The following is a 144179-nucleotide window of genomic DNA, read 5'->3' on the forward strand; positions in this document are numbered from 1 at the left end:
TAAACTCAGCCCATCAAGAATGTACTCCCTTTAATACAGCTCTAAATAAAGTCAAGTCATTGTTTTTTCCAGTAAGTTGACAAACTGTGTTACTGGTATTGCAGGCCATGACTATTATATGGTTAAAAGTAAACTGGTCACATATTTTACACTGTTATTAGAATCGAACTAATAAAAATGTATACCAGTGAGATGCAGAAATTATTTAATATTTGATATGTCAAAAATTGGCAAACACAAATCATTCTTTTTAGGTGCCTTTTTAGTAATACTGGGTACCCTGAGTTTCACGCCCATCTTTCCACTTTAAGCATCTAATAGCATTTAAGTGCTCTGACACATGCGTTATTGGGGCAGCGGGCTGGCTCAGTCAGTAAAGCGTTCCATTCCTGGTTTTGGTTCAGGTCATCATAAGACAGTTGGTGAGTTCGAGCTCGGGATTCTCTCTCTCTTACCCCCTTTCTGCCTCTCCGCTGCTCGTTCTCTCTCTCTCACTCACTCGCCCTTTCTCTCTCTCAAAATAAATAAGTAAAGCTTAAAGATCATTATTGAAACTCGTTTTTTCAGAAGTACAGATTCTAGGAGTGCCTGGGTGATTCAGTCAGTTAAGCATCCAACTTTGGCTCAGGTCATGATCTTATGATCAGTGTGTTCAAGTCCCATGTTGGGCTCTGTGCTGACAGCTCAGAGCCTGGAGCCTGCTTCGGATTCTGTGTGTCTCTCTTTCTGCCTCTCCCCTGCTCATGTGCTCTCTCCCTCTCTTGTTTTTATTATTTTTGATACATTATCATTTCTTATTAGCATCTATACTTTTTTTATTTAAAAATTTTAATGTTTATTTATTTTTGAGAGAGAGAAAGAGAGAGAGAGAGAGAGAGAGAGAGAGAGAGAGGAAAGCCTGCATCATTATCATCATGGCCTCAATCACAAAAGAAAACTGTAAATACACAGGTGAATGTGGAAAGTACAGTACAATTTAGGAAGGAGAAGAGCCCATAGAGAACCTGGTGAAGTCAAGTTTTCTGATTATTGCCTACAGCCCTTAAACAATGAGATGACATATCAGTCTACCAAAGTTGTTGTAGTACAAGAGCACAAAATTTGTTTCTCAGCTGTCTCTGAAGAGGAAGACAAGTGCATTTTCTGAACATAACTTTCATAGCCTCTAATCACAGTACTGAAATGTACTGAAAATATTTACCCCTTAAAATTAAAACAGTGATGACCAAACAAAATGGATTATTTTTCTATATGACTTATGGATCTGTTCATTTGCCTTTTGTTTGAAAGTAAGCCATCATTTGCAACTTACATAATTATTTTCAGACTCTTCTGTATCAACCCCGGATGCAGTTTTTAACTTCTACTTTCTGGGTGCAAATATATTAAAAAGGCTTTCTCTACCTTAGTCTTCACTGCCCAAAGTTGATGGCCTCTGCATGTGAGAGCCAAGAGAGAGCCATGGGTGGTCAAAAGTGTCAGAGTAGCCTAACTAAATGGCAGTATTTATCACACACAAAATTTTAAGTTAATGTTCTTAAGCTTAATTCCTTTCATAGGGTAGACATAAGATTATAATAGGCATCTGTTAAATATATCCATAGACAATATTGGATGTTTCCCTCTTGGTTTTTTTTTTTCTTCTCAAGACAACTACAGCCACCCACTCCACTCCTTATGTCCCTGGTCCCATGTTTCTCTGATGTCCTCTTGTGTTAACATCTTCAATAACCTCTTTAACACTAGATCTGTTGGTCAGTCTACACACAGTTTCACATGTACATTATCTTAAAAATAAAAAAAATGTTATTTCACTTTTCTCTTTTTTTCAGTTCACTCTTTTTTTTTATCAAGCTTTCATCTTGTGTTTTGAAAGGGTAAATGAACCGTGTTCTCAGAGCAGATGCCACATTATATAAAGATAGTCTAGATGTGGGTTTTGCTCCTTCCAGACAGCAAGCTCCCTGAGAGCAAGGACTGGGTCTTGTATCTCACTATGTTCACTAGCTAGAACTGGTCCTCATTACATAGCAGATGCCCAACAAACAGTACATGAACTAAATCGAATCCCTTATCCACTTACATCTTATCCTCTAAAGACATGTCTTCTGCTCCCACAACTCTACTCAAGGTCAACAAATCAAACACCCTTTTCTCCCCTTCTACATGCTGCACCCCATCGCAGCACTGAACAGTGCAAAAGCATGCACTTTGGAATTGAATGGGGGCTAAGAACAGCTGGTTGCTGGCTGTGTAACCTGGGCATGTTACCCAACCTCAATTTCTTTCTTTGTAACATGAGTGCAAGAATATACAGTCTCTTATAGGATGCCTGAGAAAATTGAATAGTATTGTATACCTCCAAATCTGATATACTGGGGGGTTTGGGGTTTTGTTTTTTTGGTGTTCTTTAAAGTTTATTTATCTATTTTGGGGGAGAGGCATTCAAAGAGGGAGGGAGGGAGAGAGAGAAAGAGAGAGAAAGAGAGAGAGTATATCCCAAGTAGGTTTTGCACTGTCAGCACAGAGCCCCATAAGGGGCTCAGACTCACAAACGATGAGATCCTGACCTGAGCCAAAATCAAGAGTCATATGCTTAACTGACTGAGCCACCCAAGCACCCCAAAATCTGCTATATTGTTAATGTGAGCATTAACAATTATTAATTATGCATGTGTTCAGATTTTACCCCCTTCTTCTTACACCCTTCATGTTCCATCTCCAACAATCCTTCAGTCTCCATTATCATACACTATAATTTCTCAGACTCTTCCACTATAATCCTACTACTGTGGAGTCTAAGAATCTGCCCCTATTCCTCATTCTTTCATTATTCACCTTCTATCTCTTAATAACTTCATCCAGTCTTTGAATTATAATATTTACCTTTGAATTGCATTTCTTCTGCTTACTGACTTTAAATCCCTCTTCAGGCTCCCCATCTTTTGCTCCCCCACAGCAGGCTAGCCGTTGGCTGGGTGTTCATGAGCTCAAGCATACAGTTCCCATACAAAATATGCCACTTCCTCCACTCACCCAATATGCTAATCCTCTTCGGTTTTCCAGTTTGGTGATGAGATCACCATTATATACAGTCAAACAAGCCAGAAGTCTGGGCAGCCTTCAGGACCTTCAATGTTCTACAGTCTAACTCTGAAGCATCACCCCCGACCAAACATTTTAAATAGCTTCAATTGCCTACAATGAAGTATCTTTTGTTTTCCTTCTTTCTGTTTATGACTGATAGAGCCAGATCAGTAATTTTCCTTTAGCCAAATCTGAGCATCATCCTTGCTACTGCCTAGCTGCAATTAAGACCAATGCCTTAGTTTGGCATTCAAAACTCTCCATAGCCTAGTGATTATTTGTAATTTCAAACTCATTTTCTATAATTCTCATACACCACCTTGTACTTCACCCAAATTGAACTGGTCTCAGCACTGCATTAATAATTCCAGTTATCTCTGCTTTCCTTTTATTACCCCGTGCCTTCCCCAGTGCCCATATTCCAGTCCTTTTCAAATTTTATACATCCCAATAGGCCCAATACCAATGTCCTTTCTCCGTGAAGACTTCCTTGGACTCCACAGCTAAGTGCTATCGTTTCTTCTTCTAAACAGTCAGGATAATTTGGCAGGTCCTCCTTGGGAATACTTGTTTTCTACCAAACAGTGGTTATTCATGTACACTGCACATTCTTCCTCCTTCCCAGGCTTGTCCACCCTCTCCCTATCACCACCTTTCTTGATATCCTTGGGAAAAACATACAGTGGTTTAAAAAGAATCCAGACATAAAGGTAGAGTAAATAAGTAAGTAAATCTTAAATGTATACATGAAATTAAGTCAATAAACTTTCCGGAAGATAGCAGAACATCTCCAGCAAATAAAGTTGCAGAACATATAAAGTTACATAGTCAAAGCTTTGAGATGTATAATTCCAAGAACTCAACTGTGCTCCGGGTGGTAAAGATTGTTGGAAATCCGACCACCAGATAAGTGGAGTGTCACTGTATAACCAAAGGCTTCTTGCCAAAGATTTATAATTAACAACAGAATCAACTGGCATTACTAAACTATATTTCATTTCTTTAATCTCCTTTTCCTCTCTTTTGTTTTCCTCCTCCCTGTTTGTGACTGATAGAGCCAGATGATCAATAAGCTCTCTTTCACCAACTCTGATCACCATCTCGGCCACTGCCTTGCTGCTATTATTCACTTTAATACATTAATCCTTTGGTTGAAATTCTTAAACCACAATTCTTCATTAACAGACCATCATGGTATCCACGCGCTGATAGCCGCTTGTCTGATGCTTCCAATATATATATATATATATATATATATGTACATATATATATATATATATATATATATATATATGAATAAAGCCTCTCTCCCTACCCCCTCAAATATCCTCACTGAAGAAAGATACGAAACAGAAAGGTTTCAGCTCTTTGGCACAATCTAAGATAGAAAAAGAAAATTGAATCTTATTACATAAATTAGAGAACAGGGAAGTTTACTTTACTATTACAATTAGACGTCAATATGTCATTTAATGACGGAGTGCTGAGAAATATTATGGCATTTTAGTGAATCGTACTCTTGTTACTATCACAATGAGAAATAAAACACACACGGTACTGGTTAGCAAACCAAACCTTTGTATGATTGCTGTAACCTTTGGTGGAGCCCAGTGATTTTTGTTCCTTTTCAGAAGGACATTAAAGTGACAGTGTGGCAGGCCATTTTTTCCACCACACACACTAAAACTAGTGTGCGTGCAGCAGGGCCCTGCCAAAGCACGTTGCATTCATACAAAGATCCATACAGATCTTAATCATAAAATAATCCATTCTGTACTCTGTTTTTATGACATTTATATGAATCTGGCCACAGCCTCATCAAGCAGTTCACAGAGGAAAATTGTTCTATTTATGTGGTCGAGACAGGGTGGACTTGATTTTCAAGCAAAGAGAAAAAGAAAGAAATACCCCATTTTTTTGTAGCTGCAAATCTGGAACTCAAAGAAACTATTTTACACCATTTTGTAACTATATTTGTAACAGAGGATCAGAAGAGATGATAGTCTCTTTCTTTGTCCCCTGACAGCAGTAAAGTCATGTATTGATATTTCTGAAACTGAAAGACTGAATGAAGACACCTGGAAATAGTTTTCTCCTCTTTTATTTAATTGTAAAAGGCAAAGAAATGGTTGTGTGGGTAAAAGTGGAAAGGAAACTTTCCAATGTGCATCTGCTTTACTTTATACTTGCTCCTCTGCTGCAAAAACTAACAATTTTTCAATTAATTTCCCCAGCTTTTGCCATGTTTACTCTACTAGGTAGCTCACCTTCGCACACCCCAAAAACGGTGACCTCTGAAGCCCGTTTGCATGGGCTCATCTGACCTTGTTTTCAGGTTTGCCATGATGGCAAAAGTTAATCTATGTACTTGCCAGTGTCACCATTTTCTGCACTTGACTAAGATATACAGAGTAAAGACAACTGTTTCATTTCCTATAGTCTCTCTCAGAAAGCTAAATTTCTGAGGAGCGTGTGAATACGCATTCTGGGTAAAAATACATCATAGTGTTTCATGTACTAGCGCCGCTCTTCACTCATTTATAATGGCTCTGGCTTCACTACCAGTGCCCCCGGTATTTTTAGCTTTATAACATCACATACAGCTCTTTCAGATGCTGCGTTCATTCCCTCCAAGTCAGAAACGACGTTCTGATGATCTAAATCCTACATTTTTGAGAAAGATCTGAGTTCAAGGTTTCTGGCTTCTTTAAAGGTGCCTTTACTTGTTTGATTGTGGAATAATAAGGAAAGTCCAGGAACAAGTATATAATCAGACACCATGTGGCCCGAGGAACCACATTCGATGTAGATATTTTTGTATACATTTCATTAGAAAATAAACCTTTTCCCTTTTTCCTTTCAAATAATAAAAAACGCTCCTCCTTTCTTTTAGAACAAAGAGGGGGGGGAAAGAGGAAGTGCCAATAAGTGTAAGACTGTTGTAAGAAGCTGAATTAATGTGAATAATTATGTAACAATTGCTCCTAATTAAATAAGGATAATGTTCAGGGTTCATTTTTTTCCCCTCAGAAACCACTGGTATTTAGAAATATATACTCTGCGCGGTTTTCTTTCTCTACCCACCCCTCCCCCAAATAAATGACAGCGTAAATAGACACGTAAACTCCATGTGAATCATTAGTGTGTGAGATACTGTTACCCAGGGGCTGCTCTAACTCACATATATTCCCTTCTTCCTATTTCAGATCTTTAAAATATTTTCTTTTCAAATACTTATAAAAGCACGTATGGTTGAAATAAAAATAAAGCACATACAGATGATATTTTCAAACACAGCACTCTCATATACTGGAAGGAAAATACGCATGTTCCGCTTCTCTGGGTCCAATATATACATTCAGGGAAAGTAAGAGCTTAAAAGTAGGGAAGATCAAGAATAGATCATAGAACTACTTTAAAATCTTACAACTGTCATTTAGGGAAAAAAAAAAATTGGCATCTTTCACCCAGTCCACCTACCGAATGCTCAGGTTTATGAAGGAATGTGCATTCCATTGCTAAGAGTGTGTATATGTAAAAGCACATGTGTTTCACATGCAATCACTATGTGAAGATGAGAAGCTGTTGATCAATTTCTGCCATTTTAAAATATATTTGATTTTTAAAAATCCCTTTATTAAAAACCTACTAGAGAGTTTGAAGAATAACTCTTTATTAATGTCAATGTCATTTTATGCTTTAGCCAGCCCTAAATTTGTGGAAATAATCCTCATGGTTAAGACTGCCATAAAATCCTGCAAATCCAACACCTGTCTGTCTCATTTCTGAATATAAGGGACCTCCCAGAAAGCATGTTTGACGCCTCTCTCCCCCTGTGTTGTCGTTGTTTTTAACTTTTAGGATGCCAGCTTCTTGCAGGACCTAAGACAAACGTGAACAACAAAGTTGAAGAGTTCAGCATGAAGCAAAGAGGTGAAGCATATACCTATTCTGTTTTTGTTTGTTTTATTTTGCAGAACAATGAGAAAATTCTATAGTACATCTTGAAGACAGTGATAAAGCTCATTAATGTTTTGTTTTTTTGTAGTTTTTTCCTGATCTGGCAGAGATACTCATCCCCCTAAACTGCATTTTCTTTAACAACACTGGGATTGAGGGGGGTGGAAAACTTTCCACATGAAGAATTGCACATCATATGTAGCCTGACCATATGAAATTAGCTTTAATGAAGACAAAAGAATGCAAAGTAAGTGTGACATTAAAAAAGACCCCCAAGACTACATTTATCAGCCAGGTCCATGCACTGAGCACATCTTCAAAATCTAGCAGGGAACACTTTTCTGGGGTAAGAGAAGAATTGCACAATGGAGCCACATTATAATGAATATTGAAGTTATATGATCACAACTATATGTAATGTGGCTAAACAGATAAATAAGGAAAAACCTGTTTATGCATCAAGGTACTTCTGCCAGTTATTTCTACAGAATGAGCATGAAATAAGACACATGATGCCACTCTTCCTTTAGTCAATACCAGTTGTCATGTGCCTTTTATATCTTAAACAGCTTCTAGCACTGTAGAGTGACTCAGATAACCATTGTTTTCTACAATATGGACCCTAAATACAAGCCAACTGCTTTGTTTATGGTCAAGCAAAACATAAACCAAAACAAACAAGCAAAAGAACAAAAACAAAAAGAAAACAAAAAGCAACTATGATCTATTCCATTGGTCTCCAATATGGCAGCTTCCTAAGGAAAGGTTCTTAAGGTGATTTTGTCTATCCTCCCCTCCCCTTTTTTTTTAGTTTATTTATTTGAGAGAGACAGCATGAGTGTAGGAGGGGCAGAGAGAGAGAGAGAGAGAGAAATCCAAGCAAGCTCCATGCTGCCAGCTAGTAGCCCGACACGGGGCTCACACTCATGAAACCATGAGATCATGACTGAGCCAAAACCAAGAGTCAGTTGCTTAACAGACTGAGCCACCCAGTGGTCTGCACAATTTTATTCTTATATACTGACTTTAAAACATGTTCATAGCTATATCAGATAAGACTCTACATATCTTATTTTTCTTTTCTTCTCATTTCTTTTTTTTTTAGGCAAACATTTAACCTTCTCAATAGATCTAAAGAAATCAATTAGTAAAACCAAAATTTATTGAATATCTGCAGTATGCCAACCTAGATTCTACGGGCAATAAAAGAAAACATACTACATGCTATCAATCATCAATTTAAAATATTATGTATGAAAGTTACAGAGGTCAGATCATGACTCTTCAGTACCTAACAATCACAAATCTTTGTGTTCCATGAATTAAATTCTAGGGAGACTGAGGGATTATGTTATGAGTGTGCTATGGAATAATCCAAAAAAGATTTTGTTGGTAGTGCTTGAATATTGAAAGAGAATGTATAGATTAGATAGACTGAATGAAGTTCAAATTTTTTAATTTACTGTTACATGGTTAAATGACTGATAAGATCAAAATAGATAATCCTAGTTCAGAACGATTTCCTAGCACCAAAGAATGAATGGTGGGGAAAAAACAAAAATAAAAATAGGCAAGGTGACAGACTTGAACAGAACAAATGGGCTGTCCATTTTTATGTCCATTCAAATGGCAAAATTATGAAAATGACATTAGAATGTTCCCTGGCATTCAGAGAAATCATTGGTTTGACACACTGCATAGATTACAAATGGTCACTGATTTTCTCACCAGTGAACTGGTGACTAGTCCAAGCTATCTACAAAGAAGACTTTTTTTTTTCATAATTTAAAGACAGCAATTCACCATGGAGGTATAAAAGCCAATCAAGGTCATGCATTTGCATATACTATGAAAACCTCTTAACAAGTCAAAGATCCTAACAGAATCTCCAAATGCAACAAACACACCTTTATTCTTTATTTGTATTTGTGTTCTTTATTCATATACAAAGAAATACACTCAATTTAACATCGTCACATGTGCAGGTTAGGCCAAGCCCTGTTAACTATGGGCACTTGGAACCTGGAAGATAATGGAGTTCCCTGATGTCTATATAGTCCCCTGCAGAAGAACAGCAGGAAAATCTCTGCAAACTTCAATTGAGGAAACTCTGGCTCCGTTGTGAAATAGTATCTGGGAAGCAATAGGCCATTTGTGATGTTGCCGCAAGTAGCAATGGAGGTATCTTGTTTTGATCAAAGCTCCGTGATACCTTAAGTGGTAGAGAGATAGCCCCGCAAGTAAGACTCTATAAGCAGCCGCAAAGGACGAAAGTCTACAGAAGCAGTCACTCGAGGATTGATTGCAGGAGCCTCCATCCCTCTTTCTGGGATTAAAGCCCATAAAGATAGCAACACCATCATCAGTGTCATCTTCCAAACAAAAGACCACAATATAGAGAGAACAATATTAATTATAGTCAAAATCACTTGTGCACTCAGCGATTTCAATAGGGACAATCAGTTTAAGTGGCGGTGGCAAATTCTCAACATAAAACACACTTGCTACAATCCAAACTGGATTTCAAGAGAGGTGAGCAGCTGCTTTAGTTGTTTAATCTGGTTATATTTGAGCTAAAGTAGTTCACATTTTTAGAATGAATGAATCAAAGGAGTAATTGTTTTTGTCATCTGCACAGCAATTTTACTCCTGAATGCATTGTTTTAGGCAGGAATTAATAAAAATTGCATGCGCTTCAGGTGCTGGGTAGATCACCCTTTTCCACACAGCCCAGCCTGGAGCTGTGAATGCTCCTTTTCTTATTATCAGTTAATAATTCTCTCTCATTGAGGCAAATTAGGAACTTGACTGTGTTCGAGAGTCCAGAACACTGCTAGAGGCAAAAGGGGGCTAAATGGCAGAAATTCCTGTCTGAGCAAGATGCATGAAGCACGACATTGTGTCCACCACAAAAGCCGCTCTGTATTTTTGATCCTTTCTAATTTAATTAGCCCAAGAGGTAGCGCATTAATTTGCCAAGAATTCTTCTGATGCGAAAGCTGCCCTTATTGCAGTGAAGGGAAAAAATAACCTGCGTGCTACAGTGGCATGCTAGTAATGAAAGGGGGTTATTTTTGTGTTACAAATGGCATTGCAGGGTTACAAGAGACCTTTAAACCTTTTTATCTCTGGTTAGGTCATATGTAACACACTGCGACACAAAGCGCTAATTAACCAATTCTGGTCCAGACATCTTTTAGAACACTTAAGAGAGTTGCACAGTTAGAACCCAGGTCAAACGCATTGCTTTGTTTGCTTTTAAAACCTGAAAACATTCTCCAGCATAGATATTAAAAATAGAACAGAAAAATCATCCATTGGCAGTTCAGTTACTCTATGGACTCGGCACTCTCGATATTTATTCTTGTCTTTGTTTTCCTTCTGTTTAATGATATTCTTTATGTGGGCAAGCTGGAGCCTTGAGGTCCTTTAGAAGGTCTCTTGGCTCTTTATGCTGTATTTCGTTTGGTAAATTGTCTCCATGTTAATCTTCTTCATCAAATACTTGGAGTCGGTTTTGAAAAACTTTGATCAGATCTACCACCACCGAGCTTCTTCATCGCCATGTGCTTCTGATATGCGCTCCTGCACTCAAACGGGTTGTTCACTCATTAAAGAATGAGAAACATGCACCCTACCATAAATTCTCTCCAATACTCTGAACCGTTAATTAAGCTTATGTAATCACGTCTCCTGCTTGCAGAACTATTTCTTTTCTAGAAATTACAGGATTCTGTGTAGGGACTTCCAACACCCTGTCGCTTCCCCTCATCGCTTTGCATCCCTGCTGCCTGACCATGGTTGGGTAAAAACACTCCCTCCCAGAGACTAGGTCAAGAAAACCCGAGGATTATTACATTTTACATTCAATTCTCCTGTCCCTTTAATGAAAACCAGTGGAAGACAATAGCTGTAAAGGAAAATATTGATACTTCCTTCCCTCCCAGTTTCTGGCTAGAAATCAGTGAATTAAGGGAAGGTGGCATTTAGAGTGTTTTGATCTATGCATTATGGATACCCAAAGGCTTCACAAGTAGCCTGTTTATGGCAGAGTGTAAGATTTAGTAGCCAAACTGAGAAGAGGAAATTAGTATTGTCAAGAGGCAGGGCAGGATGGATCCAGGTTCAAGGGAGTGGGCTGGGGTGAGAGGGCAGACAGCAGAGGAGAGAGAAGAGCATCTGGAGAGAAGAGAGGGATCTTTTTGAAAAAGGGATTTTGGACAAGAGGGAGGTTCCAAAAACAACAACAAAAAAACCCCAAAAACAAGGAAAGGAAAAACAGTAATTGGGTGTTAATTGCAAGGGAAGAATGGGGGTTGGGAGGGTGAATTGAATTAGGAGAATCTCTTAATTTAGCAACATTTTCTCATGGGCGGCAGTACAAAACAACAGTTTCTTAAAACAGATCTTGTCCTTTCAAAATATTTTTATTTTTTAAAGGAAACACACTTCCAGACATTTTTGTTCCAACCTAGAAATACTTTTCAGTTTGATTTACAATGTACAGTTTAAAAAACCCTCAAATTAATTTTTCTTCTGAACTTAAAAGTCTTTCTCTTTTATATTGTTTTGTAGATAGATTACATTTAAAAATCCATATCTCCATAATAAGATGGCAATTTTCTTACACAAATTAAAAAGTTCGTATATATGTTACTAGTATCACATATGAGCAAGGTAACTTTGCTGAGAATGTGCTTTTATAGATGTATGTTAAACTGTTCTGAATTTTTCCAGGTTGTCCAAATGATTTGAAAGGGTAAAAAGATTTTTTAATACACAGTAAATACTTCTGAAATAGTGAATTAAAATGAAAAACAGATGACACATTTATTCAGCTTTTGGCTTCTGTAACATCAAACAGCACATTTTCTTCAAATGGTTTCATCAGTGGACCGGTAACCTCTTAAAATGATTGACTCAAACATGTCACTTATTTAATGATTGCAGGTTTATAAAATAGTCCCTATTTTTTTTAAATCCGTCAACATGTTATATATGTATCACAATAGATTAAAAGCTGCATTTATTCCCATGCTTTCTTTACTGATAATTTTCAGTTTTCAAATAAAATGATGATATAATGTATGAACAAAGTATTTTAAGTACATTAAAGAAATATGTTAAAATTTGTATTTGATTGAGTTTATTAATGTTTTTTAAGATTGATAAAGTCAATCTAACACAGGTCACAGAAAGAAAAAAAAAATGAACAACTTTTTACCAGGATGATAGGCAGGCATGGAATTTTTCAAAGTAAAGGATGGAAAGCAAATGAAAGGTATATACAAATTTGAAGGGAAAAAAATTAGCAAAATCATTATTTTGAGTTTATTTTTAATAAATGATAAGAAACTACTTTCAATGACTTGACAAAATGAAAAATGGTTTTTTTCTCTTGAATTCCAGATACCTCCCTAATCTCAGTGAATACACAGCAGAGCAGAAACAACTTACCTACGTCGACTTTCAAGATAAAGCCAGGACCCAGAGATCTCAACCCATCCTCCTAAAATACCATGGAGCCCACACCAGCATGGGTCTGGTGCATACATTCCCTGATATTCTCTATGTCCCTGGAAATCTGTTGATACTTAAATACCCACAGTTGGGACAAGTTAAAGAGGAACTAAAAATATAAAATCCTCCCTGGAGAAAAAGGAAGAGTGAAAGACCAATAGCAAGAAATAGATCTTTCCCCCAACCATACTAAGAATGAAAAAGGGCACCTTGACCTATTGGTGTGGGCTTGCGATAAGTGTTTTGAGATGAGGTCTCAGGCAGGGTCACAGTCCAAGCAGATGACACACTGAGTTTAATAAGAGGACACTCGGCAAAAATATGGGTAGGGAAATGGCTTCCCGGAAATGAAGTGCACCGGGCCGGTGACAGCAGAGAGCGGATTACACTGTGAGACCTTGAGAGGCAAGAGGAAAGAACGGTTCCCAGAGCCCAGAGAGAGCTCTGCAAAGGACCACTCACTGCACAGAGGCCGGGGCTTGGACAGAGGGCCACAGCCCACTCGCAACCGCTCACCAGGGAGGGAGCTGGGGACCTAAACCCTAGACCCGGCTCTCCACACCCTCTGCTCCACCACTGTCACGAGACTGTGACAGAGACCAGCAGGAAAGCAGAGAGCAGTGTTTGCAATTAGCCTCTCAGGGAGAGAATGGCCTGGAAGGGCTTTCGTAAGATAACAAGCACAGGTGACTCTGAATATTTAATTGTGGAGAAGAAACAGTTCTGAACATGAAAACAAACTGGTAATGATCTTGTGGCAGGAAAACACAGGGTCTCTTCTGGAAGCAATGTTTGCAGTACTCTAGGATAAGAAATGTATGTGTATATGCCCTCACCCACACCCCCCCCCACATATACCAAGCTATTCTTGAAAGAAAAATAGATGCCAAGTTATGAAACAAAATAATATAAAATATATAAAATTATGACAATGAAACATAAGAATGCATAAAATTATAGATAACTTTAAAATTCTGCAACCAGCCTCAGTTTCTCATTATTAAGAAATATACTCCATCCGGTTAAGGTATTATAACATGAAAAACAGCAAGAGAATGAGGAAGAAAAGAAAAAGTAAAACAAGAAAAGACAGATAACCAAGGGAAAAGTTAATTGAAACATGGTTCTTTTCATTTCCCTTTTCTTCCCCACAACGCAGGCCCAGATTGCTTGTTAATTCCTAGAAGCCAGAAGCTAAGGGTCCCCTGAAATCTCACTGCTCTTGAGGCTTTTTTTTTTCCCGACAAGCCAGCAGATCCCACACTGTTTTCTAAGCAATCTTAGAAGGAAGACATCTAGAAATACAGAAGTATAATTCTCCAGTCAGCGGGAGATGGGGGCCACTGAAAAGCTATTTCCACAACCAATGAAGCTATTTTGGGTCCAGATTTCTATTCTCAACCCATTCCGCACCCCTTGTGCAGCTCCTGTGTGGAACCATGAGGCTCCTTTGATGATCTGAAGGACCCTAGGTCCTGGCCTTCTGGAGACCTTCTTCATGCATGCATCCTCACAGGCCAGTGTCTGCTAAATAGTCTCCATGCTCACCTCCCTGACCTACCTACGTGCAACTGAAAACATCAAAACCATATATTCTCTGTAGTGTCATATTGATTACCGTCCTAGGCGCATCTTTATTCCTCTCTTCTTCCCTTTCTTCCTTCTCTCTTTTTAACATGCATTCATTTCATAGACCTCTACTGAGCTCCAATGTGCAAGCTGCTGGGCAAAGCTAAGGACACAGAAGATCTCAAGATCCCCCAGCAAGAGCTTGAGCAACACGTAAAACAGCAGAAAGAGAGAGACATACTGTCTCACTGGTTTTTTCCATATCCTTGTAACACAACAGCAGATACTAAACAGATAAGTGCATATCCAGAGCATATCTATGTATTATTGCATAAATGCATACATATGTATATACATAGTCTGATCCTAAAATACCCCCAGTCCCTTGGGGAAAGAGCCTCCTCCACTCACCACACTGTCTCCTGGCATCATTCCTATGTTTCCTGGTCGTTCATTGAATTCCAACAGGCTTTAAAGAATTAAACATATGCAAGGATGGTGAAGCACACGCAGAATGGCATATAGAAGCTCATTGCTGAATGAGGGTTCACAGTGGTAGGAGCTGGGAATCAGCCCTGGAAGAGATGGAAGGACGTAAATAAAGGGATGGTATAAGCAGAGGATGTTATAAGGCTGTGGGGGAAAATAGTACCAAGGTTCCCTTCAAAAATACCTTCTTTCCAATCTTTTCCCCTAGAAACCAACTCCTTAGGAACAAACTGATTTTAAATTGAATCTTTGGAACTAAATTGTATGAGGACAGATACTATGTAAGAAAACCCTTTATTTGGATAGTCACTTCTTTTCAGAAGCATCTGCCTTAGGACAGAATATATGTTTCTCCAAAGCTATGAGAATCAGCTAGGTAGCCTTAAAAATTTCTGGGCCAAGGGCGCCTGAGTGGCTTGGTCAGTTAAGCATCCAACTCTTGATTTCAGCTCAGGTTACTATCTTACAGTTCACAATTTTGAGCCCCACGTCGGGCTTTGTGCTGACAGCACAGAGCCTGCTTCAGATTTTCTCTTTCTCTCTCAAATATAAACATTTCTAAAAAAATTCAAATATCAGGTGCAGCCCCAAACCAGGTGGGGCCAAACATCAGTATGATTGAAAACTCCCCTATTGAGAGGCAACTGAGTAGTTCAGTCAGTTGAGCAGCAGGCTCTTGGTTTCATTCAGATCATGATCTCCTGATTGCATGAGTTCGAGCCCTGCATCAGGCTCTGGGTTGACCGTGCAGGCTCTGATTGGGATTCACTGCCTCCTTCTGTCTCTGCCCCTCCCTCACTCACACTGTCTCTCTTTCCCTCTCTCTCTCAAAATAAGTAACCTTTAAAAAAATAAAAAATAAAACTCATCAGTTGGTACTCGATGCAGCCATAGTTGGGTGTTATAAGTATATATGTAGACATGTGATTACTACATTCCTCTCATCCTTAGTAAAAGAAAATTATTCTAAATAATTTTGTTTTGCTTTTGACAACATCATTATCAAGAATTTATTGTAATAATATGCCATTAAACTCCATCAAAGACAAATATTGATATCAAATTTTAAAATAGAACCTATCATTGTTTATGACAATCAAAGCATGGATGTTTTCTTAATGCTTAATAATAAAATGAGCCTCCAAGAAAATAGCAAAATCTTGGTAAGCAGATGGAGTTTGGGTCAGAATAATGATGCAAAATTTTTATTCAAGTTTACTCCCTCCCACCCACGTCTTCTATTTTCTCATCTATGCCATATCTGGAGTCTATTGTACAGAATTTAGGGAGGTTAGTAAGATGCAACACAAGTTAGTTTGGACAGTGCTGATTTACAGAGACTCAAAGTCTCTTTCATTTGAATATTCAGTAATTTTATAAATACGTTGACTTCAGCATCCAGTTTAGGAAGTGGTACAGGTCACAGTTTTCCAGCACATTCAGACAAGTTAAGAGGCCATCTCAATGCTGGGCTTGTGCTGTGTACAGCAGCAGCCAAAATTAAGGACGGGCTTGGTCTTTAGAGGTATACTCACAAGGTACGGAAACCCAGATTAGCTCTGGCATATAAACTACCAAAAACATTCTTGTTAACTGGGCAACATGTTTTCTAAAGGTGCAGAATCCACTTTGTTTCTATCACTTGTCAGAGTTAAGCATAAATAATGTACAAACAAACAAACTGTGCCAGTATAAAATGTACTATTTGTTTATGAGACACTTCCAGAAGCTGACAGTGGCCCTCTGTTAACAATATTTAGGCCATAACTATATTGGCCAAATTTTACAAAAAATCCTTCAGCTTTGGGTAATGTTAAACAGCTTTAAAACCACCCCTGTATCTGGTTTCTAATCTCAGATAAAATCAGGATAGACTCACCAACTCTAATACTCATGATGTCACAGTAAAAGCTAAGCAAGAAGAACAAACTAAGCTATTGTTATACAGTAGGCTAGCGTGCTCCTCATCTTGGGCTCCCTGGTCTTTGGCATTTTTGTGAACAAGTAAAATTCCCTCAAAATGTTAGAGAGTTTATGGAATTATCATTACTTTTCAAAAGTTTTTCAAGAAAGAATATTAAATGAAAGGAATAAAACTACATCCATTATCACTATATCACGATACCGTACAAACACCAAAGAAGTAGAAAGTGCAAAATCTCTCAATAAAGGATAATACTACAAAAAGAATGCGCTTAATGAAAAAAAAATTTCCTTGACTATCTTGTTTCCCTGTAATACCATTAAATGTCATCACAGATCAGCCTGAGTCCACCAGCCAGTATTTGAGAATTACTGTTCAGGGGATGTTCATTTAGTCTGCAATCTGGTTTCTAGGAATTTCTGCTTACGATTTCCTTGTTACCTGAGCAGACCTTTCCATCCAGCCCATGTAAAGGGTGTCCGGCGCACTCATGACAAATTGGGAAAGAGTTTTTCTCCACCCAGTGTAGGGCTCCCAGCCCCACCAGAACTTGCAAGAGCACAGGCAGCAGTAGAAGAGTCACTTCCCTCAAAGATCACCATCTATGCAATGCCAGAGTTCTCTTTAAGAGCAGTAGTAGTGGTGGTAGTGGTGGTGGTGATAGTAGTAGTGGTGGTAGCAGGGTCAGTAGTAGTAGTAGTAATGGTAGTAGTGGTGGTAGTGGTTGTAGTAGTCATAGTGGTAGTAGGAGGAGGAGGAAGGAGGATTATCGGTAGTGGTGGTAGTAGTGGTGGTGGTAGTGGTAGTGGTAATAGTGGTAGTAGTAGTAGCAGTAGTGGTAGTTTGTTTTAAACAAAAATTCAGGCAGCAACCAACCTTAAACCCAGCACCTAATCTCTCGGATTCAGGATAAGGATCTATGGTCAGTCTTGTAAACCAAGGTTTTTCCATTTTGTACGGAAATTAAATGGAAGGGAATAAAGTCTGTCTGATTTATATATGTGTATATAATTCTTATATATTTAGCCAAAACATGGAAGTCTCTCCTATCTTACAAGATCTTTTTATTATGATATTCAGAATAATGGGAATAAAAATTGCCTTGTTCATGTTCTACAGTCTGTAATAGTACAGGCCTCTGATCTGCCATGCCTAAGATAAATTTCCTAAAAACTGATAAGTGTATGCTGCTAAAACGGCAAAGCGTGTCTATACAATGACCTGATGGTCTTGTTTTTCCGCCTTCATAAGGACATTTAGATTGTCAATTCTAAGGCAAGTCTTTTATTGTGAAAACCTGAACAAAAGTCATCTGATTCAATATAAAATGTGAAAATGTCCTGCAGATGAGCATACTCCAGATTTAAATGATAGATTTTAAGTTAATTGTAAATGGTCTAATTTTTCATTTATTTCAGATTTTTCTTAACAGTCTTCTGATCTCCAGTAAAGAATAAAAATCGCTTTATTGGTTCTATTAATAAATGTTTCTTTCCTTATTGATCTGTTTCCATTCTTTCCCCAAAATTATCTCACCCCCTGGGAATTTCCCCCAATTTTCCCATGTCCTATATGCATAGTGATCTCAGACTTTCGATTCTGTGAAATCATGGAAAAGAAATAGAAGGTCCTCAGAATGGTTCATGCAGAAAGGTAATCTTGCAGCCTTTTTCCCCCTCCCCCAGTGTTAAAGACACCACCCAGCAGAAGACAGGTGCATAGAAAGGAAGTTCCAACAAGTCTTCTGCACAGGGAGCAGAACACCAAAGTAGAACGTCGGCCAAGTCATGTTTGTGTTTAACTGAAACACAAAAATGATAAACAAACAAGTAAAAATTGATTAGACAATTTAAAATTTCCCATACAAACTGAAATCAAGAGCTTTGCTGTAAGGTACTTTATCTGAAAAAAAGAGCAGCACAGCTTTACAAATTTGTAGCAAACCAGGACCCTCTCTTCTGTGCAGGCTAAGCAAGAAGCAAGCAAATGAGCATCAATTACCCCTACAAACAAAAGCTAAGAAGGTACACTTGATCAACAACAATCCTTATTTTTATCCCCCTCTTCCTCTTTTCCTAATGTCTCATTTGTTATTGCCAACGTTGGTTTTTGTCCTTCTGCAATTGGCTGAAATATAAGATTAACCAGCAAGCCTACAAAAGATTATTTAATGCTTGATCATGCAATATTCTTAATAGTGTTTTTAGTATTTGAAGTCCAGATTTAATTCTAAGAATTTGGGATTATATACGACCTACCAAATAAGACATATATAGCCACTGTAGGGAAGAAATGACTCCAAGTTCTGCAGGAACTGATTATAACTGAATTGACCATTTTAACAGAGATAAAAATGAAACAGACAAATAAAAGGTGTGGGGAGTGCACATTCAAAACTGAATTGGTCGCCATCAAGGCATTAGAAAAGTTACAGAGGCTCGTATTGATCATGCTATCCGGCTCTGCCTAGGAGAAGCAAATACTTAGTCAAAAACTTAGAAACTCCCATTACTAGTATGAGATAGACATGTCAACCTAAATTCATCTTTTTCGCATTGTAGGTTCACCAAGTACATTTTTGTCAATAAATCAGATGGCCAGGTAGAGCTGCCCAAAGTGAGAGAGCATGCTTATCAGGCTGGTCTGTGGGTTACATTTTTCCCTTTAAATAAGTAAGATGACATTCTGATTCCACATTAGTCATCCTGAACAATGGATTCACTCTTGATGTCGAATTGAAATCAGGCTTCTGAGATGGGGAGACAAAGGACCAGGTTGGACCGCATTCAATTCCTCCCAGTTCTTGCCCATTATGAAGACATGTTGGAAAAAGACATCGTGAACCATTACCATGTGTTTTTTTTTCTTTTCATTTTGAAACTTTTACAGACATTAGGTTTTAACACAACTTTATAAAGACAGGGAAGTTTCACTAAAATATAAAACTAACTCTACTCCTGCCAATGCACCTGGACAGATATGTTTCTTCCCTCCCTGAGATCAGCATTACATTTTAATATTTATGCTTAGCACAGTTCCAGGAAGAGAGTTAATCCTCAAAAAAATGTGTTAGTTTTCTACCAAAACAAAACAAAACAAAAAAAAGAGTGCTAGCTCTTAACAACAAAATAACATCTCACCTTACAAACTACAACCTTTTGCCTAAAAATAACAAGCCTTTTGGATGATATCAAACATAATGCATCAAGGCAGTTTTTAATCTTAATTTAGGACACCGGTTCCTAAATGTTTAAAAAAAAAATAAGTCAATGATAGAGGCCAGAAATTGTTAAGCAGAAACTCCTATCCTAAGTGTGTGGTCTCAGGTAAGAAAAATGATATGTGCAGAGGGACACTGGTTCGCAGGAGATAAGAACCACTCACGGAGGAAAAATATTTAAACTAACAAAGAGAGCTTTCCAGAAATGTATCCCTCTTTATACCCCAAATCAGGAAGGGCTGTAAAACTTCTCTCCCCCAAGTATTCATGGCTGTTGACAGGCAAAGGGAATTTTGCAGAAGACTCTGGCAGAGAGCGTCACCACTAACGCTTTCAGTAACGTACAATTTTTATGCTTAGGAAGAAAAACGTAGGGTCCAGCACAACAGGCATATAACAGAAGTCCCTATCTCCGAACAGCTCATCTTGGTACAACTGAAGCCTGAGAGCTTTCTAGCAGTGTCTATTGCTCTGATTCAGGCTGTGACTGGGTCAAAGCTGACAGATGGGGATGACGTTAGCTCTGATCTGTGATGGGCCAAGACTCAGAAGCAGAGGAGGCATAACACCAAGATGACAAAGAACAGGACCTGGTCTAGACCTGGATCCTGCTCTGCTCATTCGGAAGAATTTCAGCAGTACTGTAGATAGGAAGAGTTAACTGTTACCATAAGATATTTGCTACAGCCATAACTATGCCTAAGTTAATTAGGCATAATACCTGCCTACATACCTAACCATTCTTACCTGTTAGCTAATCGGACATAATTGTTTAACAGCTTGAGATGAGCTTTCTTCAACTTAAAAGCAAACAAGTAAATAAACAAATAAATTGAAGATGTTGACAAGTGTTCTGTGATAAAAGAACAGAGCATTACAAAAGAGAACAGTGGGGAAAAGGGGGAACATTAGTTTGAGTGGTGGGGCAAGGGCGAACTCTCTGCAGTAAATCGCAGTAAATCTGAAGAGCAGATTGAGGTCGCATTGGTATTGTCTAGTTCGTGGAGGAGTCTTTCCTACCCTTGTTGTTATGTTTGTATGATATGGATCTAGGGTTTTTAGACAGTTAAATAAGTAACTGCTTTCTTTCCCCTGGGATTTGCAACCAGTTGGAAAATAAGACACACACACACACACACACACACACACACACACACACAACAAAGCAACAAAACAACAAACAAACAAACAAAACCCAGCCTGCCAGAGATTAAGGCTGATTAGAGAGGTCGGCTCCAGGTCTGTGGTCTAAAGCCTGGCTAACACTCCCTACAATCCACATGCCACCCCCCATTCCAGCCTTAGGGAGAGAAAGCTCAGTGGAGGAAAAGTGCAGGATTTAAAGGCACACGCCTAGCAGGACCACTCCCTCACCCTAGTGCAAGGCAGGCAGCGAAGGAAGACAAGGGACAGGTTCCCCCGCTGCTTATCTTCTTTTAATTTTGCTCTATTCAGATAAGAGTCAAGTTCCACAGAGACCAGGACCCTGTCACCCTCAGATAAGGTCATTTGCTCCTACTCCAAGAGGACTGGTGACTATGGCACACACTGACTCACCAGGAACAGCACTGAACAAGAGCTAAGGTTCAAAATGATCACATGTCCCTTCCTGTACTCTTCATTTACTGTGTGTTCTAGTGAGTGATCTGATCTCTGCTAGGGATCAAGCCTGATAATGGAAAACATATGGCATGTAAATCATAAAAGCCCTGAGTTTTATTCTTCCTGAAAAGTTTGCCAATGTCCCTTCCCGCTTTGTGTACCTTGAAGAGTGTGAGGCCCCTTAGCATCTCAGTAGCTTTCTCTAGTCATTTATGCTAGCTCTTCACCTACAAAATGACAAGATGTTTTTGAAAGTCTGCAATCTTTTCCAAGCTGTGGAATCATTTTTTGAACAGGATCTGAACTGGAAGACCAGTATATAAAAGCAATGAGAGCTAAGTTACCTTTTGGGAGGCCTGGAATTTTGAGGTGCTAAAGGAGCAGTCTTTTCCTTTCCAAAGTCCTATGACCTTATAGCTGTGACACCATCCCTTCCTAGTGACAAAGTATCCATGTGTCCAAGCATCAACCAGTGGCTCTTCCCTTTGACAGCAGACTGAAGGAAGCAGACCCTTTGTTTGTCCATGTCAGATGGAAAAAAAAAAAAAGCAAACTGATGAGGGGATAAGGATCATGGCCCTTCCCCCTACGTAAAAAACAAAAAGCCGAGAATTACCGAGGATGTATTTGATTGGTAATAAAACCTGCAACAGAGCCATCTTTTACTTCATTTCAGTAAACTACAGGTAGTTTTTGTACAGGCTTCTGCTATTTTCTATACCATCGCTTCTTTGGACTTTTCTGATTTGTGAACTCCATTTTAGTCTAAAGTCTTTGGTTATTCCACAGGAACAATTTAAAAAAGAAAACAGAAGTTTTTAGAGAGACATGCAAACAGCACACACTTCAGAGTCCTGAGGCTCCTACTTTCAGGAATTTTCATTTTCTTCAACTGTTGGTTTAGTCCTGCTCTGAATTAGCCAGTAATATTGCATTATATGATAAAGCATCATTTAACAGGGAGTTATACTCTTTTATGTTATGTTTGCATTTCATTTCCATGCTACTTTTCATAAAATAAGTGATAAGTAGAAGCAGAACAGGTATTTCTAATTACTCATGAGTCATTTGCTCTCACGTAATTTAGTAGCCACAGATCTTTAATATTTATAGCACATGTTGAAAGGATTTAACATATGTAGTGATCTTCACCAAGTAACTCCATACTCTTCTTGAATACAAAGATGTAAATTTTGTCACCATTTATGCAACCTGCTAAAAATCTTGCTATTAATTCATTTGAATGAGATTTTCGACTAAAATTTTAATTAAAACACAAATGTTTTACATACTTCAATCTGCAATATCCCACACATGCAATTTTTTAATGCCCACTGATTAGTCGGATAAGAGGGGGGTTCTCTGTGAGTGAGACACGTTCTCATACCTGAAAATCCCCACAAAGCAGTTGCTTTTATGTAAAAGCCCATTCAAAAGCCAAATAACCATCACACTGCAAGTTTCTCAATGGCAATAGTGTTCCCCTCACATCCTGATATATTTCAAAATGTTCTGTAATAAGGGGAGTAGAAATCTATTAAGATGAACAGGTAATCATAATAGTCCAAACTACTAGAATTTGAGAGAAAACTATGTCATAAGTAATGTTAACATTAATAAAGAACCAGTAGCCTCAGAAAATGTATGACCATAATCAAAACCATGCATAACGTAAGATTTCTGCAGGATTTCTTTCTCAAGGCAGAATACTTTGACCATCAATTATAATAATAGCTAGTAGTTCTCTGTCAACCCTCAGGTCTAAATTACTCCAAAGCTTCCGAAAGCAACACAACGGATTTAGATTGTTGTCACATATTTTGCAATTTTGCATTCAAAGTAAGTTTTAAAATTTTACTAAAAGTGCTTCTTTGCAATGCCTGGGTGGCTCAGTCGGTTAAGTGTTGGACTCTTGCTTTCAGCTCAGGTCATGATCTCTCAGTTTCGTGGGTTCAAGCCCCACATCGGCCTCTACACTGGCAGCATGGAGCCAGCTTGGGGTTCTCTCTCTCTCTCTACCTCTCTCTGCCCCTCCCCTACTCACACTGTCTTTGTCTCTCTCAAAATAAATAAATAAATTTTAAATTAAAAAAAAGTGTTTCTATAATTGGCTTTTTTCTCTAGAATAGTAGCAAAAATAGTAGGAGTAATATAATAATGTTACAGTGTTTTCTGGAATCCGTAACACACACACACACACAAACACACACACACCCTTTGTTCCTTGAAACATTCTTCACAGACAACTTTTCACCTGTGTCATTTTATTATTACAAATCATCATAATGCTAAATATTCTCTCATCATCCTGTTTTCTTAATACTACTAAGAATTCATCAATAATTGTGGGTTATTAGAAAGCAAAAATAAATATTTTTCTAGATCCATTTTTTAAAACAGAAGTGTGCGTTTTCCTGAAGGGATGAAATAGAAATGTTTGATTAAGTGACACTTAGAAATTATTCCTGAGCAATCTGTTAGAATTTCTTTCCCTTTACAATGTTTTCTGTTCTGTGCTATCAAGAACTATGAATCATAATTTCTGGCAGCTAAAACCAAAGGGGGTGATAGGCTCTATTAGCATCCTAAAAATATGCATGTCCTAATCCTCTCTTAAAATATGTCTTCTCAGAGATGTTTCAGATTGTCTCAGCCAAGCAAAATGACGTTAACTAAGACCCTGGCATGATGATTTGCTTATTTTAGTTTGCTTAACAATGTAACCATAGCACAAAAATATTGCTACTCAATCGTGGTAAGTTACTCTGTCACATTCTGACCCACTGTTTTTGTTAGCTTCACAAGGTAAATGATGAAATTGCTAATGATCACTAATCACTTTGATCATTCACATATGAAGACAAGAAACTAAGGCTACATTAGAATTAGTTCTTTTTAGGAGAAGGGAGAACATTCCCTCTTTCTGTTTTAAAGAAGTCTGGTTAAAATGAGTTCAGCCTATCCTCACTGGGAATAATTGAGAACAATCAACAATTTAAAGAAAGACAGTATACTGGGTCTACATCAATAACTGATAAATTTCTGGGAAAAAAGTAAAAAGTGCTACTAATAGATTTCTTGTGTTCAGCATTCCACAAGGAAAATTGACTTTACTTGCCTTTTCCCTCTGGAAGTTTTCTACAGGATTCCAGGAAGAATTTCCCAATAGAGAACAGTAGGTAGCCGTCTATTTAGCGGACTCTCATAAAGGATGAGGAGAATGCAGAAGAGGTCACTCTGAAGTCAAAAGAGGGTGTCCTGTCCTTCTGATGTTACACCTTTGAGGCAAAGGTCTTAATACCTTTTCAGAAAATAAAAAGCAGCAAAATGAATACTTTTCTCTGCTACAGACAGAAAGAGGACAGGGGTCATGTAATTCATGTAATTGCATCTCTTGTTTGCATTGTTTCACCCATTTTCTCTTTTTTAATAGAAAACAAATTGAGCAAAGAAACACTGCCTGCTGATTTATTTTAGGTGACTAGCATATTTATCTACCTCCAAAAACATAGTATTTTTTAAGTAAACAAAAATGGAAATGTTTGATGAAATCTGTGGGAAAAAATATCTAAAGAGTTGTGTTTTTTTTTTTTTTACATAGCAAAGAACACAGAGAATTCTGGAAATTATTCTAATGTGATAGGAGGAAAATTGCAAAATAAGAAGGAAAAAGAGACCTCCAAGAGAGTCCAGATTTCGAGTCCAGAGAATAAACTCCAGTTAGCAGAATAAGAAACGGGGACAAAATATAAAATAACAACAAAAGCCTGACTGTTATTTTATGTCAGGATCATGCCTGGAATCAAGGTTTATTTATTCCATTGTATCAGCATTATCCAAAGATGTTTCCTGAAACATGAGTTTTACTGTGGGATTATAATTTAATGTCAGAACAACTAATTTCTATAATCAAAAAGTTGGGATACACTGGATTAAGCAATGCTAATGGGTTTCTTAATTACAAGACTTTTCAGTCTTTAACATGCTAATGAATTTTATGACTTTCCAAGACAAACACGTGCCGTGTTTCTCCAACTTATTTCACAAAGGAAATTAGAGAGAAAGACAGAGACACAGAAATACAGCAGCTTTACGGAATAAGAGCCCACAGAACACAGATTGGGACCTCCCAAGAATTTGTCTTTTCCAACACATAAAATACACACATCATACTAACAAGGAGAAATAATTGATTTTCCTTCAATTCATTCATTTAAATTTTGGTCATTTTCTGCATGAGTACTTTCTACATATTATCATTATTCAATTAATTACATTAGTAATTACAATTCCTACATAATATTCCACTACTATTTTTATAGTTCCTTCTATTCAACTCCTTCATAACTAAAAATATAAGAAATGCTAAACATTCTAGGCTATGTTAAATGTTATTTATGACAAAGGTACCAAACAGAGCATCTTGGGAATACCATGGCTACCCATTTTGCCAGAAACTTCAAAACACAGATACCAACAGAATTTGTTTGATTCAAAATAATACACAAAGCATGTGAGTTACTTGCCTATTTACCTAAGATCTCACAGTTTTAAAGGTAATATGCAGATTTAAACTATTTTAAAACATCATCAGTTGTGAGAACATTGTGACTTAAGAGATGTCAAAAAGTAGGGAGAATGCATATCTAGATATCAATACAATATGTAGACATCTGCAATAACAGACCAGGAGAAGGGCCATATGAAGAGAAACCACATCCTGTAACATGTATGCAAGGACTTGCCGTCAAGAAGAAAAACAATCTGCAAAGCAGAATTCTACTAACTCTGAGCTCAGAAACGGCAGGTAGGGTGGATGGGAGGGGAAGAAAGAGAGGAGACAGCATGCCAGAAGAGGGGAGGCAGGATGCATGGCTCTCCCCAAAACCGTACACAGAACTTCTAGAAGCGGGCATTTTCATCCCCTAGGAGAAACAGACAAATGGAAAAAAAAAAAACAGTTCCTTGCAAATTAGAATGAATGGTCTCTTTGGGAAGGATGAGGGCAATTATTCTGGATATGTTAGAATGCTAACTAATTACCTAAGAGAACATTATTTTTTTGAAAAAAAAACCAGAAAGATATAAAAAAAAGAATACGTAAATAGAGCTCTTCAATATAATTTTAAAATTTTGTTAAAATAGTCTATAGTAGGTTTTAGTAGAAAAATTAGGAGAATGTAAAACAAAGTTCTCTCATGTTTAACCTAAAGAAAATAATATCTAGATATAAAAGATCAATCCAGGAAAACCAACATCTGATTAACGTGGATCAAAGGAAGAAAAGAAGGAAGCAAGGAAATTCTCAAAGAAATAATAGGAAATAAAATCTTAAGAGGTAGTAAGACTAACACTAAAAGTGGCCACCGGGTGCCTCGCACAATTAATACAAAAAAAGAAATTCTACTCTAGACTCACTAGTATGAGAAGCTATAACACTAGGAATAAAGATTTGATTCTAACTATGTTCAGAGAATCATTTAAAATGAAGCAAGGATCAAGTTAGTTTCAGACTCCCCACAGGCATCCTGACATGCTGAAAGACAATGGAAGCATATTCCTAATCTGATATGTATAACCATCCAAAATAGCTCAATTTATCACAGGACAAAATAAAAACATTTCCCCCACATTCAAACATTTAAAAAAATGGATAGACTCTTTTTAGGGTATACATTTAGTAATGTGAGATTAAAAAACAACTCAAAGGATTCAGGAAATAGTGCATTTAATTCAGAAGAGCCTTGATGTGTACTCCCAGGCCAAATTGGAGCAGCAAAATTAATGGCTCAAAAATAATTTTCAAAGGGAAATGAGTGTGAGAAAACATGCACAGGTAACCAGTACTAACACTAGTGGGGGAAAATCCTAAAGATTGAATAGAGTCAGTTGGTGAAAGGTATAAAAGAGAAAACTAGGAAAAAATATCCAATGGGAAAAAGACAGTCTCTTCAACAAACAGTGTTGGGAAAACTGGACAGCAACATGCAAAAGAATGAAACTGGACCATTTTTTTTCACCATACACAAAAATAAATTTAAAATGGATTAAAGACCTAAATGTGAGACAGGAAACCATAAAAATACTAGAAGAGAGGACAGGCAATAATTTCTCTGATATCCACTGTAGCAACATCCTTCTAGATATGTCTCCTGAGGCAAGGGAAATAAAAGCAAAAGGAGACTACTGGGCTTACATCAAAATAAAAGCTTCTGCCCAGCAAAGAAGACAACCAATAAAACAAAAAGGCAGGTTACTGACTGGGAGAAGATATTTGCAAATGACATGTCTGATAAAGGGCTAGTATGCAAAATATAAAGAAAGAATATATATATAAAATGTAAAGAACTTTTACAACTTAACATGCAAAAACCAAATAAACCAGTTTAAGAATGGACAGAAGAAATGAACAGACGTTTCTTCAAAGAAGACACCCAGATGGCCAACAAATAACACGACAAGATGTTCAATGTCACTCATCAACAGGGAAATGCAAATCAAAACCACAGTGAGATATCATCTCACACTGTCAGAATGGCTACACTAAAAAACACAAGAAACAACAAGTGTTGGTGAGGATGTGGAGAAAAAGGAACCCTCTTGCCTTGGCGGTGCGTATGCAAACTGGAACAGCCACAGTGGAAAACAGTATGGAAGTTCCTCAAACAATTAAAAACAGAATTATCCTCTGATTCTTACCCTGCTACTGTGTATTTACCCCCAAACTACAAACACACTAATTCAAAGGGATACGTGCACCCTTATGTTTACTGCAAAATTATTTACAATAGCCATATTATGGAATCAGCCCAGGTCCATTGATAGATAAATGGATAAAGAAGATGTGATATATATACACAATGGAATGTTATTCAGTCATTGAGAAAACAATGAAATCTTGCCATTTTCAATGACATAGATGGAGCTAGAGTGCATAATGCTAAGTGAAATAAGTCAGAGAAAGATAAATATCATATGAGTCACTCATATATAGCAGTTAAGAAACACATCAAATGAGCAAAGAAAGACAAGGAAAAAAAGAGAGAAAAGAAAGAGAGACAAGCCAAGAAACAGACTCTTATCTATACAGAGAACAAACCAATGGTTACCAGAGTGGATTTGGGGGTGGGTGAAATAGACAATGGGGGTTAAGGAGTACATTTGTCATAATGAGCACAGGGTGATGTATGGACGTGTTGAATCATTATATTGTATGCTTGACTAATACTGGAATTAAAATTTTTTTAATATTTTAAAAAGAGTAAATCCATTTAGTTTATCCCTGGAAACATTCTCCTTTGAATATTAGAGAGATAGCTGTATTGTATCCATAAATGTGCAGGAGTAAAGAAAATCCTAATAAGCAGTCTGTGTCTTTACAATGAATAATTGAACTACCATCCCAACCTAAAATGTGCTCATTGTTTTTCAATCTTTAGAATCAACACATGCAATCACAGAAGATTGAACTTCTTCTGTCAGGAAGGTTACAGAAGAGAAAGTGTATGTTATAAAGTAAAAAAAAAAAAAAAAAAAACAGAAGTAAAGGTAATACCTGTGATGCTGAATTGGAATTGTAGGTATCAGTATTGGGTCATGCTTTTAAATATATATCTGTAAATATCCAAATCTATATGTATTTATAATTATATATTACATACAAATGTTATATTTGTACTGTATATACATATCTTTATATCCCTATATAAACATACACATATACAAACATATATAGATATGTATTTTAAAATAAATACATATGCACATGTGCATATGTGTGCAGATATATCTATACAGAAATATATACGGACATAAATTTCCTTGTTATGACCACTGAAAGGACCTAGAAATAATAGCACACCAGGAACCAAGAGCAGACTTAGCACCCAAAACTTGATTTCCAAATATTATCCTCCAAGAACACATGGTCTAACTTCAGACTACATGAGGAAAAGCATAAGGTGAGAATGAAACATTTTTCCATGGCAAAAAACAGGAAGTCCTCAAAGAATTATGAGAATGCATCAAAAGGGCAGCTCAAGAGGTTTCCATGAGCTGAAGGAGAGCATTAAAATAATAAAAGGTGGGGCGCCTGGGTGGCTCAGTCGGTTGAACCTCCAGCTTCGGCTCAGGTCAGATCTCACGTTCGTGGGTTCGAGCCCCATGTCAGGCTCTGTGCTGACAGCTAGTTCAGAGCCTGTAGCCTGCTCCTGGTTCTGTGCTCCTTCTCTCTCTGCCCCTCTCTCATGCTCTGTCTCTCTCTGTATCAAAAATAAATAAAACATTAAAAATAATAATAATAATAATAGGTGATCATAACTCATGAAACAAAATAAGAATCCATAAATCTAAATGAATATAAACTGATTAATTAACCTCTTTTACGTAGGGATATGACACAATCAGAGATCGCAGAGGCTGAGGAGCAGTAAAGGAAAAGGAAAGAGTTCCAGAGTCTTAAAAAATAAAGGCAAGTGATACTATTAATGATGCAATATGATATTAAGGTTAATATATTTGAAATTACAGAAATGAGCAAAGGCAGCACTGTGAATACAGTTACAGTAGGAATATTATAATCTGAATATTTGTGTCCCCTTCCCCAAATTTATACGTTGAAATCCTAACCACCACCACCCCCCAAATGATAGTACTGACAGACCAGGGCTTTGGGAGGGGCTAGGTCATGAAAGTAGCACCTTCATTAAAGAAATAGTGTTCTTATAAACGAGGCCCCGCTGAGCTCCGTGACCCCATCCACCATGTGAAGACACAGCAAGAAGGTGCCATCTGTGAACAGAAGTGGGCTCTCACGATACTAAATCTGCCAGCACCTTGATCTTGGATTTCCCAGGCTCCTGAACTATGAGGAATAAATTTCTGTTGTTTATAAGCCACTCAGTCTGATGTATTTTATGTAACAGTCTGAAGGGACTAAGACAAGTAGGGAGAGGAGAAGGACAAGATGTAAACCATGTAAATCCTTAGGTGTTAGGTCAGAAAGTTAATAGGGAAAATAGCAACATAACCATATTATTTAAAAATATGTACATAATATTTTTAAGCTTAAGAAAATGGAATAATGCAAAGGTGCTGCCTTTACAAATGATTGCTAAGATTGAAAAGTGAAAAGTTTGGGGACTACTGCATTTTAGTATAAGCCTGAGTATACAGTTTCATTTTTGAGCTCCTGCGTTGCCTCCTTTCATGAAAGTTCTAAGAAATGTGGGTATTCATGCATATACCCAAACTCCTACTTCCTTCCCAAGCTCACTATTGGTCAGCATCTTTGAAAGGTCTTACCCTTTTTTATAGTTATTTTTCAGCCTTACTAAAGATTGAAATATGAGTGTCATAGGTTTATGGGTTCTTCAAACAGAATTATGCTGCCTTATGTTTGCTCTCAATTCGCCCCAACCAAGCATCAAGTATTACTTCAGAGGTCACAAGGATTGGGATTTGATTGGAATACTACCCTACAAAGGACTTAATTGTAGATACCAAACAACTTGGATGAATTCCAAAGTCATTCGGCCAAGTAAAAAAATTCGGCCTCCAAGGTTACATACTGTTGATTCCATGTATGTGGCATTCTCAAAAGCAAAAGTATAGTGATGGAAAGTCAGAGGTTAGGAGTATTCCAGTATATGGATGTACCACAGTTTGTTTTTCATTCACTTGCTGAAGAAGATTTGTGTTGTTTCCAGTTTGACACCAATATGAGTAGAGTTGTTACAGACGCCCGTGTACAGGTGAACTTCTGTGGGAACGTAAGTTTTCATTTTTCTAGGGAAAATACCTAGCAGTCAGATTGCTCCATCACACAATGCAGGCACCCTTAGCTTTTTTCCAAAGTCATTGTATCATTTCACATTTCCACCAGCAACGTACAAGAGTTCCAGTTGCTCTACTTCCTTGTCAGTGCTTAGACTTGTCAGTGTCTTTATTTTACCCATTCTAATAGATATATACTGATATTTCAGTCTTTCACTGTTACATATGATGATAGCTTGTAGGTGTCCCATACCACGTTGGAGAAATTTCTTTCTACTCCTAATTTGACTGGTGTGAGATGAAGGCAACTTCTTTGGGATATGACAAATTGTTACTCTTGTCTCAGAAAGAGATCATTGTTAGAAAGCCAGATTTCCTAAGTTATACTTTTCAACACACAGTTTTTGCCAAGTGGAGTAAAAGTGCCACTTTATTTTTGAAAAAATAAATAAGACAAAAACTTAATTTAGTGCTTATCCTGAAAACTTTAGAGGTTAAGGTGGAGAATGCCTTCCTTAAAAAAAGCTTTCAAGAGGGGCAGCTGGGTGGGTCAGTTAGTTAAGCGTCTGACTTCAGCTCAGGTCATGATCTCAACATCTGAGGGTTCAAGCCCCCCATCAGGCTCTGTGCTGACAGCCGGGAGGCTGGAGCCTACTTTATATTCTGTGTCCCTCTCCCTCCCTCTATCTCTCTCTGCCCTTCCCCCACTTGCTCTCTGTCTCTCAAAAAACCTGTTGAGGTTTTTTTTTTTAAAGCTTTCAAGAATAAATTCCCAAAGTTTATTAAGTCAAGGGATGAAACATAATATAACCTTGGAGAAGGGGCTTGTATGAACCATTTAAAATATATTCCCAGGTTTTCTTGATAAACCGCAATGGGCTGTGTGTAGAAATTTTGACTTTAAAGTTTCAATTCATGTATGTCAGATGTTTCTAAGTGTTTAGACATTTATACCTCATCATATAATTTTATATAAAAATTAGAAATCTCTATTCAGGGGCACCTGGGTGGCTCAGTCGGTTAAGCATCCGACTTTAGGTCAGGTCATGATCTCACGGTTCGTGGATTCAAGCCCCACATCAGGATCTGTGCTGGCAGCTCAGAGCCTGGAGCCTGCTTTGAATTCTTTGTCTCCCTCTCTCTGCCCTCCGCTACCCATGCTGTGTTTCTCTCTATCTCAGTAATAAATAAACATTAAGAAAAATTTAAAAAAGAAATCTCTATTCATTACAAATTCCTTTAATCTTAGAAACATATTTAAATGGTAAACCTACTAAAGCACTATTCATACCTAGAAGACTATTCTGAATAAATGACTTAATTTGAAAATTCAAAACTTATTCTATGTATATTTTCCCATTCTATTGTGTTCTTCCTAAAATGGGAAAACCAGAATAAAATTCAGAGTACTTCAGAACTAGACACTGAATAAAGATAAGTAAAATTTTCATTTTGCTCATCATCTGTAGATGTTGTGAAGAGGGGATTTAAGAGGCTGTGTTCATACAGAAACCCAGAAATATGTAAATCTTGTCTTGCCCCAGCCACATCTCATCCCCACAAAATCCCCATCGAAGTGGATGTATAAATAAAAATGGCGGAGCTAGGCAAATTAACCTTCATTATTAACTTGGACTTTGGGCCCAATGCCTAAGCAAAGAGCTCTCGTCTTTTGGACTGATCAATAGAAAACTCCTTTCTCCCAATTATCAGCAAAATAGAAGCATAAACTAAAGCACACTGAATGACCCAAAATTTCTTCTAAGACCACATTAAGATTTCAGAATTTACTACTGACTGCAACATGGGCTGGTATGGAGACTAGCCATCTTTTCCGAAAGGAAAGTTAAGTATCCTTGTCCCAAAAGTTAAGCCACCACTCCAGCACTCCTGGGCCAACACAAAGCCAGAGCCCATCTGCTTTGTGGAAAGAGAAGAAATTTTCTCTATGTAAGAAAGTAAAAACAACTGCAAAGGCAGGAGTGAGAAGTGAAATGAAAGAGACATGACCAGGGATAGGCTTTCTCTCTGATTCCCCAGCTCTCTCCTCAGAGTCAGTTTTGGATTCTTGAAACTGACTAATCCTTAGGGAGAAGTAAGAATTGATATAAAACTCAACAAACAGAATGTTCTTCTCCCAAAAGGTATTCTCCATGAATTGGCCCAGAATTTTCTTACCTTTTAAAAGGTAAGAGAAATGTCCATTTTTCAGAGGTGTCCATATAGCAATTCTCAGATTCCTATCCTTAATTATAATTGAATGACCAAGCTTCATCTTTAAAAGTAGAGATTTTGTTCTTTCAAATTATATATATGCCCTTGAACTGGTCCATAATGAAATTGATTGGTTACCAGCTTTTCTGCCAACTTTGAGAACCAAGCAAACTCTTTTACCTATTTTTTTCTTTATAACTGCATTTTGCCACTGTATGAGTTTCCTACTGCTGCTGTAAGAAATCACCACACACTTAGTGGCTCCAAGTCTATGAGCTAGATTAGGTCTAGGAATTGAACATTAGGTCATGAATGTTCACGTTGGTGATTTGTGTCAAATTTCAGTGCACCAGACTCTTCCCACATATGAGAAGTGACACCTTAGTTAGTTGCACATCCCTTTCATCCCATGATAGAAATTACTCGATGATAGATGAATCATTCCCATAAGTCCCTGTGGGTCAAACACTCTTCTCATGCCTCCATCCTTGCAGCTCATTAAGATGATTAACCTCATTGTCTTTGCTACATTAGCACTGGCAGGAGGCCCCTACCGCTCTGTGAGTCCATGATTCCATTGAAACCTGGGTGGTCCAGGGCCAGTGCCGCCCCTCCTAGTGTCTCTCCAGGCTGCAAAAGACAGCCACTAGTGAGGCTGGGGCTTTGTCTTACCACCACATTTCTGAATGTGCAGGTGAGGGGGCCTCTTAATGGGGGCATGGGGAATGGGTGGCTGCACAAATTGCATATAATAGACTCTTTCCAGCATTCACACCTCCCTGGGCCTTTGGACTGCTTCTACTATAACATTCCAGGAAAATTCCAGTATTTCTCTCTCATTGATTCTATACCACCATTGGGTATAGTCTTCAGTTCACCATATTTACATCATTCTCAGGTGGTTGAGCCAGCACATTAAATCCCACAACTCAGTTGAAGGTAACTATATAGATGAATTTGACCCAGTCTAATCTTACAGTTTTTCTCTCTGGCTTAATACCCTCAGAAACTATTCTTATAGATCCTACACAGACTCAGACTGGTAGAACTTGGCAAGATGCTGAAACTCTTTGATATATATAGACTATTTCCTCTGCAACCAGGCACTGTACTTTTTCTTTGCAGTGTTCCCGCATAGTTACTACTAATGTATGGATTGTATAGCCATCGGCAATTGATTCCATGTATACGAGCCTCATAGTTACATGTAAGTAACACTACCTACTCCATAGGGTTGGTGCATGACAAATAAATATATAAAGCTACTAACACAGAGCTCAGGACACAAGAAGTGCAGAGAATATTGCAGCTTTCTCCCTTCTTTAAAGATAACAGTGAACCAAAACATCCAAATACAAGCAAAAAGAAAAAAAAATCAATGGAGAATTCAACCACTTTATTAGATGACTTCTTTTCTTACTTAGGGTTAAAGAAGTCTTAACAATGAGAAAAATCATTTCAGTTCATGTTAGCCTATCTCACACCTAGCAAGTACTTCCAAATACTATTTGTGAAATTAAATCCTAATCTAAAACTTGAATATGTGTAACTGTCCTTAGAATTTATTCTCCTTCAAGCATCTATGTCTGAAGAAAAAAAATCCATAGGATTTCCAGATTTACCAGTAAAAGACAAATGTATCATAAATTGGTATTTTAATTACTCATGAGTGGGATTGATGCTGAGCCTTGAGTGTACTTAACAGGTTTTGTTTTTCATGAAAGCCTTCATTTCCGTTGACATTGGCAATCAGATTATGAATCTTAGCTCCAGTGCGGTAATTATGTCAAACACAGCTTGGGAGGGTAAAAGTGTTCAGTAGAGAGCAGTTGCCCTTGCTCAGAAGGAAAAAGCACAGAAAGGATAAATGGCTACTTATCAAATTCATCCTACTTAGGGAATGACAAAGTTTCTGTAGAGTCATAGGAATAAAACTGCTGTGAGAAACCTAATTTCCATCTTGTACAGAAGCAGCAAAGAGAAGGATAGGGACAGTGGACAATAGAAAATTCATTAACATTTTATTCTCCTGTTGCCTAGAAGTAAGTGTAAACACACTGTCTTCCCACATGGTTTAATTTATACTAATACTTTCACCAATTAAATTGTTGGGGAACGCCCTTTTAAAAAGCAGATGCATTTAGGACTAGCTTGCCATCAACTTGTGATGTCAATGTTAATTGCTTTAAGAACCTACAGTTTGGAGAAATACCCATATGCAAGTATTGCCAGGGCTATGATCATTCTTTTGGGAAGCAACTTTCTTAATAGCAAAAAGGTGCTATGTATAAACACATATTCTAGAGCCATCTATTAGAAATTCATCCATTCCAAGTACTTCCCCAAAGTGTAAAACTGAGATACAAAATAACCATTCCATGATGTGCTTCAAAAATGTACCAGATGTATTTCTCCATTCTTGCGGGAACCTGTGGATTAGCCTTCCCACATGAGCTATCCCCATGCAGGAGAATCATTTCCTCCTACTTTTCCCACAGACTCTGTTGCAATTTGCAGGACATTATGGGAAATTTGCCACAATATGTGGGACACTTTGGTCTCTCCCTGGAATTTTACAGGCATGCACACCCATGGTTTGCAGCAGGGATCGAGGTATTTGCTTCATATGGTAAGATGGAACGTATAACGCTTCATGAGGGGGCCAGGAGCCTGCCTCTCCTTTCCAAAGTCATTAGAACTGACAGTACAGGCCATTTGTTTAGTCAAATTGCAGAAAAGAACAGCATCACCATTAGCTACAGATATCCCTACTGATTTAACAGTGCTAGAGACTCCAACATCCTATTTCTGTGCTGCCAGGGAGGGAAGGAATTGAAGGATCCATCCAAAAATGGGTTCTCCTCTTAAAAGAAACTCAAACTCCACCATTCTGCTTGTTCTGGGCATCACAGAAGTTTTGAGCTGCTACAAATCCTCATAGTGGTTGCATTTTATTCCCCTGGTAGGCCTGGGAGACCCGGAAGCAGAGAGAGAATTGCTTTTAAACAAAAGCCTGAATTGTTTATGTAAGCTAGGTTTCTGTTTACTCAAGGAAGAAATCTATTTTTAAGTCAATTTTCTTTTGAGAAGTAATGATTCCACTTAAAGGGGAATACGTTTATGAACCTGAATATATAAAAAGCTCAATTTTATAAAATCCAAAATTTGCAAAAAAATAAAAAAGATAACTTACAGAAGTTTTAAGCAACATTCATTATTTACTTCAGGTGTTTCTATACTTGTTTTTCCCCTCATAAAATGCTATTAAAAATACATCAAAGTATAAGAAAAGTCCACGGGGTGTATCTCAAAGTAAGTGCACAATAGGGGCCCTGGGTGGCTCAGTCAGTTAAGAGTCCAACTTCAGCTCAGGTCATGATCTTGCAGTTTGTGAGTTCAAGGCTTGTGTCAGCTCTGCACTGACATCTAAGAACCTGAAGTCTGCTTCGGATTCTGTGTCTCCCTCTTTCTCTGCCACTCCCCTACTCATGCTCTGTTTCTCTGTCTCAATAATAAATAAACTTAAAAAAATTACAAAAAAAAAGTAACTGTCCAATAAAAATAGTTGATTTGGCCAATTTCAAGTGATCAGTCTGAGCTTCTCCTTGTGACTTCTGGGCTAGGACTATGAGTCACCAGGACATAGAAGTTATGTCTATATTATAAAAACAACCAGACATATAATAAATGAGATCATTAATCACGCTAAAATATAACTGATCTAATCATCAACTGAGATTGGCTATTAATAGGAAATAATAAGAAAAATTAGCCTGCACACGATGATTCAGTGGCAATCCTAGAAACATATGTATCATCAGAGATGATTCAAATTTAAAAAAACATCTAAAGCCCTAGCAAGTTATCACAGTGGTCTTCAATCCAGGAATTGCCTAAGACAAGAAGAAAAAAACAATTGAATTAATCAATTCCATCTCTGAGATATTTTAAAAATCTTAATAGTAAAGAAATGATAAACACTTTGAAAGAAGCCCCAAACTTCTCTAAACAATCGTATAAAATAGTTTTTTTCTCATCCTTCCCTCATCCATCAACCCAGTCCTCTCGTCTTTTGGAGTTTCCTCCCCTGAACACAAACACAAATACACACACACACACACACAGTTCCACTCAAGTTACCAATAATAAAGATCTACTTAACATAAAGAAATAAAATCAATAAATCTAATTGACATAGTTTTAGTCCTTGTCTTACTTAACCTCTGACAAAACATAGCCCACTCTTTACAAGTCTCTTCTTGAAACACCCACTTCTCTTGTCTTCTGTAAATGGCATACTGGTTTCCCTTCTACTCTGGCCATTCTTCTCTGCGGACCATTCCCTTCTTCCTAGATGACATCATTAGTGTTAAGTCACCCTCTCTTTGCACTACACACTCTTCTTAATCTTTTGAAACCCATGGAGAAAATTTACAAATTTAACTCTTCAGTCTAGACCTCCTTTTTCAGGTAACAACTGCCTCGACATGTTAATTCAGCTCTCTTAAGGAACAACATCTTTAAGTTGTCCAGACCTAATCTCATAGTAGTTCTTTATACTAAGAATGATTTTCTTCTGATGTTTCTTAATGGTACCAACAATGGTCCAGCTATGCAAGCCAAAAACCTGGGACCACCTTTAACAGCTCTCCACCAATTCTTCCTCATATAACCAATCCAACTGAAACTACTTTAAAATTTCCCCCTAATGTTTTATTGAGTTTATCCATTTCTCTTCATCTCTGGTGACCCTACCCTCATTCATGCTTTCAATATATCTTATCTGGACCATTAAAATTGTCTCATAATAGCTTTCCACTTCTACTCTTGCCCTACTCAAACTAAAGCCCCACTAAAACCAGAGTAACTGAATGAAATAAATAAATTCGATTATATCATTCAGTGCGCAAAACACCTCAGGAGTTTCCAACTGCTCTTGTATAAAGTTCAAGACTGTTAATGGTTTCCCTGTCTACCCATCTCACTAGCGTATTTTCTATACTCCTCCTCCCATACTGTCTGCTGCCTGCACACTTAGCTTTATTCAGTTCCCATACACTACATTCTATCTTGCCTCAGATGATGTCCCCTCTGCCAAGTACTTTTCCTCTTGCCTCAGTCAATTCTTCCTGCAGATCTCAGTTTTAATGTCACTTCCTTGGAAAAGCATTCTATGACCTCTCTGTCCTAGGCCAAATTGCCCTTCATATGCTTTTGTAACAATATCCCTATACTTCTACATTATAGCCTTTATCACAGTTATAATATGAATGTTATCTGTGTGATCATGAGATGTATATACAAGCAATAAACTCCATGAGGTAGGTAAAGGGTCTGGTATTACCTGCTCCAACATACTGTAGGTCATTATTTGTAGAATGAATGAATGAATGATGTATTCTGGGAACTCTTGTTAAACAAGGGCAAATACTGAAAAAACTAACCAGCCAAAGAAAAACTAGCTGAAGTGACCACAGAGTCTGACATACATGTAGAGGCTGATATTGTTAGTGGTGATTAAAATGAAAATGGTGACAATGGTAATACGGATGCCCATGGTGATGTTAGTACTCAATGAGCTTTATTTGGCACATGAGCAAAATACCAGTGCAAACCTCAGCCTAGAAGTAAATATTCCTGTCCACTTTTTATAAGGGCACTGAAATTCAGAGAGATAAAGGTGTTTTATTGAACTACTGTTAAAATTTGATGTCCCTCTCAAGTATGTTTTTACTATTTTTATCTGTAGGTAGAAGAGTATTTCTCTTTTATCAATCCAGTAATACCGTAGGTCATATATTTAGTGCCCGAGGGGGAAATTCCTGACCTTTAAAAATAAGCTTATTCACAAACATTTCCATTAATTTAAGTGCATTGTTGTTCACCATTAGTAAATGGAACTCTGTTTCTCAGTACAGCAAAAGCACTTATTTAGAATCTAATTGTCCAGAAAGTTAAGCAGTGAATTGACTTGAATTTTTTCTTACTCTAATGTTCTCTCTAAAAACCTAGCCAAATTATTGCTTAAGATAAAAAAAAAGGTTTAACTTTTTATAACACTAAAATACTCTATTCCTGGTACACAAAGTACGACTATACAAATGTTGATAATAGGTCTATCTAGACTTAAAGAGTGGATTAATTATTCACTTGACTCTGCTGTACATATCTTTGACAAATGTTTTCATAATTTTTATTCCAAAAGGAACTGTAAAACTGTAACTTCAAAACACACTGTGGTAATACAAAATGTACCGAAGAAATTAAAAATCAATAACAATAATTATTCCTTTCTGGTACATTCACCTTCATAAGCCTCTGATCACTTTCAATGGCATGGCTACCCTATGGTCAAGCAGAGTAAGTACTGATAAACCGAAGCTACGTCTTCTCCATACAAAGTAAACGCTAATGTTTGCGGAACTCCTTAAGTGCCAGGAACCTTCTCTCCAACTTGGACCAACAATCCAGGATGATGTTGTGCAATTTTCCCCAATCTTCCCACCCTTTGTTGATTATAAATTATTTTATATAAATCTCTGGCATCTAAGTTTTTAGAATATTTCATTTACAAAATAAACTATTTGGATAAACCTGTGAAAATGACAGCTGATTCTGTTTTAAGAAACATGTCGCTCTGTCTCACAAGAAGTCATGCAATCCTGAGACCTAACGATGGTTTCACAACTGTCTTCCAGCATATTTTTACGTTGCATGCATTTTCACTTCCAGCCATGAAGCCAGTACTTAACAAGGAAGAAAAGTAATAATTCAGCTGAACATGTTTAACCAGGTGATGCACTCACATGCTTACTCCCCAGATGATTGAGCCTTCTTTCATCTTCGAGAGATTTTAAGTCACGTGATACTACGACCAAGGTGACAGGGATTATAATGCACCAAAAAAAAAAAAAAGAGTACAATAAGTGTGAACCTCAAAAGTGCTTTTCTTCTGCATTTACACTAACTAGGAGAGGAAGAGGAGTTAGGGAGGAGGATGCCAAGCTGACACCCCGTTGGTAACTTGTTCAGTGTAGCTGGGTTTTGCAGCACATATGGCTCATACCATACTCATCTGAGATCCCTCCGACACATAGAAATAAGCAGAACAAGTGAGGAATTAAGTGTTAGCCTTCACTTTGAGTTTCCTGGCTTTGGAGATATTCTCTAAGAGTACTATTTAAAAGTTGTTAATTTCCTTTTATAACAGTTTTTTTTTAAGGGAAGAAATTCCTCATACAAGTGCAAAGGAGAAGGCAGAATAGACTATAAAGGTTCTAAAGATGTGTAAATATTTAGCTGTGGATTTTTTGAAATGCAGATTATGCAAATGCTCATCAAGGTACTTTGAAACATACCATTGATCCAATGGACTATACTTATTTTATTTGGTACTATTAGAACCTGCTTTTAAAATGCAAATTGGGGATTCTAAGTACCTGTTTACCTAGTAGATTATAAGGATTCTGCCAGGGCTATTACCGTCTATATATAAATAGTTAGAACATATGTTGAAAATTAGCAGTCCAGGGGAGTCTGGGTGGCTCAGTCAGTTGAGCATCTGACTTCAGCTCAGGTCATGGTCTTGAGGTTAGTGAGTTGGAGCCCCGAGCTGGGCTCTGCTAACAGCTCAGCTCAGAGCCTGGACCCTGCTGCAACTTCTGTTGTCTCCCTCTCTCTCTGCCCCTCCCCCATTCATGCTCTGTCTCTCAAAAATAAATAAACATTAAAAACATTTTTGTAAATAAAACAAAAAATTTAAAAAAGAAGAGAAAATTAGCAGTCCAAGGCCCAAGAAAAATCTTTATGCACAACTCTTCCTCAGAGCAGAAGAAATCAAACTGCAGTTTAAAAACATACTTAAAAATATACTTCAGTGACCCACCATCATATTTAGCATTAATAGACACTTTCTAATTTCCCTTAATATTAAGTCACTAGGCAACTGTTGAATCTATGGCAAAATGGTTTGGGACTCTTTCTTCCCTGAAAATGTTTCAAATAGTAGGTTCCCCTACAGACCATTAGTCAATTCTAAGTTGTCTTGTAGATAGTTTAGAGCTTAAAAGAACAGGTTCTGACCAAGTGCAACAAGTTTTACCACCTTGAAATGCAAAAACCACTAGGCTTATAATTTCAGCCCTTATTCATGTTAGGTTAGCATGCATGTCAAAAGAGAAATGGAGTTTAATCACTTATTTAGAAGATAAGAGAGATAAGATGATTTTATGCATCTAGAATAATTTAAGTAAATAAGTAAACCTTATGGAGCATGTACAAAAACCATGTAACTTTTTCCTCTTTTAATATATTAAAATAAATTATAATTTTCAAGTAAATGTATTTCATAGTAAGAATCTCTCCTTTTTGCATTTCATGCAATAACTACTAATTAGATATAATAGTTTAAATATAAAAATATTTTTAAGTCCTTGGTCCAGAGTGACAACTTTAAATTGTTTGTCATTCATTCATGGGATGCTGGTATATCCACACAGTATATTTGCCTAACAGAGCAGAGGGATTTCCAGGACAATTAAATGCAGAGAAAAAGAAGTACTCAACAACAAGGGGGTATATTAGGATCAGTGCCTACTTCCCTTACAAATAACTTTGTAACTTTTGAACGGAAGGTAAAATAGTCAGGAGTAGGTTACCCAAAGCTATTCCTAAGTTGAAAACGTTTCTGGTTGTATACTTCACGCATCTCCATGTGGAAGGGACAAAAATGAATGAGGAAGAGATTCAAAGCTGATTCAGAAGTCCTAATTTTGACTATAACCCAAACCATTGGTTACAAGCAAGATTGTGCGAATAAAATTAACTACCAAACAGGGGAACTGCATTTAAAAGCATATCTGGAGCTCTGCTTTTGAAGGAGGACAATATTACATCAATCTTTACAAACAATAGTTAACTCAACAAATATATTGAGAGTAAGTACATATGGATGAAATTTCCCTGACATCATTTAAAAATAATTAAGGGCGGGAAATACTTGGGAGAGAAAGCATTTGGAATTTTATTGAAAACAAACCATTTGTAAAATAACTGGAGATGTTTAATGAGCTTAAAATGTAGGCGTGTTGGCACATCTTCCTTTTGGATTAATAAACTTTTTATTACTAGAGACTGGTGGGTACACATTCCTCAGATCTAGTGTCAGCATTGCCCACTTTCAAGAAAGAACCCTGGAGCCAGCCATGGACCACATCCATAGTGTCCTTAAGGACGGGAAATTCTGGGAAAACAAGGGATGGCTGGAGGACGGTCATAGCAAAAACATGGTCATATAATGATACAATTTTTCTCATGCATCGAATTGGTCTTAGAAATAATCAGCATGAGAGAAAGGACTTGAACTTTGGATTTATAAGCAAAATAACATTCTTTCTCTTAAAGGTCTAAATGATTTTAAATGTACCTATCCTGCTACAATAATGTATAATCATTGGGTTTGAGCAATTTAAAAGCAATGATGCAAAAACAAAAGGTCACAGCGCCCTGCCTACTTCTGTGTCAATCATATTCTCCAAAATGGTAGTTACTGCAGGCACTGTTTTCTTAAGTGTAGGGCCCAAGGAGTTTACCAAACCAAAACTAATTAAAAAAAGAAACACCTAAGAGGGGCACCTGGGAGGTCAATCTGTTAAGTGTCCTACTCTTGATTTTGGCTCAGGTCATGATGTCACAGTTTTGTAGGTCTGAGCCCTGCATTGGGCTCCATGCTGACAGTGCAGAGCTTGATTAGAATTCTCTGTCTCCCTCTCTCTCTGCCCCACTGGTGCTGTCTCTGTCTCTCTGGAAATAAATAAGTAAACTTAAAAAAAAAATAACCTAAGAAAATATAACAGCTTCCTGGTACCCATGACCTAGAATATAATCCATAGCTTACCATCCATTTGTATATCAAATTTTCCATTTTGAATCTTTTGAAGCAACTAACTGTCCATTTTCCAAACAAATGCCAAATGTATTCAGTTTATGAAATAAAAGAACATAAGTGGGAGAAGGCAAAGGTTCTAGAAGAAATGAGACTTCAAATAGGCCTTGAGAGATGGACAGGGTTGGGGGAGGCAGAAAAATGAGTAAGATATGTAAGTAAGTAAGATGTGGGACCAAAAAAAAAAAAAAAGTAAGAATCAAGGCACAAAAGTGAGTGTGCTGAGGACAGAGAGAGAAACTTAACCAGGGAGAGGAGTGCTTTTGAGGAAACTGAAATACAGGAGTGAATAAAATGTAGGAAGACTATGTAGGGTCTTTTAAGCTAAGCAAAAAAAAGCCAGGACATAATGCAATAGGAGAGAGATCATGAGTTTTGTGTTCAGAAATCTAATGATGGAATGGATGTCTTAGATTTATTAGCATAGAGGTACCAGGATGTAGATCCGATTGAAGAGACACTTGAGGAAGGAAAATGAACTTGGATATTATTGCAGATTTACAAGCATATCGTGATTAGAAAGTCGGATGGTATGCCGGCAGTTACCAAAGTCAACAGAGCAAAAAAAAAAAAAATCACCAAAGGGGCAAAAACCAACATAGTCAACTAATAAAGAGAGATCTTCACCTAGTAAAATGGGAAAAGCATGAACTGTAGGCTGAATTTAAATCTTCACTTCATTGCTCCTTAATTTTGTGACCACAGTCAGGTCACATAATCCCTTCAATACTTTAGTTTCCTGATCTGTAAAATAGACATAAAAATAGTTACCAGGCAAAGTTATAAAAAGTAGGAGAGGAACATAAAGTACCTGGAAATAAGTGAATGAATGAATAGTAGTTGTTATTAGTAAGAAACCATAGAATTTTAAAATGTGGAATATTTGTAATTTCCACCATGGCCAAAAATGTCTTTAATGATCCTCTCACTGGCCATAACTGATATCCTCCAGTGGAAAGAAATAAATCATGTGGTCCTATTTGATGAATACTTTGTTTTTTAAGAGAGAGAGAACACAGGAGAATGAGGGAAGGAAGGGCAGAAAGAGAGGGAGAGAGAATCTTAAGCAGGCTCCATGCCAGCAAGGAGCCAGATATAGGGGTCAATTCCACAACTTTGAGATCATGACCTGAGCAGATATCAAGATTCAGATGCATAATTAACTGAGCCACCCAGGTGCCCCTTGATGAATACTTTTAATCATCACTTGCAAAAATATAAGTCATTTTATATTCTGCTTCTTGCTGTTACTCTTTCAAACCAATGGCTGCTGAGTAAGCAAGAATTTGGCAGGATAAACCAAACAGATGCAATTTCAGGGACATGTGGACACTGACAAATGAAGAAAATAAAATTTCTAATATTGATTAGTTTTTCCTTCAGGTACTCCAGGTATTCTTGGTGAGTACTTTAAGCATTTCTTACAAATAAAAATAATAGATACCACTGCTTTCTGCTGTAGCTCACTCTTTGTTTTCATGTAAATCGGCTATGGGTATTATAAAGATCCTAACATACTAGAGAAGTCAAGTTTGATTTCATCTTGCCTGTTGCAGAGACCATGTCTCCCCTTTTGTGGATGTGACAATCCTTCAACAGCCCAGAATGCAGACATTAATTTTTACCTGAAATGCACATAGCCACACCTCTTGGTCTATTAATATTCCAGAAATCAAGGCTATTATCCTTCAAAAACTTACATGAAAAATATGATTTCCCTAGGTACCACAGCACCCAGGCCCGGATTTTAGAATTACCAAATTGGTTCATTCACTATAAAATGTTGTCTTTATGCACCCTTCCCAGTAAAGGTAAATTTCTCATCTTAGATAATTTGCAGTCTAGACGCCAACTTCAAAATCATTCTCTTAGAAAGCATCTTGGCTGAGCTTTATTCCACACCTCTATCACAAAGAGATATTACAGTTGCCTGGGGCAAAACTGACGGTGCATCACCATCTGGGTTTTAAGAAACAGAGGGAAAAAAGTTGATACTGTATTAGGATAATGCCTTCAACTGCTGTTTCACTTCATGGAATTTTTAATTATATTTTTAACCTCAGGTTTCAAGGTGCAGACTTTTATGAGTTACAGTTATTGAACCCCCCACAGAATCAAAATATAGAATGGCCTCATCAACCCACAAGGCCCTTTTGCTCTCTATGTCATCCTCCATTGAATTACCTTGGCATCTTTGTCTATAAACAATTGTCTATAGATAGTCATATGGGTATATTTCCAGAGTCTCCCTCCTTTTCCAATGATCTATATGTCTTTTCTTTCACCAAAACCATGCTTGTTAATTTCTGTAGAATTGTAGTTAGATTTTAAATCATGAAGTGTGAGCTATCTACTTGTCTTATTCAAAATTACTTTTACTATTGTAGGCCCCTTGCTTTCCCATATATATATTAGAATCGCTTGTTAATCTCCACACAAAATCCTGCTAGGGTTTTTCTTGTGGTTTGAGTCACTAGATCAAGCTAAGGAGAAATGACATTTTCATATTCAGTAGTCCATTTATGAACATGGTAAAGCTCTCCATTTATTTTAGTCTCCTTTGATTTTTCTAACCTGTGTTGCAATTTTCAGTGTACAAATAATGCAAAAGTCTTTTTAGTTTTTCCATAAATGTTTCATGTTTGTTCGTGTTATTGTAAACGCTCGTTTCTTATTTCAGTCTCAATTTTTAACTTTTCCTTGCTAGCATATATAAATGAAACATGTTTTTGTATCCTAAGACCTTCCTAAACTCACATAGTAGTTCTTGTAGTCTTTCGGTAGATTATTTGGGACTTTCTATGTAGACAATATATCTTCAAACAGAAATAGTTTTATTTCTTCTTCCTTAATCTATTATGCCTTTTATTTCTTATTGCATTATCGCACTAGCTAGGAACTCCAGTATCATTTTGTAAAGGAATGGTGAGAAAGGATATCCTTAACTTGTTCCAGAAGGTAGGGGTAAGTAATTCAATCTTTCACCATTAAGTATTATATTAACTATAGATTTAGAGGCCATATATAAGAGATTGGGGATATTATCTTATATTCCTAAATCCCTGAAAGTTTTATTAGGAGTGAATGTTTGAATTTAGTCAAACACTTTTTAGGTATTTATTGAGGTGATCATACAATTTCTATTTTTCAGTCTTTTGATAGAATAAATTACATTGATTGAAATAAACTTGCTTCCCACCAGGTTATAATGTATCTTTTTCATATATGGATAAATTTAATTCCAAGTTTTGTGAAGAAATTCAGTGTCTTTGTTTATAAAGGATATATTCTATAGTTTTGGCTTCTTCTTAAGGCTTTTCCAATTATTAGTATTAGGATAAAGCTGACTTCATAGCATAAGTTGGGATGTTTTCCTCCTCTATTTTCTGGAAAATTTGGGACATAATTAGTATTATTTCCTCCTAAAATGTGTAGTAGATTTCACCAATGAAAACATCAAGAAATGGAACTTTTGTTTTTGGACCTTTGGGGAGGGGGGGTCATTATTTGTTTGTTTAAGTAGCCTCCACACCCAACATGGGGCTTGAACTCACAACTCTGAGATCAAGGGTCACATGCTCTACCGAGTCAACCAGGCTTCCCTTTTTGGACAATTTTTAACAACAAATTTAATTCAATAGGTACAGACTTATCAGGGTTATCTATTTTTTAATAAACTTTGACAACTTAGGTTTTTGAAGACATTTGCCCATTTCATTTACCTAATTTATGAGTCTAAAGTTGTTCATTATATTCTTTTACTGTCTTCCTAAAATCTGAATTTTCTGCAAGGATGTCCTTTCATTCCTAATATTGGTAAATTGTGCTTTCTCTATTTCTTGATCAGTTTATCTAGAGGTTTATAACATTATTTGACCTTTTTAGAAAATCAGCTTTTAGGAATTTGGCTTTCTATTTTGTTTCCCTGTTCTTATCTTCATTATTCCTTTCCTACTGTTTAATTTGGGTCTGCTTTGCTCTTCCCTTACTCCTTTCTTTAGGTGAAGCTTACATTATGGTTTTTAAATTGTTCTTGGTTTCAAGGTGCCTGGGTGGCTCAGTTGGTTAAGTGTCTGACTTCAACTCAGGTCATGATCTTGTGGTCAGTGTTTGAGCCCTGCACTGGGCTCTGTGCTGACAGCTCAGAGCCTGGAGCCTGCTTCAGATTCTGTGTCTCCCTGTCTCTCTGCTCCTCTTCTGATCACTCTCTGTCTCTCCAAAATTAAGAAATGTTAAAAAAAATTTAATTGTTCTTGGTGTTTTAAGCACTTAATGCTATAAATTTCCCTCTAATCACTGCTTTGGATCTGTTCCATAAATCTTGATATATTCTGTTTCTACTTAATTTCAATTTAAAGTATTCTCTAATATCCTTTATTACTTCTTCTTTGATACCTGAGTTATTTAGAAGGATACTATTTATTTCCAAATCTTGGGATATTTTCTATAGATTATTCTCTTACTGATTTATAGTTTAATTCCACTGTGGTCAGAGAAGCCACTTTATGTAATTTCAATTCTTTTATGAGTTTAGGTTTGTTTTATGACCCAGAATATGTTCTATATGTGCACTTAGAAAAACTACATATTCTGCTTTTATTGGGTAAAGTGTTCAGAAATGTCTATTATGCCAAGTTGACTGTTAGCATTTATGTCTTCTATCTCCTTACTGATTTCCTACTTGCTTTTTCTATTAATTGCTGAGCAAAGAGTGTTGACATCTTCGATGAATAGAGGTTCGGTCCATTTCTCCTTCTAAGCCTATCCTTGGAAGCTGAATTATTAAATAAAGTTATACTTAGAATTGTGGTGTTTTTCCATGAATCGAGGCTTTTTATCATTATGTAATGTCTGTTTTTATCCCTGGGGGTATTCCTTGCTTTGAAACATATTTTATATGATTTCAATATAACTTTCATTTGATTAGGATTTAAATGGTATAGCTTTTTCAATCCTTTAATTTTCTAGGTTTTTAAATTTTACTGAAAGAGAGAGACAGAGAGAGAGAGAAAGAGAGAATCCCAAGCAGACTCCACACTCAGTACAGATCCTGACACAGGGCTCAGTCTCACAACTGTGAGATTATGACCTGAGCTGAAATCAAGACTCAGATGTTTAACCCACTGAGCCACCCAGACACCCCTCAATCCTATAACTTTTAAAGTATTTGTCTTTGTATTTAAATTGGGTTACTTTAAAAAAACCTATAAAAATTTTTAAATTGATTTCTCATAAATAACATACAACTGAGTCTTGCTGTTTTATCAATATGTCTTTTAAATTATAGAATTTAGATTATTTATTTGATACAATTATTGATCTAATTCATTTAAAATCTACTATCTTGTTGGGTGTATTTTGCTTGCTTAAGTATTAATTTTCTTTCCCTCTTTCCTTGCTTTCTTTAAATTAGCCTATTACTTTTTACAAATTTATTTCATCTCCACTATTAGATTATTAGTTATACCTCCCTTTATTATGCGTGGCCATAGGATTTACAACATACAGTTTTAGCTTGTCACAATCTTTTTAATTTTTTTTAATGTTTATTCATTTCTGAGAGAGGAGAAAGAGAAAGAGAGTGTGCCTCTCGTGTGCGGAAGACAGGGGAGAGGCAGAGAGAGGGGGAGATGCAGAATCTGAAGCAGGTTCCAGGCTGCCAGCTGTCAGCACAGAGTCCCACATGGGGCTTGAACCCACTGACCACAAGATCATGACCTGAGCCAAAGGCCAATGCTTAACTGACTGAGCCACTCAGATGCCCTCAGTCACCATCCATCTTTGAGCAATGCTATCCCATTCACATTTAGAATAAAAATCTTACAGCAACATACTTCCAATTCCTCCCCCCCAGTTGTGGTGTTTTTAACAAACATCTATTTTGTACATTTTATACATCTCTTAATACATTTTTAAGTTTTTGATGTTTTTTAAATGTTTATTAATTTTTGGGAGAGAGAGTGGGGGGAGGGCAGAGATAAAGGGGGACAGAGGATCCAAAGTAGACTCACTGAGAGCACAGAGCCCAATACAGGCCTCAAACTCACCAACCTCCAGATCATGATCTGAGCTGAAATCAGATGCTTAATCAACTGAGATACTAAGGTGCCAATAATTTTTGTGTTTTTTATTCCAATATAATTAATATACCATAATACATTTTATTATTTTTGCTTTAGACAGTCTATTATCCTCTTAAATGACTTAATATTTTTAAACCTTTTAAATTTTAGGGGTTTTTTTCCATTACTTCTGCTTGTGTGTGCACACGCATGTGCGTGTGTGTGTGTATGTACAAAAAAATTTCCATTTGATATTATAATCCTAGAGAACTTCCTCTTTATTTCTTAAAGAAGTGGCATATTGGCAATAAATTCTCTAGGCTTTTTCTTAGCTAAGACTGTCGTTATTTCACTTGCATTTTTAAAATATATAGGGTGCTAGGTTGATAGAGTTTTTGAGTACTTCAAATATGTTAATCCATTGGCTTTTGAGTTGTATAGTTCCTAAAAAATATTTTTGTATAATTCCTATCTTTCTTCTTTTGTATGTAATGCTTCTTTTTTTCTCTAGCTTCTTTGAAGATTTTCTCTGTGCCTTTGCTTTTCAGTACTTTTACTATGACGTGTCTATGTGTGGTTTAGCTTTGTTGTATTCTGGGATTTATCCTTCTTAGCAATCCTGGAGCATTTGGCTTTATGGTTTAAGCTCCTACTTCTCTGTGGGGTGGGGTAATTTTCAGTCATTATCTCTTCATGTATACCTTCTGCTCCATTATCTCTCTGTTCTCCTTTTGGAAATATAGTAACTTGATAACTTGACACCACTTGATATTGTTGTTCAGACTTTAGATGTTCAGGTGTTTATTATTCATTTTTTCTCTCTTTCTTTCACTTTGGATCATTTCTTCATTCTCCCCTCAGCTGCATCCTGTCCACTGGTGAGTCCATCAAATCAACTCTTCATCTCTGATATCATGTTTTTCTCTCGGCATTCCCATGTGAGCTTTTTTAATTGTTTCGATAGTTGCTAAATTTCCCAGCTCTTCATGCCTCTTGCCCACATTTCTACCAGTTCCTAACACATGAATTATTATTTTAAAATGCCTTCCTGATCCATCGTAGCTAATAGATACAGTCTAATAGGTATAATATACTCCCTTTCTCATCTCTGTCATCTAATTCTAGTTCTGGTGATTATTTTATCCCTTGACAATGGCTTGTTTATTCTTGCTATATTTGTGATGTCTTGTAACTTTTACTAATATAAGACATTAGGTAGAAGAATAGTAGAGACTGGGGTAAATAGTATTTATGCCTGGAAATGGACATCAGTCTTCTGCTATGAAGTGATTATTTGGGGTTCTGAGCCAATCTAGTCAGGAATTGAGCTGTTTGTTTTTTGTTGCTGCTAACTGCAACTTCACTAATCCTCAATTTTCACATTCCTCTAGCAGCTAACTGAGGTCATTTTAGTTTGCAAGTGATGGTTAGAATGCTTAGAGTGCTAAGTGGTTCTTCTCTGGGCCTATACTACACCAGGGCCTGACCCTTCTTTGTTATTTATCACCATGTTCATAGGAAGCTAGGAAGTTCTTGCTTGTCCTGGTCCAGACTCAGTCTTAGGCAGGGTCTCTATGTGTGTGCCTTCTCAGCATTCCTGGCCCTCTGACACATGGCAGCAAAATGCTACCTTATATTTGCACTGTCCTTGTAGTTTCCTCCTCTTCTCCAGAAGTAGCACATCTCTGCTTGTTTTAAATATAGGATTTTGAGCCCAAGATGGATTTCTGCTGCTCCCCTAAGGGGAGATTTTGCTTCTATATTTTCTCCAACAACAATGTGTTTTTGCTTTCTAAGATATTATTTCCTAATCCTCCTCCAGAAACAGAAAGGTTTTGTTTTAACTTCTTCCCCAGAAGAAATACCTGGACCTAGAAGAGAGGATCTGCTGCCCCTTTCTGGCCGGGTGTTTCCTCCATGGGAGAAAAGGTGCAGGAAAGCAGATCTGTGCCTGCAGTTAATCATTGCCTTCACACCTAACCCATCCATCGAGGAGGACTCTCTCCAGACATACTACCTTCCTCCAACTTTGCTCAAGAGAGACTAGCAGATGTTAATGCAGAAATGCTTCTGAATGAGTACAAACTCCCTTTGTGCCTAGGGCCCCATTTATTCGCAGAGGAGATCTTTCTAATGTGATAGCTTTTCTGATGTGCCAATGTGGTGAGAATACAGTCCTCAGTTATTTAAACAAACACTAATTTAATTGTTGACAAAAAGGATGTTTTAGATATAAGTAAAATCCATAACCAGTTAACTTAAATAAGGGAAAGCATTTTGGACAATCTGGGTGGGCTGACTAGAAAGCTTTAAAGACAAGGCAGAGGCTTCTCTGAAAAAGAAAAATTTCGGCAACGAAGTCGCAGAAAAAGGAATTAAAAAATCCCATTTACAGTTGCACAAAGAAGAATAAATGCCTAAGAATAAATTTAACCAAGGAGGTAAAAGACCTACTCTGAAAATTACAAGACAGTGATGAGAGAAATTGAAGATGACAAAAACAAATGGAAAGATATACCATGCTCATGGATTGTAAACATTAATATTGTTAAAATGCTCATACCACCAAAAGCGATCTACATATTCAATGTAAACACTAGCAAAATTCCAACAGCACTTTTCCCTGAACTAGAATAATTCTAAAGTTTGTATGAAACCACAGAAGACCTCAAATAGCCTAAGCAGTCTTGACAAAAAAGAATAAAACTACAGGTGTCATAATCCCAGGTTTCAAGGTACAGTACAAATCTATAGTAAACAAAACAGTATGGAACTCATACAAAAATAGACAGATCAATAGAACAGAATACAGTGCCCAGAAGTAAATCTATACTGAAATGGTCAATTAATCTATGACAAAGGAGGCAAGAATACACAATGGGGAAAAGATAGTCTTTTCAATAAATGACCAGGAAAACTGGATCTACATGCAAAAGAATGAAACTGGACCACTTTCATACACCATACACAAAAATAAACTCAAAATAGATTAAAGACCTAAATATGAGATCTGCAACCATAAAAATCCTGAAAGAAAACATAGGCAACAGTCTCTTGGACATCAGCCTTAGCAAATATTGATGGATATGTCTCCTCAGGCAAGGGAAACAAAAGCAAAGTATTTTCGACTACACCAAAATAAAAATTTTTGAACAGAAAAGGAAACCATCACCAAACCAAAAAGACCATCTTCTAAATGGGAGAAGATTTTTGTAAAGGATATAAATAATAAATAGTTAATATCCAAACTATATAAAGAACTTATACATACAACTCAATACCAAAAACACAAATAATCAACTAAAATTTGGGCAAAGGACATGACTCGATGTTTCTCTAAAGAAGATATACAGATGAACAGATACATGAAAAGATGTTCAATACTACTAATTATCAGGGAAATGTAAATCAAAACCACAATGAGTTATCATCTCATACCAGTCATAATAGCTAGTATCAAAAAGACAAAAATATCAATTATTGGCAAAGGATGTGGAGACAAAGGAATCCTCATGCACTGTTAGTGGGAATGTAATTTAGTGCTAACACTGTGAAAAAGTTATGGAGGCTTCTCAAAAAATTAAAAATAGACCATTATATGATACAGTAATTCCATTACTGGGTATTCACCCAAAGAAAACAAAAGCACTCATTCAAAAAGATATATGCAGTCTATGTTAATTGCAGTATTATCTATAATAGCCAAGATATGGAAGCAACTTAAGTATCCACTGATAAGTGAGTGCATAAAGATGCAGTGTGCATAACACACACACACATACACACACACACACACACACACACACACACACACACAGAGGAATATTACTCAGTTATAAAAAAGAGAATGAGATCTTGCTATTTGTGATGATGTGAATGGATCAAGAGAGTATTTTGTTAAGTGAAGCCAGACAGAGAAAGATAAAGACTATACAATTGCACTTATATGTGGAATCTAAAATACAAAACAAACAAACAAAACACAGTCTTAAATACAAAGAATAAACAGGTGATTGTCAGATGGGAGGTGAAAAGGTAGGAATGAATGAAATAGATAAAGGGGATTAAGAGGTACACATTTCCAGTTATAAATAAGTAGTAGAGATGAAAAAGTATGGTATAGATAATATGTAGTCAATAATATTATAATAATGTATGGTGACAAGTGGTGAGTACACTTATTAGGGTGAACATTGAGTAGTGTGTAGAATCTTCGAATCAATATGTTGTACACCTGAAACTAATATTGTATGTCAATTATACTTCAATAATAATTTAAAACACACATACACACATACACACACACACACAGACACACACTAGAAAGTGAAAATTCTATCCCCCCCCCCCATGGCAGGATTTTCTTCTTTTTGTAGTCATTATATATTTATACATTTTCTTTGTCATCACTTAGTTTGACAGTTTATTTTTATATCTTAGCTATTGTGAATAATACACTAATGAGAATGGAAGTTCAGATAACGCTTTGAGATGTGATTTTATTTGTATATACCCAGAAACTGGATTGCTGGATCGTATTATAGTTCTATTTTTAGTTTTCTGAGAAATCTCCATACTATTTTCTACACTGGTTGTACCAATTTCCATTCCCACCAACAGTGAACTAGGGCTCCCTTTTCTTCATATCCCACAATATTTATTCCCTGTGGTCTGATAATAGACATCTTATTAGGTGTGAAGAAATATCCCATTGTGGTTTTCATTAGCACATTTTTGATGACTAGTGCTCTAGAGCCGCTTTTCACATACCTTTTGGTCATTCATGTCTTCTTTGAAAAGTATCTGTTTGGGTCCTTTGCCCTGCCATTTATGAAAATGTAGATGAACCTGGAGGATATTATGCTAAATGAAATAAGCCAGACACACAAAGATAAATATTATATGACCTCACTTATATGTGCAACCTCAAAAGGTCAAGCTCATAGAAGTAGAGAGTAGAATAGTGATTGACAGGGTTTGGTGGTGGGGGAAATGAGAAAATGTTAGTCAAAGGATATAAACTTTCAGTTATAATATGAGTAATTCTAGGGACCTAATGTACAGAGTGGTGACTATAGTTAACACTATAGTTAATACTGTACTGTATACTTAAAATTTGCTAAAAGGGTAAATCTTAAGTGTTGCTTCAAGAAAAGAAACAAACTACCTAAGGTGATGGATATGTTAATTAGATTGATCACAGTCTTTACTTCACAATATAGGTGTATCAAATCATCACGTTGTACACATTATATACGATTTTTGTCAAATTATATATTTATGTGAACATAGCAGAGGGTTGGAGGAGAATAAAATGTGCCTGTGGACAGCAATTTAGGTCTGTTGCCTGTTGCCTGACCACAATCTTCCCTTCCTGGAGGTCTGCACTATAGACTTTGAACTTTCTTAGCCGGCTACCACAATCACCCAATTCATTTCTTGTGACAGACTGGTAGGTAGGTAGGTAGGGAGGTAGAGATAGATAATAGATAGATAGTTATATAGACAGATAGATAGATAGATAGATAGATAGATAGATAGATAGATAGATAGACAGATAGATAGATAGATAGATAGATAGATAGATAGATAGATAGATAGATAATCTCCTACTTATTCTGCTTCTTTGGTTGAGCCTTGACTGATATAGTTCCTGACTTCATTAACCTTACATTCCATTGGGAGGAGACAGAAAATAAACACATAAATACATTAGGAATTAATAAGTAATATGAAGAGAAGGTAAAGAATAGACAAAAGAAAGACTGCCACGTTAAAAAAAATGTCAAGGAAAACAGCTGAGGATATGATCTTTGAGTTTGAGATTTAGAGTTTAAGGACCAACAGTGCTTCAGCTTTTCCCAATAATATTTCCAGCTCCCTAGGGACCCCAAACTGATAGAGCTAAAAGCAAGAATTTTATGTTGGTACAACCATGCTTTGGACCTAGGCAATTTCTAGGCATTCTTATGTGCTCAACAATGACTATCATGATATAATTGTGCTTATTCTACTAGTGACCTAAACAAGGCTTAATTCAATTTTTTAATAGCATAGCACTAGTCCACGGACACATTCTTAATTTAAGAGAGCCACAAATAATGGCTTTCTTAGCTTTTTTCTTAGCAAACCAAGAACAAACCTTCCTAGCTTTTCTCTGCCTGTCAAAATTAAGCATAAAAGAGCAACGCAAGAGTGGGAAACAAAAAGGATATAAACACAGAGAATTTTTCAAACTTTAAAAACTAATAATAAATTTGAGGGCAAAAGTTGACTGCTCTACCAAATGTAGGACTTCACATAGTTCAAGGCCCTGAATCCCTAGGGTTACAGAAATCCCAAATACAACATATTTTCTATTATTAGATTTTTCTAATTTTAATCCTGTTAAATTTCTGCTGTAATAAAAACATGGAGCTTCATAAAGCCAGTTTATAAGATCAGAAAGTTTTCCTGTGCCAGACTATTTCAAATTCCAACTCCAGGTTTTAGTTTAAAAAAAAATCAAATCCATAATCAACTTATCCTAATTTTTATCAAAATGAAAACATTTACTGAGGACGGGAAGTGACTGAAAAATATGCTGGAATTTCACCTTTGTCACTTCCATTTAAATCAAATAAGAGAGCGTCCATGTGGCTTTCCAAGGTACAAATAAAACATGTTAAGAATTTTAGCTGACTGCTTAATGACTGGATTTCTTCTTATATATTATTAACTTTTGAACCATAAATCTACCTTACATCTTAGAATCTTGGCATGAGGGCACTCAGCAAAAGTTTAAATGTTCCCGCATAGAAAATATCCTCTGGTAAAAGATCTAAAGAATGTTTAATGACCATCAAGTGACCAAGTAAATCATCTGAATATCCCATGTGGTACATTTCATAATGATGTACCTTTGCATTGGGTTCAATATCCAAATATTCAAAGCAAACAAATGGCTTAAAAATAAATGCATATATTTCATCTCAGAGATGTCATAACATGAATATTTAAGTTAAACGATCTTTCATAAAAGTGGCTTATTCAACATATCTGAATAAAAAACAAATTTGACCACGTATTAGAAATAATAACTTCTGCATTAGTTGAAAAAGCCCTTTGTTTAAAGCAAAAGTAGACAAGGACAGACTACAAACTCTACATGTTGTCACCATAGCGCATCAGGTGTTTTTACTTGAATACATTTCTTTGTCATGCACGGGTTAGAAAAGAACACTCCTTTTCTTGCCAAATTTGAGCATTTGGCTTTACAATCAGGATCACATTCAGGTCATCAATGGGGACTATGACAGTGAAAGTAAAATTGTGTTATGGTGCATTTTAAGTGGTTTATTTAAATGCTTCTTCTGGTGGGCTAACAATATCTTTTGAATCTAAAAAGCAAGTCATTTCAACAATAAGATTAAAAATGTACACAAGTATCCAGACTTCTGATTACCTAACATCTGAATGTAATGATCATTTTAAAACACTTTTAACGGCCAAAGTCCTGGCACCCCTATCACTCCCAAGCTGAAACACGATAAATTTCAGGGAGTCTAATAATTTTCAATCATTGTGTACTGCACATGCTCAGAACCGATGACTTCCAAATTCGAGGGCATATAAAAATTTGAAGAGCTTCAATTATTTTAAATCACCATGTGCCGCACAGAGAGAGATTTGAAATTGTTGTAGTGCCTCACATTTTTTTAAGTGCTTCAGTTTGGAAGGAAGTCAAGCGGCATTCCGGCATTGAGACACAAGACACATTGGCCTCTTTTGACACCATTACACTCTTCACAACTAGAAAATGTATACCCAAAAGCCAAGGAACTAGGTTTCTTCTCAATTACACATTTTGAAAAGAGAGGGTCTTTGAAAACCCAAATAAACACTCCATTCAATTAGGAAACAGCAATGTGAGAAACGTCCTGATTATCAGGTCCGGCCAGGGCAGAAAGATCCAAATGGTATTTGCAAAGAATGGTTTTTCCCTAAACTGAAGGCAATACAATGGCTAAAAGAGACTCACAGCTAAAGAAATGCAAGAAGGTTCCGAAAGCACAGCAGGCAAATTCATACACTCCTACAGCTGAATTTTAATCATCGTGGCATTTCCCTTTCCCTCACCAAGGTTTTCCTTGCCCCAATTTTCCCAGCAGAGCTCACTTTCTAGTTCCCCCCTGGATGGATGATTGTACGGCATTATGTTTTATCAACACTCTAGAGCCTCTTTTTCTATATTCTCTTTGTTTGGTTGTGGGAGAGGGTGAGCGCTTTGACATTTTGCACAGCTTAGAGTTCACTTTCGACATCCAAATCCTTAAAGAACCCCCAAATTATATCAGCACAATCAGGCTATTTAAAGATGGCCTTTCTTCAGCATTTCCCATCTTTTCATCCCAGTAAAAAGTTATAGTCTCCTTTGTTGCCTTTGGGTTTTCACGTATTTTTGGCCTGGCAGGGCCCAGAGAGCAGAATACTCTTCATAATTCTGCGTCAGGGAAAACATAATGCCCTATAGTTAGTAGGGGGAAAAATGGGTAAGGGAAAAAAAATGAAAGAAAAAGAGCCTGAAGGCACTGGAATAATTAAGCAAATGCAGTGACAGCTGTGGCAGGTCCCGGGCAGAACTGGCTCCACTGAGCTGAATTAATGACATCAACAGCCCAGTGTCTCCATTAACATTTGATCATTAATTATTACCCTCTGACAGTAAGAGCCTAAACCTTCTTAGGAGTGGCCTGTTATTAATCTGCCTTACCTGCCCTGAGCATGGGCTGCCCGCCTACCTCAGTGCTGTTGGTGGGCTGGTTTTCGTTTCTTGTTTTCTTAAACCTCAACTATTGCTTCATTTACTTGGGTAAGCGGTGATGACCATCAAATTATAAATCTACTTGAATTGCTGGAGTATGGGGGTTTTTTTCCATCTAAGATGGGGAGAGATGCTACCTGGACCTGTTGCACTCATTTTCTTTGTTGAGTTTACAAGGGTCAGGACATGGTCTACCTGAAGAACTATGCAGGACAGCAAAGAAGTAAATCATCTACCACTGTACCCTTACCTACTGCGACAAGAGCTTTTCAGATTTTCTCAGATTCCCATTCTTGTGGCTGTGATCATCAGAAATAACTGTCTTCTCAGCTCTAGAAATCTATGCTTAAAATGCTTCAACCAAAAACACAGAGAAGCTCAATTTTATGTCTATATCACCAAATGATTATCTCAACAAATTCTGATAATCCTTCAGACAAGTCACATTCTGTTTTCCAATGACAATTACTTGAATTTTATCTTTTACAAATTAGAGATTAATGGTAGGTCTATATCTAAATGCTTCTGGTGAACCTTTAAAACTTGTCAGAGCTTTCGTAATTTAATATGTGCATGCATGCACACACAAAGACCCACATCTACACATACACACACACACACACACACACACACACACACACACACACACACCCCACAGATAATCTATAAAATTGCAGGAGAAAAATTAGGGGGCAAAAAAAATCAAATGAACTATTAATGTTTGACAATGCCCCAATTTCTCTCCAGCAAAGATGTGTCCTTACCATGTGACAGTATGTCTCCATCACTGGTGAGAAAAAAAAATTGGGAAATGCCAGCGAAGCTCATGTGTTAAGTACTCTCCTCCTGGCAGCAGACCTTATAGTATTAGTGCGATAATTAACCTTTACCAAAGAAGACTTCATAGAAGTCTAATACATTAATTTGCTGATTGTTCTTTTCCTGCTGAGACATAATCCAGAGTTCACTACCTAGTCATAAACATAGACACAATATAACTTAATAGAGTGTCTGCTACAGCTAATGACCCCGAACAGACTGAGAAAATCCCAGTGCCCATGGGATTGGAGAGCATGCTCCTCAGCCCACAGGAGGAACCTCTGTATATCCCTCCTCTTCCGCAAGGAAACAACAGTAGAACCAGATCTGACCAACAGTCTCCATTAGATCCTTTTTTTGTAGGTCACTGGTGTTGGCTCCCATGTGGTGGGTGGCATAGGTTTTTCTGAGAGGAATGTGAGAAAGAAATCTCATGCTTACCAGCCAAACCCTCAAAAGAGCCTTCCTCTCATTTAGGGACAGACCTCTGTTCTCCTATTCACAGTAGCTCATTGATCAGTCCTTCATGAGGCTCCTCCTGAGTCCTTTGGTCAACTCATGTGATTCACTGAGCTTCTTTATTGGAAACCATTACTCAGGAATCACCTTGGATGCAGAGCATGTCGAATGAAGTCTTTGATTAATACACGTTCTTGGTTATTCAGTACAATGACATTATAAGTGAAAGAAAAAGGAATTTAGTTCTCTCATCCATAAAAGTACTAAAAAAAATAAACAGCACAGTTTCTTGTAGGCCAAAAGTTGAGATTTTCTTTGAGACATGTTGTTTGCATAATTAAAGCCAGAGTGGTGAAGGAAGAGCATAAAAGGAAGGACAAAATAACCAGGACTAAATCTACTTAGTAAAACAAACAAACAAACAAACAAAAAACTGAATGTCTTAGATATATAAGGCCGGTTTTGTGATGGAGAAAAAATGACCAACATTTCCTATCCATGTACCATTTTCTTCAAGCCTCATGGCATTTATCATCATATGTATCATCTTTCTCATCAATTTATCCAGTGAGTTTCCTTCCCTAAGACTCTCTCTTACTCTACATACATTGAAGCAATCCCTAGGACTTAGCTCAGTTTCTTTCCATTTCAGTAACATGCTAAGTGCTTCTACAATTACCCTCAACTAATGGGCCAAACACACACCATAGATTTTTCTAGTCTCATAGACTCAGATGTGCTCAACTTTTTACAACTTTCTTATAAATTCACTCAAGTCTTCTCTTTTCACATCACCCTAAATAGATTTGAACCTGATTATGTGTATATATATATATATATATACACACACATCCTCTACTGTGTCCCTGACTCTTAAGTCACAGTGAGTCAGTCACCCAAGTTCAGTTCAGGCTCTTGAGCCACAAACACTGGCTTCCAACAATTCTCCCACCGAATATAATCAATCCTTACCAGAACACACTTAGAAAAAATGGAAATGAATGGACACAACGTATTAAGGCCCATCTTCAGGTTATTTATAACAAAAGGAGCCACATTTTCCATGGGTGAACCTTAAAGAAAGAGTCACTGTGTTAAACATTCTCCTACTATAGTTCCTTATTAAATATTTTCCTGAGTTTTCTTCATCTTATGTCACATCCACAATGCCTCTTTAAAGAATTAAAATCTTGCATTTTGATTACCTCTTTTTTTTTTTACATTTAGCAAGAGATTACAGAGCAGATATTGTCTGACATTGAATTTCTGTTAACATGTCCTGCGCTGGGGCATAGTTGTACACATTGTTTCAGAGCTAACATAATGGGGAATATTTTCAAAGAGGGCTGTGTTTCAAGCCAGATGGTTTATCTGCCGAAACAATTCTCCCAGTAGAGAAATAGTGGCTGCACAGTTGCAGTAGTGTTCATAAGCCTAGTGCGATAGATTCATTTGGCACCCACATTTTGGAGTCAAACAAAAGTGCGGTTTGTGTGAATCTCAGACTCAGACGTTCATAAGTGAAAAGGAGTTTTCTGCAATTGCACATTGTGCCTTATTGTAAAGGCGGTAGTGTGTTATATCGAAAACAATATGCAAATATGATTTTTAAACCTATATTAAGAGTTTCACCCACACGATGCAGGGGGACAATTCTACAATAATTGCTTCAGAGACTATACAGTAGGGTCCAAAAAGGGCCAAGTTGGCATACTTGTTTTGAAAGTAAATGTTTTACCAAAATTCAGGTCCACTCTAATGATTACAATTTGGAAAAGACTAGACATGTATCCTATCCTGGCCTTGTGGCAAAGATTGACTGTGACCTAATGAGCCCCCGAGACTTCACAACGTGTTCTACCCATGTTGCCACATGTGGCTCTTCGAGGTACCTTCTCACAAAGCGCTTGTGTTAACATCTCGTGATTTTAAAAGAAACCTTGGTGGATCGTGGCGTTGGGTTCTCAACCCAACAACCATCTTCAGAGGTATTGCCACATGCTCCTGGAACCTTGTCCTCCTTTGTCTCAGGAGGGTCACTTCCCGGCATACTAACACTGCCCACGTTTTAAAAATAAAACAGAAGCGTTAGAGGACTCCAGGAGGGGGTTACCATGCCCTGAAACGTCTCAAGCATGCAGAGGGATGGGAAAATCCCTGAGATTCCAGAGATGAAAAAAAAAATAGCACATGGGAGTTTCTAAATAAAGAAATTCTTGGGTATGTTGGGGAAGTTGGTAGCAGCTTTGCAGCTCTCTCCCTCAGAGACTATTTTTGCTTGAGTTAGTGAGCGAGCGAAAGCTAGGGCGCCTGTGCATGCCTCTGCCCTTACACGCTCAGAGAATTCAGTGAACATCAATGGCATCTTATTTTCACAAAGAATAAGCTGCCTTTTAGAATACACATTTCCCCTGGAATCATTGTTTTTCCTGATATATCTCATATCTTAATAACTTTATGTAAACAAACTATGCTATCCACTTCTACGCTTAGGATGAAAGAAGGCATTTTTTTTTTTTTTTACAAAATAGGGAAAATAAGGTTAGAACTGTGATCTCCACAAACGAAGTTACACTTTCTTCACACACACACACACACACACACACACACACACACACCCCAATTTGTGTCCCATTAGAAGTCTCAAGCAGGAGGAGAAAAAGTAAAGGTAAATACTGGAAGCTTAACTGCTCTGAAATTAACAGGATAGCTACAAAACCCAAGATGCTGTAAATATTCACATTTTAGCCTTTGGGGCCCTCGAGTATGGTAAGTTCAGATGAAGAAATTTCACTCCAAATCAATGTCTATATTAAATCCAAATAAATGTTAGATACGCATGCCAGACAAAGACCTTCACACGTCTGTCTCCAAGACATACCATTAAATGAATACCTGGGCGCAAATCAAAATACAAACTATAAACAGCCGCCAGTGAGCTACGTCATGGGAGAGGCCATCCCAAGAAGCTCCCTTCCTTAGTACTGTATCTGCTGCATCTTGATCTTTCTGAGTGAAGATTTGCTAGCATGACATTTAATGCAGGCATCGAATACTGGCAGAATTGTGGGATTTTTTTTAAGTGACTGCTTTGGGGGGTTCTCATTTTTCTTCTTTTTTCTTTCCCTTTTTCATTTTATGAATGTTGTCATTTACTAGCAGACAGCTTGTAAGACACTGTGGTCTAAGGAATATAGATCCCATTGCATTTATAACAGAACTTCTATAAATATTTAGTAAAGGATATAATATTTTAAAACCCCTATCAGGTTAAGTATTTAATTCTCTAAGTGTTTATGTGTAATTAATGCCAAAAATCTTTAAATGTCTCCATGTCCCAAATACCAGGAAAACCACCAGTTGCTTCAGCACATCATTGGAGTAGAGTGTGCTCTTGACTTAGGCATCACTTTGAATGACTTTACCAAGCAGAAACCAAAGTGCATATTTTCCTAACTTTTTGGTAAACAGTTTTATCAAAATTATATACGTAAAATCCAGGAGGGAGAGAAAAATCTTGGACAGACAGGTTGAATCCAAATCAAATATTTGTAGCATCCACAGCAAACTGCATATTTCCAGAAAGTGAACAAATTAAATTATTCATGAGGCCAAAGTTAAGTCAATACATCTTTATCTTAACCAGATCCTTTCTAATAGTTTGCATGGAACAAAATATGCAGTAGTATAATTAATATTTACAAATATAATATGTAAACAGAGAAGAAAGACTAGTAATTTGGTAAACCAGTTTATTTGTAATATAATAGTCCTAATACACTATCATATTTTCAAAATTGATATACTCACATCCAAAAAAACTGTGCAAGGACATGTGAAGCTTTGAAGACCATCTAGCACATCAGGAACCAGATGAAAGGAAGTGAGTTCATCCCCAACGTTTCCAATAGAGAAGCTATAATGACCCAATGTTGCCTTTCCCCCTTCTCCAATGCATCCTTTAAATACCTTTATTTTCAAAGAACATCTATCATTGCCCACATAAGGACAGCGGTTGTATGATCAGGTTAGTATCTTTTTTTTTTCCCCTCTCAATATTTATCACAAATTTAAAAAGTGAATTCCCAAGCAAGATAAGGCAGGGGGGAAATAAAGAAATTTACCTAGTTCTTTAATAATGGAGTGATTTTTGAAATGTACTCAGGGGTGTGCCCTGCACAGGCTCCGCGGATTCCCTCCCCCATCACCATCACCTACAAAAGAGTAAATTCACATTTTCTGTCCTACATGAGATCTGTGCTATCGTTCCTACCTCATAATTCTAGAACCAAACTAGTTTCCAAAAGGGATGTCTCCAGGCTGTGCCAGTTTGCCAGGATCTTTTTGGTTAGGATCCTGAGATTGTGATTTAGCCCTGCGCTCTCCAAGCATGCAAAAATAGAGCCATTAGAGACCTGAGCCATGCTTCTCCATGTGGTCTGAAGTTTCCAGGTGGCTTGTGTGTGTTATGATTGTGCCTGGCCTCATCATAAAAGTAAATTGACAACCCCTACCTCCCCCAAGTCAGTGCCAATTTTTAAATAAAATGTCTAGTGGGGATTTATTGCCAGTGCAAACTGCCAGACTGGCAGCCCTATTTACCTACTAAGCAGACAGACCAGTAAAAGCTATGTCATCCTTGCCCAGTTTCCCCAAGTATGTGCTAGAAGGCATTCCAAATTCCATGTTTATTCTGTTACAAGATTTCTTGTTTGTGTGTATTAGAAAACAAAATATCCAGTTGACCTTGGTGACTTCAAAAAGTTGTTATTCATCCCTTGAGAACTTCCTGAGATCATCCAAGCTCATTTTCCATAGATCACAGACTCTTCCATTCAGATAAGAATTGTTAACCATTAATCACCTGGCTTGAATATCAAACAGGCTGCAGAACTGAAAGAATTTCTTTCCTGCAGCCAATATCATCTCCGGGGCATGTTTCCTACCACTTCCCCAGGGACCAAACACCTGCTGTGGCGATTCTCAAGAGACTTCTCTCCCTTGTTCTTCTCCAGTTCATAAATAACAGCACCTATTGGCCAAACCATAATTTTTAATGTAATTTTAGATCTTTTTTTTTTTTTTTTTTTTTTTTTTTTTGTGGCTCTCTTCACCCCTATGATTCCCTATCGAGCTGATCCATTCTTGCCAGGATAAAGTGCACAAGATTTTTGCATGGCTCTGGTCAAAAGCACTTCTTTTTATTCAGGAGTAGAGTTCAAAGATTGCTAAATATAATGTATTTAAAAAGAAAAGGAAAAAAATCCAGGGCCATCAATTCCTATTTCTTTAAGATCACAGACAGACTGCTCTGACGAATGAAACCTCTTCCAGTCTTACTTAAGCTGCTCAGAGGGACTAGTTATCAAGTCAATGAGAAGGAATCTTTTATTTCTTATCTTGATGCCTCTGTGTCATTGAACACAAAATGCAGAGCCGTCTATATTTCATCAACCATTTTCTTCATGTATTATTTAATAAACTGTTTAGAGCATGTCTAATTACAAACATTTATTATAGAATTCAACCCTAGAAATGTGTGAGAATATGCTAAATTGTTTCCTACCTAAAGTTTTAATGAGAGTATAATACCTCCGGCCCATATGCTTCAAGAACGTTATCCTTAATTATGTAACATGGGTATTTTACTGATATCTGTTAACTGCTCAGGCAGCTGTGGTTTTCTGCTTTTTTGCACAGCTCGGGAGGAGCAGTGAGTTCAGTTTCCCCTTTTTGGGGGGTTGCAAAATCCATACCCCAAACAGGTGTGTGCAATCACGAACCGCAGTGATGGACCCAAACTGCTGCCTTTCTAAAAATTCCACCAGCCGGTGACACACACTAGTCAAGGTTGCACAACCTTGTTTTCCACCGGTTATTTTGATGATTCATTCCCCCATGGGGAGGTGACTTTTCAGCCATTGTTACTTTGCTCCTGTTTCTGATAACCAGAGGAATCACTTCCTCATTTTGATGATTTCTCTCTCCTTCTCTTGCTCGTCGCTGGCTCCCTGTTTCCTTTCTTAAGTTGGATTCTGATCCTTTGCCAGGTGCAGTCTGAACTGGCTGCTGTCTCCTTCATGGACAAAGGCTGGGAAAGGGGAAGTTTAAAGAATCACTTACACATGAAGCAGGACACTTCATGTTGTTACTTCATTGTAGTAAAGGTACCTGGATGGTCTGTAACTATAAAGCAATCATTCATTACGAATATAAGAACTCAAAGCAATAAGTGAGTATTGTCCACTTCCAACTAGTAGCCCTGGAAAATTACATCGATTCCATCGATTGATTCAGAAATGTTTGTGGAATTGTCACCCAAACTGAACTAGATCATGTTCCCTCATATTGTTTTGAATGTTAAATGTGGCAAATTGTTCTCTTTAAAAAGGTAGGTTTGAATTTTGCAAACATTCAGAGTTTATCCAGAACCAAGTCTGACAATACATGGATCGTCTTTGTTTTAAATAAAAATAAGTTTGGTTACTAAAAAAATAAAATGAGCTCTTTATGAGAAATAAAAAAATGAATCTAAAGAAATATTCAAAAAAAAGAGGCAGAAAACATTTTGAACAGTGGCAAGTGCCACAGGATTAAATGTAGTCTATCCAACCTGATTTCCCTGGATAAGATAGAATCCCTTTGTAAATTTCATATGCTTGCTAAAATGATATCATATTATTTTGCCCTCACATCTTGACTTTTCTAGAAAATAGTGCAACTTAATTTCTTTTCCCCCTAATCAACAACAACAACAGAAATATAATAAGAAACTTTATTCCTAATGAAGGATATCTACATAGACACAAGAATACATCTACCCAATTCATATTCCTCTAAAGGTATGGACTGTCTTTTACTAAGAAGTGCTTATCCTAATGGTAAGAGCACAAGTCACAGAATATGATAATCCACGTATATTAAACTCAAATTTACCACTTTCTGTCTATCACCTTGAGCAAGTAACTGTACTTCCATGAACCTGTTTTCTCATCTGTTAAATGTGGAAAATAAATGTATGCTTTGCATTAATATTGTGAGGATTAAATGTATGAAAAATCTCAAGCGGAGTGCCCGGCACATAATAGATGCCCAAAACATGGTGACTTTTGTGACAGGGACATTATTACACCTCAGTGTTCTCCGCTGGAGCATGAATTCCTGAAGAGAAAGTACCAGGTTTCAGGAAAGTTTGTTACTCACATCCAGCATAGTGTCCAACATGCAGTAGGGTTTAAAAATTATGTGGTAAACTAAGTTGAAAACATTCTTTTTGCATTTTTTGTTATTTTTTGTTTTAATGTTTATTTGTTTATTTGAGAAAGAGAATAAGAGAGAGAAAGAGAAAGAGACAATGAATGCCAAGCATTCAGCCCAGCCAAGCACAGAGCCTGAAGCAGGGCTTGAACCAACAAACTGTGAGATCATGACCTGAACTGAAGTCAAAACTCAGACGCTTAACCAACTGAGCCACCAAGGTATCCCTGAATACATTCTTTCAATACACTGAAGATTAGAAAATTGGAAATAAAAAGTAGATGATTCTATCTCAATTTTTTGTAAAAATAATCCAGAGACACCATGATCTGGTTCAGTTTATAATATATCCCAAGATCACTGGCAATCAGACTCTTAAAAATTTTTAAATATCTGATTTCTTGGGGCACCTGAGTGACTCAGATGGTTAAGTGTCAGACTCTTGATTTCAGCTCAGGTCATGATCTCACGGTTTCTGAGATCGAGCCCCATCTTGGGCTCTGTGCTGATAGCACAAACAAAGCCTGTTTCGGATTGTCTCCCTCTCTCTCTCTCTCTGCCCCTCATCTGCTCATGCACATGTGTGTCCTCATGCGCACTCTCTCTCATTCTCTCAAAATAAATCAATAAACATTAAAAAAATAAAAATCTCTGATTTCTTGGTCTGACCTTTTCCTGCCCAATTTAGTATTTTAAAAGGCTTTATTTATTATTGCAGACTGATTTCATTAGAAGTAATCACAAACAGGCTTTAATCAGGTCACCCTAGCCAAGCTAGGTAGATTGAGCGGAAAGTATAGCGGAAGTCATCGATGAGCTGCCAGATGGGGAGACGGTGGGAGGAGAACCTTGGATAGGAAGAACATGAAGCCACTACTTCTATAATTCTTGGTAGCTGCAGGGGTGTGGGCTCCAGAAGGGCGGTGGAGCACTGAAACAAAGTCACACTTCCCTAAACACAAACACAGAGGGGCAAAGTCTCCTCTTAACCTGTCCCAGACACAAACCTACAGCTTGGCCCTCACAAACCCAACCATGCAAAATGACTCCCGAAGGGACTGGCCACTTAAGAATTAATTGTTTTACACATAAGTGAACAAGTATCATTTGGTCATCATTTTATTTTTTCCCCATTCTTTTCCTTCTTTCCCTTATCCTCTAACTATAACAATAAGATGACTCTGGAAAAAAAAATAACTCAAAGATGAGACCATGTTAAACTCCGTAGAAAATTGTACAAGCTGTCCTTTGTGAAGTCAAAGCAATTGCTACACCTGAATCGATGTAAAGGTAGAAAGCCAGATTGTGTCTTTTAAGTAATACCTTGCTACAGTAAGGGAGAGCATTATAACTATCCTAAAACAACCAACAGTTGAGTCAACCTAACCTCATTGGATCACACTGATCTACACTGAAAACAGAAAAGCAAATTTCTATGAGAAAGAAGTACATACTCCATGGAATGAATGCTGGGGCTCAAGGACTCCTTTCAAAAGGAAGAACAATAGGGAGCGCTTGGGTGGCTCAGCCAGTTAAGAGTCCAACTTCGGCTCAGGTCATGAGCTCACGGTTCTTGGGTTCAAGCTCCGTGTCAGACTCTATGCTGACAGGTAACTCAGAGCCTGGAGCCTGTCTTCAGGTTCTGTGTCTCCCCTCTCTCTGACCCTCCCCTCCTCATGCTCTCTCTCTCTCTCTCTCAAAAATAAATAATAAAAACGTTTAAAAATTTTAAAAAAAGGAAGAACAATAAAAATACAACATATATAGGTATCTTCAACTCTTCCATCAATTAAAATTCTCCTTAGAGCTGTTCACTTCTGCAAATCAGTCTTGCTTCTTGTCAAGCACCTGGTTACGGAGCCCATGAACAACACATTCAATTTGCACATAGGTACCCCTAATGAAAAAAACTTTGCTTTGTCACGGCACTTGGAGAACAAGTTAAATAATCATGTTTAGGAGAATTGCAAACAAGGAACAGAAACTTCGGACTTTTTTTTTTTTTATCTTGAGTTGGAATCCCATGACCCAAGATTTTGCAAGTCCTGAAGGAAATTCAACTCAGGCAACAAAGAGTCTTATGATATAGGGCCCTGCAACCTCTTAGTAATTAAACCCCTGATTCATACAGTAAAATAAGAATACTAATAAGATGTGATCCCAGAATTGAGTCACAAAAGAGAAATACACAGACTAGTTTACCTGACAATAGATCAAACCCTGTTCTCTTGTCTCAAAGCGTGGGATCTGCCCTCCAGCCTGTGAGCTGCTTCAGAGAAATGACCAAATATTATACTGCCCTGCATCCCCAACTCCTGGCACCAAAATTGGCATAATGAGATGTTTGGTAAGTATTTGTTAAATAAATAAAGTGGCAAGCAAGTCCAGGTTTTTATAAAAGGTATATCTTTATATAATAATGCATTCTGTAACTCGGTAACAAACACCACATGGTAAGCAAATATAATTAAATCTCTTAACAGGGGAGTGGGTGGCCAGGTCCCCTTTACTCCACTCTGCCCACTTTGGGACTGGCCCCATTTTTCTCTCCCCACTTTTCGTCAGCCTGGTATTGCCTGCATACCACATATTCAGTGGAGTGCCATGGCTGGACCTTAAGGATCAGAACTGAGATAAAAATGAGATGGCACACCTCTCTGAAACCCCTCTGCCTATCCTTAAAATTCTACCTCTCAAATAGAACCACAGAGTTCCCAATAACCAAGCTCCAGATAAAAAAAAAACTGTTTCTTCCCATTGTCTATCCACCTCAATCCAGGGCAATTCCATCCTAAATTACTCAAACCAAAATCTTGTGCATTATTAACTTCTCCCTGTCTCTAATACCCTGTAGCTAGCCAATTAGGAAATCCTGTTCATCCTACCTTCAAAATATGCCCATAATCCAACCACTTCCCATCACCTCCACTGCTACAAACTTAGCCCAAGCTACCATTATTTTTTGTGGGGATTGCTAAAATAGGTCTTAACAGGTCTTTTTGCCCACCCACAGTCCTGTCTTACTAGCAGAGACAGTGACCCTCTTCAGGCATAAGCCACATCCTGTCATTCCTTCAATCTGAACTCACCTATAGCTTTTGATATTACTCAGAAGGAAAGCCCTTGCTATGGCCTACAAGGCCCTGGGTTATCTGCCTCTACCCCACCACCCATACCTATTACCTCTCTGAACCCCCTGATTTCTCCCTGATGTCTCTGCTCAAGGCACACCAGCCACAGCACTGTTCCAGTAACTGATCGTTGCACTAAATGTGTCCCTTTGCCTGGAATGACATCCAGATGACCAGATTAATCGCTCCTTATTTTCTTATTAAACTGCATCTTTTCAATGAGGCTTTCCCTCTACATCCCATCTAACTTTATCATCCATCCCTAACACCTGATTTTTCTCCTTCAACTCCATTTTTATCCTTAGCAACTTTCACCACATATAACAAAACATATATATTTTTTATTTATTCCAGTTATCATCTGTTATCCCCACTAAAATGTACATTCTATCATGGTAGAGATTTTTCCCTTTATTTTCTTAACCATTCTATTCCAAGAACATAGAATTTTTTCTGATATGTACCAAGAATTTAGTAAATATTTATGAATAAATGAATGAATGAATGAATGAATGAGCCTTTATGTATTGACTTCATTTATAGGATTCATAAACTCCGCATTTATGTTTGATTTTTCTTAATGAGGTGTCAGCATTGTACATTTTGAAAGAAACAGTATTCTGAAACTTGTTTAAGACAAATCCATTAATAAAATGAAATGTAACTGTTCTACTATGAAGTTGTATACTAACTTACCCAGAAGAAAGGATTCATAAGAATTTTTCAACTTAGGTCATGAGAAGGATTAAATGAAATAATATAGGTTTAAAGTATTTTTTAAAGGAAATAATATAGAAATAAAATTATCTTTACTTTCTAATAATGAAATTTATAACTAAAAGAACCTAGAGAATTGATTGAAAATCTATTAGAAAAATCTAAGAATTAAATACAGTATCTGGTTGCATTAATTTAAAAAGTAAATATCATTCCTTTAAGAAAAAAATAACCCATTAGAGAATATCATGGGCGGGGCAGTGGGGATCCTGTTACAGTAACAAAACATATAAACATTATTAAAAAGCTAAGAATTTTACATGAATAAAATGTTAGAATGCTATTAAGAAAGGTAAAGTAACAAACAAAAAGATATGTCTTTATGAAATTAAAAGCTTAATAAATAAATAAAACCACCCTTATTTAGTACCTATCAAAATGCAGGATACCACTTGAGGCATTGGGGATACCACAGTGAATAAGAAAGATAAGACTTTGATCCTCATGATATCTCAAAGGCACTTAGAATTCAGTCTTTCCAAAACCAAACTCATAATGCACTCTCTCCAACTCAGTGACTCTCATCGCTAAGAAAGACACCACCAGGTATGCAAGCCAGGAACCTGGCATCATCTCTGACACTTTTCTCTCCCTTACCATCAAAATCAAAGCCATTAACAAGTCCTATGTGTCTCCTTGTGGTGTCTCCTCCCCTTCTATACCGCAACACCTGAGCCTCTATCGTCACTGCCCCTTGCTGGCTCCTAGCACTATCTGATCTGTCTTCAATCAAATCTCCTAAAGGTAGCAACTGGAATCCTTTCTGAAGGAAGAATGTTTAATGGTTCCACCTCATTCAGATCTTAAGTCAAACATCAGTTCCTCACGGAAGACATTCATGACTAGGCACAGTTTCTTAAGTATCACATACTACTTTAGTTTGTCCCTACACCCAGGTGATAGCCTCTATGAGGACAGAAACAGTATGTCTTTGGTTCTTACTGTATTTCTAGTGCTTAGCATAGTATCTGGCACATAGTAGGTGCTCACTAAATAACTGTATATGGTACTGGTCTTCGATCTGGCTAAGATGGGCCTCTGTTATATTCCTATTCTCTAGAGTCTCCTTCCATTACCCACCCCCCACCAACACACACACACAACAGGGAACTGAAGAACATGCAGACATCTCTGTTGTGAGGACTTTTCAGCATATAGCACAGCAGAATCCATAATATTGAATATCCACTCTCATAATTTACACACTTTAGAAACCAAGCAAATGCTTCTTCTCATTCCTTTCCCTAAATTCCTCACACAAAAATGTAACTGTAAATGGTTGAGGATTGGACTGATGCTAACATTAGAAGGAAACTGCTTCAAATGAGTAGCAACTACATAATTAGGTAAGAGAAAAGACAAATTAATCATCTTGTCAAATCCTTCCTCTCAGACAGTATGAATGCAACAGGTTCTTGCGAAAACAAGTATCATTTCCCAGAAGTGTCTAGCATCTTTCCTGCTTTTTTTCACGTTCCAATGCATTGCTCTGGAAGCCCTCACAAAGACAATATTAAACATGAGAATTCTTCACGTGTCAGGATGGCAAAGTTGAAACCACCTCAGGGTTGATGAAAGTGTGGGGAAATGGGCACTCTTTATTATTGCTGGGACTTTAATATGACATTACATGTTTAGAAAGTAGTTTTGAGATATACTTCAAAATTTATAAATGTTTTAATGTTTATTAATTAATTAATTAATTAATTAATAGTTTTTATTTATTTTTGAGAGAGAGAGGGAGACAGCATGAGCAGGGGAGGGTCAGAGAGAGAGGGAGACACAGAATCCGAAAACAGGCTCCAGGCTCTGAGCTGTCAGCACAGAATCTGATGTGGGGCTCGAACCCACGAACTGCAAGATGATGACCTGAGCCAAAGTCTGACACTTAACTGACTGAGCCACTCATGTGCCCTAATGTTTATTTATTTTTAAGAAAGAGAGAGAGAGAGAGAGACAGAGTCTAAGTGGGTGAGGGGCAGAAAGAGGGAGACACAGAATACGAAGCAGGATCCAGGCTCTGAGCTGTCACCACAGAGCCCAATACAAGACTCAAACTCACAAACTGTGAGATCATAACCTGAGCCAAAGTCAGACACTCAATTGACTGAGCCATCCAGGCGGCCCTGAAATATACTTCAAAATTTAAAGTCCTATACCCTGGAGAGGCAATATATTTCAGTGGATCTGAGAAGAAGCTCTGGAGCCAGAAAGAAGTGAGTCATATGATTCTGTCACTTGCTGTGTGATTTTTGTGCAACTTTCTTAACCTTACTATGCCTCAGTTTCTCCCTCTGGGAGAGGGTAATAGTACCTACATACTTCCTACAGCTGTATCCTAAAGGGATACTGCCTATATCCTCCTCCTCATCATCATCATTATAACCATTACAGCCACACTCTCTATGTATAATTCCATCCTCCCAAATGGAAAACCCTGCAGACAGAGGTCATAAAAAATAATGAGATAGATCCATATACCCTTCCATAGGGAAAGATGTTCATGGTAGACTATTTAAATAAAGAATGTTCCACAAAAACATCTATGATCCTATTTTAGTATCATCTACAGTGTGATTTATAAAGTATGCATGTACATGTAAATAAAAAAAGAAATTCCTAACATGATGCACAAAAACTGTATTAAACATGGCTATGTTTGGGGAAGGATTTTGTTAATGATTTTACATTATTTTACACTGCTTGAATTTTTACATAAGCAATTACCACTTCTATTGTTAAACGTCTAATCTGTTTAAAAAATTTTTGTTGTTTTTGTCTTTAAAGTCATTAATGTTCACCAGTTCCAGGACTTTCTCCTTCTTCAGCACAGGGAAAGATGTTTCACTTTCCATTGCAGCTTAACTGAAGCCATGTGATTACTTCTGGCCACTGAGCTGCAAGGGAACGTGACATGCATCACTTCCGAAACAAGGTACTTAAGAGTTAGACATTAAAGTCTCTATCTTTTTGTGCCTCGGCAAACCTGGATGACATATGATAGGGCTGTTGTGGCTATGAGATAAAACAGCAGAATCTTGGGGTGACTGGGTGGCTCAGTCAGTTGAGCATCCGACTTTAGCTCAGGTCATGATCTCATGGTTCATGGGTTCGAGCCCCGCGTTGGGTTCTGTGCTGACAGCTCAGAGCCTAGTACTTGTTTCAGATTCTGTGTCTCCCAGTCTCTCTGGCCTTCCCCTGCCGGCACTGTGTTTGTCTCTTTCAAAATAAATAAACATTAAAAAAATTAAAGCAGCAGAATCTCTTATCACAAATTGAAAAATTGTATATATATATATTTTTTCAACTCTCCATGTCTTAAGGGAGACCTACTTTTTGTGTCTTAAGGAGCTAGTGAGGTGTACTGTGTCACAGAAAGGTCATAATAAGTGTCTATGAATGATAGTATTCATCTATCCCTTCCTTATTCCAAGACATGGACTTGCAAATATGTAGTCACATTATTAAAATTTAGAAGAGTATTGTGCTTGCCGTATTTGAAAACAGATAAGAAATTAGAGGAGAATAAATAATCACAGAATATTTTTGGAAATCAAGTCCATTTAGATTATAGCAACCTCTCTATACAGCATGTATTCAATGGGCAAGTTTCAAATGTCTATTTGTACCAGGAGCTGGGAAAACAGGTAACTAAGACTCACAACCAGATCTCACCAGATCCACAGCCTAACTGGAAGGGAACTGCCGGCACTGAGCAACCGGAAGATAAGCACAACAGTGCCCTGCATAGGGCGTCATGGCTGGATGAAGAAGCAAGTGGCAATTCATTCCTGGTGATCCAGGAAACCTTCAAGAGGAGAGGTGCTGTTTGGGGGAGGCTGGAGTCAAAGAGGCTATAAATTTAGTTTTGAAGTTCAAACATGTCCCTAATAAAGGTGTTTAAAATAAACTCATATTAGCCTAATTTGTTTATGGAATAGAACAGAGGGAATGTTTTTGAGCTATGTTTGCACAAATTTTTCCAGGAAGATGAGCTTCTATTTAATTTGGCTCTACCTAGAGTTAAATAGAAGTATTTGTACTCCTGTTTGAATCATTTGATGACTTCTCATTAGGGATTGGTAAACAGTGGTTTAATACTTTAAACACATGAGATTCAGTCCAAAATCAGATTTATGGCCATCTGGTAATTTGATTGAAAGCCACGCCTACAGCTCACAAAGCCTGAGGTGTGATACTCAGCATGTTCCACTCTTCCCGTGTTTCACCAGGTAAGGTGTAGATAGAAAAACTGCAGGTTAAAATCACAAACACAAAATAAGGCATAAATTACATGAAACCTGATGTTTGACATGCATTTTTTCTCCATTTATTACCTCTTTAATATAACTTTTGTCAACTGAACCCAGAATTAACAACTGCCCCTCACCAAATCTGTAGATTATATATTGTGCGAAACACAAAAACTCAACAGGTTGAATGTGAAATGTCTTCAGTATATATAAGTTTAATGTATATAATCAATAACTAAACAATCCTGTGTTCGCTTTGTTAGACTCTTTATTATGGGGTAGTTTTCACCTGGGTGAGTCAGTCACCTACGCATCCCACTTTGACTCAGGTTATGATCTCATAGCTCTTGAGTTCAAGACCCAGGTTGGGCTCTGTGCTGACACCTCAGAACCTGACCCTGGTTTGGATTATGTCTCCCTCTCTCTCTGTCCCTGCTCATGCTCTGTATCTCTCTGTCTCAAAAATAATAAACATTAAAAATATATATATATGGGGTAGTTCTTAATCATGTAAACATAGATATTATCACCAAATGTGATCATTTATATGAACATTTTCCAATCTTCTTGGGAACTAGCAAGTCAACAATTTTCTGCTCCCTCACATTCCTATCTGGTCACAGTGATATTACAGCTCGGTCCTTTACTCTTTCCCTATAGTATCAGGATCTTTAGCAGAAAATATGAATGTTTGCTGGCCAGACATTTAATCTGGATCGTGATTTATAGGCTCAAAAACAGTATTTGACTTTTATTGTCCCGTCTCAGAAAATGTCCAAGTCTTTCTTCAGACTTCCTTAAAGATATAATCCAGTAGTTTTACTTTTTAGGAGCCATCCAGTGTGTGTGTGTGTGTGTGTGTGTGTGTGTGTGTGTGTGTATAAAGATGTGGGATCCTCATCAAAACTAAATATGCAACAAGGTGGGATTATAAAATAGAATATTACGCAGCTGTTAAAAACCATGTTGACGACTGATAAATGATCAAAGAAATATTTAACATATATTATAAAATATCAAAAACAGATCAGACGACAGAATGTTACACATAGGATGATCCCAAGTTAATGAATACATGCATAGAGAAGACCAAAGGATGTGTTACAAAATGTTAACAGTTGCTATTTCTGGTGAGTAAAGTGATTTCATTTTCTTATTCACTTGTTTCCAAACTCCCTAACATTTCCTCAATAAACACATAATTAAAATATAAATTATATACACACAGGCAGAAGTTTGCATTTTTCTCCAGGGTTTAGTAAGTGAAGCCACTAAATGCAATCACTTCTTAAGTAGAAGGAAGCAACATTGGATATGACGCAATCACTATTTAATATTGAAAGGAAATTATTTTGAAAAAGTTAAGGTGTCATCCTGGTCAGAAAAATAAATGTTACTCAGAATCCTGACACTAACACTAAAATGTGTCTATCTCACAACAAGGCTGTCAAATGCTGACACGTCAGCTATAAAGGCCATGTCAGTTCCTGTTGGCTCAGATCCTCTTTGGGCTTGCTGTTCTAGTCAAATGTAACTCAGCTTTATAAAAACATTAAATATGAGCTCTAGCATTTCCAATACCATTTGGCCCAGCTGGACCAGGATAGGTGATCACTCGGAGCCTCACCTAGACAGTCAACCCCTGAAATTAGAAGACAGGAGTCTGACTGCCCTAAGAACGGGCAGGCCCCTTCTAGATGTAAAGTTGTTCATTCCACTGGTTTCCAGACATTCACAGTTTATGGCCCATTTGAAGCAACAATTAAGATAACTGCATACTTAAAAACTTTATTTTGCTACCTTTTATTCTCCTCACAAGTTTACTAAAGAAAGCACATTTTCATGTGAAAAAAATTAGAAGGGTACAATCCCCAAATAAAATATTGGGCTTCTCAAGAAAAATCATTTTAATTACATTGCAACAGATGTGTGACACTATACACTGAAAATATTATCCCCAAATGGGGGTGGTCCTCGGACTGGTATCTGGGAGTTCTTGAACCAGATCATGTCTAGCAATTTCTCTTAGAGGTGAAATTTCCCTCAGAGGCTAAGGTGGTTTCATTCTTGAACTGAGGAATTTACCATTAAACAAGCTGAAGCACAAAGATTCCTTTGTTCACCCAGGATTGCTATACTCCAGAGAACAATACAGGAATTGCTTTTTTGATAATCCATTTTAAATCTTTTCTGGAGGGTAAAAGGAGCATCAGAGATCTACCTCTTCTAAGAACAGTCCATTCATCATTATGAATTTTGGGTTTTTAGAAGGTTCACAATAGAACCTGTCTTATTGTAAACTCAAATTCTTGGGCACCAGGGTCCTTTCAGTCCTGCTAGAATCCTCTAGACTAGATGAGAGCCAAAACCAAGATACATGTACTGTCCCAGGACACATGAAAAACCAAGGGGCATGCGGCAAGTTTACCCTGAGGATTGACTGGTACAGATACATTTTATCTGCTTGTGGCACAGAGCAACAAATGACCAGAAAAGATAAAAGTTGCAGTTCTAACTCTCACTTCTACATCAGCAAACTCTGCTCATCTGGGACAGAAGAGATCTTTTGTCCTGATTGTCCTCATTATTTCCAAAACCACCAGATCATCCGAGAATCTTTTCTAGCCAAATCCTGATGCACTTATCCTAGTGTGTACATGATGGAGATACAAACTGATCACTCACTTTTGTTTGTCTCAAAATCATTATGTAGTAGTTTAAAGGCAATGGAAGTTTTAATAAGAACCCTGGCGTGAAATAAAGGTAAAGTAAAAGGAGATTCCCTGCAGATGGTTGTCTTCAGCTAATAAGCTTTAGGTAGTACTTAGACAAAGGTCAACATTTATAATCGTATTTTCTTCATAGTTTCTTAATCCAAATTCAAAGATAGTGGTTTCTTTTATGAATATTTTATCAGATCAGAATAAATGCAACATTTTATTTGGATTACACCACTCAGAGAAAGGGGGAAATAGAGAAAGGCCAATAAATCTTGAAGAGTTAATTATTTATACAGAGAAAATTTACTTTGTATGTTGTGACTTGTTTTATTGGTATACTGCAGTTCAATTTAGATTAAGAAGCAGAAAGATTATTGTTTCCCAACAGAGACGTATCATAAATAAATACAGCAGAGGATTTTTTTGTATTTGTACCAAACCATCCACAGATAATCAAAATAAAAGGAAAAATACATTCCTAAAATTCCTCAAGTTTAAACTCTTGAAATGGCATTTAGCTACACTTAGCACCAGAAGTTTAGTAGTGGAGCTAATCATATCAGGTCCTTTATCTAGAGGTGACGTCAGTTGAAGGGGTAGCATTGCAATCATTCCATTTTTGCTAAAATGTTTATTGGCTCTCTGGTTGATGTTAGTTTACCAAAAAAAACTGTTCCAAATACATCATCATTCTGTGGACAAGACTGTGCACTCATCTAATATGACACTTTGGTTACCAGAAAGGTCTTGTCATAATTTGAACTGTAGATCTTTAACAATCATTACTTGCAATACTGAAGTTAAAATCTCTGCTAACAGAAAATAAGAAGAAAAAAGCAAAGTTTCATTCCCTTGCATAAAGTACTCAAAAAAAATATTTATTGAATTAGATGGATGGGTGGATGTACAGATGGGTGGATGGATGGATGATTGCAAGAACAATTACGAAGCCTATCTCTGCATATGTCAATCCCACTGCCTTTGGAGATGTCCCAATTAATGCAGCTCTGTGACAATTTGTCTTGACCCCAAGAAAAGCTACAAAATTGTGACAGTTATAAAACAATGCCAGTTATGAGAATGCCCCATATGTGGGTGTTCTTTAGGGTAGAAATAAATTTATTTAGTTTAAAATGAAACTTGACCTCTAAACCTGCAAGAATTTATTCTGTCTATGGGTCTTACCTGAAATACATCCTGCTATGAATACACCTAGGAAAGATGTCCCCCGTTACTTGCAGACCTCAATTGATCTCTTAATTTCTTTCCAGATTTATAAGTCCCTGAAAATGTACCAACACTACATAATGGACTTCAGCTACATGAACTCATTTGATGCTAATAAACATCCTATACATACATGTATTAAGTCAACATGGATTTGTTTGTTAAGTACCTTCTATGTATGAATCAATGTTCCAAGAACTTAGAAGTTATTCAGTGACCAAAACAAAAATCTCTGCTCTCATACCGCTTACATTTCAGTCAGGTGAGAAAAGGGGTAAACAATAAGCCTCTTTATTTTGTTCTAAGCGTCCTTACTTTGAAGATGTAGTAACTAGTGTTCAGAGAATTAAATAACTCCAAAGAAGACATTGACAGCAAGTGACAGGTTTGAAGATTCAAACCTGGGACCCTAGCCCCAAAGCCTGTGTTTATAATAGATGATAGGTTTAGGTCATATTGCCTCCGCTCCCAGAACTGAACTAGCATGGCACCAAGTACTTGGAATTCAAAGTACACTGTCCAAGGTATGGTGTAGTTTAAGTGGCTACATGGCAGACATTGTCAGATGCCAGTCATCTTCACAGCTGCTGAATAAAGCCTAACCTGTCTGCCTCTCCATCTGTGATCCATAACATTCAACTAAGATCAAAGGCAGCCTGGCAAACTTCCTGTCGTGGTCTTTAATGCAGTTCCAGTCCAACTCCTTCCAGGCATAAGATCGGATTGGATTGTACTTCCTCCTCCCCTTCTGTTATACAGGGGCATTTGACTAGCTCTGGCCAATGTGTTGTGAATATAAGTGAACATGTCACAGGATGGAATATTTAATTTCTAATTCACTACCTCTCAGAACTATCTCTTTCTTCTCACATTAAGCCCAGAAATGTTCAAGATGGTGGTGGTCCATCAGCAAGGAGCCCTGAGTAATCACAGTGAGTAGAAACCCTCTGCTGATGTGTAACGCACAAGGAGCACAAGAGAGAATAACCCTTTGCTATTTAAGCCAATGGAACTTTGAAGATTTCTGTTACACAGAACAACCTTGCTGATCCTTCTTTCAGCTGGACACAGGCAATTCCTAAACCTTTTCCTTTTAACCACAATGATGTAGCAGTAAAGGTAAAATGAGTAAAAGTGAGTAACTGACAGTCTAGAAATTAGCCATATGATACCTGGTAGAGAAGCTACTAGAAAGTAAAGAGAAAATACATACAGAAAATTTTGAAGGAAAATAATGTTATGAGGAAAATATCTTTAAAACACTAATAAACAAGGAAAAGTGAATGCAATTAAAAAAAATAGAGAGATTCTTGTTTCTGCTATAGTCCAGGAGTTGTCACCATGTATAGTCTCACTATTAAAAGAAAAAATAATAAAGTTGAATATTTAATTCCTTGATGCATTTATTTCTTTATATTTTTCTCATCAGCTGAGCCCTTCCAAAATGCTCTGGGAGGACAAGATCTAAGTGCCTGCTGTGTTCCTGAGTGTCAAAATCTTGAATAAAATTGAAAAAAAAATGATATGACCTCTTCAACACACAGAGCCAGAGAGGAAAGCCCCCAAGAACCAAGACACCACCTGCATTTACATCTTCCAAATGAAAAGTGAAAAAGGAACAAATGTGGTCTCATTACTTTCCATCAAGGGCAAGATTCTTACCACAACAATGACTATTGCACCAGATTATCAAACACAGAATCACATTGCAACTTCTGGAAAATACAGAATATATATGTAGAATGGAACCAAAAGATCTCCACACAGGTAAACCTCACCTTGAATGACTCTGTTGTAACAGAAAAAAAGCCTATATCATGAAAGGAGGGGAATTGAATAATAGAGACAAAAGAAACTTTCTGTATTAAAGTTTTCTAAACAAAAAATTATTCTTGTCATTTGTTTTCATTTACCTTTCTGGAACTTCTTAAGCCTCATCTTTTTACATGTAAGTTGCATTTACATCTGTGTTAAAGTTTAGTCTTTGGATAGAAGAAGTCACTTTCTGGCAGGATTGTATTACTACCTGTTTTATGATACTAGGTTGAAACACTTCCATCACTCTAAATAGAAAAGAGGAAGATTATATAATAAGCCCCGTTTTATGAAAACCTAGGTCCACAGCCATAGATGAGAATAACTAAAAGTACCTAAAAGCTGGTATTTCCAAACCCTTGGGAAAACCATCCCATGTACACCAACAAGCTGCAGGTGCCATCCACATCCTGACACTGTCATCAGTTGTGATGTAGACAGTGAGTGCTTGCAGCGAGTGTCCCCACAGAACAGGCAGCATCGACAATCAAATACTGACTGATGTTAACTGGCCAAAAGGGAGAGATTGGGCTAATTTGTGGAATTATAGGAACCTTTAAATTCGACCAGATTGGTTCCCATGACCAGAGTCCACTTGAATCGATGCTTTTTTGTACATGTTTCTCAGGTAAAAGTTCCAGAGTAGATAGGACCACCTATACAAGTCATACGTCCTTATGCATACTTTTCCAATGAGGAGAAAAGCAAGACTTAGGCGAACTGCACCAGCCAAAGAATATTCAAAGATATACCTCATAGACTTTAAGTGCCCATAAAGCTGACTAGTCTATAAAAACAATCCATGTACTTGGAATTGTTAAATATCACCTTCTGGATGCGTAATGTAATACTTATGTTTTGCAGATAGTTCTTGGCTAAGTACTTGTGTCATGCTCTGCAGATAATTCTTGGCTACAATAAAAGATCAATCAGACATTTCTCTCCACAAATTAATATCAACACTTAGTTTGGTTCAATTGGACAGAATATTAATCTGATGAAATTTGTGTATCCTCAAGCTATATGGCCTGGTTATATCCACTTAGCACTGCCACAGAACATACTCCTGATCTTATACGGTTCTCTACATCCTTTCTGTAATATTCCCAGTGCCAATGTAGTAACTGACTCACCATATACAATTAATATACATCTGTTAACTGATTCAGTGTTTTTAGAACTCTATGCTACACGTTATATAGGGACCAATAGGAGAAAGCAGATAAAGGGACATGCTCACTGCACACCTATGATGCGGGAGGCTCTTTGAAGACTTTATATGTTATCTCACTTGACATGACCCTGTGGACATTATGTCCATGACACAGATGAGGAGACCAAGGCTCAGAGAGTTTAGTAACCTGAGCAGAGTTGCCAAGTTATTAAATGACATATGCTTCCTTAAACTCAGGTCTACCTGACTTCAAAGTCTATGCGCTTCCCAACGTACTACAGAGCTTAATCCCACCTATCCCCACACAACAAAACCCCTTCTCCCTTTTCCAAACCCTTGGCTATAATCTGTCAACTGTGGATCCTTGCAACAGGCACATTTGTACTACACACACTTTCACATCAGGTTTTTTCCCCCTAACTGGATGTCCTTCTTCCTCCCTAACCAGGCAAACATTACTCTCCCCTTCGAAAGCCATTTTCTACACAAAGTCTCACTTCCCCACCAGCCCCATCCTCTCTCAATGTGAATTACACAATTTAGCTTCTGCGAGCAAAAGTTAGTTTGGGGTATGTCCTTTCTTGAACTGTTTTCTAAGTAGGCGATTATTTTAATCCCGGTCACATTACAAGTTCTTGTATTTTAGGTTTGTTTACTTTTTCTTATTTCTCCAATCTTTCTCCTTAGTGCTGATATGTCATAGTATAGTACAAATGCTTCACAGTTATTGAAAATGCTAAGTCTATGCCATGCTAATTATGTCTCCATCTTCAGGAATGATATTATTTGATTGCTTTATAATAAATGAAGAGGCAATGTCATGTACAAAAATTATACTGAATTGGGAGTTAGGAGACTTTAATTGACATTCTATGTAATAAACTAGTTGTGCCATTTGGGACAAGCAATATAACTTCAATACATCTAAGTTTCTTCATCTGTAAAAGAAAGCATTAAGAGTAGATGTTACCTAAACAGAATGCTTATTCTTGTAGATTTTAAATTGTGTTTCTAGAAAGAAAAAGTCATTCTCAAAAGAAAAGTGTGGCTGTACACCTTTGCAGCTGGGGTAATCCAGATTTTTCTCCACCCAGAGACATTTCTCCCTTCAGCATCTTCCACGACATCAGTAAGGGTCAGTGGATGCAATATGGAAAATACAGACATTAACAGGAGCTCTTTTCAAATTATAGCCAGTTTCCTGAAGCAAATTTCCATCAATATACTCAGATATATTTAAAACATTTCAGTAAATGTGATTTGCTACCAAAAATCACAACGGTGTCAATTTTTCATACTCAGACTTCCACCTGTGTGCAATGTTTCAGGAGTAAAGACCTGAGTCAAAGTTAATCCCGCCTCGCCAACCATCATGCTTTTCCTTATAATGCAGCTTTTACTTAAGTCAGTCCACATATATTATGGGTAGAAGATCCCTCAAATTTTTCTAATGGAGACTTTGTCCATTTACTGTTAATCTAGGAAATACCTATGTTTGATGTAAAGTCACATGTCACAAATGAACCTTAAAACAGCATAAGCCATAACTGTGAGAAGTATAGTAACAAGTACAGTGGCGAAGAGCATTCATGACAAATCAGTTGCTTCCTTCATCTTGCTTTCTTTAATGCATTGCTACATATAGCCATCCATTCATGCATCCAATACCAAGTTCCTGAGCATCTACTGTGAATGAGCATCCAACCCAGCTGCTTAGTTTCAATTTTGTCATATTAGATGATGTGCAAGAAACTATTTTGTTTTGAGAATATACTATATAAATGTAAACAGATATGCAACTCAAAGAAAATTTAACTATAGAGGGAAAGCATAAAATTCTTTTTATCTACTTAATGAAAAGAATCCCCCCAAAAGTCAGGAAAAAAGAAGGAATACTACTCGGAATAGGAAAGACATTAATTTCATCTGCATGGGAAAAGAAAATCATGATTGATAATTTGGGTAAAATCATGTCCTCCTAAAAGACTGAAAAACATCCCATATCAACATGTATTCTATATGAAAGAAATAACCATAGTTGTTAATTTAGTTACAGCTTATCTTTATGGGTAAAAAGTAAATTTTCCAACACTCTAAAGCCATTTCCCCATCCAATATTTACTTTATGTTAAATAGCAGCCAAATGTGACTCATTAGAATTTTATTTTTTGCTGTATTATTTCCAATGCTCTATCCAATATGGACATATCTTGGTACAAATGCACTTTACAACTGATAAATTATTCAATCATTAATAGGTACAATACTGAGAAATCATGACGTTTCTTGATAGCCTCAATTAACCTGATATTTTGTCTTCAGTGAGTCAGTGTTGGAGGTCTTGATAACACCAAGTTAAAAATGTATATATTACATTATGAAAACTAATGTCTTAGGTAAGCAAAAGTTTTATTTCTTGCCTTTACTATGGCATTTAGTCTTCTGGCCTTTCATATTTTCAAATACTTTAGATAAACAGTCTTCTTAATTAAAGAGGAAAAGAAGCTCTAAAGCTCAGGACACAATGTCCCAGAGAATTAATGCCCAGAAAAATTGACTTGCATGGTACACTGGGCCCCAAACATGTCTAGAAAACAAAGAGGGACAGGAGATCTTGGAGTATCGTCTAAATGTGTTGACTTATTTTTACTCAGTTTACATATGGAGAGTTCATGGTTTTATCTTCCTCTAAACTTCACAAAGCTAATGGCAGCTCACCTGCTTCAAACATCTCCTGTATAGCAAACATTTTACAGGATACTTCACCCAAGTTAGCTAACCTCCTTTATAAAGCACCCAACAGTGCGGGTACTATCATCGTCCCATTTTATAAAAGCGAAAAACTCGGAGAGGTTGAGTGACTTGCAATCGGAGAGGTTGAGTGACTTGCAAACGGATCACCGGCTAGAATGTGGACTTAGAATTTTGAACAGTATGCAGCTGAAATTCCCAGACAGGTGTTCTGAGGGTCTCTTTTCTTCATCATGCACCTGGCTGATTGCCTTACTTGGTTAGACCACAATGCTGGAGAAACCAGGACTATATACTAGATACCCATTTGGTCAGTTTGCTTAACAAAAAAGAAGGGTTCTGCTCTAGATATGCTAGCAATGCGTTTCCTTGGTCATTCAGGGAATCAGGTGAAAACGTCCAAATGGCCCAAAATAAAGCTTTATCACTGAGAGCCAAACACTTCAAATCGAAATTATTGTTCTGACAGAAGAGAAGTAAGTATCTTGGTAAAAAAAAAAAAAAAATAGTGTGCATTCCTATGAAGACGTGTTTGCTGGGACATCGTAATTTTCAAATAAGTTTCTTTTAAGTTTAGTTGGATAAGAAATATAAATATCAACTTACTGGAATCCAAGCAGTGGCAAGTTAATAATTACATGATTAGGTCGCCTCTCTCGGACTCTGAATATGTGAAGTAAATCTAGGACTTCCACCAAGTGGATTTTTTTAGAGGAGGCACCATCCTATCAAATTATGTAAATAATTCGAAACTTCCCCTTGTGCATCCCTCCCTGCTCTTTGTAAGTCACCCAACAATTTGCAAAAATAACCACGGGAAGTGTTTTGGGTGGGCTTTTGAAGATATTTTTAGTTAAAGTGGTGGAGGTTTTAAATACAAGCATGGGAGTGTCTGCCATTTAGAGAAATCACCTGCTCACACAGTTCCATGGAGAAGGGGACTGTTTTAATGTGTGTCATTCAGCACAACATGTGGACTGCATTAACTCAGGTTAAAGCAGGTCACGCCACGTGACACAGCTGAGCCACATATAATCGCAAGCAATACAACTCGCTCGATGCAACATAAATTTAAACAGGAGTAGGTTTTTCTCCTCAAAAAGAGGCAACAGCTGCTGTAGATAACAAAGTGCCCACACTACCCCACACTGAGAGGGCTTTGTGCTTCGACACGGTCTGCGTTATATGTAGGTAGTTCAGCACAACTATATTTAGGGACATCTCTAAATATGAACAAGGAGTGTTTGGGTGCACGGAATCCATGCTCTAAGTGGGGCCGACCTCACATTTTTTTAATAACGCATTTTGTAATTTCCTCACTAGTGAATAGGTTTGTTTTTATTTTTTTAACGTTTATTCATTTTTGAGAGAGAGACAGAAACAGACAGTGAGCAGGAGAGGGGCAGAGAGAGCGGGAGAGACAGAATCTGAAGCAGGCTCAAGGCTCTGAGCTGTCAGCACAGAGCCTGATGCGGGGCCCAAACCCAGGAACTGAGAGATCATGACCTGAGCCGAGGTTGGACGCTTAACAGACTGAGCCACCCAGGCATCCCACAGTAGTGAATAATTTTAAAACCTAGTCTTCAAAATTAGAGAGTAGAGACCATTTGGGCTTAGGCAAGCTGGCTTCTGAGCCAATAGGCCAAATATTTAGTATTCTAATTTAGACTACAAATACTCTTGGCAAGGGCGGACGTTAAGAAGGGTCAGAAATAAAGGGAAGAGCATTGAATTATGATAAAACTAAAAGTGGAGAGATGGCATTGCTGAGTGCCACAACAGTTAAGTTCCAACAAAGGTCAGTATATCTGGTATCACTGGCAAGCCTTATAGGACTGAGAACAGAGGGAGATTGGGGTTTTTTGTCTACTCCTTCCTCCTTGGAATAGAGTGTAATCTTGTGATTTGAATTACCTTGACTTTGGATGCCACTTTTGATGTGCAAATTTATCTTCTCCCTTAAGCCTCCTAGGAACCCTCTGAGTAGGAAGAAAACAAATCTCTTCCAGAAAAGCCCACCCGGCACTAGTCCCTCCCGGCACGACAGCACACTCCTGGCCAGGCAACACTTCCACGTGTGTCCGTCCAGCTATAATGAACCATGTGCCGCTTATAAATCTATTTGAAGCACGCAAGTCGCAAAAGAACATAAAGACATTTTTGCAACATCTCTTGTATTCATCAATAAATAAGATTCTGTTTCACTGAACGAACCTTTGGACAGTATAAAAACAAGGTACATAGCTCATGAAAGAGGTGAAATTTCAGCTTCAGAAACAATCTTTGGGCTAAAACAAGTGTAATATCACTCAATTCTATAGGGCAGAGAGTGGGTCTTAAAAATAACATCGGCTGCTTAGTTTGTGCTAAGCAGATTACCTTACTACAATCAATTTCATCCGCATGAGAAATTAGAATAGCAACAAGAAAAGCACGTACAGGCTAAGAAATTCACCCCAATCTAGTCAGGATGTGGCAGAACAAGAATTCAAACCCAAATCTTGTTGGTAACAAAACCAAATCTGCCAACCAAACACCCTCCCTTTCACTGACCTCTCTAACCTCACCCACAATGAGAACTCTCTCTCTCCATGCTCAGGCTAAATATATTTTCCTTGGAACTCGCATTTAGTCTTCAAGTTCCTTAAAGTGAACATATCATATTTCAACATTTTCAAAACTGAAACTTCTTATGGCCAAAGACTTTATAAATTATTGCTTTTTACCCTTTGCATACCTACCCGTATGTTTGGCACAAAATAGGTGCATGATGTTTGCCGCATTTAAATGTGCCCTCATCTGTGTGTACTTAACTGTCCCCACTCAGGTCTGACAGTATCAGGGAGGCAGTTGGAGTTTGGGAAATAGGACTAGATGTACAGATGCTTCAGCTGTGCCTCACATTGGTTGTGTGACATTGAGTAATTCATTATCTCGTTCCTCTGAACTTTGCTTTCCTCATCTGTAAAATTAGGATATACAAAATCTATTTCACAAAGGTGAAACACTGACACATTTTTCTTTCGATCTTTTTGTACCCTACACGAAAGGAAGGAAAACTTCATTTACAAACTCCTATGCCTCTGCTGCTCTGAAATTAGCAAGATTTTCTGGGTTTAGGTATCGTTCATGGATTCCTACCATGCCTCGTTTGTGCAGGCATTCTTCTGGAGGGCCGTTACACAACAGTGAGCCAAAACATTCAGTGTCTGCTGTCACAGTAGTCATTATCTAATGGAAGGTCACATGTTGCATCCGAATATCATTCTCTTTTAACACTTTCATTATTAAAATATATCTACGGTTTCAACTTTTATTAAGGGAACTTTCAAGAGTCAATTTACTACTCATCAGATCTGTGATCCTAATAATTGAAATTTCTTATAAAGTAACAAGAGTAAAACTTATACATGACACCAGAAGTACAGTTGCCCACACATTTCTGAAATATTACTAGTCATGGGTAGAGCACTTGGGAATTCCAGAGGCTGCCATAGAATCGTAGAAATTTTTTCCGTGTGAATATTTGTGCTCAAAACATCCCCAGAATAGGTACAGTACAGCAACACTGATCCTACTTTACAAGATAAAAAAACCCGACTGCTGTGGACAAGCTGGCTTTGGTCATCTCTGTGATATTGTTTGAGGTAATATGAAAATAAAGAGAAACAATCTAACACATGAGACGGTACAATATAGTAAATATTACAGAATATTGCATGCTCAACAGAAAAGATTCTGCATCATTATCTGCAGACTCTGTCGTGCTAAATATGACATCTATACCAATAAGTCTCCTAAACCTGGCATTATCTTGGAAATGTGCACATGCTAACACACATCTCCATTTTGTAGAACTATACTTCTGTTTACTTTTATTTCTCATAAAAGAGAGGCGATGTGTTTAACCATAATAATTCCATAACAGTTGATTAAAAGGAAATGCAAAGAATGGATTTTTCGTACGAAAGGAAGGGGTTATTGGCAATGGATTTCAACAGATTCCCTGGCTGGCTAAAGATATCTGGTCCTGGGCAGCGGAGTAGGTAAACCTTCCGTGGCAAACTTTCAAGGACCCGTCATTCATGGCTGTGCTCCCTCTTGTCCTCCCTTCTTTTAAAACGCCAGTCGTGTATGGGTGACTCACGTGTTTTTCTCTGCCAGTGCTTGCTCAAGCAGACAGTTTACTAATTTGTAGCTCGGTAAACCTTTCACTGCACTGCGCACCTTGAGGTTAGCACATCTCTAATCATTATTTGATAACAGAAATCTGCAAGCATCACATCCCTAGTAACAAGAACATTGTATCTTAGCAACCAGCCTTGATATTCAAACAATTTCATTAAAGCGTAGCACCTCTTAGCAGGTGGGTGAGTGCGGGTGTTGATAAACATTTATAACATGATCAGCCATTGTGTTTGCCAACACTGTAATCAGCATGACAAATTTATGAATTTGTTTACAAGCTCCTAGATAGCCAATCCATGTAGGTAAGTTACATTTCAGACTCGTTAGGGTATCCAGATGTCAGATCTTTATTTGAAATGGAGAGTTTCTTTAGAAACCTATCAAATGAAGAGATTGCCAAGTTCCTTTCAGTACAGAGACATCATTAGTATTTCCATTGTGGTTTAATCTTCAAATAGTAGAGTTGAATTTAAATGCTCCAGGAGCAAGATCTAAATGGGAACCTCAGCTACAGCGAGATTCATTAGAATCATGTGATGAAGAAAGTGCAGTTTGAAGTTTTTTCTTCTCCAGATGGACAGAGCTAGCTGATACATCTTTTGTGCCCAAGGATGTATTACATGAATGGCTTAAAGAAAACAACTGTGGTGAAACTCCCCTTTTGAAAAAGAAGTGAACTTTTCAGGGAATAATTTACTTTTTTTTCACATATTATGAACGTACTTAGATAGACATTCATTTAAGGGACTACTGCATGGGTTCGAACATGAACAGCCTTTTCTCAGTTTTTAATTTAATCTACTACCTCCCTACAGGATCTAGATTTGCACAACATTTAATATTCCATTTTAGAAAGATTTTAAATCCTTTTCCCTAATGAATGATCAGGAAACTATATACATATTTCTTTAAGTCTCCGCCAGCCCCATGATCTTCAAAACTGAAAAGTTTTGTAATTTGGAAAGTACTACCAGAGCACATCTCTTCCTGAATTATATAACAAAGCTCCTAATTTGACTATAAGATCTCAAACCTGCGACCATTCAAGTGTTACCAAGTATAAAGGTTCACTAAGGCATGCACTGGCAAACAGGTAGAAGAAAAACAAGGACTTCTCTGCTTTCTGAAGTTTGAACCTTGAACCTGCAGCACTCAGTTACAACAGGGCCCCTCGGCTCCTCATCCCTGAACAAGCTATTAATCTACCTGAAATAGGTGAACCTCGGTGAAGCATTATCAAATAGGTAACAAGCTCCCTTTCAAATTAAAACCAGCCATGATGAAAAACAAGTTTGTTGACCTAGCTTGTTCACCATGAACCATGACACGTCTGTTAATAACTACCACCTGGGTAACTCCAAGCTTCAACAACCAGCATTACAATGTTCAAAAGATTTGGAGACAAAAGTATATATTACAGCCTGCAAGACCAACAACTCTACATTCAAATGTTGGTAAAAAAAAAAAAAACCCATTAGGAAGAAAGAAAGAACTAAAAACGTCAAAAGTTGTAGTTAGAAAGGATCATGATCTGGGGATTACTGTAAAGCAAAGATGACAAAAATCCTCTGAATCTGTGTGGATGATACCAGGGGGGGTGGGGAACAGTGTGAGGGAAGTCGGAAGGTGGGGGGAATACGGCAGTGTTGGCCACACACAGCAGGTACACTGTTATACTTAATAATTTAACAATTATTTCTAATTTCCTGACACTTTCCAATGTCCATTTCTTGAATTTTGACCATGTGTACAGAACTAACTTTGGTCGGAGAGAAGAAAATAAGTCAGTCTCCCAGGAGGGATGCAGCGAGGGCCACGGTGGTGACTGAAATAGAAACCCGTTTACATTTTGGTCTAGTCTTTAAACCTTTTTACACAACTACTTGCAACTTGCCAATTATGTATCAGCTCTGTGTATTTCTAATCTAGCTTGCCTTAAAACCTTGTCATTTCTCATGAGGATTTTCTATGTGAAGTTTGGGGCAAGAATCACTGTGTGTGTGATTTTGTGTATGTGTAACTGAGTGTGGGTATGAGTGAGTAAGGGTGCGTGTGAGAGTATGTTGCTTGTTTTTTTTCACTTACTGAAGTCACCAGATAATTCTGCATATTTTTATGAGAGTGCTATCAAAATCCACAGCCTCAGTTTGATGGACTACTTCCTACATGGTAGATCTGTGGCCACTAAAATGCTGGATTTCTAAAAATATATCATTGAACAGGAACAGAAGTAAGTTCCTGAAGTAAGAAAGGCCTTCTTTTATAGCATTTTGCATTCAGGACAGTGTTGTATGTTACGGACTATCTTTCAGTTAAACAAAAAATATAGATACATCAACATCTCATCTCCAATTACACCAGCTAGTAAAAGACCCTTTCAAGCTGCCTCTCCTTGTCTGTGCCTGACAGCTTAGAAACACTGCACACCTGAGAGGCAGTTGCCTCTAGCCTTGGGCACAAACGTCAAGGAAAAACCTCAAGTTTTATGTAACCACCATAAGGTGGTATATACTCTCTAGATAGTATTCATCTAATATGATGTCAAGCACATTTTGTTACTCTGGCTATTCAGACAGAAGGTTGCTGCTAAAATAATTTAGACTAAAATGTCATTGACCATATTAAAGCTCAGGAAGTCTGTGAAAGGAAACATGTAAGAAGTGTGATTTTCTAATGAATTCAGACACCAGCGTAAACCAGGACTGCTGAGGCCCTGCAAAGGGAGCACCTTCCGCAAGAAACCCCTGGGGACCTTAGTGTTTGCAAAGTCTACGGACTGAGAATTCCACGGAGTTCACAGTGCTTGGTATTTGTGTAGTTTTTTTTCATCTGAAGGTATCAAGGTGTGGGATAAATATTAACTCACAGATTTGGTCAGTTTGGTAGCACTTGGAGTTTGTAAACTCAGACTTGAAGTCAGAATTACTCCCTCATACCGTTTTACTTCATTCTAGGAAAAGAGTAAGTCTTACTTTTCCATACAAAGTTTGAGTATGGATACAAAGACAAAACACTCATGAAGCTCACATTTCTAGCCCCCTGCTTCTCACGCAGAAACCGTGACCACTGTTTTAGATAGAAAACAAAATCCAAGTGGGGGGAGGGGTGAAATAAGCGAAGGAGATCAAGAGGTACAAACTTCAGGTAGAAAAGAAATACGTCACAGGAATGAAAAGTACAATAGAGCGAATACAGACCACACCGTTCACAGCCACATACCTGAGGTAACAGCCCAGGCAACGTTGGTTGGTAGGTAAGCCTTGTAAACAGGATGAACGGCCGTGCAACGAATGTTTCCACCACAATCTGTCGTTGGTCATAGCAAGCACCTGGATCTTGCTAAATATCGTCCCTGAAATGAAATCCTTAAGAGATTTCCCAGGGACGCAGCAGGAAGGCCTCATCATGGAGATTATCTGCAGTGTAATCCAAAAATGGTTTTTGAATTTACAAAATAAAATTCTGCTCCCCTAGAACACTCATTTCTTCCGCATGCCGTAATGGTTTTCAAAGTGTAAATAGGTTGGTGGGATTATAGGTTATTAGACTCTAGGTTATGAATTACTTGTTATAATTACTTCTCATATGCATTATAGAATCCTTCAGATTTTCAGAGAGCTTATGGGCAAGAAATACGTATAAAATAATATTGTGCGACTTCTCTTTAGAGGCTTCTGGATCATCAGTAAGATTATCCTCCATCAGGACTCAGACCTCATTGCTCTAGAGTCACAGCTGTAACTAAACAAGGAGCCACGTCACTGCCTAATCTTTGCTACTCGCGGTGCAATCCGTGTATCAGCTGCACTGACTGACATCACCTAGGTGCTTGTTAGAACCCCAGGCTCTCAGACCCCAGTCCAGGCTTCCCGCGCTAGTGCTCGCCCTTTAACGAGGTCCTAGATGATTCTTATGAACACTAAAATTTGAGAAACACTGAGCTAACAGCTAACAAATAAATGTATATAAAGCACAGAATGTCCTTCTGAATTCTAAGCACTATTATAGGAGATGAAATACATTTACCCACACATTAACCCACACAATAAACTCACAAGGTAAGTATAAAGACCAAGTTTTATAGACATAGGTAGAAGCCTAGCTTCACTTATATAGGAGAGATGCTCAAAATGGTATTATGAGCGGACTCGTTTTCCTTTCTGACACTCCACTAATGGGCACACAAAGGTTCTTTAGGAAAACTCTGTGGACAGCCATGGTGACCTTGGTCTGTGTCATTTCTCACTTAAAACCTTCCATTCCCGGGGGGAATACAACTGACTGACAAACCAGGCCAGGTACTCATCCCAGAATTCTGGAGAAGGATACTTTTGGGGAAACTGCGAGCTCCACACAGAGCAGATGAATTTCCCATCTCAGCTTTCTTTTCCTGACAAGGTGTGCCCTACCTTGAAATTTGAGACCACCAACCTATTCTTTTTTTAAAAATTTCTTTGCATTACTAAGGATATTGAATAACTAGGAAGTGGGATGTTTTGGTCTGTTATTCCTGGTAATGGTCCAAGATTAAAATAATTTCAGAAATAAAACTAAAATAAACCTTATGACTCCAGCACAACAGAGATAGAGACAGAGAGACAGAGAGAGGGAGGATGGACAGACAGAAGGAAGGAAGAAAGGAAGGAAGGAAAGAAAAGGAAAATTCCGAATCAGATTGTCTTTAAAAAAATTAAAGCCATCACCTTTAACAGTGAATGAAGAAAAGAAAAGTGCTCCATATGTGGGGCATCTGGGTGGCTCAGTCTGTTAAGTGTCCAACTTGGGCTCAGGTCATCATCTCACAGGTCATGAGTTCAAGTCCCATATTGGGCTCTGCACTGACTGTGCAGAGCTTGCTTGGGATTCTTTCTCTCTCTCCCTCTCTTTCTCTCAAAATAAATAAATAAAGAAACTTTTTTAAAAAGAGTCTTTTATTCTTTTGCTCACTTGGTTTCTTAAATTCCATATACGAGTGAAATCATACGGTATGTGTCTTTTTCTGACTGACATTTCAATTAGCATAACACCCTCTAGCTTCATTCATGTTGTTGCAAATAGCAAGGTTTAATTTTTTTTGTGGCTGAAAAATATTCCATTGCAGATATGTACAACTTCTTATTTATCTATTCATCTATCAGTGGACACTTGGACTGCTTCCATAGTTCAGCTATTGTAAATAATGTGACTATTAAACATCAGGGTGCATGTATCCCTTTGAATTAGTGATTTTATATTTTGGTAATAAATTCCCAGTAGTGCAATTCCTGGACTGTTGGATTCTATTTTTAACTTTCTGAGGAAACTCCATACTGTTTTCCACAGTGGCTGCACCAATTTGCATTCCACCAACAGTACACAAAAGTTCCGTTTTCTTCACATCCTCACCAACACTTGCTGTTTCTTGTGGGTTTTTTTTTTTTTTTATTTTAGCCATTCTAACAGGTGGGAGGCAATATCTCACAGTAGTTTTGATTTGTATTTCCCTGATAATGAGTAACACTGAGCATCTTTTTGTGTCTGTTGGCCATCTGTGTATCTTCTTTGGAGAAATGCCTGTTCATGTCTTCTGCACATTTTTTAACTGATCTATTTGTTTTTGCGGTACTGAGTTGTATCAGTTCTTTACATATTTTGGGTTCTAACCATTTACTGGATATGTCATTTGCAAATATCTTTTCCCTTTCAGTAGGTTGTCTTTTCTGGTGAATTTCTTAATAGTATATTCTTTCTCTAGCTTGCTTTATTATAAGTATATAGTATGTAATACATATATCATAAAGGGCATGTGTTAATTAACTTTTTATGTTATTGATAAGGCTTCCACTCAACATTAGGCTATTAGTAATTAAGTTTTTGGAGAGTCAAAAGTTTTACACAGATTTCCCACTGCCCAGGGCATGGATACCCCTAACCCCCTGAGTTGTTAAATGGTCAACTTCTTTTTTTCCCTCTTATTTGATATAAGCCATTTGCTATGGGATTTATCCAATTAAAACAATGACTGGAATCTGTTCTTTGAGGATTTCCACTCTTGCATTTATTCTACTAACATAATAATCACAAATGGAAAATTTATTACCTAGGATACAAATACTGAAAGTCTCTCACTTTTTAGAATGGGCATTATCAATACAATGGCAAATCTAATCTTTGTGTTTCTCTCTATAACACTGGACATCATTCTAGACCCCCCTGTAAAGATCATTATATTGTTTTGATCGATAAATAACAAAAGGTATAAACACTCAGCAATTTCCTCACTTATCTTTAGGCTACTATTTATCAACATTTTGTCTGTTGCCCTAAAGCAACCATGAAGTATATGGAGAAAGATTCACTGCCACATATTTTATGCTTCAGTGTTTTATTCTTGTATTTAAACTGTGAAAATTTTCTTCATATCATAATAATTTCAAGATTTGAAGCAAAAATTTTCCATCTTGATTTTCATTTTGTGCCCATTCTAACTTTCAGATTAAACTCTAAGCATCAACCATGATTACTGCTGACATCTTTGTATCAATGAGCCTCTGATATTTTTATGCAAAGCCTGAAAACTTCTCCCAGGGTGTCATTAAATTAGGCAAGGTTGGTTTTCCTCTGTGCTTACTAACTGAAGCACATAGTCTCTGATCTTAGAAGTTTATGCCTGGCTAGGCAGTCATGCCCAGTTTTTACAATTCATCATTCATTGTAATGTCTTTTTTTTTCATCTCAATAAAAATAGTCTGTCACTTTCACATGAATATTCTTTACCTGGATAAACAGAAGAAAAATAACACTTGTTTCAAATTAATTTCTTGCTTTTCCCTCAGTGCAGTGCATCTAAAGAAGCAAAACTTATTGAATTAAATTTAATGACATAATAAATTCTTCCTTTCCGACAATACTGTGGTTTAATTCACAAGTGCACTTTAAGCTTTTGCCTTTAGCATCTGATGGGTCATTAGTCTGTATGTAATCCAGCAGCTGGACTCCTCAGAGTCTAAACTCCATCAGTAAGCACCAAATCAGTAGTTTCTGAAATATGACTTGTAGGTCAAGTGTCCTGAAAAAGAGTGCCTTGGGCATCCCAGATGGAGAATAGGGCATGACAAGCAACAAACTAGGACAGAATTTGATGCCGACACTCACTAAAAACTCCATTCATCCTAACTCACTAAACAACTCTTCTCCAAATGACTTGACTTTTACTTTTGATGTTTCTATCCAGTAGGTCATACAATGAAAGTGGCTGCTACGTGCCAATAGGCTTAACATACATGTCATCAAGTTGAACATATTCTAATCACATTTTGCCCCAAGAATCTTTGTCTAATATCACAAAACCATCCATGGAATAGCTATCAGTCATCTCAGACCAAAACAAGCTAATTACCACACATTAACCTTACATTGGGAAAATGCTCTCTGCTGGGTCAAATAGTCCTTCTTTTCATCAGAGCATCTTCTCTTACTGAAAAATAGAAATACAGATCCCATTAACATTTTTCCAGAATTTCACATAAGATTTGGGGGAACCATTTTTCCACCCTAACTTTAATAGCTGAAATAGCCAATCTATCCAATCTACTGTAGTTCTGCCAAAGTGTTGCATTCGTTTATTCATTCAGATGGTGCTAGATACTGGGAAAATGTCCCTGCCATCAAGAGTTAAGCAGGTTGTTTTGGATAAGTAATGGATAGTGTATTTTAGACTGCTGCTACAGCAGCATCACCGTCATCCTCTTCATCCCATCATATCCTCATCATTATGACCATCTTATGTTTAACTTCTTTAAGCAAAGAATTTAACATAAAACAAGACTGGACACTAGATACACATGAGACCTGACATTATACATGGAGCAATGGGGAAAAAAAATCCACCCTCCTCCCAAATGGAATTTTCAATATTCTAAAAAAGCATGTTGTCTCATTTTGTCATGATAATGAAGTTTTTAGAGGAACCTGGGAGAAAGACTAGACCCAATAGTTGAATTAAATCACTTTATTTAGAAATTTTAAAGCCAGCATCTAAAATTGCGTATTGTCCAAATCCCTATAAGCAGACAAACAGTTAGGCCACAATAGCAGGAAAAATAGAGAGGACTTGGATCCTGAAAGGAAGGCAACTGCTGAGAGAATGAGAAGGGAGAAAGAAAAACAGGGAGTCTGTTATAGAAGTGGGCAAAGACAGAAGCAGGAGGGCAGAGGAAGCAAGAACGGAAGAGCAAAAGGAGAAGAGAAATTGAAGAGTGGGTAGGAGGAAGAGCAAATGAGAAGAGGATTGAACTAGGGCTCATACACCTAAACCCATGAAATTAACATTGAAAATAATCCAGTGTCTGCTTACAGAGAGAAGAAGGGGTTGGATCAAGTGACAGGGGTTCATACATGAGAAAGCCAACTGACCTGTTATGGTAGGCAGCTTGTAAAATGGCTTCTGCCCCCTGATTTTCACTTTCTGTATAATCCCCTCCCACTGGTAGTGGGCTAGACCTCCTGACTCACTTCTAATGGACAGAACACAGTGTAAGTGACTAGATAGCACTTACAAGATTACGTTAGGAAAAAAAGCTCTGGCTTCCACCTTATCTGTCCTTTCTTACTCTCTGTCATCTGCCCACTCTGAGGGACATCAGCTGCCATGTTGTGAGCTGCCCTATGGAAAGGACCATATGATATGGGACTGAGGATGGCTTCTGGCCAACAACTAGTAAGGAAATGGGGTCCTCAGTCCAACAGCCCCCCAGGAACCAAACCCTGCCAACAACTACCTAAGTGAGTTTAGAAGTTAATCCTCCCTCAACTGAGCTTTTAGATGAGACTCCAACTCTGGCTAACGCCTGGATTGTAGCTTTAAGAAGTCTTTGAGGCAGAAGCACTACTCAAACTTCCCTCAGATTCTGCATCCACAGAAACTGTGAGATAATAAATATTTATTATTTTAAGCTGCTATGTTTTAAGATAATTTATTACACATCAATGGATAACCAATAGACACATTTAATATGAATTTGACCACATTGTCCCAGATTAACTCGAGATTAGTGGGTGGATCGCTCAGGCAGCCCAAATAGATTTAATAACAGAATTATGAAGTTCCAGCCTATGATAAACTTAAGAACATGGTTTAACCACCTCACGCCAGTCAGAGTGGCTAAAATGAACAAATCAAGAGACTATAGATGCTGGTGAGGGTGTGGAGTGACCGGCACCCTCCTGCACTGTTGGTGGCAATGTAAACTGGTGCAGCCACTCTGGAAAACAGTGTGGAGGTTCCTCAAAAAACTATCCATAGAACTCCCTTATGACCCAGCAATAGCACTGCTAGGGATTTACCCAAGGGATACAGAAGTGCTGATGCATAGGGGCACATGTACCCCAGTGTTCATAGCAGCACTGTCAACAATAGCCAAATCATGGAAAGAGCCTAAATGTCCATCACCTGATGAATGGATCAAGATGATATGGTATATATACACAATGGAGTAGTACACGGCAATGAGAAAGAATGAAATCTGGCCATTTGTAGCAAAGCGGATGGACCTTGAGGGTGTCATGCTAAGCGAAATAAGTCAGGCAGAGAAGGACAGATACCATATATTTGCATTCATAGGTCTAACAGGAAAATAGGAGAAACCTAATGGAGGACCAGGGAGAGGGGAAGAGGGAAAGACAGTTGGGGAGAGAGAGGGAGGAGACTATTAAATACTGAAAACAAACTGAGGGTTGAAGGGGAAGGGGGAGGGGGGGGAAAGAGGTGGTGGTGATGGAGGAGGGCACCTGTGGGGAAGAGCACTGGGTGTCGTACGGAAACCAATTTGACAATAAACTATTTAAAAATAAATAAATAAATAAATAAATAAGAACATGATTTAAATTAATTAGCTAATCTCACTCACGTTTCAGATACCTGGATTTGAGCACCAGCTATAAGCCAGGCACTTACTACCTCAGAGATAATGGCCACCTCATTTAACCTCTCTAAGACACAGTCTTCACAAATGGAAAATGGGGCTAATAATTATCCCTGCTTGTCATGCCTGTCGTGAGATTGACTTTAGTTCATGTAACTGAAACTACTTTGGAAATTATAAAGTTAGCCATAATATAAGTACTTAGAAGACTACTGCAGTCCCATTCAAGGAATTTTTCTGGGTTAATAACATTTTAAATATTTTCAAATCCTTAAGAAGTATTTCCTCTTTTTTTTATGAGGCAAAAGATAGTATCTCTATAGTTCTTAAGCTTTGCCACAACTGAAAATATCTTAAGTTTTCATTCTGTGTTTTTCCAAATACATATCCAGATCCCTCTTAAAACTGATCATTTCCTATATATTGAATATTTGATCAAATAATTCTAAAATTTTTCTTTATTTTTTAAATGTTTTTCAATTTTTATTTTATTTTGGGGTGGGGGGAGAGAGACAGAGTACTAGCGGAGAAGGGGCAGTGGGAGAAGGAAACACAGTAGCGGAAGCAGACTCCAGGCTCTGAGCTGTCAGCACAGAGCCCGACCCGGGGCCTGAACTCACAAACGAACAAATCATGACCTGAGCCAAAATCGGATGCTTAACTGACTGAGCCACCCAGGCACCCCTCCCCTCTTTATTTTGAAAGGTGTATGTCTTAGGCTACTTCTCTAGAAACAGACTGAGATACAAATTCTTGTTCAAAAGATTTTTTTTTTTTGAGGAGCATTTGAAGGAGAAGAAGAGGGAAGAAAGAGGGTAAGAACTTAGACAAGCTCGGCCAGACGCCACGGAGAAGCTCTGGAGCATAAAGCTCAATCCAGCATTGGGTCCACCTTGAGGCTGAGGAGCTGGCCTTTACAAGCTTCCTCCTTTCTGGGCAGTCATCGGCCAGAGGGCTCTTCTCCAGAGAAGGGGACAGCCCTGAGTTTACCGGCCACACTCAAACAGCCAGGAGAGCACACGGCAGTCACTGAAGAGGACCTAGGTAGGGTTCCAACAGCATCCCTCACAGACTACATATAGCATGCTTTCTTATGGTGTTTTATCCTCATTTCTGCAAATAAGTCTTGATAGGCTACACTTTTCAGCAACAACCACTTTTATACCAGCTGTGTTAAATGAGACAAAAGAGGAATGGCAGTGTCAAAAAATAAAGATTTGTCTCTAATCAGAGTTGTAAAACTTAATTTAGCTCAGATTAAAAAAGAAAGGGAGTCACCGGGAGATCTTTTTTCTCCTAAAATACAGACCATTAAGAAATATATATAAGAGATACTTAAGCAAGGTTGAGGCGAGGAGGGGACCTGGGGACTGATGATTGCTGAACAAGCCCAAGTGGGAGAAGAGTCCCGGGAGATGGATGAGAGGAGAAGGGAGAGAAGGTGAAAGGTTTGAACTCATCTCCCTGAGAAAAGCAAAGGCAAAAAAAAGTCTATGCCAGTGCCCATGAAGGGAGGGCAGGGGAGGGGAGAAAAGGAGAGGAAGGAATGATGACTCCAAAGAGAAGCTATTTCCACCAGTTTGGAATCACGGATGTGTTCTAATTACCTCTCCTGCCTAAGCACACCGCCATCCAGCTTTCCCCTGTTTCTCCAATCTGACATGGCCCCCTCTTTTCCTTATAAACTGTTTACATTTGAAACGCTCAATCATGAAACAGAAGATGGTAAAACTTCTGTTTACCCAATGGTTATTACTCACACTTGAGCTGAAGCTTCCTGAAATATTATTGCTCTTGGTTGCATTTTGGGGGGTATTTGTCGGAAAATGTATTTTGACAACAGTTGCCTAGAAGAAAGTCTCGAGCTTCAGAATGCATGAGAGGATTTAAGGAGGGACGCAAACGAGAAAGTGAAGTCTGGGGTTTATACGCCGTACAGGGCTCCCAGCCTTCCCTCCGCCCAGCATGGATGCATGATCATTGCCAACCCTCATTTGTGTTTCTGACATTAATGACTTTTGGCTTTTTTAGTATATCTGAGAAAAAGATTGGAGATTCCCATGAATAAAACACTACAGTGGCAATAATATTTCAACCAGGATTCAGTCTCTTTCCATCATTCTCAAACACAGGTTACCGGTTTTCAAAACTATTTCAGCTAGGGAATGTTTATGTACGATAAAACTAAATGTAAACGGGGGTTTAAGGTGATTGCCCAGTTGCTTTAGATAACAAAATCTCTGCTGGCTTTCAAACTTATATTGAAACAGTATGCTAGTTCTGCTCTGACAGTATATAAAGATGCTGGCTTTCCTAGACACATAAGCGAAGTCTTTTATGAGCTCATAAAGGCCAGACTTCGGAATATTTAAATATTGGGTAATTCATAGAACAATATCTTTAGTCATTCAGCTAACGTAGAAGGCAACCACAATTTATTCTTCTAAGATCTCTTCCTCTCATTTTTTTATATTCTTAGGAGGTGGAAGTTATTTAGAAAAGACCTAAATACATTTTTTATTATTATTGAACTATCAAAGATGTGCTCTCTTGTGGGACTCCTTCTCTTCCTCACTGTGTGTATGTTAACCCACTTCAGAGACAATGGTGAGATGAACCCAAAATGCCAACTGACTATTTGCATTATAAATGGAGGCACAAAAGGATATTTTAAAACTGTTGGTTGATCTGGCATATCAAAGATTTCTTTCTAAGCTATTTCAGTGACTGCATTGAAGTAAACTGAAAGCAATGGCTTAAAAGGGGCAAAAAAAAAAAAAGCTTATAAAAAAAATCTTATTTCCATGGAAAAATTCAGTTTACTCTCCTAACTTCCCCGCCTTTTGAATTACTTCTCTTTCTTACCCTCTTCTCTATTTGCAAGACTCAACGAGGAAGGAATCCGGAGTTCTCTGAATTCAAGTGTTATGCGGGTTCTCTGGAGTACAATCTGTTTTCCTTGCCTTGTCAAACTTGCGCTCAAACTTCTAGCAAATAGCCTAAGTCCCATTATTTTTTTGTTCTATTGAGCTAATTACCAATATTGTGGCTTTGATTCTATGCATGTGTCTACCATTTTCCTCTGTTTTATAAAGGACCTAACAGAATTACAGGTCATTAGAGTGTCTACCTGCGAGTCAATACAAATGAAATGGATGAAATTTAAACAAAAAGTTTCCACGTCTTCACAATTGCTACAGCTTTCTGAACTTCCCCTTTAACCTTCATAGATCTTGGTTTTATTTTCTGTTTTCAAAATGGAGGTCAGGGCCTTCCTAAGAATCATGGGAAAGTTGAACTGGGCTGTAGACAGGTGGTGTTTCAATTTGACTAAATAACCACTGAACATGGTACAGACCTCCAAGGAAGAGGCAAAGTTTGCCATATGGTACTGGCAGTGCCTGTGGAAGGAACTGGACTTCTCCTTTTCTAGCATTATCTGGGAGGAGTAGAGATATAAAGGCTGACGACTCTTTACAGGCTCATAGGATGGAGAAAAATATGCAGTGCTCACAGAATATGAAACCTTATTATCGGAACACTAAGGGGAAGACAAAGTACTTTGGTCAGCAAATTCTTAGAAGGAAAATGCACGCTATTACTAAATTTGTCTATACAATAAGGTATCTCAGAAAAGTTATGCCCATATTTGACCATTTGTCATTTTCAAGTATTATTTTAACTATGTGCTCTCTGGAGAAGATATCCTAGCTGCCTCTCTTTTTACAGTGCTAGAGTATTTATACTAAATTAGTTTAATATCTGACATATGTGCACCTACAATATCAAACTCCTACAAAACTATGCCAAAGTTTGCTTCTTATCACATTTTCTTATACTTTATATTGATAGGAAAATAGTTCATGTGGGAACAGCTATCAGTCTCTTTGTTCTGATTTTGTTTAAAGTAGAAAATTTTTTTGGACGTGCGATGTTGAGGACACAGAACTCTACTGAAAATTCCACCAACTATTTCAGTGTTACTCTTTGGAAATGCATACAACCTGACTCCCAACCATCTGAACATCTACGCCACCACACACCCTGACTACCACACAAGCAAAAACAAAAGTAGAAAGGAAATAACAAGATATCACCGTAGATTCAGTAAAATAATATTAAGATTACATTTTGGATAATGCTGACAAAGGGAGATGCTGGTGTTGCCATTTAACAATATGGAGCTTATTAGACCAGAGATACATCTGTCTCTAATTAAGTTAGGGGCTATAGTATGTAATCATTTCAGCTCTACAATGAAATTCATTTCTTTAGGGTGGTTAGATACTTGATTTGAAAAACTACTGTCTAGTCTTGAACAATAATGCAAAAGTTGCTTCCCAATTAAGCCTACAATACCTAGTTATCTGTCAAATTATGTCAGCATTGCTTTTAAAAAAATCAGACCATCAGAAAGGCAGCCATGAGTCACTAACTTTGGTATCATACCTAGCTAAATTTGAGCCACAATATGAGCTTCAACTGTGGATTCTGAATGCATTTATTCATTGTCTATCAATTTGCCAACCTTTCTAAAGTGCAAGATCATAAAAATCATAGAAATTGATATTTTCTTGAGGCTGCATAAAGCTTCAAATTATATTTGGCAATGACTCATTCTAGAGGAAAACTTTAGTAATGTTCTATCATTGCCACATATTCCTGTGCCCGTGTTAGAAACACCTCAGTATCTGTCCCTTTCTGACACTACCTCTTACCTACTTCCTCCAGAGTTATGAGACTCAAGGCCACATTATAATGACCTTTGCCATATTTCACTAAGACTTCTTTCCAATCTTGCCACTAAGTCTTCCTGAAAACACATCTCCTTTAAATTGTCCATCTAAATGTCTCAGGGGAAGTCTAATCTACCTGTCTGTAATAAAAATAAAAATTCATAACAATCCAAAGGAGGCCAGAACCATGATATCTGAACATGCTGTTGTCTCAATCCAGTTGGCATTTCTGTAAATTGTCCTTCTCACAGACTTCCTACGCAGTATAATTTAAAAGTTTATTTAGCATAATTTCATAAGATTCCACACATATCAGAAGTCAAAATGTGACTGGTAAATCTTTATATTTAAACAACTATTTTTACCAAATACATAGCTATTGGAAATATATTTAAACATGATAGAAGGAAAATTTTTTCAGAGAAAAAGATTCACTCCTGCCCATCCCCTCACCTAGGAAAGAAACATATGTTATGGATGTAAATATTTAACTGGACAAACAGACACTTGCTAAATCCCATCAAATACAATAAGATCAGTTTGATTATTAATGATAAACATCTTATTGTTCATTTCTAACTGTGTCTGAAAAAAATCCAGGATTTCATTTAATCTCTGCTGGTACTAAAAACAGTCAGAAAGCAATGAATTCTAGGACAGCCCATGTTGCAAGAAAGGCTGCTTGCAGTGTGCCAGATAAAAACGACCCCCCCTCCCCCACAGCAGGTTCAGATACACCGGAGTAGGTTTTCCTGTTATTCTGACACACGCCTTTCTTCCCATATTAACAATAAAAGTTTGGTGTGCTATCTTACTGCAGAAGTTCCTTCCTGAGTACAAGCATGTCTTATCTGTTGAGAAATTCTGACACCAGGTAGATAGTTGTTTATGTCAAAAAGCATCTCTTGGGCAGATAACTGAGTGTTTTGAGAACCTAGATAAATGAGCAAATTCTCTGGGCAAATATACAAAACACTGCAAATATAAGGCAGCTTTTTTCTGAAAAGACTATTATGCATTTTGATGATGGATATGTCTACATACTACCCTGTCATGACCATGTTGTGAGGCTCTCCAACACATGCCCACCCCCACAAACCTCAATACAGTTTGCCTTTGCTCAGTTTCTACAATCTTGCCAACAGTAAAAAAGGGATTGCTCTTCCCTAAATACTCTTGCTTTCTCCTACTCTCTGTCACACAGGGATCATGCTAAGGAAAATCAAACAAACAAACAAACAAAAACAAAAAGACCACACAAATCACCTTTGCTCTTTCCCTGCATCTCAGCCAGGGCTAAAAGTTAGCAGGTGTTGCTGACCTTCCCCCCAAATCGGCTTGCTGATTTTCCACCACTCTGTTCCTGCTGCTGAAAAGGGGTCAATCAGATAAACTAACTTCGGTTCATGTGTTCACACATTACTGATTTATCCTTCCAGGTAACTAAATATCTTATCTAAATATAAATGTACAATGGTTAGCTAAGACCTCAATCACCCGTTTGTTATTTCTTAAACACTGAGTATGGGTTGAGCACTCTGCCGAGGTTACGAAGATGAATAAGAGAGTCCTCACCTTCCGGGTGCTCACAGTTCAGCGAAGTCAGCAGATATAAACACCGTGGTAAATGTAAATGCCGTGATAGGGACATGTCCAGGATATCCTGAGAAAACAGGGGGAAAGTCAGAGTCACGCAGCTTTATGAAAAGGATAGGAGCAGAGGTAACTCTAAATACCACATAATACAAGAATCCTAAGGTCTGGACTGTGCTAAGGGGCTAACATTTTTATTTACTTGTGTGCTGAACGTTAGGAGCCACCTCAGACAAAACATCGTAGGCAACTACAATGAGTTCTACCTCCTGAACCTGCTTCCTCATCTCCCCTCTCCTTTCCAAACTCACTGCCTGCGTCCAGGGCCTCTTCATCTACCTGGACTATGCCATCCCTATTGCCTGGGTTCTTCTAGTCAGTCTCTGGCCTCCACACTGTTAGCTTACTGAATTTGCTAAAAAGTCCTTAGCACACCTTGTGGGTTGAAGCAAGAGTCTGAAAAAGACACAGGAGAAGTGCCTCCTGACACAATATGAAAATAGCAAATAAAGAAAAGTGAGAAGGGCATCCCAGAAGGACCAGCCTGGGCAAAATTATGGCGGTGGGGACAAAGTGAGTAGGATAATATGTAAAGTTCTAATGTTTGCATACGGATAGACTCTGGTTTGAATGATCTCAAGCCAATGGAAGAGATATTTTTAGTCAAGTGAGTCTCAGGAGGACATTTAGTCAGCCCTCCTAAAGCAGCTACTTCCTTTTCTGACACCAAGACCAGTCCTAACTTCAGAATTTCTCTTCCACTCACAAAACCTCCTCCAGAGACAGTGCTTCCTCTCCTTTCCCTAACTTAGGCTGCTCCATCCATCCCCTCAGTTTTCACTGGTTCATATAATTCTTTATAACTATTTTGATATCGTTCTCAATTATTACTTCACCACCACCCCCAACAACACTTTGGAGAAAAGAGACTTGAATGCTATTTCTTTCTCTTCTCCCTTTCTGAACATTTTAGAAGTCTGTTAATTTGCCATCTGACTTAGCATTCTATAACAGAAGCAGACATTATTTTTTCATTATTGTTTCCCAAGCAATACAATCAGAGGTATCAACCAAGTCATTCATGACGGGAGCATAGTGTCCAAGGTCATTAGATATGAAATAGGAGTAAAACTAGCTTGAGAATGCTTACAATAGACCAGGTATCTTGTACCCACTGTCGCAATTAATTTTCACATACCATCAGTATTGCAATATTAGTATTATTAACCCTATTTGATAGATGAGAAAACTGAAGCTCAGAGAGATTAATTTTGCCAAGTTTTTCAACATTCAATGAATAAATATTTACAGACACACTCATAGTGAGGAACTGATGCTTAGTTAACACAACATGGCCCATGCCCGTATGGAACTTATAGTCTAGTAAAGAAATCAGGCCACAGAACCAACATCCACACAAATGAATGTGAAATGGTGCATTTGAGAGGTTTTAACCTGGTCAGGAGAGTTAAGAGAAAGTCTTACTGTGGAAGAGAGCTAAAGGTCACCAGGATATAATTATGGGAGGATAGGAGGAAAGATTCTTTCTGGTGTAACAGGACAAAGTTAGGATGCAAACCTACATCCATCTGACTTACAAGCTCGCAGTCCAAATATTTTTGAAATCCATGAGATCAAAATAAACAATTTAAACACACACACAGCTCTCAATGGTCACTTTCGAAGAATGCTAGAAAATAAGCTGAAACTGGTAAATAAAGGGTTAAACCCAGAATTTATCCTGAGTTGCATATACAAGTTATAATGAATATATAATTTTCAAGTCATCAAGTTTCTCTTAATAAAAACATTTCAGCTCCTAGGATAAAAAAGGAATTAATTATATTAATAAAATTAATACACTATAGCCTATAATGATAAAATCTAAACAATACTGAATAACGGTTATTAATATCATAAAAAAGGAGGCAATGAGACATTATTTGCTTCCTGATGAAAATACACTACACCTCTATGAAGGGCTGTCAAAAAAAATGGAATCTAATCATGCCTTTAAGTATCAATTTATAGGAAACAGAAGGGACTGAAGAACATGTCAAGAGATAACATAGAAATTTAATCATCAAAATCAGAAAATTCATGGGACAAATAGATATTAAGGGAGGGAAGACAATAAGATAGAAGGACACCTATAGATTAAAAGAGCCTGAAGAGAAATATTCACCAATAGCTAGTTATGGACTTATTAGGAACCAGATTAAAACAAATTGTTAAATATCCATATACATGAGAAGATTGGAGAAATCTAACCTCTGACTTCTTACTGAATAATAAATACTAAGGAATTTTTGGTAAATTTTTAGGTGTGTTGATGATATTGTAATTGCCTTTTAAATAAATAGAGTTCTTAACTTTTAGAGATATATTTGAAAATATTTACAGATAAAATTTCGTGAGAGATTTGCCCCAAAATAATCTTAGTAAAAATAAGATTAAGTGAACATGTAGATGAAACAAGATTGTCCATGAATTGATTGTTGAATCTTCATGGGAACATGGAAATTCATTATACTCTTTACTACATTTTTGTGTGCATTTGAAATATATGTTTCAATAATGAATTTGATGTAATTGCTTAATACAAGTGTTTTGTTTTCCCTGTGCTCCTCTTTACCGCCTCCCTCCATCAGAAAAAGGGATCCTGTGAGTCAGGGGGCTATCATTGCTTTAATTACCATCCCGTCTCTTGCTGGATAAGGTAGTTCTTAACCAAAATGTAGTTTGGCCAACTCTGAAATATGCTAGAAGAGACATACTTTCCAGCCCTGACCCTAGGCAGCCTAAAAAGTGCACACCCTTCAAAACTATTTAGATTACACCCTGTCACACCTCTTCCTCATTTTTCAACTTCACTTTTTACCATCCTGCATTTTGACATTATGGACATTTACAATTATCAGCAAGGACATAGTCCTTCTCCATAGTTACTGTAAGTTTACTTAGTGTTTACCTAGAAAAGTCCAGAGTCAGTGGCATGCAAACTTAAGCCTTTAGAGACCTTTGGGTCCAGCTCCCTCAATTCTCAGAGGCAGTAAGTTAGTCCTCAACAGGTAAGGGGACTTGCCCAGAGGACGTGCTGGATAGAAGTGCCAGACCTGGGCTCTTTAAAATGGCTCACATGGTGTTTCTTTCCAATTCTCAAAAAACAGAGGATCACTCAAGACTATAAATTTATGATTTATTTTAGCCAATGTTGTCCCAAAATGTAAAACCCTAAACAACATAGTTGACTTCCTTGACCACCACCCCGCCTGCTGTGATAGCATGATAATGAACAGAGGTGGGCTCTGGCTTCGGCAGGACTCAGACGCTTGAAGGTGCTGCCCAGCCGGAAACGGGTGACTCCATGAGCAGTGCACAGTGGGCCATGCTTTCTCACCTGGAAGAAGCCACCTGTACCTTCAGCCTACTCTGTGGAACGCTTCTTGTTTTTTTGTTTTTGTTTTTTTGACTTTTGCTTAATCCTTGCCTAGGTCCCTTGACTTTATTTACAGTTTCAAAAAGCCTTCTATATATGTATAAAAAAAAACTACTAGGGAGCATTTAAAACACTCTCTTTCTCTCACTTGACACTAAACAGATACTAAATGGAACAAAATTAACATCCTTAATTAGTGCTCTGGCATCAGTCATTCCTGCACTGAAGCAATTGGATAAGTGACCATTGCAAATAATGTTACAATTTCTTCTCTGTTAATTTCCCATAAATGCATAAAATTCTGCCATCCCATTCTGTAAGTTTTATAGTTTTCCAAGAAAGCCATACCCAAGAATAACAAGCGAATCGCCCAAGGTCTCAGAGGTAGTGAGAACATTGCCGAGAGCTAGGCCTCTAGCTGATCCCAAACCCACTCCTCCCACACAGCACAAGAGGGAGAAAAAGTACCATGTGAGTGTCTTTCGGGGCTCAGAGGAAGAACAGTCTCCCCAGGAAAGGACCGTCAAGACATTGAGGTCCTCTGTTAAATCCTCTTCATGATCCTTCTGGCAAAGTTCAAAACACATTCTGTGCTTTTTAGAGAGAGCTGTAAAATGGCTGCCGGAGAACAGCCTCGAAGTGAACCTGATATTGGGTGTGTGTAAACGGTTCATGACTCTGCTGTTTAGTGCACATGAGTCACCCAGAACACCGTGAGGCTCCAACATAAACCATGTCCTCAGGCCTCACCCTCAGCCCCTGCCACAAGCTTATTCACACATGATGTGCTAGCCTGGCACTTGAAACCCGCAGATCATCTGTGAGTCAGACCTCATTATGTGGAACATTCAGACTTGCTATCCTCATGTTGGCCATTATTTTCTTTCTGTATCTCTGTCTCTGTCTCTGTCCCTCTCTCTCTCTCTCTTCCCACTTTCTTTCTCTCTCTCTCTCTCTCTCTCTCTCTCTCTCTCAGCTATGATGGAATTCATTGATCACATAATTCATTCCTTTTGCTAGACCCTCACTTTTTAAGGGAAATATATGCATGCATATTTTCACATGTATTTTTAACAGAAAATGAGGAAATAAACAATATGGGTTTCTTGTTCATTTTCAGTTCTTCAGAACATTCCATTAACTAGAGTAAACCTATCTCTTCGACATTCTATTATTAAAGGACTCACTTTAATCAATAATCATGCAGTATTTCTGGATAAAAATTGAGCAGATTAAACCAATGGGTATGTGCTAGAGATTTCTCTTTTGTTCTAGCTGCAGCATTTAAATAGACTCTTTCAAGCTTCAAGTTGCTCTTTTATCTTTCTTTTAAAGTACAGTTGACATATTATATTTAGTTTCAGGTATTCAATATCATGATGCAACATTTATATGAAATGACCACCCATGATAAGTACAGTTCCCATCTGTCGCCATACAAATTTATCACATTATTGATTATATTCCTTAAGCTGGACTTTACATCCCCATAGCCAGTTTATTTTCTTAATGTCTTATTTTTATTTTTGAGAGAGACAGAGAGCAGGGGGAGGGCAAAGAGAGGCAGGCACAGAATTCCAAGCAGGCTCCAGGCTCTGAACTGTCAGCACAGAGCCCAACATTGGGCTCAAACACAAACTGTGAGATCATGACCTGAGCCGAAGTGAGACACTTCATATACTGGGCCACCCAAGTGTCCCTGACTTATAACTGGAAGTCGGTACCTCTTAATCTCCTGCACCTGTTTTATCCCTCTCCCCACCCACCTCCCTCATGGCCTCCACCAATTTGTCCTCTGTATCCACTAGTCTGTTTCTGTTTTGTTAGTTTTGTCTTTTAGATTCCACATATAAATGGCTCCTGGCTGGGGGTGGGGAGTGGCTACCCCAGCAGGTCCACAGGGGAATATGGAGGGAGCAGTGAAGGCAATGGAGATGGAGAGAGTCATAAATGGTACCCACCAGCACTAGACCATCTAGGAGGAGAGTAAAACCAGTGGTGCCCACCAGTTCTGTTCCCAAAGAAAGTTCCTTCAGACCCCTGTGCCTCTGGTACTCCTCCTAAAATTACTCAGTGAGTCTCTTTCACATATGGCCCAACTGCTTTTCAAACTGCTGTCTCTGCAGGGAGTAGATTAAGGGAATTTGTGTTCAAGCCCTTTAAGGATGGAGTTTGGTTTCCTATAGCCCTCCAGGTCTCCTGGACATTGCCTCTGGTTTTCAAAGCCAGGTATTACAGGGACTCATCTTCCTAGCGAGACCCCCATGGCATAGGGTACCCAATGTGGTGTTTGAACCCCTCATTTGTCAGGGAGGACCTCCACATTGGTCACCATGCAGGGAGTATGTATCCTGATCAAGCCACATCTTTGCCCCTGCTACCTGTCTCCATGTGACTCTTTCTCTATGTCTTTAGTTGTGGAAGACCTGTTCTGCTAGTCTTCAGGTCCTTCTCAGAGACAGGTTCTATAGGTAGTTGTAGTTTGGGTGTGTCCATGGGGAAGTCAGCTTAGGGTTTCCTCTCTGCCATCTTGATCCCTGGATGGTATGCTCTGGTGATTGCCTTCTTCACTGAACCAAGGAAAGACACATGGAGAGTGAGAGGGACAAGCTGTTACTCATGCAGCGAAGGATATGAAGCAGGACCAAAGGCACCGAGAAGAAACTTTCCACATTTAGCTTCTGATTTCCAAGCCCAGTTCCGCTTTGCTCCTTAGCGTATGTGTGATCTTGGGCATGTTACCTCCACCCAAGGTAACATGCTTCCCTATCAGTAAAATAGCATCTACCTTACAGGGCTTACTCTTGTTAAAACAGGCACATGTAGAAAATATGAATAAATATAAATAAATGTATATACTATTACTTTGCCTTCAGAATACCTTGTCTTAAAACCATCTATGTCATTAATACATAAACCATGACATTTAACCCATTAACCCATTCCAGCAAAGATGACCACAAAAGTGAATTGGGATAACTTTGTTAATTACAAGTATGCTCAATACTTGATATCAGGTATTTTCTTAATGTCTTATTTTTATTTTTGACATTAAGATATCATTGACATTAAGATATCATTGAGGTTTATATTGGTTACTAGTTCCCAACTAATTTTGTTTCCCAATATAAACCTCAATGATATCTTCAGAGAGTTTAAAATTATAATCTTTAATAATTGATCCTTTCATGTAATTCTATCTTAGATCTATGTCTAGGTATTTTTAACTTTTAGGTTCATAAGCTTATTTATCTTCCTGCTAAAGTTCAAAATCTAATTTCTAACACAGGTTACTTACTGTAATAAACTCTACGAGCTTTAAAATGACAAGTTGAAAGATACAATTTTTTAGAGTTATGAATTAATAGCCATATATGTCAAAGACTTTGAAAGTGCCAACTTTTTCATATTTATAGATATATTATTGAAATGATAAAAAATGAACTGCGGAAAGAGGAAAGAACTGAGAACCACATACAATGAATCAAACATACTTAACAAGACACGTACAGACACTTTGGTGTGCATCTCTTTTATTACGTTACATTAATCAAATACTGCTAAAGACATCCATCTGAGCAAAGTGTCACAATAATATTCTATAAACACATTCTTTTGAAAAGAGTCCATCCTGACAGCCATATCAACTATATTGTCTTAAGTGATTGTCAGTCCCACATTTCTCAGAAATTAAGACAATTTATGCGTGTGCCTCTTGAGCTCCCTTTTCTCCCTCCGCCCGCTTACTTCCACCGCCACCCCCCAAAGCTGGCTCTTTCAAAGAAAATAATTTAATTAGAGAAAATGCACAAACTCTGGTAATGACTCATAAAAATCTGGCTTGAAATGATTTAAGTTTTTGTTGAAAGCATGATATCAATTCTTCTCATTTTTAAGGTTTCACAAATTACAATAGAAAATTCTGATTAGTAAGCAACATAATTAATCTGACCTTAAGAGGATTTTTTTCCTAATGTAACATAGAGATGATGGTTGTACATAGTTATAATGAGCTATCTTTTCATTTTCATACTGATAAACTACCTAAGTATTGCAATCTTTATATGTAACTCTTCATAATGTAGGTTTGGATTTTTTCTGTTTAAAGTCTATTGTTTTCTATTAGAGTTCCTACACTATAGAAAATGAAATCTATCATTTAATATTCTATTTAATATTAAGATGAATACATATAAAAGCAAATAGATGAGGAAGATGAGTAACATCTCAGGATCTATAACCATCAGGCTATGCTAAAATCATAGTATGTTACTAAGTTCCTTTTGTTATAGTCAGATATTTCAAGAAAAGTACCAATAATGTATTAAAAACACAACTTCTCCTGTCTTTAAATAGCTCATGTAGCTCAACTTATACATCCAGATAAGATTTATAGTTCTCTATACTTACATTCTGGTTTTGCCTTTTTAAATTAAACTGGGTCTTCAATTTAGGGACCATTTTTTTTTTTTTTACCCTGAGGAGGGGAAAAAAACGTCCAAAGAACTTTAGGGCTAGACAGTCTTCTTAATTACTATACAACTGAACAATCGAACTCTAAACACTGGAAGCTAGTGGCTGAATATGAAACTGATTTTAATGTCTTTATTTTTAGAGAATCTATGTATAAAACTGATGGCAGGTAGAAACAGGATAAAAGTATCACAAACGGCTTAGGCAACTATAAAAAAAGCATTTGGAAAAGGGGCAACTAAAGCCAATTGCATCTTTGTCTCTATATAAATTCAAATTTTCTCTTACAGTTTGAGAATAAAGTTTTTAGTACTTATACCCTGCCCCCAGGGCAGAGGGAAGAAAACCACCTAACAAATAAGAAAGTAATTTTTCAGTTTGATGTAAAGTAGCTAGAAATCTCTCTTCTAAAGTGACAGAAGCTGCATAGAAAGAAAATCCAAGGTAGACCTGACAATTTTTAAGACTGTGTTGAGGCTACTTCCAAAATCTGGCTCTTTACTGTAGGACACCTATGCAAGTTCTTTCTCTTCTAGTCCTCAGCTCATTCGGGGGCCAGCTCCACTGTTTGCTACCACTCCACTACTACTAACCTAGTAAATCCTATGCATGACTAATCTCTATTAATCTCGACCTGCTAGGTCGTTTCTTACTTGTCTATATAAAAATGACAACTGGATTACAAAAAAAAAAAAAGCTTAATTTATTAGCTTTTGAACTCTTTTAAAACTCATCCTATAATTGCATTAGTGTTGTAGTGGTCAGAACCCAATTTCATTTGAAACTGTTTAAACTGATAATAAACTTGACCAGGAAGTTTGTTAATTTTCTTTAAGTATTCTGGAAAAGCATAGGAGGTTTCAAATCAATATAAAGCATATTTATGATTTGGATTTTAACCATTCTAAAGTATGAATCTGGTTATGAAGTTGCATGACCACAATCTATTCATCTGTGCTATATGAAAGATTAATAAAAAGGATAATTGAAGCATTTTTCTCTAATCCTGACCACAGTTCTACAAGGTAAGTACATTACTCTTAATTTACCAATGAGGAAATGGAGGCTGAGCTGAATGGAGCTTGCCCAAGGTTGTAGTAGTAAGTCGGCAGAGCCCAAATTGAATGGAATCCAGGCTGTTTCAGCTCCTCGACTATGTTCTTTGGAGCCTACTGGACTGCTGGCATGAGGGGCAGTCAGTCAATTCTTTTTAACAATGACTTATTAGAACCAGTGAGTCAGAGCTCAGAGAAGTTCTCCACCAAAATAAGTTTGAAAGAGCCCCAGAGAGTTGGCCCGAGGGGGCCTTCAGCATTTAGGGAAAGCTCAATGATTTCCCAAGATGTCATTCTTGAACTGTTTGGACATAAGAAACACAAGAATACTTTAAAAGCCAAATAACACTTGTTGAATATGTAAGCCTGCCTTCGCTTTCTTCCTCTTTACTAATCTAACAAGATATTAAAAGAAAAGTTACCAAGTAAAAAAATATAATTTAAAACAGAGATCAGCAACTAGCAGCCTATGACCTAAAATCAAGCCAATGGTTGTGTTACCCCTACACAAAGATTTTATTTTTTCTAGTTAGTTTCAAAGCTTTAAGACAGTATATTTTTCCATAAAACTCCAGATTTCTGGCTCCTCTTAAGAATTTAGGAAATCTGGAGGCAAAAATACACAATGGGAAAAAGACAGTCTCTTTAATAAATGGTGCTGGGAAAACTGGACAGCTACATGCAAAAGAACGAAACTGAACTACTTTCTAACACCATACACAAAAATAAATTCAAAATAAATTAAAGAACTAAATGTGAGACCTGAAACCATAAAACCCCTAGAAGAGAAAAGAGGCAGTAATTTCTCTGATCCTGGCTCTAGCATCATATTTCTATATACCTCTCCTGAGACAGGGCCAACAGAGGCAAAAACAAACTATCAGAACTACACCAAAATAAAAAGTTTTGCACAATGAAAGAAATAGTCAACAAAACAAAAAGGCAGCCTACTGAATGGGAGGAGATATTTGCAAAGGTTATATCCAACAGGCGTTAATATCCAAAATATATAAAGAACTTATACAACTCAGTACCAAAAAACAAACAACCCAATTAAAAAATGAGCACATGACATGAATAGACACTTTCCCAAAGAAGACATCCAGATGGCCAACAAACACATGAAAAGATGCTCACCATCATTAATCAACAAGGAAATGCAAATAAAAACCACCATGAGATATCACCTCATACCGGTCAGAATGGCTAAAATCAAGAAGACAAGAAATGCAAGTTGACAAGGATGTGGAAAAAAATGAACACGTGTACACTGTTGGTGGGAATACAAATTGGCACAACCACTGTGGAAAACAGTATGGAGGTTCCTCAGAAAATTAAAAATAGAAATACTATGTGATCCAATCATTTTGCCACTGGGTATTTACCCAAAGAAAATTAAAACAGTAATTCGGAAAGCCATATACAGCCCTATGTTCACTGCAGCATTATTTACAATAGCCAAGATATGGAAGCAACCTAAGTGTCCATCGATAGATGAATGGATGAAGAAGATGTGATATTCACACACACACACACACACACACACACACACACACACACACACACATGTTTATGCAGTGAAATATTATGCAGCCATAAAAAGGATGAGATCTGTCATTTGCAACAATCTAGATGAACCTAGAGGTATTGCACTAGGTGAGATAAGTCAGACTAAGAAGTATAAATACCATATGATTTCACTCATATGTGGAATCTAAAAACAAGACAAAACAAAACAAATAAATAGCCTAACAAAAATCAAAATCAGACCTATAAATACAGAGAATAAACTGATGGTTGCCAGAGGGAAGGAGAGAATGGGCAAAATGGGTGAAGGGGAGTGGGAGACACAGGCTTCCAGTTATGGGCTGAGTCAGTCATAAGGATAAAAGGCACAGCATAGGGCATATAGTCAATAATATTGTAATAGTGTATGGTGACCGAGCGTAGCTCCACTTATGGTAAGCATAACATAACTTATAGAGAAGTTGAATCACTATGTGTACAATCAAAATTAATGTAATATTATACATTAACTGTACTCAAAAACTTTTTAAAAAGTATTTCAGGGGCGCCTGGGTGGCTCAGTCGGTTAAGCATCCGGCTTCAGCTCAGGTCATGATCTCACGGTTCGTGGGTTTGAGCCCCATGTCGGGCTCTGTGCTGACAGCTAGCTCAGAGCCTAGAGCCTGCTTCAGATTTTGTACCTCCCTCTCTCTCTGACCCTCCCCTGCTCATGCTGTCTCTCTCTGTCTCTCAAAAATAAATAAAACAAACAAAAAAATTTAAAAAAAAATTTTTTAAGTATTTCAGAGGCCTCTCTTCCCCATATCCATATCCCAGCGACTAGCTGGAACAGAATGCATTTCATTCAAATTTATTTTTTTATTTTTTAAAGTCTATTTATTTATTTTGAGAAAGAGAGAGAGAGAGACAGAGAGAGACAGAGAGAGACAGAGAGACAGAGAGAGAGCTCATGCACATGCATGAGCAGAGAAGGAGCAGAGAGAGAAAGAGAGAGAGATTCCCAAGCAAGCTCCACATTGTCAGCACAGAGCTCAACGTGGGCTCAATCCTAAGAACCATGAGATCATGGTTCTTCTCTTTTTTCAGTTCCATTTTATAACACCAAAATCAAGAGTCAAATATCTAACCAACTGAGCCACCCAAGCACCCCTCATTCAAGTTTAGAGAAGCCACAGTCTATCCGGATCACCATTACCCACTCCCTCCCATCCCCTCTCAAAATGTTCAGTTATGTTACTCACTTGTACCCTATATGGGCTTTTGCGTGTGAGTGCTCATCTGAAGCATTCATAGGATCCTTAGAGACGTGATCCGGTCTCACCTTCTCACCGGCTCTTTGCCCCGCTTCTCTTGCAGCAACACCAATGGCCCTCCATGAGTTGGGGAAAACTCACGAAAGAGAAAGAAGTAGATTATACCAGGAAAATATAATCTGGTTTTGGGTAATTCATGCTTTTTTATAAACAAGCTGCCATTACTCTCTCCCTCCCAATTTTCTAGTGCAGAGGCTGAAACCGAGAAGGTTGGTTTAATTCCAGAACAGCAAAGGATTTCTCCACAGGCACCATCTTTCCCAGTAGGAGCAGCAGGCTGGTAAAGTTACCTGCCAACTCTCAGTGCCTCTCCTGAGTCCCTCAGGGGGGACCTGGGGGTAAAATAAGTAACAAATGGGGAGACACTTTGTTCAGAAAGAGATTTCCTGGGTATGTGCCTCCCCTCTTCTCCATTTCCATCCCTACGGTCCCCCATGACTCACGCTCATGAAGACTTTTGAAAGAGAGCAAATATTCAGAAACAATTAGCAGGTGATTTCAAGTCATTACCTGCCTGCCATGCTAATTACTATACATTACCTGCCAGCAGCGCACGGTTTTGTACCGTTTGTGAGACACAGGAAGGGTCTACTTAACCAGAAGGATCATTTATCTCGGACTAAAAAGCCCAGCATTGGCAGCTCCAGCCCCATGCTGACCAGTGTTACGTGATGATCAGCTAGCACTCATTCTGTAAGGATTATCCTTGGAGATGTGCACGCATGCATCTGGCATGGAAAAGGCCCAGAGGGACATCTATAGTCCCTATTTGCTTCAAATTTCACATCTTTATATACTAAGGGGGAAACCCCCCCACAAATCCCATTTTGCAGTTTCCCTACTAAACCAACTCTGGAAACATAGAAAAGACAAAACACAACTCTATCACTTTAAAAGTGCATTTTATAATAAATCTGGTTTTAGTTTGCCATCTATTATTACCCATCAATAAGATAAACTTCCACTGTAATCCTAATTTCCACTTGCAGAGTGGGTATTGCTAATGTCTGTAAATTATGCACGTCTCAAATGAAGGTCCATCAAAAATTGTCATTTCTAATCCATACTGTGTATAAATTGTGACACAATGGATAATTAAAATTTTTAATGCTTCTTGGTTACTTTTTAAATTATAAAGAGCCCCGTTCTATTGCCTTCATTTTAAGTTTAATTTTATATTATTGTGAGCCAGTCTCAGCATCACAAACATGGGAATTTATAGCTGTTAACTCACATAATTAAAACCCCATTCTTTGACTCATCTGTGGCGTGGCAATGAACATACCAGGTATGTCACTCACGCTATTTTGCCTGAACTTTGAGAATAATTTGCAGGATTTTCCAAAATGACACTTGCTTTTTATTCACCAGCATGGACATAAAGACAGAACACTCTTCTGACTGCAAATGTTGCAATTATACCAAGTTCTGCTTTGACACTGTTAGCACAGGCAAGTGGCCAAAGAGCATCCACAGTCAAAATATCTAAGCAAGTTAACAAGCTCCCTTTACTCTCCTCAGAGCGGGAGAAGAAAGGGAATCCAACCCCTGAGAGATGTTAAAATGAAGGAGAAAAAAGCTGTTGGTGTTTGTTAAAGAAAATGGTGTCAGTGTCTTGGGCTGATCAAGGTGTCGAATCTGAGGCCCTGACAGATGCCCAGGCCTACATTTGATGGGAAGCCTTTTTCCAGGTCAGATCTGCTTTCATGATCTCAACTAATGAATGACTCGGGTCTGCATGCTCACGCGTTAGAGCTACACCTTGCTTTCATGGTTTGGTCATACCGCTCTGCCGTCCCTCTCACCTCCCTCTCCCTCATCCCTTGTAAGAGTGCATTTTGCCTTCTCTTTTTTCAGTTCCATTTTATAAAATATCACCACATTTACCACGCAGAAGACATCGAAACTAATTAAGTAAACTCCGAAGAACTATTACAAATCATTTTGCTTCAGCCAGAGATATCGGATTTAATTAGGTGATCCGTGTTGATGGGATACAAAAACAAAAGCTATCTCCTGTTTGAAAAGGTTCAGGCCCGATGGAGGCCCAGTCTGCCCACTATGACACAAATAATAATTGAGCACTTCTTTAAAAAAAAAAAAAAAGGCAGGCATGAAAAGAGTTTCTGTTGGAGACAAAAGCTTTCAACTAAGGTTTGTTTTCTCTTTTTACCAGGTGGTTTAAAAACAAAACAAAACAACAAAAAAAAAAAAAACACCACACCATCTACGGAGAAATAGCTAAAACCTACATTGATATCATCCCCATGACCCTGAATATAAAGTGGTTCTAACAAGCATAATTTTTGCAAGTGATTAATCAAAATCTATTTAGTCCTTCATCTTCAATAATTATCAACAGACTTCCTTAAAAGTACAATAAAACCAGTTCATTTTCCCCAGGTTACCCATCAGATAACATCCTTTCTTCAACATACCAAAGGCTCAAGTTTAAAGTTAATTTAACTTAAAACATGCGAATGTTAGGGTGATGACTTGTTCATAAGAAGAGGGGAAGAGAAACTGTAGATTCCAAACGGCTCCACTTCTAGCACCGTATCCTGGACTCCCATGAACCATATTTCTATCATTCACTTGGGAACATGTTATTTTGATATATTGTCAACAAATCATATAAAATGGGGTAATTATTTTTGAATCAGTCTTTATCATGAATAGTTGACAATCTCCGATATACAGATAGGTTGGATTTTAAAGGAAGGTGGTATTCTTTTCAAACACAGTTTACCTTTATTAAAATATTTATTAGATTACAAGTTGAAAAGGTGGTGGCATTTTTAAAATTCTCACACCACACACCTATGACCGCCAAGCTACTTAGGATGATTAAAAGTTGTCATTATAGTCCTGACTCTCTCTCTTACACACACACACACACACAAACACACAAGTAGAGATTACGAAGGAAAATAAATGTATATTGGTTTCCATATGATAAACAGTGGATCTCTTTTGATTCTAACTGGTATTTACAGTTTGAAGCAGCTCTGAATAATGCCTTTTTTTTATATACTGTTGTTAAACAATTTTCCTGGAATCGCTACCCAACAAACACACATAACTTTATACCGCAGAAGAGCCTTAAAGCAAGCCTGGAACAATCATGCAAGTTACCAAAAAGGCCAACGCAATATTTCCCGGGTTTAAGTACACCTCCAAATTCCTTTCTTTAGCTCCTAAAATGTTGAAAGGAAAATAATTTCCTACGTTGGCATTTAAATGGTATCGTTCCATGTGAAAAGAGTTACTAAGACATTTGTTGGAAGTCAACAAAAATAATTTGGACATATTTTGAACTTATTTTATCTGACTCCTCGACATTTAATTTGGTGTGAAAAACAGCAACGGTCGAAAACAGATGTTAAGGGGCCAAGTATACAGCTGAGGTCAAAACAAACATAAAACACCGCTTCCATTTCTAAAAGAGGGGGGGGAAATGATTCCTCCAGCAACAGGTCCTATGTTCAACCTGCTTTTTTATTGTTCTGCTTGGGATATCTGTAGACTGCACAATGCAGTGCTGTCTGCCGTTCGGCAGTACCTCTCAGCGCTGGTAATTTAAGACTTTCTTCTCTGTAATACACTGAACCATCATAACCTGTCTCTTCCCATTTAGTTTAACCTACAACCACCACATACTGATTTGGCTGTGTGTGGCTTTTTCTATTGCCATTTATTACTCTGCTCGACTCCTGAAATTCTGTTTGCAATTTAAGGCCACAAATTAGAAGCGTAAGTCATCTGTTTCCTATAATCCCCCTGTCAGGACTGGAATCACATTTGGAGCTCAGCACTGAGTCTGGGCCTGGGCCCTTACAGACTTTCTGATTGGCTGGCCTTGCTCAAAGCTGCAGTGGACTAAATCAAATGCTCTGGAAAATAGAGCTTTTTACCCTCCCCTCCCCAAGAAACAGGATGACAGAAAAGAAATCGAGTTTCAGATATTTTTCTTCTCCCTTACGTAATTCTCAAGTCAATTGTTACAACGGGAGGTTGTTGGTTTGTGGGGGGTTTTGCCCCAATAAATAGCACAGCTGAATATTATTCTTAAAGGACAAAATGCTAATTATTAAAGATTCCATGTGAAAGCGAAGTGGAATCCTGCTTCAATCGGCTATGTATTTTTGCTGCACATGGAAGATCTTTTTTATAAGTCCTGCCATGTTTCCTACAAAACACAGTTTTTATATTGCAGATGTACTAATTAGCTGGGTATTTTTTAACAGTGTCATAGATCTTTTGCTAAACTAAAAATCTATGAAATTCTAATCCACTCATTCTACCACACTTTCCCTTTTCAAGTACTTTAGCAAATTTCACATACTATCCCTGGATTTTACAGAAAGTTTTCAAGAAGTCAAATACGAATTTAGTTCTTCCTTTCAAAACACATTTTTCCTTTAAATAACATAAGTATTTCAAAAATTTGGGAATATGACTTTCTTCTTTCCTTTCATTCCTCAGTTTATTTTAACAGATTTCCAACTCTCCCTGCTGTGGCTTTAGACTCCTTCAGCATTTCATACTTTAAAATATTTCCATTTTCTTTCCGTTATACTTTCAGTGCACAACATACCAGATTACATGTTAAAGATGGCAAGATGCAAAATATAAATGGAAAGAAATCCCGAATAGCAGCATCTTAAACCATACTCTGAGTTTCAGGGCAATTGCGGACTGCCACTGGGCTTTAAAAAATCATTAGTTAACAGGAATAAAATCCAACAGCCCAACTCATGTATATTAATATACTTGCAGTAGCTATACCTGGGCCAAAAGGTTGGAAATCAATGGATCAATAATAGATGAATGCCCCAAAAGCAGGGTTTGTATTTCAGCGAAGAGCAGAATTCAATTCGGAAAATTATATATGCGGTGCAAGCTAAATTTTAGCCAAAAATAAAAATTAAGGCAAATAATAATAAGAAGAAATGATTTTAAGAAAAACAAAAGAGTTTAAAGAGAAACAAAAGAATTAGAATATTAAACCATTTTAAAGGTATGTGATTATTTACAGAACCTCTTCTGGAAATGTTCTGTGTTCCTATAACAAATTTGGTTTCTTTTTTTTTTTTTTTTTAACATCAATTTTTGTAGGCTGGTAGTCTATAGTGTGGCCTGTGATGTCTGGTAATTTAAAAGAAACAAAGGAGGAAAACTCGCCAAGACGTTGAGGTTTCAAAACAAAACAAAACAAATAGCTACTGTACATGCGCACTCTATTTTCTAGGTTTTTTTCAACTATACTTTCTGTGTTGCAGATTTATTTAATAAACAAATGCATCTTCTGGGCCCATAATACACAAATGCATGCTACTGTTAATTCATTTACAGAATGCGCCGTGATGGCCCCTGAGCAAAAGAGCAATCTTGTTATAATGAATGTGTACTATTCTTAATAAGCACACTGTAGCAACGACCAGCACTGCACACAAAAGCACACCCAAACCATTTGGTTTGTTCCCAGAGCTCGGACACCAGCTCCACTATTAAATAGCTGTGCGCTGGGAGAGCAATCCAGTATTGGCATGCAAATGAGCGCACGAAGAGGCCAGATGCTGCTCTTTAGAAAGGAAAAGTGCCTCTGCTCAAATTTGGTGGCGGTAGGGGAGAGAACCTGTGCATGTGGCAGGGGCAGGGCAGCTAGGAAAGTGTGCTCCATTCTGCTTCTGACAAGGTGGACAGAAGACACCACACCGGTGGGATGAACCCAGGACAGATGAATTCAACAGAACTTTCTGCAAACATGGGAGCGTTGAAGCACTCTTTTCTCCATGGGGCCCCTAGAGATTGCCCACCGCGTTTTTAGTTTTGTTTTGTTTTGTTGTTTTTGTTTCTTCGGGTTTTTTAAGTCTTCATTTCAGGTCCAGAATGATGACTCTTGTATTGAAAACTTCATCTCTGCTTTTTTAAGTTGACACAATCGTTATTCATGAGAGTTCAATGATTCTCGAAAGCTTTATCATTTCAAATAAAATATGAGGTTATTGAAAAGAATGTGAAACAATTTTTTTCCACATTAGCTCAACATGCCTGATATTTATCTGTGTTTCATGAGCTTTCATAATTTGTAGTGGGGATATGACCCATTAGTGGCTGCCTTTATCTTATCATAACATTTGACTGCCTTGAGGATAGAGTAGGAGGGAAACCTGGACTCCAGAGAGTTTCCAGAGGGAAACTGGCCTTCCAACAACTTTGGTAGACTGTGTTCCAACCAGAGTCAGGACATAGTTTTGCCTGTTGGCTCATTTTTCATTTTCTCTTCTTCTCAGTGTTTAGGGAGTCATTGATTCATCTGATTTCTTGACGATAGAAGGAGATGATAAGGATTGAAGTCATGGGCATGTATTTTGCAAAACACATGGACTAAGGACTAAGAAACACAAGGACTAAGGAAAAAAGCTGCAGAAACACCCATACATAGTAAAATTCACAAGGGTAGATAACAGGATTCCTATGACACTGCTAACTAAAATATACAAGTGTAATATGCCTCCTTTATCATAATGGCCCTTGGAGACAGGAGCTTCCTCTACCCTCATTATTAATCATGTAAGAATAGCATTCACCATGCAATTCCAGTAAATATCTATTGAATACCTACTAGAGGCTGGATGCCGCACAAAGCTCTAAGAAGAATTGTATGTCATGGGAAATAAAATGGTGCCAGGTAGTGGACAAATCTACACATTAAACCTCACACTATATTATAATATGTATAATATAATATACACATTATAAGCCCACAATAAACAAATCTTATATGCAGAAATACTAACATTAGTAAAAATAGAAATGGATGTAAAAATATCCAGTGAGATTATATCAATTTTTCTTCTTAGTTGATTATAACAGTCACTAAATTTCTGAGCAGCCCTTTCCTGTTAGTCAAGTGGTCCATTAAATTCATCTAAACATTAATAAATATGTACTGAGCACTATCAGTTTCCTAGGGCTGCCTAGGTAACAAAGTATCACAAATCCAGTGGCTTGAAACAACAGAAATGTATTCTCTCATAGTTCTGGAGTCTAGAGGTCCAAAATCAATGCGTTGGCAGGGTCACACTCTCTTAGAAACCTCTAAAGGAGGATGCTTTTTGGTCTCTTCCAGCTCCTGATAGCCAGGTGTTCCATGGCATTTGGCCACACAACTTCAATGTTTCTGTCTTCACCTGGCCGTCTTCTCTCTATGTCTCTGTGTCTCTTCTCTTTTTATAGACACCAGTCACATGGCATTAGGGCCCATCCTAATTCATGTGATCTCATGTTATCTTGATTACATCTGCAAAGACCCTATTTCCAAATAAAGTGACCCTCATAGGTACAGGGGGTTAGGACTTCTACATCTTTTGGGGAAGGGGACACAGTTTAACCCATTATAAGCACTTACTAAGTACTAGGCACTTGCACATGAGAATTTTATCACTTTATTATGGAAAAGTTCTATGGAATCTGTTGTGGAATTCACTACAAAAAATGTTTTTGAAGATATTCTTACTTCATCATAGAGAGCCATCTCTCTGCACACCCCGGAGAGTATGTTCTCAGGACTCAGCGTGAGGAATCATTGAGCTCCGTCCAATTATCTCCAAAACATTTTAGATGCTATTAGGCTCGTAACTGAGCTTATTTCTCTCTTTCAATTGGCTGCTAGCAAGTTCAGAATCAAATTTGGACCCACCATAAATAAGTATATAATAACCTCATACTTGTATTTTAGATGGTGATTTTACCCAGTTCTGTCTTATTTTTCTACTTTTTATTTCCTTTTGCCATTTACGTGTTTTTCATCTTGTCAATGAGTTATTGGAAAAGATACTAAGCAACTGATTTTGAAGCAAATGTATTACAAATAATTATTACAAATAAATGTTTTAATTAGGATAAACCCAAATGAATTTGATTTTCCCTAAAACAAAAGTAATTTAAAACTGAAATATACTGAGAAAGAATATATTCTGAATACCAACTTAACTGCTCTTAATGAGTGGGTATAGGCAAATATTAACAATATGCCATAGGACATTTATAAGCTAGGTTGAATCCTCATGTAATACGAAAGTTTGAGGGAAACCTTTGAAACATAGTTTCTGAAAACTTCTACATGCATATAATGAATGAAAACATCTAATACATATAATGAATGAAAACCAAAGGATTAACATGATCACTTGCTTTAGGTATCTGAAAGATGGAAGACACATTGTATTCCCAGAGTCCAGATGAGTATCAATAGCTGTAGAATATCATAAAACAGACAGAGAAGAACTAATCATTCAAGATGTTCAACATAGGGAATGATTGCCCCATTCTCAACCCCCCTCCCCATTATTAGAAGTGTGCAAGCTAAAGCCTGTCATAAGTCAGGGATCTGAAATAATGAACCTCAGCATTTTGGTAAGAATTTGGCTTAAAGAACCATATTTCTTTTCATCTAATTCCAAAAGCCTAAAATCAATGGTGGTACAGCTTATTTTTAATAAAAACAGACTGCAATCATTTTATTATAATTAGATCCATTTAAACAATTCCAAACTTTATAGTAATTTCACATTCAGGAAAAGGCTGGCTGTAGTCACCAGTTGTACACCAAAACTTCCTTTCTACAATCTTGCTCACACAGCCACAAAACATAGAAGTCGGATAAGCAGGCTATATATCATCTCACTAATTTTAAAAAGAAACAACTGCATTTTAGCAAAGAAAAATGGTTCAATGACATGCACCAAGTCTATAGCACAATCAGAATTATAAATTGCCTGGCCTGAGATTACAGTAGAGAGGTAGCTACATTATCTTCCAAGGAATCAGAAAATCGTGTCAACCATGACGCACCACTCAAAACAAAGGTGACTTCTCCTTACGCGATACCGAGACATCTAGTTTCCAAATCCAGTCACTGAAAGGCACATGGTAACCTTATGGCTCTTCAGCTCATGATTGTGAATGTGAATGCCAATTGTCTCCAGGATCTCATGACTTTCAGATCACATCCATGCACCTTGGCCATTGTCATAACAAATCCTTTCTCCTACTCACATGCCAGTGAGCCAAATTGCCATGCAGCGGGATGATAGGACTTACATGGGCATCTCCCCATCAACATGTCTACTGTGGTAGTCTGCCCTTTGACTCCTGGGCTTTCTTTCAAATGCATGTGCACTCAGTTTAGTAGATGAGACCAATATTCCTTATGCCCTTTTCCTGATGGATAACAAACTACTGCCACAAAAACAGAGTAGCGCCTCCATGTTATTTCTGGCTTTACCAGTGACATGCTCTGTAACTATATCCAAGTCACTCATTCTTTCTACGGACAGGGCCCTTCAGTGGTAAACTGGAGGTGGTCAGTTTTGCCAGGTCATATTCAGCAAACACTAACATCTGCACAGAGAAGTTCCTCTAGACAAGGGAAGGTATGATCATTATTGTTGTTTTTGACTACTCTAGCTGTGGAACTTGGAGATTTAAGGTCTCCTTGTGGATTTCACTGTGGCCTCCAGTATCTGAGATAAAAGAATTAAATTTCCAGTCTGCTTTACAGGGGTAACTGTGAGAGCATAGGCTGACAGGCTGTTGTCTTCGGAGGCAAAACCCAGACACACTAAGACAATGCCACAGCTTGAATAGCAGTGACCCTTTCCCATTCATCTTAATGGAGTGTTAAACTTGAAGCCTAATTGGGTCCACTTAAATGCCAACGTTATTATACTTTTCTCTGCTTATCTTCATACCAGAAACAATCAACTAATGCACTCATTTAATCTGAGTGCGTGCAACGATCACATCCAGACACCCTGTCATTTTGATAGCCTCCTTTGCAGTCATAAAAGTACAAGTTTTAAACTTGCACTTGGTTGTTTTTAATTATCCACATAATTAGATTACTTGCTATTACCTTGAAATTTTAGAGGTGAGATTGCCTACACGTATGTATCATGTTTGTAAGGCACTGGGGCCTGATCGCTGTTCCCATAATGAGAAGCTGGTATCAAACTTGCTCCCAGGATAACAAACTGAGATGTGTTAAATGAAAGATCCCATCCCCGCCCTTGAGAGAAGGTTCACAGCTTCATGGTTTACCCTTTGTGTATGTGCCTGAGCTTTCTACATTCCCTTTCTGATTCATCATTGCTGTGTAGACTCTATCTTAATGTGTAATTTCTATAACAAACCTTGGAAGAAACAGAAACAGAATTTAAAATACATACATGAATCCACACTCGCCTGTTTTGTCCCTAGAAGGACATAGATCTAGGCCCTTAATTCAAAGCCCTTGACTACCTTATAAACTACCTCGTAAAAGTGTATTTATTTACTCATGGCTCTGAGGAGATTAGTCTGTTTCTCTTTGATGGTCTCTGCGCCAAGATGGCGTACAAGAAAATTTTTGGAAGTTCATTATCCAGACTTAGAGATAGAGACATCAGTGTGTGTCTTCAAAATAGGACAAATTTCTCACTGCTCTGCCCACACACTCTCCCACCTAGGGCCATACTTCATGTACTGTAAGCATCTGAATGTCAAAGAATATGAGGCTTGGAGGAACATTTCCCTCAGGTGTCTGTAACAGACATTGCTAGTGTCCACCATTATTTCCCAACCATTCCTAGACATATAGAAAACTAGGTTTCTTAGCCCCTTTTGCAATTGAGCAGGACTATGACTAATTCTGGACAGTGGATTGGGTTGTGGAGGTCACTTTGAGGAGGAAATACTTAGGAGTCAAAGCATACTCCCTAATGTTCCCTTGCCCTGCTTAGACAAACACTAAAGCCCCATGTCGAGAGAAAAGTGTCATGAGATGAAAACAGCCCAGAACGCTGAGTTTCCACATGGAGGACTCCTGGAGAGATGCCTGGGCCAGCAGAAGGTCTGCATGACTGAAAATAATACTATTTTGGTTAACCGTTGGGATTTCAATGTTGTTTGTTGCTACAATATTACCTAGCCTATCTGGTCCAAAACAATTTGTCAGAATTAATTTACAAGCCAAATCTCACTAGATGCACTCCCATATGTAACTGTCATCACTACCTTTTTCTAGCTCCAAATACAAGAAAGAGAACAAATGAAGTTTCAAAAGTCACTCCAGTCTACTGATCTCCAACTTCCCTCCTCATTAATTCTCTTGTATTTTGTACTTTGATCTTGAAATAAGTGAATTAAATCACATCATAGACTATTCTTTTCCATCAAGAAAGAAACGGGAGAAAATGGTCCCTCACAATGCCCAGAGCAGTTTCAAAAACAGAAAATTGGCATCCAAAACTGAGCTAGAGTCAAAGAGGGTTGGGGAAAAAAACCCTTAGGTAAAACGCTAAAATTCAGGTTTGCATTATCCAAGTAGGCACCAGGGTAAATGCCCATTAGCTAGCTACAGAAATAAGGCACTATCCAGAGAGAGCCATTGGAGAGGACTGGAAAAACGGAAGTTGTACAGAATCTTGGGGCTTATGTTAATAAAAATATCAAATTATATATGAAGTGAGCTAAGTAGTATTTTTATTGAAACTTTTACATGGTACTTGCAAACTCTAAACTTTTAGAACATGGGGGCGCCTGGCTGGCTCAGTCAGTTAAGTGTCCACCATCAGTTCAGGTCATGATCTTGAAGTTCATGAGTTCGAGTTCTGCTTCAGGCTCTGTGCTGACAGCTCAGAGCCTAGAGCCTACTTCGGATTCTGTGTCTCCCTCTCTCTCTGACCCTCTTCCATTCTCACTCAGTCTCTCTGTCTCTCAAAAATAAATAAACATTTAAAAAAATTAAACTTTTAAAACTATTGCTCTGAAAATTTTGGAGGCAAATGACTAATTTTTACTTTGACAGGTATGTTTATTATATTTACGTTAAATCAGATCATGTGGTCCTTAATACTTTCTGACTTCAGAAGAAGTTTGTTTCCTACACACAGGCTCAGTCATGCGAACTCCCTACCTGATCCATAGATAGTAATGAGCTCCAATGGGGATGTAAGAAGGACAGGGAGTCTTAGGAAGCCTTAGTAAAGTAGGGAGTGAATGTATGAGATGCAGATGAATGGAAAAGCTACTGCCAGCAAGGACCGGGCAAGCCACATGGCTAGGAAGCCCTGACCTATGACTTAACTAACAATAAGGATCCGTTTGGCCCGCACAGAAGATTGCAAGCCAGGAAGACCATGTGCAAAGTGGAAGGCGTACTTGCCTGGGAGTTATTTGGGGCTGGGAAAGCAACCTTAGGAGAGTCTGTCTTTCCTTCAGGTAGAATAAAAATACCTACCTCACAGGGTTGGTATGTCAATTAAAATTTGAATGAGATTGTGCAGGAAAGAGTGCCTGAGTGGCTCACTTAGCTAAGCATAACTCTTGATTTTGGCTCAGGTTATGATCTCAGGGTTTGTGAGTTCAAGCCCCGCATGGGACTCTGCTCTGATGATACAGACCCTGCTTGGGATTCTCTCTCTCCCCCTCTTTCTTTGCCCTTCCCCCACTCAAAATAAATAAATAAACATTTTTTTAGAAAACACTGTGCATGTAATATTCCTAGTGCACTGACTTTATACTGAGTTTTCAATTAATATTAACTCTTATTAGGTTTTCAGGCTATGTACATTTTTTATTTTTAAAAAACTTTTTTTAAAGGGTGGAGGGGCAGAGGGAGAGAAAGAATCTCAAGCAGGCTCCACCCCGAGGGTGTAGCCCAACGAGGTACTCCATCCCATAACTGTGAGTTTGTGATCCAAGCCAAAATCGAGAGTTGGACACTTGACCAACTGAGCCACCCAGGCATACTATGAATTTTTAATTTTTTATTGAGGTATAATTGACATATAAATTTAACTTGCAGTAATAAAATCATACATACATAGCCAATAATAATAATAGTATTATAATTGAGTCTCCTCAATAACTGGGTTCCTCTATGTGAAAAGGGAGACACAATTCTGACATTCCTTCATTTGATCTCCATACTCAAGTGGCTCTCATAGTGTGAACATTCCCCAGGGAAATATGAGTGATATAATGGGATTTTGGGAAAATTTTTGCCATTTGGAACTTCATCCCTAAACACTGAATAAGGTGCAACTCTACTGTAGTAAGAAACCCTTGTATTGCAATTTGGACTCACAGTTTGCGAAGCATAATGTTTATTTGTTCCCTCTTCCACCATGCAAAACAACACAGTGTTGCAAAGAATACAGCACTGGGATCAGCAGAACTGAGTTCAAATTTTAGTTTCACCATGAACTAGTTTTGACGCAAAAACAATTCCTGAACCTCTTTGAACTACCATTTTCCCATTGATAAAATTAGGAAAACCTCCAAGGAATGTAGTGAGGACTAAATCCAATAATACACGCAATGTCCCTAGCATAATACAAGCGAACATACGAACTCTCTTCCCGGCCAATAAATCCCAATACTTCTTATACAGAGTTATCAGAACACTATTATTTGTGTGCATCTCTTTCTCACTAGATTAGGAGTTTCCTGAAGGCAGTAGCTAGGATGTTTTGTACTTTGTACTCCATATACCTCTCTATCTACAAGGATAGTTAGGAGTTCAGCTATGATAGAAAGAGAAACAAAGAGTGATTATTGAGTTCTGAGCACAAGTGAAATAAACACAACTATATTATCTCCCAGAAGCTTGAAAAACCATCTATAAGCATTGTCTCTCCTCACTCACTTCAACTTCTCTCCTCTGTGTACCCCCAAAGGCATCCATTCCTACCATGTTGATCCTGCTTTGGCCAAAGTCCCCACTGACCTCCATGTTCTCTGCATTCTCTCCCTCAGCTTCTCACCATTATTTGTCACAGTTGACTGCTTTTTCTTGAAACACTTTTTTCTCTTGGCTTCCATGACACCGTACTCTCATGGCTTTACTCTGTTCAGCCTCCTTTGCTGTCTTTTCCTCTTAAAAACAAGGTGTAGGGTTCTAAACTTTGTAGTGCTCAGCTCCTTCCTGACCCTCTTCTCTATCTACAAGCTCTCACTGGTGACATCATCCATTCATCCATTGGATCTGAGCCCTACAATAAATCCCACACTATTATTTCTAGCCCTGATTATTTCCCAGAAATCCAAACTTATATAATCAACTGTTACTTGAGGTCTCCACTTGTATACCAAATAAATCTTCAAAACTCGCAAATATAAAAGAGAAAGCATGGCTCCCTCTTCCCATTTCTAATTGATTCCTGCCCCAGGAATCTCCATCTTGGTAAGTAGCACTATTCTCCCTGGACATTGAAACAATTCTCAGGGCGCCTGGGTGGCTCAGTTGGTTAAGTGTCTGACTTCAGCTCAGGTCATGATCTCACTGTTGGTGGATTCGAGCCCCATGTTGGGCTCTGTGCTGACAGTTAGCTCAGAGCCTGGAGCCTGTCTTCGGATCCTGTATCTCCCTCTCTCTCTTTGACCCTCCCCTGCTCATGCTGTCTCTCTCTGTCTCTCAAAAATAAATAAAAAACATTAAAAAATTTTTTAAAAAGAAATAATTCTCAAACTTCCATACATATATGAATCACCTGGGGGTCTTCTAATTCTGTAGGTGTAAGTTATAACATATGACTCAGCCTTTCTAAAAAGTTACAAATGATGTGATGCTGCCAGTTCTCAAATCACATTACTGAATAGCAAGGACCTTGGAGGTAACTCTTGGTGCCTCTGTTTCCCTAATGCACATTCCCCACACATGTTCAATCAGTAATGCTTAATCAACCACATTTCCTCAGAATCTATTTCCCAACTCATAGCACCCAATCAGTACCACCATCATGTGTCTCCTGACTACAAACATAGATTCCCAACCAGTCCCCTGTTTCCACTTGGTCCCCTTCCCTGTAGGAGTTCTGTCCACTGCAGCCTTAAAATGCCAATCACATCAGATCACAACAAGCCAATGGTTTTTTTAAATATAACACCTACAATCAAATCCCATCAATAACCTTAAAGTGGCCCCTGCCTGTCCTTCAATTTCATTTGGTATCACTCACACTATGTCCCAGGAAGATCCAGCCACTCTGCTCTTTCATACCTTACATCTCCCAAGCTCACTCCCACCCTGAGGTTTTTACACTAACTGCACTAGCACTGCACTGCTTGAAAGGTTCTTTGCCCTTGACCTTTCACAGGGTTGGCTCCTTCTTGTCATGCAAATCATAGCTTAAATGTCATCCAGAGTGACCTTCCAACCAAAATAGCCACTCTATAACCTGTCTCTTGATATCAAATCACTGTTTTATTTCTCTGCACTTTACTTATGCTTTGTGATATTTTTCTGGATTATTTATTTGCTCATATTCTGTTTCTGTTCCTTCCTTCCTCCCTCCCTCAATCTCAATCAACGCTCACTCTCTCACTCTCTCTTCCTCTCTCCATCTCCTCCCACCCACACTAAGAGGTAAGCCCCACAAAAGCAGAAACTATGTCTATCTTGTTACCAGTTGTGATCCCTGCATCAGGGTCAATTCCTGGAATGTAGTAGGAACTCAACCACCACTTGATGTATGATTGCATGAGTAAATAAACGATTGAATGAAAAGTTCTGGTGTCCACTGCAGAGTGATAGGGGGTATGTGGCTACCTGGCTTCTGGGCCTTCCACTTTGTCCACAGGGATTAATTAATTAAGAAATCCTTTCAATTTCTTCTCTGAGTCCACTCAATTCCACATGGTATACTTAAAGGTGAAGGTAATCAGCTTGGGTTGGGAGGTCAGGTTGTCAACATTTTTGTCATCAAAGGACCTTAGGTTTCATAGTCTCTACCACAAACACTAGAATTCAGCTAATTTCAGAATAAGCCAGCTAGGTTCTCAAATAAAAAGAGCAGTCCCTCTGAGCATGGACTACATTTCCATGATTCTCCATTCATCACTTTCAAAAGATTTACTTAACTTCGCACCCATTTATTATTTATTATTTGAGGGGTGGCAGAGGTTGGGGGTTGGAATGGAGCTTACTCATAGTGATATGAATATGTAGTTTGATAGGATTATTATAACATATACACATGGAAACAAGGCGATTCTGATGGATCCCAAAGTGTGGTCCTCTAGCCAGTAGTATCCACATTACCTGGGAACTTGTTAAAAATGCAAATTCTCAGGCTCTGCCCCTGACCCTCTGAATAGAAATTCTGGGAATAGAGCAAGCAATCTGTACTTTTAAGGTTCTCCAGATGATTCTGTCTGCGTTGTGCTGAAAGGAAAAGGATAAATACAATCAGAAGAGCAGTCTATATGTATGATACCAATATTCAGCTCGGTCTGCTCCAGATGCTTCTGATGCCTGCTAAAATTTGAGAGCTACCTACTTAAACCAGTCACATATTCCAAGACTCTCCAGTATGCAGGGGGGGTTGGTGATCTCAAGATTACACAGTCTACCCCTTGCTTCTTGCGGCTCGCTGCACCAGGTGGACGCTCTCCTGTGCTCCTCAAAGCCAGGTCTTGCAAAACTGATGAAATCAAGAGCTTTCTGCTCAAAACCATAAGAAGGGATGCCAAATCTTTCAAGATCAAGAAAAATAAGGATAATGTGAAGTCTGAAGTTTGATGCAGCGTATACTTTTATACCTTGGCCATCTCAGACAAAGAAAAGGCAGAGAAACTGAAGCAGTCTCTGCCCCCAGGGTTGGCAATGAAGGGGCTGAAATGACCCTGGCACACTGATTTCACTGTATTAAAACTTTAAAAATTCATTTAAAAAGAATACTTAGTCTAGGCGTTACATAATATCCAAAAGAGTGATCCAGACCTGCGCATGTTGAGTATTAGCTAGCAGATACTCTGGAATGCTTGACTGACCTAAGTTTATCCAAGAAATGGGATTCAACTAAACCTCTCCACTCAGTTTCCTTTTACCTTTCTTATCATTCTCTGTTGTTCCCTCCAATTTAGCTGATACCACTCCAGAGAGACCACTGGTATCCAAGGAAAGAACTAACACCAACTCTTAAATTAACTGGGCTTTAAACTGCTGGATAGCAATCCTGCACACACACACACACACACACACACACACATGCACACACACACACACACACACAACACCTATTCAGTTGCTAAAAGAAATTCCAAGTGTGCAGTCATATCTGAACTATAGGTCTGTCACCCAGTTGTTCAATGAACCAAATCTCAGCAACCTCAGCATGCATTCAGTTCAGGCAGACTTGATATTCTTAGCATCACAACCACAGCAGCTACCTGCTTTCAGTTTTGATCCTAGAAATATTTCTGTGTCGGCCATCATCAGTTTCAAGATGAGAACTTACATAAGTTGGTGGTAGTGGATTAGTTAAAAAAAAAAAAAAAAAAAAAAAAAGCTAGTGCTCATGTGCCTTGATGCCCAGTGTCGGTGGCTTATATCCATGGGATCACTGTTGATCCATGTTTTATTAAAACAAAAGCAGATATTGTAGGTTGCTTTGTAGGTCATGGTTTGCATGAATTGCTCTAGTCACATGTGGAGACAAAGCCCTTTTCTCTATGACCCACCCCTAGTTTATTTGTTGATTCCTATTAAATTTCTCAGTTGTCAAAAAGACATTAGTATTATGACTAGAATCATAAATCAAGGATGATGTTACCACAGATGTTTGAGATGAAGAAGGTATAGGACACTCCAGGAAATTTGAAGAAGCAATTTGGTCACCACTTGGTTATATATGAGAATTGTACAACTAAGAAAAATGTTAGTGAAAAATGAGAACAATGTTGCAAAAGTGTTACTTAGATAACCCTAACAAGTTCTAGAATGTTGTTCATTCTCACGTGGATTTTGTCTTTTTATCAATAATACTATTGTCCCTTTGTTGCAAAATAAATGAGACTCACAGAGATACTGATCTCATTCCTCAATGTCTATATTATGAGCATATTCTACTTTGCTTTACTTTTTAATATGAACTATTTTTTTTTACTTTTTTATGTCTTTATTTTATTTTGAGACACAGAGACAGAGAGTGAGTAGGGGAAGGTAAGAGAGAGGGAGACACAGCATCTGAAGCAGGCTCCAGACTCTGAGCTGTCAGCACAGAGCCCGACGCGGGCTAGAACACACAGATCGTGAGATCATGACCTGACCCAAAGTTGAACACTTAACCGACTGAGCCACCCAGATGCCCATCTACTTTGCTTTAAATATTGCCATAATTGTAATACCATTCCATGATTATATCAGACTTCATTGCTGAAGACCCTTCATATGCTTACAGTACACTATTAATTTTAATAATTATTATGAGCCTATAAGGAGAACAGAACAAAGATTATTCTCCCCATTCAAAATACCAACATCTGAGAGTCAGAGACGTTAAATCTCTTCAAGACCACGTAACCAACCCATGGGGAGCTGAAGCAAATCCCAGTCCTAGCCCTTGACTATTTCACACACTTGTCTGCTATCCCCAGATACCCTACCGGGAGGGAGAAGAAATCTTCGTTCAATAATTTAACATCACTTTACCCCATCCTGATTACAGACTTTTTTAGCCATAATGACAAAGGCTGTTTTAAAAACTATACGCACTGACCGATATGAGAAATCACCTTCTGAAGACGCAGGCCGTCCCACATTTCGCAGTTTCTTATCATGCTAATGCTAAATGTTGCAGGGAGCAACGGCAGGGACAATGGAGAAGGACATTCATCACGTGGAGAAACAGCACATACTGATTTTTCTTCCCACTGTCAGGGACAGGTAATACAATTTCACTGCCTATTCAATACAAAAATAGGACTTAATGGAGTTATGGTTTATGATTTGGCCATGGTGTCATGCTTCCCTTCCAACCATCTCCTCTCCATCTGAGACTCTATCCCATGACACTAGGTAACCAGATAGCTAGGTCTGCCCATTTAGAACCAAATGCCATAGGTTCTGCGGAACACGAAACAGAGTGTATCAAGGAAATAAGGAAAGAGAGGCCGGTCTCTACAGATACTCACCTAAAGTAACATGGCTGAAGAGCACCGGATAAGTGCTCACAGGGGCTGTCCCTCCATAGCACGCAATAAAAGGCCACACTGCCCCAGAAAATATGGCTAGCAATCTGAAGGTCATGGCAATCTGAGAATTTATCAGTAGTGACAGAGTTTCTCTCAGGAATGATACAGTCACAAAAGAGAGAAGGTGTTAGGTTTGTTTTCCATTTTTTGGCTTCTTTCCATGAAACCAGTGCTAATATTGTTGGGAAACAATTCTCAGCGGGTCACTCATTTTCTGCTTCTCTTGCAAGAGGAAGGACTGACTTCTTTTGTCCCTGATTATCTGCACAAGGGTGTTTGTGGTGTGAACACTCATGAAGACAGGGATGGTATCCCCGTCCCAAGCAATGGGCCAGCAAGCCGGTATCTCAGTGTGCAACGTTCAGATTCTCTAAGTGCAGGATTTCTATCCTATAATACAACTCAGCTACACATGTGGGTGTCACCTGGAGCCCTAGAGTCACTCAGTAAGAATGGAGGGTGTGGGGCACCAATTATGCTGAGGTTTATGCTGCTTGCTAAGGTGTGAATAATAAAATCCTTTATCTCTGATCTAAACCTCTCTTGCTGACTTGGCCTTAAAATGACCAGGTAAAAATAATAGTTAGAAGAGTTGTGGTCATTTACATTCAGCTTTTCTAGGTGAGTTTGCTAACTTACAGATTTGTGGTGCTGGTCATACTTCCTTGCTAGAGAGTACTGGCTTTGGCGGTTGATCTTTGGTATTTTTGACCTAAAGAAGGAAATACATGAATGAGAAAGTATTTATGGCAAAACTTTAGTTCAATACTAAAAAACAAATGCTAAGATAATATTCAGTAATTTACAGGTTTGCCTGTATGGACAAATTATGTTACAATAAATTTCAATCAACAATGGCTCAATTATGGAAAGAGCCCAAATGTCCATAAACTGATGAATGGATAAAGACGATGTGGGGTGTGTATGTGTGTAATGGAATATTACTCAGTCATCAAAATGAATAAAGTCTTGTCATTTTAAACAACATGGATGGAGCTAGAGAGTATTATGCTAAATGAAATAAGTAAGTCTGAGAAAGACAAATACCATATGATTTTACTCACATGTGGAGTTTAAGAACAAAACAAATGAGCATAGGGGGAAAAGGGAGAGGCAAATCAAGAAACAGACTTATTAAAATTTTTTTAATATTTTTTATTTATTTTTGAGAGACAGAGAGACACAGCATGAGCAAGGGAGGGTCAGAGAAAGAGGGAGACACAGAATCCGAAGCAGGCTCCAGGCTCTGAGCTAGCTGCCTGCACAGAGCCTGATGCGGGGCTCAAACCCACGAACTATGAGATCATGACCTGAGCCAAAGCCGGATGCTTAACTGGCTGAGCCACACAGGTGCCCCAAAACAGACTCTTAATTATAGAGAATAAGCGGATAGTTACTGGAAGGAAAGTGAGTGGAGAGATGGGCTAGATAGATGATGGGCATTAAGGTGGGCACTTTTTGTGATGAGCACTGGGTATTGTGTGTAAGTGATGAATCACTGAATTCTACACCTGAAACTAATATTACACTGTATGTTAACTAGCTGGAACTTAAATAAAAACTTGGAAAAAATAAATTTCATATATAAAAGTTACTCTGACAGACCTCGATCTCCTATAAAGCATGTGGACACACACACACGCACACACCCAGAAGAAGCTCCCAAGGGATCTCTTTCTTTTGTACTCCATTACTTCTATGCCTACCATGCTCTGCGGTATTCTGTCTCTAACTTACAATTCTTGCCATCCTGACCAGTTAGCGCCTCCAGCTCTTCTGACGCAGAGCAGTAGTTTTCACTGGTGTTCCTTATCTCTCAACACACAAGCCGCATCGGGGTCCACAATTCAAGAGCCCACTGCTAGGGACTAAGTTCCCTGGGAGGTATCTCATAGCACAGTGACAACTGCTGCTTCTCACTCTGCCCCCCAAGTGGCACAGTCCTTTCTGCTGCAAGGTCTGTGGAGGAAGGGAAATGTGCCCTCCCCCCACTACTGTGGAACACGCGGTGCTAACTCAGTGTCACTTGGGCAGCAAACTTCTTTCTAGACATATTCAGAACCAAGTTTAAGCATGAACTGCCATGTAGGATCTTTCTTCTTCTCATCTTCACTGGCTGTTGGGTCAAGCTCACCGGGCATACAGCTTTCCGTTCTCTCTCAGAATCTGGTCTGTCTCACATATCTTGGACTCTCTTCACAAATACTTTTGTAGAGCCAATTTTCCAATGGACCAGACATGCCTAGACCCCTATCAGTGCTTGCCCCAGGCATCTGCATGCCTCATTTCTTCACCTCCTTCAAGTTTGGCTCAAGAGTCATCTGCTCAGGGAGACCTTTCCTAACTACCCATTTAAAAATGTGACCATCTACTCCCACCCAAAGCTACCCCCTTCTCTGCCTTATTTCACTCCGTTGCACTGATTACTTACAAATGTATTATAAAATGGATTTCTTATGTTATTATTGTCTTCTCCCACAGAGGGATAAGTTCCAAAAGGGCAAGAGTTTTTATCTCTTTAGCTCACTGATATGCTTAGAATGGGGCCCAGCACACAGTTGGTCCTCAATAAATCTTTAAAGAATGAATGATGGACCCTAGACTCAGGCCACATGTGTGATGTTCTCCTCTCACATAAATTCCATTGGTCACATTTCCACTAAACCTGACATCCAGTAAACATATTTTGGCTGAAAGCTAGTTGTGGATAATGATGCAAAGAAGACATGCCCCACTTGAAGGACCAAGCAGTTGGACAAATAATTATCTTTTCTGGTTGTCTTTCCCCTTGGAAATGAGGGCAGAAAATACAAGAATGTTTCATGTGCCTCTTGTGTTCCTTGTAATGATTAGCCATTTTTAAGTCCGTATAGTTCTTATTGCCAATAATACAACTCTCTTAATCCCTTTCTTTTCCTGGTGAAACTTAAAATTTCTTCAGAAATGAATCATAAATATTGAAACTCTAATGTAATCAAGATATGCAGTTAAACATCATATGAGCTAGGACAGACTTTTGTCTGTGTGTTAACCCATGGGGGAAATTAGTGAGAATTTGCCCATTATGTAGGAGCAATAGATCAAAATGAAAAAGAAAGTCTTTATATCAGTTCTACAAATCTATGAGATAATACTGATGGGCAGGTAAATCGCTACACGTTTTCAGAAAAGCAGTTAGAATACCTCGAATTTTGAAAAATATTTATGTATTTGAGTGTATTCATTTACTTTTAAGTATGTAGGTAGAAGGATATTCTTAGAAATGCTACTTATAATGAATAAAAAGTACAAGCAACCTAAATATTTGATAATGGGGAATATTTAAATAAGTCACATTCTTATTATTCTGTATAATAGAATATTATTTAGTCACTTAAGATTTTTAAAGATCATCTAACAAAACTCCTCACAAGAAAACACCGAAAACCGAAAGCTAGATACACATTCTAAAGCCCACTTTTCAAATGATAACATAAAACATATCCATAGAATAAAAACATATCCGTAGAAAGCTATAGAATGAAATTTACAAATATGCTAATGGTTGATTATTTTGGTCTTCATCCATTCGGGCCGCTGTAACAGAATGCCACAGACTCAGTGGCATATGAACAAGAGAAATTTGTTTCTCCCAGCTCTGGAGAAGTCTGAGGTCAGGATGCCAGCGTGATCAGGTGAGGACCCTCCTCTAGGCTGCAGACTTTCTCACAGGATACCAGCGGTAAGGGAGCTCCCCGGGGTCTCTTTTATGAGGACATTAATCCCATTCCTGAGGGCTCTGCCCCCATAACTTAGTCACCTCCCCAAACCCTAGCTCCTAATGCCCTCACAGTGGGAGTTAGGATTTCAATATATAAATTGTGGGGGCACAAACATTCAGACTACAGCCACTTCTGATTGTGGAAATGGAATATATATCTCTTCACAAGCTCTGATTTGACTCAGGTGCTCTGCTCACCATTTTGATCTTCTATATAGTACGTATCATTATAATATGTTACAGATAGGGAGACTGAGGTTGTGAAGAGATGAAATAACTATTTTGGTATCATATAATCATTCAGGGCAGTGTGAGATTTGATCCAGAATTTTCTACCTCCATAGCATCTGCTCTTAAACACTATGCTCCATTAAAGTAGGTGATAACGATCCACCATGCATGAGCTTGTGGGTCACTTTACTTTTGGTGGAGACCAAGGCTTATTTTCAAGTAGTTTAGCACTGCTGATGGTAATTACCATTCAGACAATTATTATCTTTTAACTCTTGTTCAAATCTTCACTGCCTCTCTCTAGGGTAGATATTTCACTTTCTTATTGTTGATAAAACATATAGAATACTTTGTCTCAGATACTGACAAAAAATAGTGATCTTTACTGTTTTAATCAATTGTAGTTACACCTTAATTACAATTTTAAGAAAAGAAAATATTCTTTCAGAAAAGACATGTTTTAAACTAAAACTAGCATAAAACATGAAGCCAGAAGACTAGAGCTGATTTCTTTTTCTTTTCTTTTTCTTTTTTGTAACCTCTACACCCAACACGGGGCTCAAAATGACAACCCTGAGATCAAGAGTCACTTCTCTTACCGACTGAGCCAGCCAGGCACCATTAGGGTTGATTTCTTGATAAATGAAGAAAATATTAGAACCATTGCAAAACTAAATTTGACTTCAAAAAAAAAAAAAAAAAACTAGCAGCTTGGGGCGCCTGAGTGGCTCAGTCAGTTGAGCCACATACCCGTGATTTTGGCTCAGGTCAGGATCCCAGGGTTGTGAGATCAAGCCCCACATCAGGCTCCATGCTGAGTATGGAACCTTCTTGGGATTTTCTCTCTCTCTCTCTCTCTCTCTCACTTTCTCTCCCTGTGCTTCTCTCCCTACCTCACACTCTCTCTCCCTAAAAAAGAAAAAAGAAATTAAAAAATAAAATTAACAATTTGATAGACTCTTCCCCTGAATGAAATGTTGGGGAGTCTCTTGGCAATTTCAGATACCAGAGAGAAGAGGGTACATTGGTTACTTTAATCAAGACAATCTGCTTTTGACAAGCTCACTTCCGTTTCAATCAAGTATGAAGCTTATCAAATTGCCAAATCAAAAGAAAGATGATTTTTACCTGAAATGTGAAACTAAGCAGACAATACAGAACACAGAGAGTCTTTATAACATAAAGTTTCAAATGACCTAGTCTAGAAGGAAATTCTATTTCAAAAAATGTTCCTAAAGGGGCCCCTGGATGGCTTAGTGGGTTGAGGGTCAGACTTTGGCTCAAGTCATGATCTCACAGTTTGTGAGTTTGAGCTCTGAATGGGGCTCTGTGCTGACGGCTCAGAGCCTGGAGCCTGCTTCAGATTCTCTGTCTCCCTCTCTCTCTGCCCCTTCCTCACTTGTGCTCTCTTTCTCTCTCTTCCCTCTCTCTCTCTCAAAAAATAAACATTAAAAAAACTTTTTTAATGTTCTTCAAGAGATCTCCAAAATATGCAACAAAGAAAGTTTTACAAATTATATTTAATATTAAATGAAACAAAATTAGGCAAAATTAAGAGTTTATTTCAATTTTTAGGAAGGCACAATTTCTAGAAAAAGTTTTACATAAAAGTAAGGTATAGAATTGTAAACATATCTTGAAGACAATGCTGCCACTTTTGTTGGTAAATATTTTAATACTCTCACAATCCTTTTGTAAAAGGATAATCTTAAGAGTTCTCAAAATGCATTATACCAGTCTATTTTAAGGAATTTGTGTTTTGAATGTATGTTATATTCCTCATATACACTAAAAACAATTAAATAAAAAGCAGAAAACAGGGGTGCCTGGGTGGCTCAGTCAGTTAAATGCCTGACTTCGGCTCAGGTCAGATCTCACAGTCCATGAATTTGAGCCCTGCATTAGGCTCTGTGCTGACAGCTCAGAGCCTGGAGGCTGCTTCAGATTGTGTGTCTCCCTCTCTCTCTCTGCCCCTCCCCTGCTCGCTCTCTGTCTCTCTCTCCCTCAAAATACATAAACATTAAGAAAAATTAATTAAAAACAAAAACAAAATATAAAACAAAACAAAAAAACTAAAAACAACTCTCATGTTTTTTAATCTGCCATTTTGTTAACAGATAATATCCTCAAGTTAAAAAATAAAGAATGTTCCTAAAATAATGTATCTTCCCCTGAGGTACCCTTTGGTAGGTAGAAGTCAGTAATGCAAATAGATGTCTAGGGTTATTTCAGCTGCCTGCCAAAATATCGCTCATGACTAGTAAAGTATGCTGAAAAACACCATTACATCAATGACAGAAAGGGCACAATTGTTCTTGTTTCTGGAATTCTTCTGATGTGAGTCAATTCACTGGGTGGGATTTCATTGGAAAATGACTTTAGGAATGTTTTAAAGGAAGGGAGGACAGAACCAAGCTTTCAAACGCAGACATAATGGACAACCGTAGGGTCAGACTTCACCCAGCAGACAACAGAGATCAAACTCAAAGTAAAATCTGTAGCTACAAAAAAGCCAATTTTCTGTGCAATTTGATTCCGTACAAATTTAACACTGTTTCTTCTTGACAGCCCAAATAAAAACATTTTACCCTCCACATACAGGATACAATTATGTAACTTTGCTTTACATTTCAGACCTGGAAATGTCAGATTAAAGACAGAGAGAGAATATGAGATTATTTTAAATATTGTTTTTATATTTACCCCCAAATCCCAAAGGCCCTTAAGACTGGATAATTTAGAGATACAGAAATAATCTATAACAGAAAAGGACTTTCTGATGTATTTTTAAACATTTTTAGACTCATAGAACTTTTTTTGTGAGTGAGAGAAAGAGAGCAAGTGAAGAAAGGGCAGAGGGAGATGGAGAGAGAGAATCTGAAGCAGACTCCATGCCCAGCACAGAGCCTGCCTCATGACTGGCTTTGGGGCTCGATTGCACAAGCCATGAAATCATGACTTGAGCTGAAATCAAGAGTTGGATGTTTAACCAACTGAGCCACCCAGGTGCCCCTAGACTCATAGAACTTTAAACCCGAACAGAAAATGCCATCACCAAGAAGGCCTCCTCTGCTAGGGCTGGTGACTCACCAATTCTCCTATGACTCCCTCCCGACAGAGGCAAGGTGACCCAGTGTACAGTTGCTTGGTGCTGACTGTGAAAACCAGTTCTTCTGTTGAGTTTCCATTGTTTTATAGGTTTGGTCTGTCTTTCCAACTAAGTTAACCTAAAGAGCTGCCTTTCATCTCTCTTTCATCTCTTTCGAACCTCATCTACAGTGTACATTATTTATTGAATTGCAGGTAGGTTCAAAATGTGGGGGTTTTTTTAATTAAGAAGATGAGCTTCCCATGCCACATAGACTTGTTCCCTATTATCTGGGGAGAGGACTAGAAAGATACTTATTTAATAAACCTAATAAGTATGCTAACAGTTAACATGATAACAGGTTATTTAGTGATTTTAAAACTTTCTCTTTTTTCATGAAGGAAATCTTTCTCACATACCAAACAAACAAGATTGAAACTCTTCTGGTTGAAGTAAATGAAGAGGACTGGGTGAAAAAAAAAATCCAGTAGCAGGTAAGGAGAGGAAGAGAGGAATTGAACCCCGACCAGTTAGCTGTCTCCCCACGATCTACAAAGGCCACTGGGAACTTAATAGGCACCTTTGAGTACTGCTTGAAAACCTACTAGTTTAGTCTGTTGTGTTAAATAGTTTAATTTAAAAAAATCTCTGCTTCTCCCTCCTGCCAACTTAGTGTCAGAAATTGAATCCTGTATTTTCAAATTCTATTATAAATCTATGTTGAATAATGAATTGACCAAGTGAATGAATATTTATAACCAAACTGAACAAAATCCTTGCTTTTGTTATGATATTTGCTCTAGTTGGTTTGAATGGAATATGAAAATCTAAATGTAATCAGAATTAGATAAACGAATAAAGTAAAAGTATCAACTAAGACTGAATGCCAAAATCTGACTTTTTAAAAAATTTATTTCATAGGGGCACCTTGGTGGCTCAGTGGGTTAAGCTCTGACTCTGGATTTCAGCTCAGGTCATGAATTCACCACTATAAGGTTGAAGTCCACATCCAAGGAAGTCTGTCCACACTATCAGCACGGAGCCTTCTTGGGATTTTCTCTCTCCCTCTCTACTCTTCCCTCATTTGCACAGACACTCACTCTCACTCTCTCTCAAAACAAACAAAAAATAAAGTTTAAAAAAGATAAAATTTATTTTATAAAGTAAGAATTTGTATACATGACATTCTTTCCTATCTGAGGTATGAAATGGATTCCAGGACATATATATGTTTCTGTTGCCCTGAACCTATGCCTCCTTTTTTGGTAACAACTGCTCAATTTTTCCTCCTTTGGAAATTA

At 37.9% G+C, this 144179-nt stretch overlaps 1 long non-coding RNA gene across 1 annotated transcript; it reads right to left on the minus strand.

Moving 5' to 3' along the window:
- Positions 1-24620: 24620 nt before the first annotated feature.
- Positions 24621-109012, minus strand: LOC115286516. The gene is made up of 5 exons (XR_003906101.1): positions 108877-109012; positions 104952-105039; positions 96133-96194; positions 91958-92154; positions 24621-24672 (listed from the first exon to the last, which is right to left on the minus strand). It is a non-coding gene; the product is annotated as an uncharacterized LOC115286516 (long non-coding RNA).
- Between the last annotated feature and the right edge of the window lie 35167 nt (positions 109013-144179).

Source organism: Suricata suricatta, chromosome 3 (assembly GCF_006229205.1).
Source record: "Suricata suricatta isolate VVHF042 chromosome 3, meerkat_22Aug2017_6uvM2_HiC, whole genome shotgun sequence".
NCBI classification, from domain to species: Eukaryota; Metazoa; Chordata; class Mammalia; order Carnivora; family Herpestidae; genus Suricata; species Suricata suricatta.